Source organism: Schistocerca piceifrons, chromosome 8 (assembly GCF_021461385.2).
Source record: "Schistocerca piceifrons isolate TAMUIC-IGC-003096 chromosome 8, iqSchPice1.1, whole genome shotgun sequence".
NCBI lineage: Eukaryota > Metazoa > Arthropoda > Insecta > Orthoptera > Acrididae > Schistocerca > Schistocerca piceifrons.
In genome coordinates this window covers 390,576,136-390,720,314 of record NC_060145.1, presented here as the reverse complement: position 1 = coordinate 390,720,314, position 144,179 = coordinate 390,576,136, and positions in this window count along the sequence as shown.

Sequence of the window (144,179 nt, the reverse complement as noted above, 5' to 3'; positions counted from 1 at the left end):
ATCACAACAGTTCACGAGGGGTTTTGGTGAACGTCTTGCTATAGAACCTTTACGTGTTACTTGCAGTAAGGTAGTTTCATGTTTTACAAGCTAATTGACAAGGTGGGAAAGGTATCAGCTGAGTATTTACTTGTAGGACGCTGCAGGTATCATTACAGAATACGTAGCCAAGTGACTGTGCCAAAAAATTTTCATAAACAATATTAACCGAACAGCAGTAATAAGAATAAGCTAGGACCGGTTTAGTTTTCTCTCCCCGCCCGTCAAACCGTCTCGCCAGAGGACGTGTGCAGCGGCGAAAAGTCAGAGGCAGCTCTATACAGCGGTTGGCAGTTGGAAGTCTTCTTCTTCTTCTTCCTTTTTTTCTTCTTTTCCGTCTTCCACAGATTAGGCCAATCGGCTTGTTCTGGCCTCAGCCCCGTCTTTAAATTGACTGTCCTATGAGCCTCTTCCCTTTCGATTTGTACTGTGAGGCCATCTTTGGAATCCTTGTTTGTTCCATTCGTTCCAGAAGTTCCTTCCCGTTTTGTTTATGTGTCTTCTGCTATGCTGCCATTAGCTGTAAAAATATTCTGGTGTCTGATGTCATTATGATTCCTGCCCACCTTTAGTGCAACGTTTGACTGCTGGTAAAAATTTCGTTCCAGCCAGCTGAACATGGCCAAAATTGCCAGGATTCATTACCATACAGTAGAACAGGTAGAGGAATTCATTTTTGTGCCTCTTCGTGTATTTTTTAAATGTTCTATTCATAGTACCTATACTCTGATATTTTTAACTGAATATCTTCATTCTTACCTTCGTTAAAGTAATATAGCTCCCTAGGTAATTGAACTAGTTCCAAAATCTGATCTTTGATCACAGTTTTGTTTAGGACTGGGTCCTGTAAATAAATATTTTTTTTGATATTTGATGTGTGGTTTTCTGCCTCCTTTGCACTGTAGTGGTCTTTTTGAGATTATGAAGCAATGTGCTTCCTCCGTTACACAGAATATCGCACACAAACAAGTCATTTTTCTTTTTTCTCTGTTGTTGCTGTCAATGTAAGTGATGACTTTTCTGTGTGTGCTGTTCTGTGTTAATGGAGAAGCCAAAATACTTCCAATCCTCTGAAAGACAATTGCCGCGTAAGAGAGGCAGAAAATTACGCATGCAAACAACACAAAAAATTATTTATGCATGCAAATGCACTTGAAAATGAGAGTAAATTCTCGATAAGTATTGTGCTAAGCATGAAAAAAATAGGAAACTGGTGCATTTTTCATTATTTATATCATGAATGACACAGTTGCTGGCTTTCCAAAAGCATTAGTTACGATGAACGAAATTAAGTGAAAACAGGGGTTTCACTGTGGTTGCCTTACCACGCTGAACAAATACAGTTACGAGGAACTTCAATATTCCCGTCAGCTAATTTCACCGTAGGCTCTTGGTGGACACGTTATTGCAACACCGAACATTCTGGGAAACCTCATGTGTCGTCTGGAACTTGGAAGTACTGTGATTTTCCTCTGTGTAGAATGAAAAGACATTATTGCTCGGTCCTGTTGAGTCTTAATTTTCGGTGTTCCGTGTGTGGGTTATTCGCTGCTCTTAGGCATTCTAGACGAGGAGTCCACACTCCACACTGGCCAGTCAGAATTCTAGGAATAACCGCTGACACAGCTGAGAGTTCAATGGTTAGAGAGCCTGGGTATTTTTGATACTTCTATAAACAAGGAAAAACACTGCGTTGTCAGTTTATTACGTGCGGCCACTCTTGTCTTTCTTGTTCTCCTCTCCGTGGTCACCTGCCCTGACCGGTTCTTACAGTCATCGGTGGGTGTGGCGGAGGACACGCTGAGTTCCAGACGCTATCAAAACATATGGAGTCAATGGCGCATCGTGCCTGCAGTGCTAAGTATTACGGTACGTAATAATTAATTTAAATAATCGAAGTTTCATATTTAAAGTGACAAAAATAGGATGGCCACGTGAGGTGCTCTCAACCGATGCATCACACAGCACAGTTTCAGAATAAGAAGTGACACTGATGCGTATTTATTTGCCCTTGGCACTCCCACTCATTTTGTGTTATGCTGTATTTCATGACGATTTGTTGATCCAGCCTGTGCGTCGCGTTTCAGCCGGAACACGGATCTTTGTTAGTGGAAGCTGACATATCTACTGGGACGTTTTGCTGATGTTTCTTTGACTGCGTCAAAAGCACAAAGACCGTAGACGAGGCGCTATATGGTATTACAGTGGACCCGTACCTGAACCAAGGGTGTACGGTTACCTGATCTGCGAAGGCGCGAGATATCCTTTCGTTCTGATTCACCTGTTAAATGAATGCGAACATGCGAGGAAGTGCCACTTCGCGCTTGTTGAGCTATTAGACAGTTTGTAAATTTTGATATCATTCTAAACATCAGTGACGCAATCATCTTGTTTTAACAAAAAACTATTGTAAATCCAAAAGTGAAAGTACAGTAGAGTTCTCAAATGTACAAGTGTAAATACCGACACATCTACTAGAAAATTATGCTTCGGCCTTATTTTTACATTAATAGATGTGTTTTCTTATTCAGCTCATCATCATTATTGTCATCATCATCATCATTATTGTGTATTATATACACTGAAGCGCCAAAGAAACTGGCATAGGCGTGCGTATTCAAACATAGAGATATGTAAAAAGGCAGAATATGGCGCTGCGGTCGGCAACGCCTATTTAAGAATACAAGTGTCTTGCACAGTTGTTAGATCGGTTGATTCTGCTACAATGGCAAGTTATCAAGATTTAAGTGAGTTTGAACGTGGTGTTACAGTCGGCGCAGGAGCAATGGGACACAGCATCTTCGAGGTAGCGATGAAGTAGGGGTTTTCCCGTACGACCATTTCACGAGTGTACCGTGAATATCAGGAATCCGATAAAACATCAAATCTCCGAAATCGCTGCGGCCGGAAAAAGATCCTGCAAGAACTGGACCAACAACGACTAAAGAGAATCGTTCAGAGTGACAGAAGGGCAACCCTTCCTCAAATTGCTGTAGATTTCAATGCTGGGCCATCAACAAGTGTTTGAGTGCGAACCATTCATCGAAACACCATCGATATGGGCTTTCGGAGACGAAGGCCCACTTGTGTATCCTTGATGACTCCGCGACACAAAGCTTTGTGCCTCGCCTGGACCTGTCAACACCGACATTGGACTGCTGATGACTGGAAACATGTTGCCTGGTTGGTCGAGTCTCGTTTCAAATTTTATCGAGCGGATGGACATCTACGGGTATGGAAACAAACTCATGAATCAATGGACCCTGCATTTCAGCAGGGGACTGTGCAAGCTGGTCGAGGCTCTGTAATGGCGTGGGACGTGTGCAATTGGAGTGATATGGGCGCCTGATACGTCTAGATACGACTCTGACAGCTGACACGTACGTATGCATCCTGTCTGATCAGTCCATCCATTCATGTCCATTGGGCAATTCCAGCAGGACAATGCGACACCCCACACGTCCAGAACTGCTACAGAGTGGGTCCTGGAACACTCTCCTGAATTTAAACGCTCCTGGTGGCCACTAAACTCCCCACACATGAATATTATTGACCATATGTGGGATTCCTTGCAATGTGCTGTTCAGAAGAATCTTCACCCCCTCTTACCGATTTATGGACAGCCCTGCAGGATTCATAGTGTCAATTCCCTCTAGCACAACTTCAGACATTAGTCGAGTCCATGCCACGTCGTGTTGTGGCACTTCTGTGTGCTCGCGAAGGTCCTATACGATACGTGGCAGGTGCACCAGTTTTTTTGGCTCTTCAGTGTGTATTAAATAAATGTAGCCTATGTCCGAAAGCTCATCATAGTATTGTGTAAAAATTTAAAGCACACTCGTGTTCAGAAGAACAGAACACACTGAATAACTAGAGTTGGGACGTTAACATTCACAGGATATGCACATTAGTATGTTCTGTAGAAAAGATTAACATTTGAACCGTGTCGACTGACGGGTTCAAGGTCAACACCGATATCGCGGCGCAACACAAAATACTCGTAAAAATGAGCCTGCAGCTCTCGTTCTTGCTACAAACAGAAGATCATTGATCAGTGTGACTTGAGCGCACGAGCAGGATGCCCCGCAGACGTACACGCCGACGGTATCATCAAATCTGTGAGTTTGAAAGGGGGCACATTATTGGCATGAGAGAATGTGATGCATCGATCCAGGGAATTGCTGCTCGTGTGGGACGAAGCGTTTCGACATTGCAGCAAGTGTGTGTGCCGAATGGTTCACGGAAGGCCGTAGAACACGACTAGATAGGTCAGGTCGCACCACCCAGACCACCCCCAGAGAAGATCGACACCACGTCCGAATGGCCGCGCCAGGTAGCCGCCCGGTCGAGGCGTCTTGTCACGGTTCGCTTGGGCCCCCCCGTCGGGAGTTCGAGTCCTCCCTTGAGCATGTGTCTGTGAGTTGTCCTTAGCGTAAGTTAGGTTAAGTTAGATTAAGTAGTGTGTAAGCTTAGGGACCGATGTTCTCAGCTGTTTGGTCCCATAAGATCTTAATACAAATTTCCAATTTTCATCCGAATGGCACTGCAGCATAGATCTGCCACCTCTTCGGCTCTAGCGCAACTGTGGAACAGTGTAACACATCGTACACTATCAGGGGTGACAGTCTGTCGCCGTGAAACAGTTCTTTAAACTAGGCTGAAGGCCCTAAGAGCAAAAGAATTCTAATTTAAAAAAATCGGCTAGAAGCCATACAAGTAGAAACAACAAGAACAAATTTTAAAAAAATAGGGCCGTACACACAAAGGCGCTCAGATGTTCGAGGGTCGGCCTGGAATTCAAACACTAACGCTGGCTTAGGTGAGACAGGGAGTCAGCCCAACCATTTTCAATCGGCTGGGAACCCAACCGACAGACAGCCAACAGACCAATGATCAAGATCAGTTCCGCTCCACACTTGCACCAAAACTCAAACGATGGTAACGGCGGAGACTGGAACAACAACCAGAACGGATCACAGACAATCCATTAGCAGTGGACAACCCAAATACATGTCGTCTAATCAGACGACCGACCTAACGGTCTAGCAAGGTCGTTGCTACTCAAACGTGTGTGTCGGCAATGGTTGGGCGAGGATGGCTATCCTGTCCTTCCTCGCTACTCCACGCCAACCGACGAATTCAGAGCCAGTAAGCCGACAACCTTTATATAACTTGCCAGTCAAACCACATAAACTACACACAGTTTCACGAACACTTGCACGAAGAACTACACAATGCTAACGGCAGTGACTGAGAAAAACAAGGACGAATCACGAGTTGGCTCTCACAGCCAACCGATAAGCGATCGCCGGCCAAATATACGTCGTCCGACAAGATGACCGACCGACGATTAACCAAAGTCGTCCCCACTCAAATCACGTGTGTCGGCAATCATCGGCGAGTGATGGCTATCCACGCCTCCCTGGCGCTGCATGCCCCACTGGTGCTACAACGCAACTGCGACAACCGACCAACTGCTACACATCAGCACGGCGTCAGCACTAAAATAACTGGACAATGAACATCACAGGGAACACACAGTTTCGCAAACACTTGGGCGAAGAACGCGACCAATGCTAAAAGCAGTGACTGTGCAATCAAAATTGCCCAGAACGAACCAAACGAACCACGAGTTGAGACGGACACCGCCAACCCATAAACGATCGGCGAGCAAATACACGTCGTCCGGTAAGACGACCAACCGACGATCAACCATGAACGTCCCCAGCCATGTGTGCCGGTAACGGTCGGGCGAGTCATGGCTATCCGAACCTCATTGCCGCTCCAACCCGACTGAACTACTGCCGCGTCCCAACTGCCCGACTGCCAGGTCCGAACTCCACTCCTGGCGCGTTCCAACTGACTTCACTGCCCGGTCCGAACTGCACTGCTGGCGCGTTCCAACTTGTCGGACGGCACACGACGACCAGCAAGTAATAGCAGTCCAGCAAAGATAATAGGCAGGGCCTATATCTATAAGCGCTGCTGCTGCCGCTCACGGGCAGGCAAGACAGCAACTCAGTGACACTAGTAATTGAAAATTAATGAGGCAGCAGTACTGTAAAAAGAGGTTGTTAAATAAGAGATGGCACGAACACGAGCCACGCACGGTTCACATCAGTCCACCTAATTTTCAACATATTTCTGTAGCACCACATCTCAAGTTTTCGATTCTCTTCTGTCCCCACAGTCCATGTCTGACGGTGTGTAGGAACTTAAGAACAGTGCGGTACAATGATCGCGAAGCTGCTCATTAGCCACACATTTCCGTACTCACTGCTGAGGTACACTTGAGGTGATGTTCATAACGATGCCACTGGACAATGGATGACTGAAAACGAATTCTTTCTCGTCATGAATCACTATGCCCTGAGGCAATCCGATGGCAGAGTTTAGGTTTGGCGAATGCCTTGAGTACATTACCTGCCGTCATGCATAGTGCCAAAGGCGAAGTAAGGAGGAGGTATTACGGTATGGTGGTGCATCTCGGTTAGTTTGGGGTGCCCTTATTGCTCTTAAGAAAAGGCCAAATGCAGAAGAATATGAACACATTTTACAGCATTGTATACTGTGTACAGTACATGAATAGTTCAGGGATGATGACTGTCAGTATGGCAATGCACCCTGTCAGAAAGCGGAATTTGGGGAACAATAGTTTGTGAACAATAATATTACTGAAATGGAGTGGTCTTTTCACAGTTACGATGTGAATCCTGTGGAACACCTTTAGCATGGCCAAAAATTTAGAAATTTGTGGTAAGTTCCTGTGGAACCAAACTGCTGAGCTGATCCGTCCTTAGGCTTACACACTACTTAATTTAACTTAAACTAATTGTAAGTACGTTGTTTAGGTTTTATGTTGGTAACGCCACGAAGTGCTCTGTATGAAAATCACTGGCTGGTTGGACTCATTGTTGGAATATTCGCTACTGTAGCTATGGGCAGTTGGATGTGAACAGCGCGTAGCGTTGTGCAGTTGGAGGTGAGCCGCCAGCAGTGGTGGATGTGGAGAGAGAGATGCCAGAGTTTTGAGAGGTTGCTATAAGCGGACGATCCGGACGTGTGTCCGGCAGAAAAAGGAAATTTGTGAAGATAGATGTCATGATTTCATAGATGTATATATGTGATGACTTTTGAACATTATTAAGGTAAATACATTGTTTGTTCTCTATCAAAATCATTCATTTGCTAACTATGCCTATCAGTAGTTGGTGCCTTCAGTAGCTAGAATCTTTCATTTAGGTGGCAGTATTGGCGCTCGCTGTATTGCAGTAGTTCGAGTAACGAAGATTTTTGTGAGGTCAGTGATTCATGAAAGGTTTAGGTTATTGTTAGTCAGGGCCATTCTTTTGTAGGGACTATTGAAAGTCAGATTGCGTTGGGCTAAAAGTATGATCAGAATAAATAAAGAGAAAACTGTTTGAGTACGTTGAGTTTTGCTCAGCTGTTTCTGTATCAAATAATGTAAGAGTTTTTCCAGCACTGTCATTCTTAATTTTACAAAGGAGACGTTTCATATCTTACGCTAAGGACATCACACACACACACGCACCCGTGCCCATTGGAGGACTGGAACTTCCTATGGGGGGACCCGTGCGAACCTTTGCAAGGAGCCGTAGACCACTCGGCTACCTCGCGCGGCAGGATGGTTAAATGAGAATACTTACGGTCCCCTTGAACACATCGATCGTTGAATATAGGCAATGAAGGAAAGAACAGCAGTCGATTGCGAAATCAGTCGTTTTATTACAGCAGATCTCGATTTCAGCTGTTACATAGTGATCTTCAGTACTAGAAATTACAAAACAGGAGAATCAGGAACCAATATAAGGCAATTAACAACGAATCGTAAGTGCAAACATAAGCATCAAGCAGTTACGTAAAATATAATATCAGGCGCCATTAGTTCAGTGTGTCACGTAGTAAATAATATTGGCTGATTTAGGACATGTAGGGGTCTAATATGAACTGAAGCTGTTGCTTACGTGGTTGAATAGGAACAAAATGTTACATCAGAGATGTGTGGTGACCTCTATTGAGACACCACTGAATAATTAAATAGAGTTATATATTTTAAAAATGTTTGAAAAAGTACTGAACAATAAAACTACAGGTAATAGTTGAAATTATAGAAAACAAATTACATGAATGGAGCCATAAGTATAGCAAGCTCAATAACAGTAACTGCAATACACACTGAGATAACAAAAGTCATGGGGTACCTCATAACATCGTGTTAGATCTCCTTTTGGTCGGTGTAGTGCAGAAACTTGACGTGGCGTAGACTCAACAAATCGTTGGAAGTCCCCTGCAGAAATATTGAGCCATGCTGCCTCTACAGCCGTCCATAATGGCGGAAGCATTGCCGGTGCAGGATTCTGTGTGCAAACTGACCTCTCGACTATGTCCCATAAATGTTTGATGGGATTCATGTCAGGTTACCTGGCTGGCCAAATCACTCTCTCGAATTGTCCAGAATGTTCTTCAAACAAGTCACGGACAATTTTGGCCCCGTTACATGACAACGTTGTTTCGGAACATGAAGTGCACGAATGATTGCAAATGGTTTCCAAGTATCCGAACATAACAACTTCCAGTCAATGATTGGCTTAGTTAGACGTAAGGGGGTAGTCCATGCTATGTAAACAAAGCACGCACTATTATGGAGCCACCGCCAGCTTCCACAGTGCCTTGTTGACAAGTCGTTAGCAGAGGCATTTGCGCTGGTTGTCTTCTACAATAGCCAATTAACGCCAAATTTCGCTGCACTATTCTAACGGATACGTTAGTCGCACGTCCCACATTGATTTTTGTGATTATTTCCGGTAGTGTTGCTTTTCTGTTACCGACTGACCGTTCTACGCAAATGCCATAGCTCTGGTAAATACATTTTCCGTGATGAGAGGTAAAACCTGAAATGTAGTATTCTCGGCACCCTCTTGGCACTGTGGATCTCGGATTACTGAATTCCCTGACTATTTCCCAAATGTAATGCCCCAGGCCAGTACCAACTACGATTCCGCGTTCAAAGTCTGTCAATTCACGTCGTGCGGCCACAGTGTGGTCGGAAACCTTTTCACACGAATCACCTGCGTCCAAATAAAGCTCTACATATCCACTCCCCTTTTATACCTTGTGATTGCGATAGTACATCCATCTGTATATGTGCATATCGCTATCCCATACATTTTGTCACCTCAATGTGGTATGTAATGCATTACAAACTACTGGAAAAGACCCCTTTACAATTCCATGCAACGGCGAAACGTACAACATTAAAATAATGTACCAAAATAATTAAAATGAGTGAATGAAAATAGTACAGTGAAACCTGGTGTGCCCCCTCTGGGCAGAAACTAAAATCATACAGATCGTAAAATTGCACTAGCACCATCTGTATTGTTTCCCTTGATTTTACTCATTTGATCATTTTTTATGCGCCACTGGCTAACTTCAAACCTTTCGACATTATAATGCTGCTTTATTCTGTATGTTTATGCTGTAAGTCCAGAGATGGTGCCAATGTATTTTTTGGATCCTTATCATTTTAGTTAATGCCCAGAGAGGGCACTCCACATTTTATTCTAGTATTTTCATTTCTTTGTATTTTAATTACACACATCAAAACAAGTTCTGCAACATCTCGATTCCGAGAGTTCCGGAACCTGCACAGAAAATTGCAATGGAGATCAAACATCGTTTTCCCCTTTTTATTGCTCATGAAAACCACACATTGCATGTTGTACCACCATAAAGCGAGACCTTCAGAGGTGGTGGTCCGGATTGCTGTACACACCGATACCTCTAATACCCAATAGCACATCCTCTTGCATTGATGCATGTCTGTATTCGCCGTGGCATAATATCCGCAAGTGCATCAAGGCACTGTTGGTCCAGATTGTCACACTCCTCAATGGCGATTCGGCTTAGATCCCTCAGGTTGGTGGGTCACATCGTCCATAAACATCCCTTTTCAATCTATTCCAGGCATGTTCGATAGGGTTCATGTCTGGAGAGCATACTGGCCACTCTAGTCGAGCGATGCCGTTCATGGTCGCGAATTGTCGTCCATGAAGACGAATGCCTCGCCAATATGCTGCCGATGTGGTTGCACTATCGGTCGGAGGATGGCATTCACGTATCGTACAGCCGTTACGGCGCCTTCCATGATCACCAGCGGCATACGTCGACCCCACATAATGCCACCCCAAAACAGCAGGGAACCTCCACCTTACTGCACTCGCTAGACAGTGTGTCTAAGGCGTTCAGTCTGGCCGGGTTCTCTCCAAACACGTCTCCGACGATTGTCTGGTTGAAGGTGTATGCGACACTCATCGGTGAAGGTAATGTGATGCCAATCCTGAGCGGTCCATTCGGCATTTTGTTGGGCACATCTGTACCGCGCTACATTTTGTCGTAGTTACAAAAATGGACCTCGCCATCGATCTCGGGAGTGAAGTTGCGCATCATGCAGCCTATTGCGCACAGTTTGAGCTGTAGCACAGTGGCGTTGCTGTCAGGGTTCCTCTGAGCCATAATCCGTAGGTAGCGGTCATCTACTGCGGTAGTAGCCCTTGGGCGGCCTGAGCGAGGCATGTCATGGACAGTTCCTGTCTCTGTGTACCTCCTCCATGTCCGAACAACATCGCTTTGGTTCACTCCGAAACGCCTGGACACTTCCCTTGTTGAGAGCCCTTCCTGGCAGAAAGTAACAATGCGGACTTGCTCGAACCGCGGTATTGACCTTCTAGGCGTGGTTGAACTACAGACAACATGAGCTGTGTAACTCCTTCCTGGTGGGATGACTGGAACTGATCGGATGTCGGACCCTCTCCATCTAATAGTCGCTGCCCATGCATTGTTATTTATATCTTTGGGCGGGTTTAGTGACATCTATGAACAGTCAAAGGGACTGTGTCTGTGTTACCATATCGACAGTCAAAGTCTAATTGCAGGAGTTCTGGGAAGCGGGATGATGCAAAACGTTTTTTTATGTGTGTTCATGAAATAACACCGTTCATTAATTTTATTGAGAATCGAACACAGAAGAAGTCATGTTACAGTAGGCGGGTGAGACGCCACAGTGGTAAGACACTGGGCTCATAAACAGTAAGATGATGATTCATTTCCTCGTCCAGCCATATGGATTCAAGTTTTATGTGGTTTCCCTACATTGATAAAGGGTAGCTACATGACTGTATACTTTATTAATATGGTTTATAAAACTTGCTTGGCTCACATCCTTTGCAATATCCGTTGAAGCAAAATGTATTTATCTCTGTTCGATCTGAGAAAGCTCTATGCCTACTTGTATTATGTGAAGTTTCCACAAAAACGTATTTCGTTTTATTAGGCAGCTATTTCTTTGACTTTGTTTCCTGTGTATCATATGTATAGTTTTTCATCTATTTTTCTGTAAGTATCGACTTAGCTATGGGCGAATCGTAACATATTTTAAGGCCTTCTAACTTCAGGTACAGACAAAGTGTTTCTCCTTAAAGCTGCTTTGTAGTTTATTTGTTTTTTAGCATCTCTCGGACTTAGAGTGCTAGAATTACTATGATTTATAACTTCAAAACTATTCTGATATTCGTTTAATGTATGGCACTTATGGAAGTATGTTCCAAAAGTCTACAGACAAATTTTACGCTATGATGGTGTTTTACAATACATGACGTGGAGAAATCTAGTGATTTCAATGTTTTACCTTCCACACAGTCACCGACACAATGGTCCAAGATCGGGAAAACTGTGTACAACCGTAAAGTAGTATTAAAATATACAATAACGCAGCCGTGTGTCCTGAATTTCTCCAAGTTTTTAGCAGCTGTTGACAGTCACCTAGTTATAAATGTGAAAAGTAGGGAGATTAGGGTTGTAATATTAGTAATTTTCGCCTCACAAACATTAATATACGCTCAATAGTAAACTCCTGATGGCCTAAAGTTATCGAACAATTGTAAAGTAAAAGAAATGAACCACCGCATAGCAGCGACAGAATCTATTATTACTTACCTTTGCAGTTCTTGCACGGTGCCTGTAAATCTCTATGTACAAATATTGATTAATGATATAAAAAAGAATTCTGTTGTTTCAAGACAAATAAGGCATTGGGCGCCTCACCTTTTGCTGTTTGTATTCCATGAAAGGCGGACGCGGACTTGCTGCGTTTCTCATCGGTATTTTATATTTTATGTGAAAATATTCAGTTAATATGCTAATTGTTATTGTTCCAATCAGAACACATGTGGTTTCGCGTAACTGATTACGAACAGACAGCATCAAGAGGACATTTTGACTTATGTACAAAGTATTTCACCACAATGTTCATCTATTGTAACTTAATATGAAAAGGTACGTAGCATTAAAAAACGTATGTTAAAGATAAGTGTGCTTATTTTAATAAATTAACATCTATGATTTCCCTCTCCTCATTTACTTGAATATTAATTATTTTGTGTTAGTTCATCACCAAAATTTACGATCATGCTGATGGGCCGAACGCAGCATGAGACAGAAGGAACATCATCGTTTTCCTATTACTTCTAAATCAGCTCTTTTTTTTTAATTGTGTAGTGTTGCATTTCATTTAAAGACTATAAATCTTCTGCTCCCTTAGTGTTGTTCCGGGTATGTCTACATCGCGACTATAAAAATGGACAGAAATGATAATGTCTCTTCCGAATGATCTCAAATAAATCAATCTGCTGCTCTTGTTCAAAATAATCCAACCAGGTATTTAATGCTCAACTTATATTATAATAGTGTAATCAATCCCTTTTCCAGCCTTATCCAAGTATGCCTCCTCCTCTTGGAAGGAAGATACAGGAAGATTTCAATTAGATTACATCATGGTCAGACAGAGATTCCGAAATCAGATACTGGATTGTAAGGCGTACCCAGGAGCAGATATAGACTCAGATCACAATATAGTAGTGATGAAGAGTAGGCTGAAGCTCAAGACATTAGTCAGGAAGAATCAACACGCAAAGAAGTGGGATACGGAAGTACTAAGGAATGACGAGATACGTTTGAAGTTCTCTAACGCTATAGATACAGCAGTAAGGAATAGTGCAGTAGGCAATACAGTTGAAGAGGAGTGGACATCTCTAAAAAGGGCCATCACAGAAGTTGGGAAGGAAAACATAGGTACAAAGAAGGTAGCTGCGAAGAAACCATGGGTAACAGAAGAAATACTTCAGTTGATTGATGAAAGGAGGAAGTACAAACATGTTCCGGGAAAATCAGGAATACAGAAATAAAAGTCGCTGAGGAATGAGATAAGTAGGAAGTGCAGGGAAGCTAAGACGAAATGGCTGCAGGAAAAATGTGAAGACATCGAAAAAGATATGATTGTCGGAAGGACAGACTCAGCATACAGGAAAGTCAAAACAACCTTTGGTGACATTAAAAGCAACGGAGTTAACATTAAGAGCGCAACGGGAATTCCACTGTTAAATACAGAGGAGAGAGCAGATAGGTGGAAAGAATACATTGAAAGCCTCTATGAGGGTGAAGATTTGTCTGATGTGATAGAAGAAGAAACAGGAGTCGATTTAGAAGAGATAGGGGATCCAGTATTAGAATCGGAATTTAAAAGAGCTTTGGAGGACTTACGGTCAAATAAGGCAGAAGGTATAGATAACATTCCATCAGAATTTCTAAAATCATTGGGGTAAGTGGCAACAAAACGACTATTCACGTTGGTGTGTAGAATATATGAGTCTGGCGATATACCATCTGACTTTCGGAAGAGCATCATCCACATAATTCCGAAGACGGCAAGAGCTGACAAGTGCGAGAATTATCGCACAATCAGGTTAACAGCTCACACATCGAAGCTGCTTTCAAGAATAATATACAGAAGAATAGAAAAAAAATTGAGAATGCGCTAGGTGACGATCAGTTTGTCTTTAGGAAAAGTAAAGGGACGAGAGAGGCAATTCTGACGTTACAGCTAATTATGGAAGCAAGGCTAAAGAAAAATCAAGACACTTTCATAGGATTTGTCGACCTGGAAAAAGCGTTCGACAATATAAAATGGGGCAATCTGTTCGAGATTCTGAAAAAAGTAGTGGTAAGCTATAGGGAGAGACGGGTCATATACAATATGTACAACAACCAAGAGGGAATAATAAGAGTGGACGATCAAGAACGAAGTGCTCGTATTAAGAAGGATGTAAGACAAGGCTGTAGCCTTTCGCCCCTACTCTTCAATCTGTACATCGAGGAAGCAATGATGGAAATAAAAGAAAGGTTCAGGAATGGAATTAAAATACAAGGTGAAAGGATATCAGTGATACGATTCGCTGATGACATTGCTATCCTGAGTGAAAGTGAAGAAGAATTAAATGATCTGCTGAACGGAATGAACAGTCTAATGAGTACACAGTATGGTTTGAGAGTAAATCGGAGAAAGACGAAGGTAATAAGAAGTAGTAGAAATGAGAACAGCGAGAAACTTGACATCAGGATTGATGGTCACGAAGTCAATGAAGTTAAGGAATTCTGCTACCTAGGCAGTAAAATAACCAATGACGGACGGAGCAAGGAGGACATCAAAAGCAGACTCGCTTTGGCAAAAAATGCATTTCTGGCCAAGAGAAGTCTACTAATATCAAATACCGGCCTTAATTTGAGGAAGAAATTTCTGAGGATGTATGTCTGGGGTACAGCATTGTATGGTAGTGAAACATGGACTGTGGGAAAACCGGAACAGAAGAGAATCGAAGCATTTGAGATGTGGTGCTATAGACGAATGTTGAAAATTAGGTGGACTGATAAGATAAGGAATGAGGAGGTTCTACGCAGAATCGGAGAGGAAAGGAATATGTGGAAAACACTGATAGGGAGATGGGACAGGATGGTAGGACATCTGCTAAGACATGAGGGAATGACTTCCATGGTACTAGAGGGAGCTGTAGAGGGCAAAAACTGTAGAGGAAGACAGCGATTGGAATACGTCAAGCAAATAATTGAGAACGTAGGTTGCAAGTGCTAGTCTGAGATGAAGAGGTTAGCACAGGAAAGGAATTCGTGGCGGGCCGCATCAAACCAGTCAGTAGACTGATGACCAAAAAAAAAAATCAGTCCCTGATTCTGTTGCCAAGTGGCCCACCAAAATATTCACTTTTTCGGCATCTCTCAAAAAATATAAAATAACAATTCTTTTTCTTTTCGCCTTCCAAGGGCAATGCTACAGGGTTTAACATCCCAGCCACGACGAATTTGTCATTTATGGAGATGTACTCGAATTGAGGTAACATGGGAGAGAAAACACGCCGCAGCCACTTCAGAGGAACCACTCCCATAGGTGCCTAAAGTTATTTAGAGAAACCAAGTCTCGAATCCGGGCGGATATTAACTGCGGTCTTTCGGAATACCAGTTCGCTGTCTTAATCACCGCTCGGTGAGTAACTTGAATAATACGAGATCAAAGATCTTGAAATACGAAACGGTTCACCGGTAAGCAAAATGAAATAAGGGAGGATGTGATGTCTGGATTGGTATCAGATGGTCCGGACTGCCGGCTGTGAGATTTAAGAGACTCTGCCGTGACCAGCGCCCGTAATGGCGCCGCATGGGACTCCCGCTGTCATGGCATCCCAGAAAAGCAAGGACTCCGGGTGGCGTATCGATTAGAGCGATGTAAATCATTGTTTGTGTCCAATTGAGGGGTCGTAAATGCCAGGATATTTCGAGAGCTGCCTGCCCCTGGGACTACCTTGCAGTGCTGTCGCAGAGCGCTGTGGGAGAAACAGCTGCCACGGTGCATAATAGTCTTCCAGCTGTGACTGCTCGTAGGCGTTCCCAATTAGTTTCACGTTTCACGGTAAACGTTATTAAATAAAACGTATCAACTGAAAACAATATAGCAGGGATAGTTAAAAACGTAAATATTTATGTGGCTAAAGACTGGCCGTTTGCAGGTTTGCATTTCACTATTTATTTCCGATGAGTAATTCCTGTATAGTATAGAAGGAATTTTTAAGTAACAACTGCGATAGACATTCGAAACCACTTCTGCTGTATGTCAGACATTTTATTTACATCGTCTGATTACACTGTACAACAAATTTGAAGTTAAAGTGAATTGCCTGATTAGTTATTTTTATTTCAGTATAAAATGATACAAAATCACTATCTTCATAAATATTTAGTTGTAGTTTTTTTTTAAAGTAATCCGCACTTCTGTATAAATAACTCACTAACTAAATATGCATTCATGTTCCAAGTTTCAGCATAACATATTCTAAGTGAATAATTACTTGAATTATGTGTTATGCATTGATAAATTTCAGTGCTATTCCGGAAGAACAAAAGTAAAATATTAAGAAAAAATGAAGATAATATATATTTTTTTTGGTCATCAGTCTACTGACTGGTTTGATGCGGCCCGCCACGAATTCCTTTCCTGTGCTAACCTCTTCATCTCAGACTAGCACTTGCAACCTACGTCCTCAATTATTTGCTTGACGTATTCCAATCTCTGTCTTCCTCTACAGTTTTTGCCCTCTACAGCTCCCTCTAGTACCATGGAAGTCATTCCCTCATGTCTTAGCAGATGTCCTACCATCCTGTCCCTTCTCCTTATCAGTGTTTTCCACATATTCCTTTCCTCTCCGATTCTGCGTAGAACCTCCTCATTCCTTACCTTATCAGTCCACCTAATTTTCAACATTCGTCTATAGCACCACATCTCAAATGCTTCGATTCTCTTCTGTTCCGGTTTTCCCACAGTCCATGTTTCGCTACCATACAATGCTGTACTCCAGACATACATCCTCAGAAATTTCTTCCTCAAATTAAGGCCGGTATTTGATATTAGCAGACTTCTCTTGGCCAGAAATGCCTTTTTTGCCAAAGCGAGTCTGCTTTTGATGTCCTCCTTGCTCCGTCCGTCATTGGTTATTTTACTGCCTAGGTAGCAGAATTCCTTAACTTCATTGACTTCGTGACCATCTAGATTGAGCCTTTGCATTTCCCTTTTCAGATTTTCTAGTTTCCCTACCACGTTCAAGCTTCTGACATTCCACGCCCCGACTCGTAGAACGTTATACTTTCGTTGATTATTCAATCTTTCTCTCATGGTAACTTCCGCCCTGGCAGTCCCCTCCCGGAGATCCGAATGGGGGACTACTCCGGAATCTTTTGCCGATGGAGCGATCATCATGACACTTCTTCAATTACAGGCCACATGTCCTGTGGATACACGTTACGTGTCTTTAATGCAGTGGTTTCCATTGCCTTCTGCATCCTCATGTCGTTGATCATTGCTGATTCTTCCGCCTTTAGGGGGAATTTCCCACCCCTAGGACAAGAGAGTGCCCTGAACCTCTATCCGCTCCTCCGCCCTCTCTGATAAAATTACATGAATGGAAATACTTTGTAGGTCTGCTTTGTACCAGAACAGTGTAAACCACAAAAGAAAATAAATAAATTATCTGGTCGCTAATGTATATACAGGATTCCAAATGTTAAATGTCCATATGTACAGTATATACTATTACATATTTTGTTCAGAGATAAATTCAGAAGGTGAACGTTTTCGCTTGGCTTGACGCTTATACACATACTCGGGAACATCCCTTATGATAGTCCAGCAGTAATCTGCTAAATTGGTAGGGCTTCACTTTCCGGCATGCATCTTCTCAAGTGTGGCAATATCTTGATGAAATCGCTCCCCATGTTCATCACTTACTGCATGTAAGAAATGCATTTTCAATGATTTGCTGCAACCAAGTTTTTCATAAGATGACAACGTGTTATCTACAATCTCCTTGTAATTTATTGCTCATTTGTTTCCTAAGAACTGTAACAGACTGTCTTAAAACGTTCCCATGAATCCTTCTCATCACCTTGTATGATTCCATCAAAAGTATGGTCTCCAAAAAGCTCTCGAGTCAGTGGGCCTACACAGATGCCCTCCCTTACTTTTGCCTTAAGTACTTAAACGCGTCACCATCTTTGTTCATTCCCTTGACAAAGTTTCTCATGAGACCCAACTTGATGTGCAAGGGTGGGAGTAGAATCTTTTTAGGCTCTTCTAGAGATTCACTCTTACTGTTATTTATATCTGGTTGAAGAGATTTTCTGGTGGCCCATTCATGTTGACTGTAATGGGATGCACAAGCTCGGTTACCCCATTCACAGAGAAGACAGCAATATTTAGTATACCATAACTGCATACCTAATAGCAGTGTAACCACCTTCAAGTCACTAAAAATCTTCCATTGAGAGTCATTATACTTGATGGCTTCTAGCAAAATTTTCATGTTTTGGTATGACTCTTTCATATGCACACTATGCCCAAGTGGAATAGAAGGAATCTTATTACCAATGTGTAAAATCACTGCTTTTAAGCTCAACTTTGACGGATAAATAAAGAGTCTCCATCCATCAGGGTTGTAATTAATTCTGAGAACCTTCATTAGACCATTTATGTCTACACGTGCCACAAGACTATCTTGTGCGTTAAAAAAAACGGAGTGAATTGTTGCTCTCTTCTGCGGCAGAATGAAACATTTACATTGCTTTCCAGAAAATTGCACTGCTGTAGGCTTGATGCTAAAATCTCAGCCTTAGGTTTAGAGAGGTCCAAATCTCTAATGCAACCACTTAACTCATTTTGAGACAATTTTTGTGGATCATCAGTTGATGATATATTTGGAAGAAACCCTGGATCTTGCGATGTACATGATTCAGGACATTCAGAATCCCCATCAGAAGTAATCTCGTACCCTGTCGGTGGTTCAGGTACTGGCAATCCTTCCCCATGTATAACTGGACGTATGGCAGATGGAATTTTAGGATACATCACTCACTGTCCGCTTCTTCTTCTTAGATATTCCTTCCTTGATAGGAGGAACCATACAAAAGTAGCAGTCACTGGCACAGTTAGTTGGCTCATGCCAGATCATGGGCACTTCAAAGGGCATTGAACGTCCTTTCCCATGCATCCAATTCCTGAGGTTGCTGGCATAAGTGTTGCAGATCACAAGTGGAGCCTAGGGTTTATCCTGATCACCCATTTTGCACCCAAAATAACAACTGTAAGCTTTTGTCATCAATTTACTGTGTTTGTGAAGCAAATGTCACTTCTCCACACACACACACACACACACACACACACACACACACACACATATATATATATATATATATATATATATATATATATATATATATAGCAGAACGTGTCAGCATTATTAATACAAACTCGTGGCATTTCTGTTCACTTCAATGGCAGTCAACATGAACAACTGATAGTTAATCTGGAAACCAATGTGCAAAAATTATTACATGCATTAATAAAGTCACTGAGGATGAAGAGGAGGGGACAAAAAGATTACTAAAATTGGTATCAAAATGTCTATATCCAAAATACTGCATACAAGTAAGACCAGTTAGAATAACATAATCCATTGTCACTAGTTATTACGACTTTGAGGAACCATTGTAATATTTGATTTTAAACGTAAAAATCCGTACATAATTATCTCATCGTAATAAAACAGAGTAAAATGAAAACTAGAGCTAATTTTGAATTGTCTTTGTGATATTCACGATTAGCACATTAGAACTGACAGGAATTGGCTATTTTCATTCGATTTACAATTTCACTGTTGCACGGTGTTCTCAAAGTGTTTTATGGTTGTATTGTCACTCCTTTAGATTTCACTCTTTTATGTGGCAAAGTTAGATTCACTAGAGGGAAATGTAGATAATTTTCTCTTCTAATGCTGTACGAACTTCGGAATATACCCGTTACTTTCAAACAACTTTCGACTTTTAACGACAAATTTCTTCAGCGAATCAGTGTTCTTTGATGATATGGGTAATACTCCTAATTGTTTAATGGCAGTAAGATATCAGTGTATAAATCCTACTCATAATTTTAAATAATTTCTTTTGTTAACTGAATACATTTTACTCAAGTGAGGAGATACCACAAAATACTTGTATTAACCCACAGAACATCAGTAAACGAAAATAGACGAATGATTTGTACGTTAGCAGTTATTCTTGCTGCGAGAGAGGCTGAACCTAAATGTTTTAGCAGGTGTACTACATGGATTTTCCAGTTTAAGTCTTCGCCAGTATGTTCAATCAGGAACGAATTTCTGTACTCTTATTTTTTGTTGGTACGCCACAATAGGGAGAATAATAAGCTCGCTGGATAAAAAATTAGTCACTGCAGTGTACACACACACATGAGTCGTTAAGCTCTTACATTGGCGTAGCAATCGAATCACGTGCAGAACCGCTCGTGCACTGTCACCACTTGGGAATAAGACAGTATCGGTCAGTGAGACAGGTTTGTTATAAGCGGACGCTATACGGATGTTGCGGAGTCGTAAGCACGTGGCAGAATGCAAGGAAGGACCATCATGTGTGTCATAACCTATGAACATACGGTGAGCGAAGTTGCTGGATTTGTTGGTATTTAGTGACTGGCTGTGTCTACAGGAGTGGTGTAAAATACTTGGCCGCGAAACACCACGTCAGAATTATGGCCGAAAAAGATGCTGAGTGAGAGGACCCGGAGACGCGTTTCACAGCTTGCGAATCAAAATCGCTTCCAAACCCAACGGGAACTGGTGAAGGAGAAGTGAGCGAAGGTGCGTATCAACCTGTTAGAGAGACAACATTGCATTGGGAACTACATGCAATGAACATTTGAACGTAAAGCTGCGCATCTTAAGTGGGCTAGAAGTCATCGAACATGAACAGTACCCGACTGGCGGAACGTGGTCTGACGAATCGCGTTTTTGCCTATATTCAAATGAAACACTGAGGGCCAAATGAAACATTTCATTCTGAATATTTTCTATGTCAGATTCAAGCCAGAGATAGGCCTGTGAAGTTGTGGGGGTCTTTTTCTTATCGTGACTTGGGCCCGTTCACTGAGACTACCATGTTAACTTAAATCTAAATTTGAATATAAACATGCAAAATCACCCGCCTTGAACCCCACACAAAATCTGTGGGACATGTTGGAACAATAGGTAAAAAGTCGACATCAGCAACACCCCAATTTGTCGGAACTGCGCGATCAGATCTTTAGCGAGTGGCATAACCTGAATGCAATGTATCTGCACACTCTTGTGGACAGAATCCAGGGGAGCTATCAAGTCCTGGGTCATTCTAGGGGTCACTCATTTTTTATCCGGTGAGTTTCTTGTTACAGGCTATTTCTTTAAGTTTAAAAAGACCCTATTAGTGCAAAAAACTAATAACTTTCACAGAAACTTTTACTATTTTCTCTTGGATACTTCTTTGTGTTTGATACTTGATTGACAATACTTCACAATTGTCAATGATTGATACTTGAGGACAATATTATGGAAATGGAAGAGGATGTAGATGAAGACGAAATGGGAGATAAGATACTGCGTGAAGAGTTTGACAGAGCACTGAAAGACCTGAGTCGAAACAAGGCCCCGGGAGTAGACAACATTCCATTAGAACTACTGATGGCCTTGGGAGAGCGTCATGACAAAACTCTACCATCTGGTGAGCAAGATGTATGAGACAGGCGAAATACCCTCAGACTTCAAGAAGAATATAATAATTCCAATCCCAAAGAAATCAGGTGTTGACAGATGTGAAAATTACCGAACTATCAGTTTAATAAGTCACAGTTGCAAAATACTAACGCGAATTCTTTGCAGACGAATGGAAAAACTGGTAGAAGCGGACCTCGGGGAAGATCAGTTTGGATTCCGTAGAAATGTTGGAACACGTGAGGCAATACTAACCTTACGACTTATCTTAGAAGAAAGATTAAGAAAAGGCAAACCTCCGTTTCTAGCATTTGTAGACTTAGAGAAAGCTTTTGACAATGTTAACTGGAACACTCTCTTTCAAATTCTGAAGGTGGCAGGGGTAAAATACAGGGAGCGGAAGGCTATTTACAATTTGTACAGAAACCAGATGGCAGTTATAAGAGTCGAGGGGCATGAAAGGGAAGCAGTGGTTGGGAAAGGAGTGAGACAGGGTTGTAGCCTCTCCCCGATGTTATTCAATCTGTATATTGAGCAAGCAGTAAAGGAAACAAAAGAAAAATTCGGAGTAGGTATTAAAATTCATGGAGAAGTAAAAACTTTGAGGTTTGCCGATGACATTGTAATTCTATCAGAGACAGCAAAGGACTTGGAAGAGCAGTTGAACGGAATGGACAGTGTCTTGAAAGGAGGATATAAGATGAACATCAACAAAAGCAAAACGAGGATAATGGAATGTAGTCAAATTAAATCTGGTGATGCTGAGGGAATTAGATTAGGAAATGAGACACTTAAAGTAGTAAAGGAGTTTTGCTATTTAGGGAGTAAAATAACTGATGATGGTCGAAGTAGAGAGGATATAAAATGTAGACTGGCAATGGCAAGGAAATCGTTTCTGAAGAAGAGAAATTTGTTAACATCGAGTATAGATTTAAGTGTCAGGAAGTCATATCTGAAAGTATTTGTATGGAGTGTAGCCATGTATGGAAGTGAAACATGGACGATAACTAGTTTGGACAAGAAGAAAATAGAAGCTTTTGAAATGTGGTGCTACAGAAGAATGCTGAAGATAAGGTGGGTAGATCACGTAACTAATGAGAAGGTACTGAATAGGACTGGGGAGAAGAGAAGTTTGTGGCACCACTTGACTAGAAGAAGGGATCGGTTGGTAGGACATGTTTTGAGGCATCAAGGGATCACAAATTTAGCATTGGAGGGCAGCGTGGAGGGTAAAAATCGTAGAGGGAGACCAAGAGATGAATACACTAAGCAGATTCAGAAGGATGTAGGTTGCAATAGGTACTGGGAGATGAAGAAGCTTGCACATGATAGAGTAGCATGGAGAGCTGCATCAAACCAGTCTCAGGACTGAAGACCACAACAACAACTTGATTGTGCCACATCTGTGAAGGACTAATTCTGCCTCCTGGTTCAAATAAAAATGATAGATCGTTAACGTAGATTACATCTACTTCTTCATGACTAGTCAGTAACTGACAGTTAAGTGCCTGGCAGATGGTTCTTCGAACAACTTTCATTGTGTTGCTCTACCGGTACTGAGACGTCACGCACCAGCTATCAAACGTGTGACACCTCTGCCACAACATGATCTGGGACTACGTACCCCATCATCATGTATTAAGAGTTTTACACCGATATCGTCAAAAGTAAAAACACCACAGAAAACGTGCACTGTTAAGAACAGTAAAGGCCCCACAACTGTATCTTGTGGTACACACACATTGATTTCATCTTGTGTTCATGATGTGGCATCCTTGATTGTGTTGCTGACAAATTCTTGTGTATCTTTCTGCACTCTGTTTAAGAACTAAACAAGGTATGTGCTGACCCATGTAGTGAATAAAACGTAATTTTTCAACCAGAATATTATGATTCATAAAGTCAAATGTCTTCAACAAAGCACGGAAGATTTTAACTGGCGATGTTTTACCATTCAAAAATTTTATTATGTGTTCGGTGAAAGTGTAAATAGCCCGCTACGGTCGCAGGTTCGAATCCTGCCTCGGGCCTGGATGTGTGTGATATCCTTAGGTTTAAGTAGATCTAAGTTCTAGGGGACTGATGAGCTCAGCAGTTAAGTCCCATAGTGCTCAGAGCCATTTTTTTGTAAATACCCGCTAAGTAGAACAGCCCTTTTGAAATCCGAAATGAGATTCATGAAGTATCCCATTACTTCACGGCTGGATGACAGTCTTTGAGTATTATGTTTCCAAAAGATTACTACACGGCTGGATGGCAGTCTTTGATTCTATTATCTTTTCAAAAAATTTGGAAAGTAATGTAAGGAGTGACACTGGCAGGTAGTTATTTATATCTGTGGAGTTACCATTCTTGTAGAGAGACTAACAAGGGCATGTTGTAATTTGTCTGGAAATATCATAAGCTAAATTAACTATGTACGTGAGAGAGAACAAATTATTATGCAGCCACAGCGTTCTATTGTCTTATTATAATTACTGTCAGCTGAATTGAACTTTTACTTATCAGGGCCCTGATGATTTTCTTTGCTTCACATAGAGATGTGTGAGTAGTTTTCAGTACCCTAAATTTCGTTTGTATCTGTTCTTCAGGGTACCGTTTTCCTCATCTGACCTCCACTTTTGAAAAGAAATTATTAAAAGTATCTGCAGCGTATTAACTGTCTATTACAGTGCTCACATTCTACACCTACATCTACATAGGTACTCCGAAATCAGCCGTACGGTGAGTGGCGGAGGGTACCCCATACCACTACGAGACAAACCCTTTCCTGTTTCACTCGCAAACAGATCAAGGAAGAAACCACAGTCTATGTGTCTCTGTATGATCTCTGATTTGTCATATCTTGTCTTTGTGGACCTCACGCGCTATGTATATTAGCGGCTGTAGAATCCTTCTGGGGTCAGATTCAGATGCAGATTGTGAGGTAACGGGCAAATTGTGACGCCCTGAAAATATTTTAAGTTCGGAGTTGGCTTGGCCACACGGGCCGCTCGGCCAGCTGGGGCATGGCAGCAAACACGTGCTGCTGAATGTTACCCGGACGAGAAGGGTAGCCCCAGCGCATGGACCAGCCTTGCGGCTGGGAATTCCATGGTGACGCTGCGCCGATGAAGGAGACACGCTGGGAATGCCAAAGCTGGCGGACTTTGTGAAACCTTAATGGCAGACATTTCACAAGTCGTATAGAAATTAATAGTAATCAGATGAATCATGATACCTCAAAGAGAAACATGTACATTACCATTATTTGCACGAAGATTCTGATGGTGTAATCAGATTTTCAATATATTTATTAGTTTAAAGTTTAATATCTGACGATCAATTATACAAGTAACACCCAGCAACGAATTTCCAAAATCTAAACGGTTCATCCGATTTCGTCGATCTACATGTCTTTAGAAAGCTATTAGTGTAAACCTAAATTGTTATGAATTACAGGCATGTAACTTAAATAGTTCATGAGTTATTGGAGGTCAAAGTGGCCATAAGTACTCCACAGTTACACGAAGAAACGTTAGCAGCATGCTTATAGATATATTTATTCATCTATGTCTTTGTTTATATCCGATATATACTATTCATGATGAAATTGTTTAAATATTTACTGTGTTTTAGAAAGCACAGAGACAATAGGCTGCTGGCCTACCTTTTGATGCTGTTCCTTTGATATATGTTTATTTAATTGGTTTATGTATTTAATAACGTATGTCAGAGCGTGTTCATGGTCTAGCCGTAGGAATATTTACTTATTTCAGGTTATTTAAATGTAAATACAATATTTTTTATGTGTTTAAATATGCTTGTGAGTGCACATTGGCGTGGAGACATGGAGGGAGCGCTCTAGCCAATCACAGTGCTCATTACTAAGAGAGACATATGGAGATTGGGGAGGAGCATCGTTGCGGGAGAGGACACGAAGGAGTTCTGGAGGGTACGGCACAGTACACGGGAGGTGTTGGACGTGACAGCGAAACGGATGGACAGTCGGCGGAACAGTGGAGCTGTTTGCGCGTGATCGTGGAGGATAGAAATATTTCGGAGTGTCGACCTGTGCTCTTCTATGATTTCCGTGGCTTCTGCAGTGAAGACGCAGTATGCTTTCAGAAGTGAATATCTCGAGAGCTATGTTGCTCATAACTACACTACTGTCCATTAAAAATGCTACATCAAGAAGAAATGCAGATGATAAACGGGTATTCATCAGACAAATATATATTATGCTAGAGCTGACATGTGATTACATTTTCACGCAGTTTGGGGGCATAGATCCTGAGAAATCAGTACCCAGAAAAACCGTCTCTGACCTTAATAATAGCCTTGATACGGCTGGGCATTGAGTCAAACAGAGCTTGGATGGCGTATACAGGTACAGCTGCCCATGCAGCTTCAATACCACAGTTCATCAAGAGTAGTGACTGGCGTATTGTGACGAGCCAGTTGTTCGGCCACCATTGACCAGACGTTTTCAATTGGTGAGAGATCTGGAGAATGTGCTGGCCAGGGCAGCAGTCGAACGTTTTCTGTATCCAGAAAGGCCCGTACAGGACCTGCAACATGCGGTCGTGCATTATCCAGCTGAAATGTAGGGTTTCGCAGGGATCGAATGAAGGGTAGAACCACGGGTCGTAACACATCTGAAATGTAACGTCCACTGTTCAAAGTGCCGTCAATGCGAACAAGAGGTGACCGAGACGTGTAACCAATGGCACGCCATACCATCACGCCGGGTGATACGCCAGTATGGCGATGACGAATACACGCTTAAAATGTGCGTTCACCGCGATGTCGCCAAACACGGATGCGACCATCATGATGCTGTAAACTGAACCTGAATTCATCCGAAAAAATGTTTTGCCATTCGTGCACCAGGTTCGTCGTTGAATACACCATCGCAGGCGCTCCAGTCTGTGATGCAGCGTCAAGGGTAACCGCAGCCATGGTCTCCGAGCTGATAGTTCATGCTGCATATGGCTGTTGTCTTGCAAACGTCCCCATCTATTGACTCAGGGCTCGAGACGTGGCTGCACGATCCGTTACAGCCATGCGGATAAGATGCCTGTCATCTCGACTGCTAGTGATTCGAGGCTGTTGGGATCCAGCACGGCTTTTCGTATTACCCTCCTGAACCCACCGATTCCATATTCTGCTGACAGTCATTGGATCTCGACCATGCTACGGTCGCAGGTTCGAATCCTGCCTCGGGCATGGATGTGTGTTATGTCCTTAGGTTAGTTAGGTTTAAGTAGTTCTAAGTACTAGGGGACTGATGACCACAGATGTTAAGTCCCATAGTGCTCAGAGCCACTTGAACCATTTTTTGATCTCGACCAACACGAGCAACAATGTCGCGATACGATAAACCGCAATCGCGATAGGCTACAATCCGACCTTTATCAAAGTCGGAAACGTGATGGTACGCATTTCTCCTCCTTACACGAGGCACGTTGTAGGTGTCGCCACCGACGCCAATCTTGTGTGAATGCTCTGAAAAGCTAATGATTTGCATATCACAGCATCGTCTTCCTGTCGGTTAAATTTCGCGTCTGTAGCACGTCATCTTCGTGGTGTAGCAATGTTAATGGCCAGTAGTGTAGTTCCATTTCATATCGCTTTTCAACGCTATGCCCAGATATTTGAGCGACGTGACTATATCAAACAGGACATCGCTATTGCTGTGTCCGAACATTACGGGTTTGTTTTTCCTACTCACCTGCATTAACTTACATTTTGCACAATAAGAGTTAGCTGCCAAAGTGATTTGGTATCCATATAGAGACACGTAACTTCCACACCTTACCGTACGACGCAGTAGCATCAGCAAACAGCCGCAGATTGCTGCCCAATCTGTCCGCCAAATAATGTATGTATAGCAGTGGTCCTATCACACTTCGCTAGGGCGCTCCAGAGGATACCATTGTTTCTGACGAACAGTCGCAATCGATGACAACATACTGGGTTCTATAATTGTAATTCAAGCCACCCACAAATCTGTGAATCTGTTCCATAGGCTCGTACCTTCCTTAAAAAAACAGAAATGGGCACCATGTGAAACACTTTCCGGAAATCGAGTAATGTGGAATCAACCTGCTGCCCTCCATCCATAATTCGTAGAATATCATGTGAGAAAAGGGCAAGCTGAGTTTCACACGAGCGATGCTTTCTGAAACCATGCTTTTTCGTGAAGATTCTCGGCCTCAAGGAAATATATTGTATTCGAACTGACAATGTGTTCAACAGCTCTGCAGCAAACAAACATATGTTACGGATATTGGTATGTAATTTTGTGGGTCCGTCACAACTGGGAACCACGAAGTAGCCGAAGTGAAGGAATTCTGTAACCTGGGAATCAAAATAGCGTATTGCGGTGCAAGCAATGGGAACTTAAGAAAGCCGGCCGGGGTGGCCGAGCGGTTAAAGGCGCTAACAGTCTGGAACCGCACGACCGCTACGGTCGCAGGTTCGAATCCTGCCTCGGGCATGTATGTGTGTGATGTCCTTAGGTCAGTTAGGTTTAAGTAGTTCTAAGTTCTAGGGGACTTATGACCACAGCAGTTGAGTCCCATAGTGCTCAGAGCCATATGAACCATTTTTTTGAACTTAAGAAAGCAAACTAGAGCTTGCAAAGAGGGAATTTCTGCCCAAAACAAGTCTATTATTATCAACCATGGGCCTTAATTGGAAGAAGAAGTCTTTGAGAAAGCCTGGAGAAAGCATTTCATGGAAGTGAATCATGGGTAGTGGACATACGACAGAAAAGAGAGAATAGAAGATTTTGAGATGTGGTACTATGGAAGGATGCTGAAAATAATTGGGCTGACAAGAAATGAGAAAAGCAAGGTCCCGAGTTCGAGTCTCGGTCCGGCACACAGTTTTAATCTGCCAGGAAGTTTCAAGAAATGAGAAGGTTCTCCGCAGAGTCGGCGAGGATAGAAAGGTGTGGAAGACAAGTTTCTTGTGGTTCCCATTTTCGCAGCAACTGTATATAAATTAAAAGAAAAGCTCATTCTGCATGACGCATTTAAAGTGTTTCATTTAACTTGTGTACCCAGATGGGTCTCGCCTTATTTGCAAGGAATCTTCAGTGGGTGTCAGTTCAGAGTCTGATTCATTATTTATAAGCCGTACTGTTTTCTCTCATGTGGCAAACTGGTTGAAAGCTTGCAGTTTTCCTTGTGATCAGTCTGTCTCAGAAAAATAGCACTCACATCCAATGAATATACCTTGTAAATAAAACAAAACGCGACTGAGCGCACAAGTTAAATAAAAAAGTTAATGTGCAGCATGTAAAAGCCGTTTTTATTTTAAAATACTGCAATTTTTATGTGGAAAACGTTGACGAGAAGTGACAGGATGACAATATACGGGTTAAGATATCAGGGAATAGCTTCCGCGGTAGTAGATGGAGCCGTAGAGGGTATGAAGGAAATTAGACAAATAATTGGAGACGTTGTGTGTGTGTGTGAGAAATGAAAGAGGAAGCCGCATGATAGAATTTTGCACAGAGCACAACTTAATCATAGCTAACACTTGGTTTAAGAATCATGATAGAAGGTTGTATACATGGAAGAATCCTGGAGATACTAAAAGGTATCAGATAGATTACATAATGGTAAGACAGAGATTTAGGAACCAGGTTTTAAATTGTAAGACATTTCCAGGGGCAGATGTGGACTCTGACCACAATTTATTGGTTATGACCTGTAGATTAAAACTGAAGAAACTGCAAAAAGGTGGGAATTTAAGGAGATGGGACCTGGATAAACTGAAGAACCAGAGGTTGTACAGAGTTTCAGGGAGAGCATAAGGGAACAATTGAAAGGAACGGGGGAAAGAAATACAGTAGAAGAAGAATGGGTAGCTTTGAGGGATGAAGTAGTGAAGGCAGCAGACGATCAAGTAGGTAAAAAGAAGAGGGTTAGTAGAAATCCTTGGGTAACAGAAGAAATATTGAATGTAATTGATGAATGAAGAAAATATAAAAATGCAGTAAATGAAGCAGGCAAAAAGGAATACAAACGTCTCAAAAATGAGATCGACAAGAAGTGCAAGATGGCTAAGCAGGGATGGCTAGAGGACAAATGTAAGGATGTAGAGGCTTATCTCACTAGGGGTAAGATAGATACGGCCTACAGGAAAATTAAAGAGACCTTTGGAGATAAGAGAACCACATGTATGAACATCAAGAGCTCAGATGGAAACCCAGTTCTAAGCAAAGAAGGGAAAGCAGAAAGGTGGAAGGAGTATATAGAGGGTCTATACAAGGGCGATGCACTTGAGGACAATATTATGGAAATGGAAGAGGATGTAGATGAAGATGAAATGGGAGATACGATACTGCGTGAAGAGTTTGACAGAGCACTGAAGGACCTGAGTCGAAACAAGGCCCCCGGAGTAGACAACATTCCATTGGAACTACTGACGGCCGTGGGAGAGCCAGTCCTGACAAAACTCTACCATCTGGTGAGCAAGATGTATGAAACAGGCGAAATACCCTCAGACTTCAAGAAGAATATAATAATTCCAATCCCAAAGAAATCAGGTGTTGACAGATGTGAAAATTACCGAACAATCAGTTTAATAAGCCACAGCTGCAAAGTACTAACACGAATTCTTTACAGACGAATGGAAGACCCAATAGAAGCCGACCTCGGGGAAGATCAGTTTGGATTCCGTAGAAACACTGGAACACTTGAGGCAATACTGACCTTACGACTTATCTTAGAAGAAAGATTAAGGAAAGGCAAACCTACGTTTCTAGCATTTGTAGACTTAGAGAAAGCTTTTGACAATGTTGACTGGAATACTCTCTTTCAAATTCTGAAGGTGGCGGGGGTGAAATACAGGGAGCGAAAGGCTATTTACAACTTGTACAGAAACCAGATGGCAGTTATAAGAGTTGAGGGACATGAAAGGGAAGCAGTGGTTGGGAAGGGAGTAAGACAGGGTTGTAGCCTCTCCCCGATGTCATTCAATCTCTATATTGAGCAAGCAGTAAAGGAAACAAGAGAAAAATTTGGAGTAGGTATTAAAGTCCATGGAGAGGAAATAAAAACTTTGAGGTTCGCCGATGACATTGTAATTGTGTCAGAGACAGCACAGGACTTGGAAGAGCAGTTGAACGGAATGGATGGTGTCTTGAAGGGAGGATATAAGATGAACATCAACAAAAGCAAAACGAGGATAATGGAATGTAGTCGAGTTAAGTCGGGTGATGCTGAGGGTATTAGATTAGGAAATGAGATACTTAAAGTAGTAAAGGAGTTTTGCTATTTGGGGAGCAAAATAACTGATGATGGACGAAGTAGAGAGGATATAAAATATAGACTGGCAATGGCAAGGAAGGCGTTTCTGAAGAAGAGAAGTTTGTTAACATCGAGTATAGATTTAAGTGTCAGGAAGTTCTTTCTGAAAGTATTTGTATGGGGTGTAGCCATGTATGGAAGTGAAACATGGACGGTAAATAGTTTGGACAAGAAGAGAATAGAAGCTTTTGAAATGTGGTGCTACAGAAGAATGCTGAAGATTAGATGGGTAGATCACATAACTAATGAGGAAGTATTGAATAGGGTTGGGGAGAAGAGAAGTTTGTGGCACAACTTGACCAGAAGAAGGGATCGGTTGGTAGGACATGTTCTGAGGCATCAAGGGATCACCAATTTAGTGTTGGAGGGCAGCGTGGAGGGTAAAAATCATAGGGGGAGACCAAGAGATGAATACACTAAGCAGATTCAGAAGGATGTAGGTTTCAGTAGGTACTGGGAGATGAAGAAGCTTGCACAGGATAGAGTATCATGGAGGGCTGCATCAGGCCGGTCTCAGGACTGAAGACCACAACAACAACAACATGTGTGTGAGTGCTAGTCTGAGATGAAGAATTTGGTACGGGATAGGAGGTCGTACACATCCTCTCAGACAACTGTTTCGGTGGTTCGCATCATCATCTGCAAGCTTGTAACGTATTAATTATGTTTGATTTTTGTACCTGAGCAATGGCTGCCCGACTGTATTTGCATGGAAGTGTTATTAACATAGATTTTACTTTCAGTTTTCTTGAGGAAGCTCTGCTCTACTTATGAGGTATCCCTACTATAGTTTCCGTCTCTATCCTTAGAGCAGTTAAGCCTTGTTAACTTATGGATTTCGCGGGGCTTTATATGAAGGGCTTATTTCAATTGTGGTACTAGTCCATTACCTCCACTTTTCTGCCTATAATGCTTCTGAAATTAATGATCCAAACAAACAGAAAGAAAGGTTCATCTTTAGCAAGAAGCCATATGCTTGAATATTTCTGAGATCTCAACTGGAGATTTTTCAGCGCTCATTTAACTTTAGGACTCTGTATCTCAAAATGAACAAAAATGGCCTTGTACCACTATTGAAATAATCCCTTCATATGCACTCAAGTGAAGAAGTAACTTAAAATAGCATCTGCCATTTCATTTACTCTTCTTTTCATGCGATTTTGTCTATCATCAAAAATTTTGACGTTTGTGTTTGGATTCTGTCATTATTTTCTATCTGATCTAGTTAATTTAGTTTACATCGAGTGCATCATTTACTTTATTCAATATTGTATATAATCACAGGCTGTTGAAACATGCAAACAAATTATTGATTCTTCAATTTCTTTTTCCAATCTTCGAATCTTTTATTTACTTACTGTTATTATTATTATTTTCTTTATTATTTAGTTCATCAGTCTTTCTTTAATTTTAGGCCATCATCCGTATCTCCCTGCCGTTTGCAAAGTTTTTCATCTTTACACACTTACGGCGCTGAAATTCTACGCTCTGTTTTATAATTTCTGTTCTTTGTTTTTCCTTACAATTCTTTCTCCATGTCCTTCTTTCCAGAACGAAATTATATTTATCTACTACATTTTTTACTTTCGTCTACTTCACTACAAGTCAATAGTTCTGTTTTTTATTCTCCTCTTTTACCATGTCTTGAAGTTTCTGTAGGAGTCTGGTGTAGGCTAGAAGTGTAGCAGCAGCATCCATCCCGTCCTCTACCCCATCCTCTCACTACTCTTTCTTTATTTCATTCGCCGTAGAATGTGACAATATTGGATACCTAAAGAACTCGGTTACTGAGTGATGCTCTCTTCTCCAGCGCTAATTTGCCTCTAATGCCTCCCTTACATTGGCCATCCCACGTTGTCATCTTCTTTAGCAGAATCTTATGACTTCTTTCTTCCATTTAATTTATTGCTTTAGTGACAAGTTAAATAGCTGTTACATTAAGAGCCAACCATTTCGAACACACTTTTAAAACGAGTTTTTGTATTTTGATTTTGGACTCTGCGAGGAGCGAGGTTTTCCGGGTTCCCCACAAATGACTAATTCGTTCATGAGAGATAGCACAATATTCCTTGACCTCCAAGGCATTCGATACAGTTCCGCACTGCCGCCTACTGAACAAAATGCGAGCGGGTGGAATATCAGACCAGCTGTGCGGCTGGATCGAGGAGTTTCTAGGAAACAGAACACAACATGTCATTCTGAAAGAGGAGAAGTCTTCAGATGTAAAACTAACTTTGAGCATGCCCCAAGAGTGTTATAGGATCACTACTTTTCATAATATATATTCATAAATCATCTCGGAGATAGCGTCTGAAGTTCCATGAGGGTTTTCGCGAATGATGCTGTTGTATACAGAGAAGACGCGACTCCAGAAAACAGTGGCGAAACGCAGGAAGACCTATAGAGGATCGTCGCTTGGTGCAGGGAGTCGCATTTGACCTTCAACATACACAAATGCAACGTATTTCGAATACGTGGACAGAAAAACTCTTTACTGTATGATTACACGAACTGCAGAAGAATCACTGGAGGCAGTTACTTTAAAATATCTAGGAGTCTGCGTATGGAGTGATTTGAAGTGGAACAACTACATAAAATTAATCCTGAGTAAGGCAAATCCAGACAGGGTTCCATTGAAAGAATACTCAAAAAATGTAGACCGCCAACGAAGAAAGTATGTTACAAAACAATCGTTTGACCAGTAGTTGAAATTGTTCATCAATAGGGGATCCATACGAAATAGCACTGATAGAGGAAATAGAGAAGATTCAAAGAAGAACAGCGCGTTTCGTTACAGATACATTTAGTAAGCGCAAAAGCGTCACGCAGACTTTTAGCCAACTTCAGTGGCAGATTCTGCAAGAGAGGCGTTCTGCATCGTGTTATGGTCTGGTATCGAACTCCCGAGAGCCTACATTCGTAGAAGAGTAAACCAATATATGCTTCTTCCTACATATATCTCTCGAGAAGACCATGAAGAAACTATCAGAAAGATTCGAGCCTATACGGGTCTTGCCAGCAATCGCTCTTCCCATAAACTATACGCGACTGGAACAGGAAGTGGGGGTAGTGATACTGGTATACAAAGTACCTTGCGCCACACAACGTAAGGTGAGGAGTACAGATAGAGATGTACATGTAGATGAATACTCTGACTGTTTGTTAGAAAAGGACACGGTCCTTTGTATGCCCTATTTTTGCCCAGTCCGAACTTGTGTGCCGTCTCTAGAGACCTTGTCGTCAAGCCAAAGTTAAATCATAACTTCTCTTCCTTCCTGTTCTTTGTTTTCCACTTAATGATTGCTATGATTAACGTTTATTGTCTCCATTGGTCAAAGAAGCAGCCCTAATACTTCACTGCAATCGGAGAGGCTGTCATCCTCATCCCACTAGGAAATTCAAGATGTATTCAGCCTCACAGTATTTACACGTCCTTCGGCTGCTGCTTACCTTTCCTAACGTAACCGCTGGCACAGCACAGCACAGTACAGTAAACGGAAGAGCCTCCACATTCGGCGGGAATCGCGAGGTCAGTGACTATGCGTCAGTCTGCTTCCACGCATCCCACTCCTTCTTGGTCCATCTCGGCGGACGAGTCCTGGAAACTTTACGGGTAGCGGCTGCCTCCATGAAATCGGCGGAAACTTTCTGTTGGGTAGATTACTGGCACACAATACTGGGAGAGGGAGAGAGAGAGAGGGGGGGGGGGAGGAGAGGGGAAACGTATTACTGAAGCCATCAGCCTTAATGGCGCGGTGACACAGCGTCGAGAGTTACATGAGCAAGGCGCTATTCTCGTGCTTGCTCCATTAGCAGGCGGTAAATAAATCCGCCGGTGGCCGTGCGGTGACCTGGCTTCCTGAAACCTTAGACTTTGGGTACGAGATGACGACCGGAAGCGTCTTTCAGCTTCCAGCACGTCCACTGCCCGGTGGGCGTTAGCCGACGTATCCTTCGCAAGAAATAGCGATGAACTCGCTCCCTCCTACTTGTCTGCCCGTTTGCGTCACACACACACACACACACACACACACACACACACGCACACACATTGCAACAAATACAGATACGAGGGTGAGACAAATGAAAACGTTAAATATTTTTTTAAATATTACACTACTGGCCATTAAAATTGCTACACCAAGAAGAAATGCAGATGATAAACGGGTTGGACAAATATATTATACGAGAACTGGAATGTGATAACACTTTCACGCAATTTGGGTGCATAGATCCTAAGAAATCAGTACCCAGAAAAACCGTCTCTGACCTTAATAATGGCCTTGATACGGCTGGGCATTGAGTCAAACAGAGCTTGGATGGCGTATACAGGTACAGCTGCCCATGCAGCTTCAATACCACAGTTCATCAAGAGTAGTGACTGGCGTATTGTGACGAGTCAGTTGTCCGGCCACCATTGACCAGACGTTTTCAATTGGTGAGAGATCTGGAGAATGTGCTGGCCAGGGCAGCAGTCTAACGTTTTCTGTATCCAGAAAGGCCCGTAGAGGACCAGCAACATGCGGTCGTGCATTATCCAGCTGAAATGTAGGGTTTCGCAGGGATCGAATGAAGGGTAGAACCACGGGTCGTAACACATCTGAAATGTAACGTCCACTGTTCAAAGTGCCGTCAATGCGAACAAGAGGTGACCGAGACGTGTAACCAATGGCACGCCATACCATCACGCCGGGTGATACGTCAGTATGACGATGACGAATACACGCTTAAAATGTGCGTTCACAGCGATGTCGCCAAACCCGGACGCGACCATCATGATGCTGTAAACAGAAACTGGATTCATCCGAGAAAAATGACGTTTTGCCATTCTTGCACCCAGGTTCGTCGTTGAGTACACCATCGCAGGCGCTCCTGTCTGTGATGCAGCCGTGGTCTCCGAGCTGATAGTCCATGCTGCTGCAAAGGTCGTCGAACTGTTCGTGCAAATGGTTGTCGTCTTGCAAAGGTCCCCATCTGTTGACTCAGGGATCGAGACGTCGCTGCAAGATCCGATACAGCCATGCGGGTAAGATGCTTGCCATCTCGACTGCTAGTGAGACGAGGCTGTTGGGATCCAGTACGGCGTTCCTGAACCCACCGATTCCATATTCTGCTAACAGTCATTGGATCTCGACCAACGAAAGCAGCAATGTCGCGATACGATAAACCGCAATCGCGATAGGCTACAATCCGACCTTCATCAAAGTCTGAAACGTGATGGTACGCATTTCTCCTCCTTACACGAGGCATCACAAAAACGTTTCACCAGGCAACGCCGGTCAACTGCTGTTTGTGTATGGGAAATCGGGTGGAAACTTTCGTCATGTCAGCACGTTGTAGGTGTCGCCACCGGCGCCAACCTTATGTCAATGCTCTGTAAAGCTAATCATTTGCATGTCACAGCATCTTCTTCCTGTCGATTAAATTTTGGGTCTGTAGCACGTGATCTTCGTGGTGTAGCAATTTTAATGGCCAGTAGTGTATTTATTGTGAGTGGTACAAAGCTCTATCACGTTTCAACACAATATCCCCCACGCTCAATGCAAGTCCTCCAGCGCTTACAAAGTGCATAAATTCCTTTAGAGAAAAATTCCTTTGGTAGTCTGGGCAACCACTCATGCACCGCGTGGCGTACCTCTTCATCGGAACGGAACATCTTTCCTCCCATTGCGTCTTTGAGTGGTCCCAACATATGGAAATCACTTGGGGCAAGGTTTGGTGAGTATGGTGGATGAGGAAGACACTAATAATGCAGGACTGTGATTGTTGCAACTGTTGTACGGGCAGTGTGGGGCTTTGGATTGTCATGTTGCAAAAGGACACCTGCTGACAGCAGTCCACGTTGCTTTGATTTGATTGCAGGCTACAGATGATTTTTTAGGAGATCTGTGTATGCTGCACTCTTGACAGTGGTCCCTCTAGGCATGTAATGCTCCAAAAAGAGGCCTTTTTCGTATCAAAAGAGAGTCAAAATAACCTTCGCTGCTGATGGTTCTGTTCGAAACTTCTTTGGTTTTGATGAGGAATGGCACCATTCCTTGCTCCCTCTCTTCGTTTCTGGTTGGTGGAAGTCAACCCAGGTTTCGTCTCCAGTAAGGATTCTTGCAAGGAAACCATCACCTTCTCGTTCAAGGCGCCGAAGAAGTTCTTCACAAGCATCAACACGTCGTTCTCTCATTTCAGGAATCAACTGCCGTGGCACCCATCTTACAGACTCTTTGTGAAACTGGAGCACACCTTGCACAATGTGATGTGCTGACCCATGACTAATCTGTAAACATGCTGCGATGTCATTCAGTGTCACTCGGCGGTTTTCCTTCACTATGGTTTCAACTGCTGCAATGTTCTGTGGAGTCACAACTCGTTGTTCCTGACCTGGACGAGGAGCATCTTCCACTGAAGTCACACCATTTGCGAACTTCCTACTCCATTCGTAGACTTGCTGCTGTGACAAACATGCATCACCGTACTGAACCTTCATTCGTCGATGAATTTCAATAGGTTTCACACCTTCACTACGCAAAAACCGAATAACAGAAAGCTGTTCTTCCCTGGTGCAAATCGCAAGTGAGGCGGCCATCTTTATACTGATACTGCGACGGTATGTGTGCATCTGCACTTTGCTGCCACCTACATGCCATTCTGCACGCTGTTTGTAGCACGCTTACTAACTTACAGGATAACGGCGCGAAATTTCGTTATTACAACTTTAGGGTTTTCATTTGACTCACCCTCGTGTTATATACTCCAACAGGAAAGGTTGGGGGAGGGGGAAGAGGAAGCGACGTGCCACAATGGAATTATCCGAATTGGAGGACTGAGATAGTCAAAACGTCTTGATCCCACTCTGGCATTTGTGGAAACAATTATTCGGCTTGGAATTGATAGATAGACTTGCTGGATGTCCTCCTGAGATGGGGTATATAGTGCTTTGTTTCGGCCGCTTGACTCGTAACATCGTCAAAACCCTGAACTGGTTGGAGGGCCCAGCCCGTAATGCTCCAAACATTCTCAATTGGGGAGAGATGCGGCGACCTTGCGGGCCAAGGTAGCACAACGGTAAACAGACAAAACTCTCACCGTGTGTAGGTGGGCATTATATTGCTGATATGTAAGCCCAGGATGGATAGTCATGAAGGGCAGCATAAGGGGGCGTAGAATATCGTCGACGTACCGTTGTGCTGTAAGGGTGCCACGGATGAGAACCAGAGTGGTCTTGCAATGAAATGGCACCTCATCCCATTACTACTGGTTATTGGACTGTATGGTGACAATCAGGTTGGTGTTCCATCACTGTCTGGGACATCTCCAGACACTTCTTTGTTGGTCTCCAGTGCTCAGTTCGAAGTGCGACTCATCAATGAAGATAACTCTACTCCATTCAGTGAGATTCCATGCCGAAGACGCGCCTGAAGACCACCCGCGCAGCGATGGAATACCAACCTTTCCGTCTCCCGCCACAAGACCCGACAACCAGGAGTGATGGTTTGGCGTGCCATTTCTTCTCGTAGAAGGACCTCTTTGGTTGCCATCCGTGGCACCGTTACACCACAGCGGCACGCTGGCGATATTGTACCCCAGGTTTTGTTCAATCCCGCGTCCAGTCATCCTGATTTAGGTTTTCCGTGATTTACCTAAATCGCTCGAGGCTAATGCCGGGATGGTTCCTTTGAAAGGGCAGGACCGACTTCCTTCCCCTATCCGATGAGACCGATGACCTAGCTGTCTGGTCTCCTCCCCCAAACAACCCAACCCAATCCAGGTTCTGTTGCTCTTCATGGCATTTCAGCAAGGTAATGTCTGCCCACAAAAAAATGTGTGAAATCTTATGGGAATTAACTGCTAAGGTCATCAGTTCCTAAGCTTACACACTACTTAACCTAAATTACCCTAAGGACAAACACACACACCCATGCCCGAGGGAGGACTCGAACCTCCACCGGGACCAGCCGCACAGTCCTTGACTGCAGCGCCTGAGACCGCTCGGCTAATCCCGCGCGGCCTCTGCCCACAAACGCCAGAGTTTACACTACTTGTTTTCGTGATTGGGCAGGAAGGTCACTGTATCCCTCCCCAATTGAGAACGATTGGAGCATTACGGGCAGAGCCCGCCAAGCATTCCAGGATTTTGACGATCTTACGCGCTTATTGGACGGAATTTACCACTACGTCTCTCGGGACATCCAACAACTGTCAATCATTTCCAAGCAGGATAACTGCTTGCATAAGGGGCAGAGGTGAACCAATAGATTATTCACTAACTCTGTCTGTGAAGGCTTTTCCTCCTCAATAAATCATCCAGCTTTTCTGAAATTGTAATCATTTATTTGTCTGCACATCTGCATCAAATATACAGATTTCCGATCCATTCGGTTAATTCCTTACCGGTGCGTCGTTTTTGTTTTGTCTTAAAGCGTATATTGGACGAGAAAGCTAAAACACACATAGCAAACAGTTCAGGAACTGTAGTTGCTAGTGATGTGCTGTTTTCACAGAAACGAAAGATGACGGCCGTCCACTGCAGAGTGAATGACCTACTACAAGTTGTGTTTACCCTTGTTTCCAGATCGTTGTGTTGTACGGAGGGGATCTCTGCCTTGGCCAGCCCGTTCACCAGAATTTTGTTTTTTTTTTTTTTTTTCTGTGGGGAAAGTTCAAAGACATTGTTACAAGGCATTCGAGTCACATGGAACGACGTCAATAAGAGTAGCAACATACGACAGAGTAGCTCTGCTGTATGGCCGTAGCAGACAGGCAGTACGGTGCAGGAGACGAGAAGCGGGGAGTCTGGAAGCCAAGTCTTGGTTAACAGGTGTTTATGGGTATTTCGATGATTGTTATTGTTATCAACTGTTACATGTAATGATCAAAAGGGACCTATGTAAATTCAGTACTAAAACATTCTGGGACTTTCGACACATTTTCCACAATGCCCCTCGACTCCATAACGTCATGATTACAACTATTCGATTAAAAAACATACTTCTCCAGGGCCATATAGTGTTTATCATGATGGCGAACCTTTAATGGCCCCGACTTCCTTACCAGACTCACCGCTTCTCGTGTCAAAAATGGTTCAAATGGCTCTGAGCACTATGGGACTTAACTGCTAAGGTCATCAGTCCCATAGAACTTAGAACTGCTTAAACCTAACTAACCTAAGGACATCACACACATCCATGCCCGAGGCAGGATTAGAACCTGCGACAGTAGCGGTCGCGCGGTTCCCGACTGTAGCGCCTAGAACCGCTCGGCCACTCCGGCCGGCCTTCTCGTGTCGCTTGCCTACCAACGCCTCGCTGGCTGTCTGCTACCGCAATGCAACAGACTCATAAGGCAGGCACGGACCACGAATTTTGTACGGAATTGTAGTGGAAATGAGCGCACGGCATTGTGGGCCGGGAGTCCCCCGTTCGGGGAAGTTCCGCTGCCGAGGGCAAGTGCTTATTGTATTCGACGTCACATTGGGCGACTTGCGCTTCGGAGATAGGGATGAAATGATGATGAACACAACACAACACCCAGTCCCTGAGCGGAGAAAATCTCCTGCCCCAGCCGGGAATTGAACTACGTGCTTATAACAAATATTGTTCTAGTACTGCTCGCTGTTCCAGCCGTTACGAGAATTACAAAGTTTCACAACAGAGGGGCTGAGAGTACAAGTGCGCAAGTGATATTTCACAACAAAATGGTCTAAGCACACATTTGTTAAGCTAAAGTGTGCATCTCTTCAGGGTAAAAGAATTCCAAGCGATTTCCTGCGTAGTTCTAATCTCTCTGACGAAAACGTTTAGACTCTAAGCCAATGCCCGGACTCCATTTAGAATACAACCAGTTCAAGTCAAATGGCGCACAGAACGAGAATAACTGTTGTCTTTCAAGAAGATTCAGATGAGCATTTTTTTTAACGTAGTGCAATAGCCTAATGTGTGTGTTTTCAAGATTACTTAATGTAATATGCAGTACATGTTTAAACAGGCTTTCTGAAATAGTGCTTGTATATCTTGAATCAAAATAAGCATACTGACATAATAGATCACATGTTTCTCGAATCTGGCCATGCGTACATGGAATGCGATAATGCAAAAAAATACTTAGAGTATATGCAAGTCCTCAAGACAGGATGGAAGCAGTGAAGATAAGCATGAAGTTTTCCGCAGCGGAGATGAAAACAGAAAACTCTCTTTCAATTGAAGCCACGGATATCATAGCAAATGACAAAGTTGCTGAAGGCACTCAAGGAAACAAAATACAATGGAAGAATATTAGTAGGATCAGAATAAGCAAAGAAAATCCTCTAACGATGCAGTTAAGGTATTCACTAGAACGTGATCTTGAAGTTTTTGAAACGAATTTTGGGAGGAACAATGTCGTCACCCATCAATTCCTTCTCTGCAGTCTTTCGGTCAAGATAAGTATGAAATAAAATTTGGGAAGTGGAAAAAACTTCAGGAAATAAAGAACTACACCCCTCCAATTTATCAGGAGTTCTATAACAGCATATCCCATTTCCAGACAGCAGTTTCCCAGGCTATAAGAAGAGGGAGAATGAAGAGGACGACGTCAAAGAAGGGGACAAAGGAGGCTGAAGAATGCGCAACACAGTGGGATAGCCTAACGACTTTTGCCCCACGACGGATATTCTACAAAAGGTACCACGTAGGAAATGATTATTTTTCTGTATCAAGGCACTGACTGTTGGAGGATTATAGGAAGTGACAGTGAATAATCTCTAGTAGGTGTTGTAACCACACCAAAACATTTTAGTTTTGATATTTTTATTTTATTTGAAATTCAACTTTAATTTTTCAACTTGTTATATTAACTTTGCTTTAATTACGCACAGATTCTTGTTTCATAAAAAATAAGAAGAAAAACTTCAGCATAAGTTACAGTAAAGAAAATGTTTCTGCATTTGTACCTGTTTTACTCTAAAAAGTCTTAAGATTTAAGTAGTGTAAGAACTTTTAATATATTATAAAAGATAATACAGAAGAACTACAATCTCGAACCTTATCTATACGTAGACACGGACTAACTGAACAATAGAAAAAAATGTTTCCAATGTGTAGATAGTAACTCACATAATTTATAAACAGCCGCTTAACCTCGACAGTCATTTACTTCGTTTGCATCACAAGCACTTGTACCACTTGTACTCTAACTTCTTCAATTAATTTACGAAATACAGAAACGAACCACTTTTTTATGTATTTTTGTTTATAGCAATAGGTCTTTCGGGCTTTCAGCCATGACAGATTGGTGCAACTCATATTTCAGTCTTCAGTTAGTACATCGTTAAAAAATCGACTGCAATTTGGATGCTGCAGCTGCTTCCCTATTTCGTTTGCTTTTGCTCAAATTTCCGTATTTGTCAGCGTGGTGCAAACACTTTCTCTTTGAATCATGCACAAAAACAGCGCTGTATCCTCGACGTTGATGATGGACATGAGTACTTACATAAGAAAATTATGCCTGTTGTCATAAATAAAAATACATAAAAATGGTTGATTGCTATACGTCTTAATGTAAACTAATCCACAGCTATGGAGCTCAGGAACCGGTAAAATCAGAGTTTTACAAGCTTTTTAAATGCCATTCCAGAACGTCATTCATCAAGCATAGGCGTTATCGCAGCAGGCTAAAAAAGGCAGAGTACAAGTACGCCCGCATTGTGTTCGAGGATCTTTTTAGGATTCTCTACCTCAGACGGTAAAAACGGAACCCTTATAGGGTCACACCGCTGTCCATGTGTTTGTTTGTCTGTTTGTCTGCCTGCTCAACTGTTAAGATCCTTTTTCTCAGGAACTTACAGAGGTATCAAATGAAATTTATGTCAGGTACTAAAGTCAACGATCCCTTGCAGGTGTAAATAGTTTAAGCTTCTACGTCAATACAATCAAAAGATACGTCTATATACGCCAATATTTCGATAGTTGCAAACTCACTCATCGAAACCTATAAATGAACTATCTAAATTTCTAACAGTCTAACAGTAAAGCGTGTGCCTCGAAACCGAGAGGTTGCGGAATGGAATCTCGGTCGGGCGGGGAACTTTTCAGTCTTTGTTTTAACCTAGCCGTCACCTCTCAACAATGTAAGGAATCACCAGAAAGAACTCGTGGTTCGAATTCCATGTTAGACTGTAGATACTTGTTCTGGGGTGCAATAGAAAAACTTGCAACAGGTCACTGAGCCGTACTAAATCATTATTATTATCTACATACATAATTAAGTTTGTACGTAACTCACGGAGCGCGAGTCGATTTTTTTCCTAACCTGTTGTGCAGTGGCGCTAGAAATGGTTAGCATAGCCTTAAGATGCTGCAAGTTACCTACAGAGAAGGGAAGCTCCCAGTAAGCACGCGAAAATTATAATGAAATACTGAAGTCGCACCATGGAAACGTCTTATTGAACGATAGTTGATGGGGGCTCTAAAATCCACGTTTTCGATTTTTGATGCATTGGAAAAATTGTCTTGAATTATTGTTGTGGCTCTCTGTTTCAGATTGTTCTAATAAATTGGTTAGATATATTCTCTCCTCTGTTCTCAGGATTCGCTTTGTCTCCCTTATGATGTCAAGTAAATGTTTCCTTTCCCCCTCATTCTCCCTGTCAGCCAGCCCCTTCTCCCTCATCTTCTTTCTCGTTGCTGTGGCCTTGTGGCAAGTCTCGTTGAACCATTTCCTCTTCTTCATTTTCTTCTTTCCTCTGCTACACTCAATACCGTGGACTTTATTTCTTTCCACTTTTCCTCAATGTTATCAATTGCTTTCGGGTTTTCTAGGGACTCAAAACGGTTTTTGATTTCTGTAGCATATTGTTATTTAATTGCACTTTCTCGCAATTTCCCAACATTCAAAGCAGGTTACAGAGTCTGGTTCTTCTTATGCAGGAAGATGAACAACGTCTTAAGTCTACACATAACAACGATGTGGTCTGATGCACAGTCGGATACTCTATGCGACCTGACGTCCATGACTCCATGGCTATAGCGCTCGTCTACCAAGATGTGATGTATCTAGTTGATTGTTTTTCCATCCGCCAGGTTCACTTATGTATTCTCTTGTGTTCAAAATAAATCGAACTTCTTCCTGGCTCTTTGAGATGGCTAACTCAATCATCCTTCAGACCATTCTGATCAGTTTCATCATGCAAATATGCATGGTACATAGAATTCTTCTTTTCCTGCTTTTCCATTAAAATCTCTCAGAAGTATCTTGATATTTGTAGTTGGTGTAGTCCCAATTGTTTGTCCTAATTAGTCGTATAACTCTTACTTTCCCTCATATGTTTTATCTACTGTTGGGGCGTGGAAGCTGATAAGACCGAGAGGTGGCGCAGTGATTAGTACACTGGACTCGCATTCGGGAGGACGATGGTTCGAACCTGTGTCCGGCTGTTCCTGACAGATTTTCCACTATTTCCCTAAACCACTTCAGGAAAATGCCCGGATTATTCCTTCGAAACGGTACGGCTGATTTGCTTCCCCATCATTCCCTAATCCAAGCCTGTGCTCCGTCTCTAATGACTTTGCTGTCGACAGTACATTAAACACTAATCTCTTCCTGCTCCTGCTCTTCCTCCCCCTCCTCAACACTGATAAGTGTCATGTCTATCATTTGCTTTCTGAGTACTCTGTAGGACAATCTTTTGTTAACAGCTTCGAATTCCTTAACCGAATGTGCTACTTTCTCATGTATTACAACAACACGTTCCCGATAAAAACGGCGGGTGTCTTGCTGTACCGTTTCTGAAGGCTACAAGCAGCTTAGATTTTGTGTTTCCTAAAAGGATTCCTCCTTGCGCCTTGAACAACACTGTAGTGTTGCAGGTAGATAGTTATCTGGGGGTCCCGATGTGAGCATTTGGAATGAACTAAATTCTGCTTTCCATAGTTATTCTGAAGGATAGCTTTCAGCTCTCAACAAACTTATGAATTTCCCTGGTCCCTTTAGGTGTACCACCTTGTCGCGAGCTAGCTAGAAGAAGCTCTCCAAGGCTGCAGAAAATGAAGGCCCCTCACTGTAATAGAAGGAAGGGAGAGGAGAAATAAATTAGCTAGGGAATCACAGGTAGTATTAAATATTGTCTGTTGTTGTTATGCAGCGTTAAATGGTTAACTACATTGGCCATGGAGACTTGCATGTAATATAATAGAGTATGTCTCTCGACACTTTGGGGATAACCTGCTACGTAGCATTTAACCGAACATTGTATGACTAGTACTAATCTGTTTTGTCGTGATGGAACAATAATTTTAAAGTCTTTTTGACAAACAGAAATTTTTTTTACATAATCTATAAATGGAAGTGTTACGAAGTCTTTTTGAGAAGTATTTGTCTGGAATACAGTCTCTCATGGAAGATGGCATTAAACTGTTCAGACAAGAATAGAAAGAAGCATTTGAAATGTGTTGCAGCTGAAGAATGTTGAGGATTAGATCGCTAGATCAAATAACTAATGAAAAGGTACAGATCTATTTGAGGAAATAGAAAATTTATGTCACAACTTGTGTAAAAGATGGGATCGGTTGACATGACATCAAAAAATCGTTAATAATGAAAGAATGTGACAGGGGCAATAATTATGGAGGGAGACCGAGCCATGAATACAGTAAGCAAGTTCAAAAGGATGTACGCTGCAGAAGGTATATAGAGACAGTTGCACAAGATGGATTAGTGTGGAGAGCGGCATCAGACCAATCTTTGAATGAAAACCAAAATAACATAGTTGTACATTCCTAGTGAGGTATAACTGAGATATAATAAAAAATCATTATGAAATGATACTGTTATAATTACGCACATACTACAACAGAGTCATATTGACAGGTACCTGCTTCGAATAATGCACTGATTTTGTAGGAACAATAGCTCTGTGGGCATGTCCATCAACCTGATGTAGCAAGAAATGCGATTCATGGACCGGACGACACTTTCGATCAATCCACGGACCAATCTTGATAACCAAAAATCAAATGGCTCTGAGCACTATGGGACTCAACTGCTATGGTCATCAGTCCCCTAGAACTTAGAACTACTTAAACCTAACTAACCTAAGGACAGCACACACATCCATGCCCGAGGCAGGATTCGAACCTGCGACCGCAGCAGTCGCACGGTTCCGGACTGCGCGCCTAGAACCGCGAGACCACCGCGGCCGGCAATCTTGATAACCTCGTGTCCACTGTAACCATAATTATGAGTATCGTTGGTCAACATGAGAACACAAAAGTTGTAAGTTTTTGAGGTCAGAACAATAACTGTGTAAGCTGTAAAGATTTTTTGGTTTAATGTTGCAATCTTATCACAGAAATACACTCATTTACACAGTTTACAATGTGACGATGTTACGACAGTTGTCAAACGAACGCATCTCGTTCTCAGAAAGTGAAATAATCCTTAACAGAACAAGGGTAGATTTTTTTCTAGAAGTTTCGTTACAAAATTAATCTTACGACTATGTCATGATGTTGGCCAGTAGTACGATAGGTCATCTGATTCAGGTTCAAAGTTTGGTACTATTTAGGATGACAGTCAAGTCTACGGAGGATGGTTAGTTTTGTGACGGGTTGAGCAAAAGATTACTCATGGTCGCTCGAGTTTACAGTGGACGCAAGCCGGTGAACCAACAAGTTTCCGCCTCTGCTCATGGTGTTTACCTTAGCTGCGACAAGCTGTCATCTGTATGGCTGCTCTAACCCACTGAAATTCCTATAAAAACTAATTAAGCCTTTGCTGATTTTTTCAGCAGAAACTCTCCCTATGTTTCTCATTATGCAAGAAAACATGTACTCATCACTAGTCTTGGAATATGGCGACATGACCGCTCATGGCTGGAGCGGCGTGCATATTAAAATACCCACTCAGTCCTCACCACAACAATTAACTAACTGGCTGGTTCGTTTCTTCACAGTTGGAGCTCAGCGATGCTACAGCTAATATCTAGCTGAATGTCAGCCGCAGTGAGCGCAGTGTTCACTCAAATTTCTCCTCTCCATCATACAGAGCGTTATGCACCTCGTTCTGCACTTGACGCCAAATCAAAGAAGAGTCCTCCAAAAATTTGCTCTCGTCTTTCTCGTATTCTGTCTCTCCAACTGGGTTCTTTCGTTCTCCACGTCACAGCTTTTTTCGACCAATAGGAGCGTTCCTCTCATTTTGTGGAAACTCTCTGCCAATCACAAGGGCCCTACCATTGAACTGCGTCGAAATCTTAGCACTTTACTCCTTCCTAGTTCGTTGCCGCCAATCGAACTTTTTGTGCCCCTCTCCAGACGCCTAAAAGTTACATGCGTACATCAGTTGTGTACGATTTGTTGTTCACGTGATCAACTGCGTCACTGGTTTTGTTCATATCCATTTGGAATTCCGAAACGCAGTTTTCTAAAGCTTCTTCCTGTCCTACTTCTGGTGGCCCGTTACTTGTTCTCCAGTATGTGTCAGCTATCCGGTCGCTGACTCCCGCCGCGGGATACCCCCTAAGAACATATCATGGTGCCTCCCGTGGTGCGACCTCTGCTTCTGCCCACACTTGCTTCCACACAAAAAGTTTCCTCTCGCTGCTTGTTTCACTTTCTGCTCATTGATATGCATTATATAGGAGCAGTGTGTTAATACTGTCGTTTGAGTGTCATCTCTTTTCCATTACATACTTATAAGCAAATCATATTCACCTTCTCATTACGATGTATAAAACTCTTATGTAAGGTTCGAAATTGACCATTTATTCTGCCACATGTGCTGCAGATCCCCATGTTCAATGATGTGCTCTGAACAGTGTGTTCCTAAACATTTGTGTCTGTACTAACATTCTACTATGTTGTCAGATCTGCCAATGTCACCTATCTTGCGTTACAGAACGGGTAAGTTTCTAACCACCATGTTGTTTGATGAAGTGAGGACACCACTTGTCGCCTAGTAGTGGTTTCACTGTTCATCAACCAATTCCTATGGATGCTCAAGACATTTGCAAGCAAGTAGTCAACCAGCTTCGCCATTTCCGAGATTTCTATTCCTGGTGCTGGGCTATAAGAATCTGACCTTGGGTTGAAGTCTGTTATGCCAGTGGATTTCCCCATTTGTGTCCCGTACCATCAGTAGAATGATTTTAAAATTCGTTTCTGCTCCATTTATATTCTCTTTTCAATGTGTCATGTGCCCACAATGCCAGTTGGCACCATTCAGTCTCACAGTGGTATATCAGTACTCATCAAGTAATTATAATTAAACTAATTAGGCATTATGGAATGTACCAATAAACTAATGGACTAAGGCTACAGCTTGAGTTATAGGTGCAGTTCGCATATCATTAACAGTACTGCTGTCGATAATATTATCTACACATCTGCAGTTTAAAGATAACAGTTGTGGTATAATAAAAATTATGAAGATATTTTATGAGACATGTTGTTTTCACAGATTTAGATTTTATTTATCATCTTATCGCAGAATCAGCATCCATAAAGAAGTTCGAAATTTCGAATGCCAAAAATAGTGCTTCATGTTGCACCGTCATCTGGAGTGTCTTAAGGAGTCGTCGTAGAATCGCTCTGACTCGTAATATACACGGTGATTGATATCAACGTAGAAAGACCTCCAAAGCGACGTAGTCGATGCGACGACGAGTCATTTAATATAAGACACAGGGGGTCCCAGATGTCGGGAAATACTCCCCAAAACTGGACGAGACGTATTGAACATGACGTCATCGGATGTCGTACCTTGCCACACACTTGCAGCAGTTGAGCCTGTCAGTATGTCACAACTGATTATTCCAACACTAGTCACGTATTCACGTCAGGGTGGCTCCAGGCTCCCGCGGGTGACTTCAGCGCATGGGGATCAGGATTCGAATCTTGCATCTGGCAGGCAGTTTTTTTCATCGAATTTGACAACTATGCGTTTACACTGACATAAGATTTATTATTTTACTGAACAGTCTCGAGATCTCCTCTGGTTCATTTCAGAGAACAGTAGAACAAAAACCCACGGTATTGTGTCACAAGTAATGCAATATAAACTTCCGAATTGCGTCGTTACCGATGAATGACCTACGTTTTCTTTACTAAATAATATCTGTAAACAAAATAAGAAGGGATAAAAGGAAAGAAACACAAAATAAGAACAGCTCTTGCTTGATTACAGCGAGGAAAATAATTTTGTGAATTCCATGTTTACAACAGGCCACATTTACAAAAGGTGTTCGAAATCTGAACAATTTGCTCCAATGCGAGCATTGCATCGTTCAGTCGTTCCTTCACACCCAAATCCAACTACTGAACGTGTGGCGAGGTACATCATCTGGTGACGTCACATGTTCAACATTTCTTCTCCACTTTGGGGTGTTTCTTGACATTTGCGACCCTATGTGTCTCATATTAATTTATTTGTCTCAGCGTAATCTATGTCGCTTCGGGCTTTTTTGCACGTGAATAAGAATCACCCGTATAAACCACTCCTAACACGTTTAGCATATCTGCGGACATGTATTCGATTAAATTCAAACGGAGTGAAGAGTGAAAGAATGCGACATGTGCAACAAAAAATGTGTTTTCAGAAAAATCGAAAAAAAAACAATAACCAAAATAAGGCCACTCTTTTCGAAAATGTACATAATTTCACACGTGTGAAATCAAAATCGGCTGCTGGCCAACTTTCAGTACCGAGTTGCTCTGCTGCATCTGGTAGGGGAAGTCAGGCTAAAATGACATACCCGGGTAAAACGAGATGTCAAGACTATGGGCGAAACCAGCTGAGTGGCGCCACCTACTCTAAGCTGTACAAAAAGGTCGACTGACAACCCTGTTCTTATGTATATGGCAACGAGCTGCCAGCTTTCGTCTTGGTACTGTGAACGATGAACTTGTAGGTGAGCCTCCACCTTTTTACTTTTATTCACATAAATTCATTTATTAGTATTGTAGGTAATTACATGTGTGAGAAAGTTGTGAGTTATCGAGTAAAACTTACTTTTATCTGTGTTTTGAGAGGCAGAAGGTTCTTCTAGAGCAAGCAGTAGTTTAACGTTTCTCGAATGAATCAAAGAAGGTGTTTCAGGCTACAATGACATGCTGTGCACCAGGATAAAATGACAAAGTATGTCATTTTAGCCTGACGAGGACTCTAATTCTATTCTGTGTGATCTTTGGTGTTAATTAAGCCATTTATTTTATGTATCTGTTTAAATTTAACAACAACAACAACAACAACCACAGTAGGTCACTCTATAATAAAATAAATTAAACGAAACATTAAGCATAAATTGATAAATGTACAATGATAAGCCAATACAATGAATTTACGTAGGCTATAAATATGTCAGTTTCCCCTTTCAAAAGGCAAGCAATAAAAGAAAGTAAATCATCAAGACAGTATTGGGATGCTATGCAGCTGCAGCAGGCTATAGATGCTGTTACCAGAGGCGAGATGGGATGGCTGCGGGCGTTGAAGGAATTCGAAATTCTCCAGGATACGCTTAGAAGACGAACTGGGAATACGAACAAAATCTTCAGTAGTGTTCAGGAAGGCTTGCGTACATTCCAGCCAACTTTCAACATTGCATTGGGGTGTGAAATAGTACAACACTTGAAACTACTGGAGTCTCACTAGTTTGATATGACTATGAAGGATGAAGGAGGTGAGACGGCTTCCATTCTAAACAGCCAGAAAAGCGAAGAGGAAACTTAATTTAGGAACAGAAATATTGTTCGAAAAATACCTTTTGGCGACAACAGTGATGGTTCCGAAGTTTGTCACTGTTTGTGCTGCTTAGAACAATACTCGCATTCAAAACCTGGAGAAAACTGGTTACAGTGTCAGCATTGTAGCTTGTGGGTACACACTGAATGTGCTGTAGTATGCCACAGAAAAAAAAAAACTATATTTGTGATGTCTGCAAATAGATAGGATTGGTGAGAATCGTTTTTTCAAAAACGAAAGTAATTTTTTTGTTTAATGAATTAACATTCGCAATTCTACTCTCAATCTTAATTTTTTATACGACTGAACTGCGAAACCTTAACTGATACTATTTATACTATTTAAGAATTGTTTCACGGGCCAGACGTTGTGGCCGAGCGGTTCTAGGCGCTTCAGTCTGGAACTGCGCGACCGCTACGGTCGCAGGTTCGAATCCTGCCTCGGCCATGGATGTGTGTGATGTCCTTAGGTTAGTTAGGTTTAAGTAGTTCTAAGTTCTAGGGGACTGATGACCTCAGATGTTAAGTCCCATTGTGCTCAGAGCCATTTTGTTTCAGAAATAGTCTTTTATTTGTTAAGTACAAATCTATTAATATATCAAATATCTAATGTTTATCTGAATTTCTTACTTTTTCTTACTCCTATGTCATTTTACCCTGCTATCCGTCTAAATTGACATATTGTATACAAGAATATCAAATACGTATAGTTTATATTAATTTAAAAACATGGCACAAAGATAAAGAAAAATACAAGTGAATGAGGCATGGTCCAGATATAAATTTTATTTAACATCATGATTTATTACCTAAACATAAAATGGTATGTCATTTTAGCCGGACCTACCCTCTACCTCGATCAGAACTTTCTTGAGATGCTAAAGTCGGACCCACTTTTCGATATTGGCTCTTTTGACATCATGAAATGGATGAGGAAGATTCCTGAGACAATTCACTGCAAGTTTCAACTGGTCCCAAACATGCTTAATCAGGTTCATGTCAACGGATAATGCAGACCATTCCATCCACTGAATTTCTTCCTCTGGAGGGATGTTTTCATTATGTTGGTGGCCAATGGTCTTACATCATTGAGAGCATGGGTTCTCATCAGATCACTAAAGTTAAGTACCGTTAGGTGTGGTCAATACAGATTAGCGCCCCAGACATGTCCTACGCTAGGATCCGCTGCCACCTATGAGAAATCATCTAACATGGTGATTTCGTCATTAAACAGCCACCTAAATCCTCAATAGCCAGAGATTGTTGTATGGCATGTCCATATAAAATGTTTTCATACAAGAATACAATGTAGCATGAATGACTAGATGTTCTGTTGAACTTTTCACTCATTCATCTATTTTTTGCGTTGGTGTGCCCTTGGACTCTTTGGAAATGCCACCCGAGAATCAAGTGACTTCTGTGCTTTTGAACATTGCGTCCCATGAAAGCTCTGGTGAGGTACAATAGGATGCAGGATCCCATGTATATGTTTAAATACATACATTCTGGGATTTCTCGAAAAGTCTGCAAGTAAGCATGGAACAGCATTCATATAAATTTGTGTTCAACCACCTAAATTGGAGATGCTGAGCTCCTGGAAAATACTCACCACATACCCATATTCTGCATTCATTATGGCACTGCGTGTAAGTTTACTGGAAAATGCTGTTATCTCAGGCAATATAGTTTCGTTAAGTTTCTCCATCGAATCCAGATATTTGTAAGGGAAGACCCATTTCTTTGCCATGAACTGAAAGTCATCATCATCATTGGGATGTACAGCTCAGGTGAGATTATGTGCTCCTAACACACGGTTTCAGCAATTTTCTGAAATGAGGCACGGAAGTGCAGTGGAATGTTCTTGGTGATTTGCTCAGGTAAGACAGTAACCTTATCACTGCACAAACTAAAACCGACCAAGTGGTCAACTATAAAATGAGCGTCGTACCCACTCAAAGTATGAAAGAAAATGGGTATGCGTCGTGGTAATGCGTAGTTCCGATTGCAAGCACTGTGTGCTTCGTTGCAGAACTTGTAAGTTAGATGACAATGAAACCTACGTGGCGTTTTAGCTTTACTGGCTAATGGCAATCCACAAATATAGCTTTTCACGGCTTTCTTGTATAATTATATACTTTTCTGTGATTTTATCATACGATTGTTGGTGCAATAAATCACATCAACTTTCCTTGTACGTGATTCAAGCTCAGAGAGCATCCATCTGACAGGATTTTCGTAGCCACTTCGTAGCCGACACATCGTAGCCTCTTCATTAGCAATCTGTACGTGTCTCAGAGATTAGCAGTCACTGTAGTTCAGTTGACAGACTTTGTTGGAAGCGATCGCTAGGACCAGAAGTGTTACGTGTTTGTCAGTTCTGAAGAAGACTGATTATTTTGTATGTCGCCCTTTGCTTGCGACGCATCCGTGTAATTGCACTTGTGGATGATCATGTATAAAGGACTACTCAGATCAAAGTTAGGTATTTGTACTTGTCTTGTTGTAATAAAACTCATTAATACGAGTTGTTTGATTGTTTGTCTAGCGAACCGAGTATGCAGGTTTCCTAGGCACAACAACATGGCGACGAGATGGACGAATAACATGGTGCTGACGATATAGGAGCAATAACATGGCTTCGAACCCAGAGCTACCAGATGCCACAGATCGTATCTGTTTTCTTTTGTCGTGGGCTGTTGTGTTTTACTGGCACCTTAATTCTATCTTGTGATTATATGTTTTAAGAGTGTCCCTTATAGTGCTTTTTCTATTCAGTGTTTTCAGGAGCGAGTTGCAGAAGTTTCCTTGCTTGTGTGCTTATTTTTGTAGCTTGCATTATCTGCTTATTGCATTTGCCTATTCCAAAATGAGCAACCCACCTCTCCCACCCGCAACACAGGCGCCTCAGCTGCAAGCGATAGATGCAACGCAGCTACCACAGATGTTTCAGTTTCAGATGCAGCAGACTGAAATCCTTCTAAAGACAGTACAGCAGTTACTGGCCAACTAAGAAACAAACTAGGCGTGACCACCCGACCAACGTGCAACAACTGTAGCTCCAAGTGCCATACCGCCTTCTCGCCAGTTTAACGAAAAAGTAAAGGAATGGTTCGAGTGGTTACAACAGTATGAAGCGCACATCATTCCTTACAAAGTATCAGGACTGTGAAACTACATTACTTTTCATCTGTGGTAGGAAGTGCAGTCTTTCACCTCATTCAGAGATGTTCCCTAATGCCACTCCGAGCTTACTTTCCTACGATCAGGTTGTAGTTCTCTAACTATGGCCAACAGGTGAATGCGATGGCAGCTAGGTACCAACTATTTAGTTGCAAGAAAAGGTCAGAACAATCACGAGTGGGTAACAGATTTGCAGGGTATGACGAGGAAATGCAAATTCAAATGTGCTTGTGGTGCCTTATATTCAGATGTTACGTTGCATGATGCGATCATGTACAATGAAACTGATGTCAACCTTGGAGAACAGATTTTGAAACCGTAAGATCCATCATTTCATCACGTAGTGCAAATTCTTGACCAGTATGATTTAGTTGCCATAGCGGCTGATAAATTTGAGCAGCCACCAATTTGTCAGGTTGGGTCGTCCCTTGCTCACGACTGGCGCAGTAGGCAGCAACAGAACGTGTGGGCCAAGCTGCATGAACAGTTCTCTAAACAGGTGGCTACATCAGTGAGTAGAATTAAGTCAGGCCCTCGGTGCTATTCACGACGCAAGCGAGAAGATTGCTCCTTCAGACAAGCACACTGTTACGTTTGTGGCAAGAAAGGTCACGTACAATCCGTATGTTTGCAAAGGAACAGACATAATAATTCTGCCCCCTCATAAAAATCTAGTCACAAGGCTCATGTAATCAAGGCAGTGTATTCAATGCCTGCTGCAGGCATTAGCAAAATAAGCAAGCAAACAATTTCTTCAATGCTACGCCAACCAACAAACTTTTTGTTCATTTGCACCTTTGTGAAATATCAGTTGGTCACGGGTGCCTCTGATACATTGCTGAATCATAACACATATGAACTGTTAGGCTTCCCACCCCTGTCTGAAACTAGCACGCAACTGATGGCTTATAATGCACAAAACATTCCCATTCTCGGAAAAGGTACTTTGCCTGCCATGTATCACTCGCATACGCGAAGTGTGACTTTCACTGTGCTACAATCACGCGATTGTGAGAACGTATTTGGCCTAGATTGGTATGATTTGTTTGGCTTTCAAATCCAGGATAATGTGTTGGTGACTGCATTCAATGCGTAAGATAGAGTAGCTAGCTTGCTGAAAGAATTCCCTGATCTCTTTTTTGAAGGTTTAAGCAAGGCTAACAATATTTTCGCACATGTTACTATGAAAGGCAACGCTCAATCGAAATTTCCGAAGAAGTAGTAAACAAATGGTTCAAAAGGCTCTAAGCAGTATGGGACTTAACATCTGAGGTCATCAGTCCCCTAAGGACATCACACACATCCATGCCCGAGGCAGGATTGGAATCTGAGACCGTAGCAGCAGCGCGGTTCCGGACTGAAGCTCTAGAACCGCTTGGCCGCACCGGCCGGCAGAAGTAAACATATAATCTCTTTTTGTCGTACACAGAATTGTACATCTCCGTTCTGAAACATATAGATTTGTGTAACCTAAAATTTTGTCAGTCATATTCGTAGGAATGAATCTCATAAAAACGTCCAATTCCGAGGAAATATTTCTGCCCGCGCGAGTCGGACCTGGCAATACTTTAGTAATGTTTTCGTTTTCGTTTTACTCGGTATCGGCAAGGAATTGCCTATCCGAAGTGATTCCCCACCTTTTCCGACGTAAAAGCGGAAATCATTGCGCTGAATATCACCTAACGGATTGGAATGTTTGTCCACGGATTGTTCTGAGTTGCTACTGTTGGAAATCCACGTCCACATTTTCTTCTTCCCCTTCATTTTCATCGGTGAAATCATATGGAGGCTCTATCCCTTCACCTTCGTCCTCATACAGCCCACGATGTATGTGAGGTATAACTTCATGTATATAGTCTCTATTCCTTGGAAAGCAAAAGGGAACAAAGAAGTAATTATGTGCACTGCACTTATCGCAATATGGAGCGACGGTTAGCACAAACAACGGTGAAAGCAAATGGAGATACGACAAAGTAAACACGTGCATGATTGACCGCGGGTGTTATGGAGTGCTGTCTGTGCTATGTTTTCAGTTTCACGGGTAGTTTCTCGCTGACTATACAAGAAAACAGGAGGCAGACACGTGTAATACTCTCGGGACGGGCGATCCTGGGAATTGCTATAAACTGAAAGTGATGGAACTAAGGACTAACACGTACTTCCGCGAACACTACGGTTGCGACGCTCTCTGCCGCCAATCGGTATTTAGAGGGTTAATAAAAATGACGGTTAGTAAATTACATTTGTTCCTGTGGAAAATTTAAGCGTGATATGGGAATGCAAGCTTTCTCGGGTTATCAGCCAAGTCGTGGTGTCCTGTTGTCGAATGAATACGACGAGTGGTAGATTTGTCGAAACGTTGCGTCGGAACAACGTCACGGCTCGGTTGATAACACTGGAAGATTTCATCATTGTAATGTGATGTTTTCGTGAGACTTTTTACTCACTGATTATGAACTGTTATCCCGTTTTGTATTATTGGAGGTTATCAGCGTAGGTTGCGTACGGAAGCGGTGTGCTGGCTGTTTGTGGAGTATGTATCCTAGACAATTGATCAGATGTTAGAATATTGCTGAATGCCGTTAGACTACAGAGCATTATGAATCGATTTTGGTGTTGAGATATTTTTAACGTTGTCTTGCGCGTCAAAGCGAGACTGACGGGCATTTTTATACACGTTAAGGGCAGTGAAGAAAATTGACCCAGGATCCTCCAATCAAAGTTTCTTAGCCATCCTTCGGAGGTATACTTCGCATGTCTGATATCGATAAGAGAAGGAGATTTCTCACATAGAACGCGAGCGAGACTTCATGCGACGCCACTGAAGCTGAGAGTAAGATATGCAATGAACGTTTCGGGCATGTTGGAAGTAATAAGAAATATCTGCTTTTGTGGCTCTGAGCACTATGGGACTTAACTTCTGAGGTCATCAGTCCCCTAGAACTTAGAACTACTTAAACCTAACTAACCTAAGGACATCACATACATCCATGCCCGAGGCAGGATTCGAACCTGCGACCGCAGCGGTCGCGCGGTTCCAAACTGTAGCGCCTAGAACCGCTCGTCCACCCCGGCTGGCTCTGCTTTTATGTTCTATTTTTATAATACGGCACTCATTTTCCCCAAAATATTTTAATCTGTATGGTTTGCATCTGCCAATGGCTTTGCCGCTGTGGTAACACCAGTTCCCGTCAGATCACCGAAGTTACGAGCTGTCGGGTTGGGCTACCACTTGGGTGGGTGACCGTCAGGTCCACCGAGCGCTGTTGCCTAACGGGATGCACTCAGTCCCTGTGAGGCAAACTGAGGATCTACTTGATTGAGAAGTAGCGGCTCCGGTCACGACAATTGTCAATGGCCGGCAGAGCGGTGTGCTGACCATGTGCCCTTCATATCCGCATCCAGTGACGCCTGTAGGTTGAGGATGACACAGCGGTCGCCGTTGAACCTTCATGGTCTGTTCGGACGGAGTTTAGTTTCATTTTTATTTTTATTCGTATTTACACTTCCCTGTGATTTCCATAGAGTGTAGTTGAGGCATTATTCCTCGTAATAAGTTATTGATTTCAGGACTTTTCCTGTTGGCGTTTTGCAGCTATTACTTCAAAATTTATCTATGCAGATTGGCCACGAACGTAGATGGAGAGTGGAGCGCTGGGTTGTTTGCGGCTGTGTGTGATTGGGCTCACATTTTTCACGTTATTTAACTTTTTAGACGAATTTCATTAAAACAAAACCTTAGGTCCTACGCCAAGCTGGAACACCCGACGTCGCTGGAGTGAGGTAGACGACAGATGTGAGAACCCGCCCATCTCCACCAGCGCTCCACCGGTAGCAAAGACGGTGTGCATTCAACTCCTGATATTATACGATGAACGGCAAACGGATGTACTCTTACTCTCAAACAGATCTAAGTAACAACTTGGTCTCATTTAAGGCAACAACCCCACTGGCTGATTACATTTAAATCACATCAAAACATTCAGTTGAGCACTATCCTAAAATTCAGAATGGTATTCAATAAACATTACAGGTGATAGACACATGCACAGTGGTTCCAAAAGTAGCATTCACAATAGGTGAGCCACATTGCTTTTTCCACGTGACCAATTAGTAATAAAGGTTACTGTATGTTGGTAGACAGTAGCGGCCACACTCTGAAATAGGCCACGGCTACTTAAGTTAGAGCGTTCACTTATTAACTTTACTGAGCATTTACTGAGGTTTTACTGAGCCTTACTGAGTTTTTAAACTATACCAGTAGCCACTTATGGTAAAATTCTACTGAAGTAATTGCCACTATCCGTAGCTTAAACTAGGTTTCCGGTATAGAGCGGATAATTAACCTCTCTATAAAATGAAGAGACACTTGCCTGACATTCGGGAGGACGACGGTTCAATCCCGTGTCCGGCCATCCTGATTTAGGTTTTCCGTGATTTCCCTAAATCGCTCCAGGCAAATGCCAGGATGATTCCTTTGAAAGGGCATGGTCGACTTCCTTCCCCGTCCTTCCCTGATCCGACGAGACCGATGACCTCGCAGTTTGGTCTCTTCCTGCAACACAAACCAACCCAACCCACTAGCTTGACAGACACTAACAGTAAATTCCAGCATACGGCAGTGGTTTTAATAGTAACCGGCGCTCTAGGTTAATTTATCACTAAAGAATTAGAACAGTTCTCGATGTAGGACTTTGCAGATGGGAGCTCAAGAGAGCTACTGAGAAAAATGAACGACAACGATAACGGACACGTCCGTTGTTCCTATCGCAACGCAGGGGCGCAACTTAATAAACATGCATACGTATGTAAAATTTTATATACAGCACAGAAAAGTATGCCAAATTCGTACAACACAACCACTCAGTACCTCGTTCCTTAGAAACACGTAAAAAACATACAACGGCAATCCTCTAGCTACACACTGATCGGGTCATGTTGTTGACTTAAATGCGCGGACGTGTGTTCGACACACACGTAATGTCAAAATCACGACGAGAATATTCTATGCAGACAGATCAACACAAGGCGACGACCCAGCTAAGGGTGCCAACGTTGGTCCAACAATCGAGCATCAATAAGATCGTGATAAATTAATAAAACGCAACCAATTAAATTTAATACTCTGTCTGACCCGGCTATCACAAGCAACGTGTGATCATCTTCGACACGAAACATGAGACACACTAATAGTTTTTCTCAATGCTAGAGTTCATTCCTCGTCGATAAACTCGCTACTCTTATCAAAACACAGAGATACGAAATCAGATTTAAAATGACTGCCACATGCATCTCAAAACCTAGGTAATACAAGACGCCAGACAGACAAACAGTAAGCTACTAATCTTTTACGTAATTGAACTAACAACAAACTCACGACACGTGTACCTAATCACCAATTACACGAAACAGTGGAACCACTCACAATGGAGCTACAACCGATTCCCGAACTTGGGTTCATGGTGGATCAAGAACAAATACGTCAAGCGAATTGACTATAAACTCACTGTGGCAACAGCTTGTCGGTACCTACCGCTGGAGACGAAAGACTAGCCTGATGCTGACAGAACATGACCCAGGCTAGTCAATGCGTTCATACGTATTTCAAAATAAGTTACCAGGCATTGTGACAGCAGAGAGAGAATTGAGAAACACTTCCATTTCTAGGCGCATACCGCATCGGATCCAATATGCCGATTTCCTTACACGTGACCGCACTCACTACGTGAATACTGCTACCACAGATAGGGGAGTCGAATACAGTAGAGCCCCGCTGTTCGGAACTAATTGGGACAGAATACTGTTCTGTTTAGCGGCAATTCGGAATAGGCGGGTTTCATGAATAATATAAGCGCATTGACTTTCGGAATAGGCGGATTTCATGAATAATATCAACGCATTGACTTGTTAAGGCGTAAATTAAGTGGTGGGAAGTTTGCTAGTGACCTTCGACAACTCGTAGCGCAGGCGCCCTACCTATCCCTATTCCTCCTGCGTTCGAAACACGTTGTTGTAAATTTATTGTTAAGCTTTGTTCAGTCAGTGTTGAGTTACTTTACCGCGTCACTCTGTCGTTTTTATTTATGTCCATAGTTCTTGACGTCAACTATTAAACATGGCAAGTAAATGAAGTCGTTCTTCCTGTACTTTAAAACAAAAACCTGGAGTGTTAAAAAAGACTGGACAGGGAAGAAAGTGCTACTAAATCATCACTCGAACATGGTGTCGGAAAAGCAACAGTTAGTTACTCGATAATATATATATCCGCTTTTCAAGAGTTATTTCACTTGAAGCAGAACTAAACTGCTCAATTTTAAATGGTTCAAATGGCTCTGAGCACTATGGGACTCAACTGCTGAGGTCATTAGTCCCCTAGAACTTAGAACTAGTTAAACCTAACTAACCTAAGGACATCACAAACATCCATGCCCGAGGCAGGATTCGAACCTGCGACCGTAGCGGTCCTGCGGTTCCAGACTGCAGCGCCTTTAACCGCACGGCCACTTCGGCCGGCTGCTCAATTTTAACGCGATATATATATATATATATATATATATATATCTTGACGAGGCCTTATTCTTGTGGCTCACTCGAGAAACACAGAAAGGAATACCCATTTCTGGTCCTTTGGTAAAAGAAAGGATGCTTCAACTGAGCAAAACGTATTGATGGTGACACATCATTTTCAGCTACCTGTGGTTATTTGGATCGTGGGAAGAGAAGACACGGAAATAGATACTTCACGATTGCTGGGGAGGAACTGTCTGCTGAGAAAGAAGCAGCTGCTAATTACCTAAAAGAATTTAAAGACCTAGTTTGTTCTCAAAATTGGTCACCGCAGCAAATTTACAACGCGCATGAAATCGGACTGAATTTTAAGGTTTTGCCTACCAAAAGCCTTGCTTCGTAACAACAGAAATCTGCCCCAGTGTTTAAAACGGACAAACAACGTCTAACCGTCTTAATTTGGAGCAACACTTCTGCAACAAACTTCCGCTGACGGTAAGAGGCAAATCGGCGAAACCACGAGCGTTCAAAAACATTAACATCAAGCTCTCTTTCTGTGTTTTATAAGAATCAAATAAAGGCTTGGTTGGAGCACGACTTGTTCAAGAAATGGTTCGAGCACCAATTGTCCTAAAGCGACTGCCTTCATAGAGGAAACTGATTGCCTAATCGTGCTCTACTGCTTATAGACAATGCTCCGTCCCACCCAGAAGAAACGAAACTTGTTTGTGAGGGTATCAAAGCAATTTTTCTATCGCAGAATGGAACTTCAATTCTTCAGCCCATGGACAAGGCGTGTTGCAGGCGATTAAACAAAATTACAGGGAAATACTGCTTCGCATCTTACTTGGAGAGAATAATGAAATCACAACCGTGCAAAAACTTAAGAAAATTACAATGAAAGATGCGATTTACTAGTTGGCTGAAGCATGGGGTAACACCACTAAAGGCGCATTACACAAATCGTGGAAAAATCTGTGGCCTACATTGAAATTTGTTGAAACAACATTTTACACCAGTGAAAGACTGTGGACTCCTTCCACTAGTTAAGAAAATCCCTGGTTGTGAAGACAGAGGAGAAAGCAGTGTTGAGGAGTAGACTGGTGTTGACGACAATGGCCACCAGGATTATTACGGAGAAGATGACAGCGCAGCAGTGGTGCAGGACGCATCAGCTCAGATAGAATTGGAGGAAAGCGAGGAGGATGTGAACGCTCACACTGAACTCGTATCACACACAGACGCGGCAGATCCTCTTTACCTCACCTTACGTTACGCCGAACAGAACGATTCACCAACACCAAATGATGTTATGTACATGCGGCGATGACGGAACATTGCAGCCTCAAGTCAACTCAAGTGCTCGTCGTCAGAAAAAAATAACTGACTTTACTTCTTAAGTGTGTGTAAATTGGTTATTTTTTGTGTTTAGCACTGTTTACAAATGTTTCTACAGAACTGTGTAAATGGAGTCGACACGTACTGTATGTACTGTAATGAGACTAACCAGCTTTCATTCCTACATGGTTTCAGGCGTTTTCATCAAGCTTAGGCTCTTTGTACGTCTCTATTTAACTTCTTCCTGTAATAATAAATGTACGTCTTTTCAAGAACGCTTTTTAATTTCTCCTGTTTTTAAGGTAAAGAAAACGGTATTTTTTCTGAACTCTGTTCGGAATAGTAGAATTTTCGGAATAGCGGAGTTCGTAATAGCGGGAATCTACTGTGTAGGATTTCAGTCGGATAGCGCAACTCAGATCTCTATGTGCAGCTGACAGCACAGAGCATCTGGAATAAACTTCCGAGGGCTAAACCCAAACGTTTCGCAAACGTGGCAGACGTAAATACCCCATTACCAATGACACGTCACGCCGGAAGCCTTGCCAAGCGATGGAAACTGTTTCACCAGACGTGGGGCCAAACCATCGCGGCCACACAATCGCTTACTAGTGCAAAGCATGAGGCCGACACAAAATTGAGAACTATTCCTACACGCGCTTCGCACACCAAGTAAACACAACTCGTACTCCCAATTACTAACCACGCGTCTGTTTGCTGAAAGTGGAGCCAATGCATTTCAGAAAATGTAGTTTATCTGAGATTAGGAACACACACACACACACACACACACACACACACATACACACACACACACACACACTATATTGATGGCAAACCACTACGACGTCAGCATACCGGCCACCACAAGAAACAACATTGCAGAAAGTCGAATTCAGGCCGATACTTCCAACATTCGACGAATGAGTAACCACGATCAAACAGCAGGACAAAATACTTTAGGCACTTCAGCTACACAGAAGAATATTAAACAGTACGCAACTCCACTATATTGCCTGTGACAGCACGATGGGAAGCCCGTCTAAATACATGACTTCACGCCTCGGCGATACGAGGAAAAGGCATCGCTACAACCGCAGTAAGCGGCCTGTACTGCTAGCCAGTTCCGCACTACGCCACTCGAGAGAGAGGAGAAGATCCGGGTTCGATTCCCGGCCAGGTGGGGGATTTCTCTGCCCGGGGGCTGGGTGTTTGTGTTGTCTTCATAATTTCGTCATCATCATCATCATTCGTGACAGTGGCTCGATTGGACTGCGTAAAAACTGGACCGTTTAAAAATTGGGACTTTGTACGGGCGCTGATGGCCGCGCAGTTGAGCGTTCCACTAACTAAAGATCATCATGCCTGAGGTCCCGAAAATAGCCGCCAGAGAGCGTCACTTTGACAGCAGCGCAGTAAGGCCCTTACACATGCACCAACCGATAGACAAACCTGCAAACTGGACGTGTATAGGTGTTTTGAGCGACGAACTTTTCTTGTCGGGAGGTCGGTCGGGTAGGACCACCAGACAGCTTATCCCCTCCCTCCCCCACCACTCTACGCAAAAAATTGTGCCGTGCGTTGCGCTATCGTGTCAACCGGCCGACTAAAGTTCGTGTTTTTGGTCACTGAGCGTCAGATTAAACACTGCTCCAAAGTACATGTCCGGGTGTGAGGCGACAGAGTTTCTAGAGAAATTTAAAGACTACAGTTGTTTGTGGGACACGTCGTGCGAGAGTGTAGCAATATAGATCCAAGAAATGAAGTACTTTTTTCACTTTTTAACGAATCTTTAATGCTTTCGTGTGGTACATAGAAAGAATAAGTCCGTCAACCTTATGTATATTTGTGTTTACATTTTATTTCCGATGCTTATCAGAACTTAAAAACAGAAACCGAAACATCGACACTCAATCGACGTTACTTCATAAAATATACTTGCATCATTGCGATAAGTGTTAAAAAGAGTCCAGCCTATATCCAACCCCTCTGCTATGAAGGAAAGAGTGTAGGATTTTTTTTTATAGTTTTAACAATTGCTAAATGATTCATTTGTTATTTATATGTTGTTGTATTTACGAGAATGTGCGCCACCACCATGGGCAGTATTTCTTCTTAAGATCTGAAATGAATTTCTTTAACCTATAAGTAATCTTTTATACTATGTACATAAATTATAATTCAAGAACGTTTACATGAACGTCTACTGTTTTATTTATTTTTCCTTACAACGATGTATTTCCTCAGTCAGCTATAAATCACATTGCAGGTTTCATGCAGGTTTCATTTTAATCAATAGGGGTAAGGATTCATCAGCTCTGAATATGAGGTCCTCTTCTAACTTCTACCTGTGGCTAGAAATAATGATGTAGCTAACAACCTCTCCTCGCAGCTTACAGCTTTTCTTATAACTGTACTCATTTTCATTAAGAATGGTTTGACAAGCTTGAGAAGTTTCGAATCCCTTTTCATATAATTACGAAAATCATCGGCTCACAGCTGCGTGAGTAAATGTCTTCCTTTGCATTGACCACTTCTTTGCCCACGGCTTTCTCTCAGCTGTTTTGGCTTTGCTACCTCTAAAACAGCGCGAAAACCGTTTTTGTGTCTGTATAAAACCAAGCGGGATATTTTCGAACATAAACTCAACGGACGTAAGATAAGCAAAATCACAACAGGGAGGCGCTGTAACCCCTGAGTGCAGTCAGTCGGGGCGTACGTATGCAGCCACGAAATCGGTGGGTTGCCCGATAAATTGCGGCTTGTGTCAGGGCCTGTACAGAGCTGCCAGTAGGATTTCAAAAACTCCGGTAGGCAGGACCACACCGTACAGATACTGCAGACACACTTAATCAATAGAGACATAGTTCTCATTCGTTCTATTATTGACTTTCAGGTATTTTCTCCTCTGTAATAAGAAAACTAGGTTTTGCTTCACGTAGCGAAAAAGGGTTTCAGACAAGAGTTATCTGTGTTTGTATGTAAAGCAGCGCCAGCCATGGAATGCCAAACAACATGCATCCCAGCTGCGCGGGCGGCGTACGGGCCGAGGCTCGGCCCGTCTCGTGTTTGTTCGGTCCCTCTCGGAATTACCCAATGCAGCACGACATTTCATTTAATATTGCGACGTGGCATTTTTCCGTCGGTACAGTTCTCTTCAGTTTGGCAGAAACGTGGTGTCAGCGCCGATTACCCTTCGCTATTTATTCGTGGTATGACGGACGTTCACTGGTCCAGTGGTTGTTTGCACAAAAGGAGGCAGCTAGCGATCCTTGATCACAAGCTTTCAAAGTGAATGGGAATGGCAGAAGAGAGGGATGAGAATACTCAACATCTATTATAAAGTCGCATAATCAATCTGTACTGCAAATTTGCTATGAAACGACGTTACAATACCACTCGGAAAGACTTTACAGATGTAGTTGACAATGAAAGAGTAAAAAGTTACTACATCGCCAGATGGGATTCATTCAAGAAGCACTTTGTGCTGAATTTGCAGGCATGGAGCACTTGAAGAAACTCGTCGTACGAACAGTAAAATTTCTGAAATCGCACGTATTATTCCACTGCCAACTGTATCAGTTTTCTATGCAAATCAACTGAGAGTATAGGGGCTTCATATATTACTGCAAAGTACGTTGGTTAAGTCAAAGTACCTGTCTGGAACAATTTTTCGATTAAAACTTGCTGTTGTTGAATTTATGGAGGAAAAAGAACTGCAGGAGCGAAAATTACAACATCCGAAATGTATTAAAAAATGTCGTGTGACTAGGGCCTCCCGTCGGGTAGACCGTTCGCCGGGTGCAAGTCTTTCGATTTGACGCCACTTCGGCGACTTGCGCGTCGATGTGGATGAAATAATGATTAGGACAACACAACACCCAGTCCCTGAGCGGAGAATATCTCCGACCCAGCCGGGAATCGCAGCCAGGCCCTTAGGATTGACATTCTGTTGCGCTGACCACTCAGCTACCGGGGGCGGACCGAAACGTATTGCAGACCTCGCATTTTAAGTGGACACTACCCACAATAACACATTGCAGGGTATGAAACAATATATTTCTGATTTGAATGGGATGGCCGGCCGAAGTGGCCGTGCGGTTAAAGGCGCTGCAGTCTGGAACCGCAAGACCGCTACGGTCGCAGGTTCGAATCCTGCCTCGGGCATGGATGTTTGTGATGTCCTTCGGTTAGTTAGGTTTAACTAGTTCTAAGTTCTAGGGGACTAATGACCTCAGCAGTTGAGTCCCATAGTGCTCAGAGCCATTTGAATGGGATGTATAGAGAAAGAAAATCGCACAGTAAAAGCGACAAATTTTGTCAAACACAGTCCATCGACGTTATGAAAATGCGAGGTTTTAGGAATTCATTGTAGCCTTGAAAGAATTATAAGGATAGTTTTCTAAACTTCTGAGGACGCTGCAAATCTTACATCTGTTCTTCAGACAGTTTGCGTTTTCAGTTGAAAGCTCCACTGTGCATATGCAGATATAACTTATTGATCTGTAATACCCAGGACGTCTACATTGTATTCCTCAGGTAGAGTTCCCACGTCTGCTTGAGGAGGTTTGCAAATGTGCTACAATATTTCGATCAATATTTGTGCCTAAAAGACCTTTACGATTACGTGACAGCCTGAGTGCGGAGGTATGCGAAATTGTATGCGCCTGTCTCGATGTTGACAGTTTTTACCAGATGCAAATTATGTCTTCAGCGCACCAAAAATAATTAAATAACACTGAAAAGTTGTTTTGTTTGTGGTCTATGTTGTAGGAAAATATGAAACATAAAAGGGAGATGTGGTGTCACCGCCAGACACCACACTTGCTAGGGGGTAACCTTTAAATCGGCCGCGGTCAGTTAGTATACGTCGGACCCGCGTGTCACTACTATCAGTGATTGCAGACCGAGCGCCGCCACACGGCAGGTCTAGAGAGACTTCCTAGCACTCGCCTCAGTTGTACAACCGACTTTGCTAGCGACGGTTCACTGACAAAATACGCTCTCATTTGCCGAGACGATAGTTTAGCATAGCCTTCAGCTACGTCATTTGCTACGACCTAGCAAGGCGCCATTATGAGTTACTATTGATATTGGGAATCATGTACCATCAAGACCGACGTTCTTCATTAACAGATCAAAGTTATGTATTCCACCAGCTACGTCGGTTTTTCTAAATTCTAATTTCCTTGTCCTGTTCCAGACCTCCCGCCAGCCTGCGTGAGCGAAAACGCGTGCCTTTCGGCCTCCTCTAGTAACCCGGTGTTGGCTCTCCTGCCAACCACAACATTGGCGACGAGGCAATACCGCGTTCTTAACTATATTGCCCTGATTTACTTGTGTAATGGCTTCGCCACCATCTCCGGATGTACTGTCCGAATTTTATCGCTTACAGAATCAGCAGACGCAGGCGTTACTGGATGCCCTTGGACAGCTCGTCCAGGGTCAACGTGCGATGCAAAACGACGCGGCAGCCGCCGCTCCACCGCTAACGCAGCCACAACATGCTGATGCACCCACATTTTGACCTTTTGATGCTGCACTGGAAAGCTGGACGGAGTGGTCACGCCAATTTGGATTCCATCTCGCCACCTACAGAATTCAAGGTAACGAGCGGCAGCCATTTTTGTAGTCTTCGGTCAGCGTACAAACGTACTGTGTGATAGTCAAATTATTTCCCCGATGTGACATAGCAACTCTGTCCTACGACGAAATTTTGTCTGCATTAGATGCATATTTCAAAGAATCAGTCTATGTAGTTGCGAAATGGTATACCTTCTTTCATACAAATTATACGGCAGGTCAGACAAATCAGGAGTGGGTTACAACCTTGCAAGGCCTTACTAGGGATTGTGCTTTTGAGTGTCAATGTGGACTCCCTTATTCAGATACTATGGTACGTGATGCAACTACACAGAACGTTTCTGATGTTCGTATAAGGGAACAGATTTTGAAACTAGTCAGTCCCTCCCTTCAACAAGTGATGGACATATTGGATCGGCAGAACACACTTGACTTTGCTCAGGACTCATTTGAAACTTCGCCACCCGTGTGTCAGGTTAACCGGCCCGCCGGGCGAGCTGCACGGAACAGTAAACAGTCCTCGCGCCCGACCGGGCCGCTGCCGCCAGGCTCTCAGCCACGTGTACTGTGCTGGCAAGCAAATGCAGTGCTAAAATCATGCCCACGGTGTGCTACTAGACATTCGCGTGAGAATTGCCCGTCACGCCAAGCTATTTCCTTTTACTGTCATAAAAAGGACATGTTCAAAGTGTTTGCCAGAAAAAGCTCAGATCAGAAACTCAAAATCATTCCACACCCTTTGCTTCGCGCCGGAATCTGAATCAAACCAAGGATACTCAGGCTCACGCAACTTCGCTCATGGAAATTCATATAGTTCATTCCACTCCGCTCAGTGCCACTCTCTTTAACAGTGACTGTGTTCGTCCCACTAATAGTGTGCGTCGACATCGCCGGAACTCCCGTCAAGTCGGAAGTGATTTTGTACCAGTGTCAGTTCACGTTGCACGAGACAGTCACTCTTGTCGTCAGCAGGGCAATAAACTTTTTGTGGACTTGGACAATAATGGCAAAGTGATACCATTCCAGCTCGATACCGGGGTTGCAGTTTCACTGACCAATCAAGACACTTACAAACTGCTGGGCACACCTCCGTTGCATGCCGCAAATGTTAACTAGCTATTCAGGTCAAGCGATCCCTGTGTTAGGACAGTGCAGCCTTCTTGCAACATACAAGGGACAAACAAAACTTGTCATTTTACGTCCTTCGTTCTTCTTCTGGAGTGAACTTGTTTGGTTTCGATTTATTTCAGTTGTTTAACTTGTCTATAGTAAATCAGGTCCTATCAGTGAACCAGACTGTGCCTTCCGACAATGTTTCTCGTCTATGTGAAGAAATTGCAGACATTTTTGCACCGGGCCTCGGTTGCACTAAGAACTATAAAGCACATTTGGAACTGAAAGTAAACGCGCAACCGAAATTTTTCAGAGCGCGCAATGTTCCCCACGCATTGCGTGATGAGGTCGCAAAAACATTACACGATTTGGAATCACAAGGTGTAATTGAACGTGTGCAGGCTTCTCTCTGGGCATCACCCTTAGTAATTTTGCCGAAGCCTTTGGGAAAATTGAGACTTTGTGTGGACTTCAAGGCAACTGTGAATCCACAACTAGTGATTGCAACTTTTCCTTTATCCCGCCCGGAAGATCTTTTTGACAAACTGTGCCCGGGTAAATATTTTTCGAAGTTGGACCTCGCAGATGCGTGGACGAAGAATCCCAGCGCGTTTTGGTGGTTAACACGCTTCTTGGTTTGTATCGATTCAAAAGACTGCCATTCTGGTGTGCATCCGCCCCTGCATTGTTTCAGCAATATCTACAAACTGTTTGTGCGTCGGTCCCTGCTGCAGCAACCTATCTGGACGATATTGTGATCTCCGGAAAGACGGAAGAAGAACATTTAGCCAATCTCAGAACATTATTTCAGGTCTTGCGACAAAATGGTCTTCGCTTCCGGAAGGACAAATGTGTGTTTAATTACTATTAAAAACAGTCTTGATCACGATTTATTTTATAAGGTGACCGGTTTCGACCACTACTGTGGTCATCTTCAGACCATTGAGTGGGAACCCCTTTCTGTTGGAGAATCACAAAACTTGTGATTCTCCAACAGAAAGGGGTTCCCACTCAATGGTCTGAAGATGACCACAGTAGTGGTCGAAACCGGTCACCTTATAAAATAAATCGTGATCAAGACTGTTTTTAATAGTAATTATTTACAAGACATTGATCACTGCTGTTCCCATAATGCATTCAAAAGAAATGTGTGTTTTTTGCTCGTGACTTGCCCTACCTCGGACATGTACTCAATGCCCAAGGCATACATCCCAGTCACGAGCACCTCCGTGCCATACAAGCCTTCGCCGCAGAATTTGAAGCAGCTACAGAGTGTGCTGGGAAAAATTAATTATTATCACCGTTATATACCACACGCCTCTTCCATTTCAGCTCCGCTTCATCGCTTACGCCGTAAAGGTGTTCCGTTCGTCTGGACGACGGAATGCGAACGCGCCTTTAGCCAGTTGAAATCGGCGTTGCTTTCCAATACTTGCCTTACGCCATTAGATCCCCAGAAGCCTCTTTTGTTGATGGTGGATGCATCGGATTTCGGGATCGGTGCTGTGCTTGCGCACAAAGATGGTTCGTACGATCGCCTTATTGCCTTTGCGTCCAAATTGCTCTCATCTGCGCAAAGAAATTATTCACAGATCGAGAAAGAAGCATTGGTTCTCGTATTTGGTGTTACGAAGTTTCGTGATTTCTTGTATGGTCGTCACTTTACCATCTTCACAGACCACAAACCTTTGACATCGCTTTTTGATCCGAACAAGCCTGTACCTCCACGTACGGCGCCGAAATTCATTCGCTGGTCTATTTTCCTCTCGCAGTACCGCTACGATATCTTGTATCGGTCCACTGCTAAGCACGGAAACGCCGATGCGTTGTCCCGTTTGCCTGTTGCTGAGGATAGAGCATTCGATTCCTCCGAACTTGCTTGCATGTTCATTGATTCGGAAACCGATGACTTGGTCGAATCGTTTCCGATTGATTTTCGTCGTGTAGCTACAGCCACGGCTGCCGACCCCGTCCTTGCTACCGTTCTGCGTTTTGTTGCTACGCAATGGCCCTTGTCAAAGTCACGGATCGGGGATCCGTTGGTTGGCCGATTTTTTGCTCACCAGGAGAGACTTTTTGTACGACGTGGTGTTTTGCTGTTGCGTTCTGATAATGATCAGTCCAGTGTCGTGGTCCAACGTTCGTTACAGTCCTCTGTCTTACAGCTTCTCCACCAAGGACATTGGGGTATAGTGAGAACGAAACAACTTGCTCGTCAGCACTGTACTTGGTTCGGAATCGATGCCGCGATTACGAATATGTGCTCTTCTTGCATGGTGTGTGCCGAACAACAATCAGCACCACCGCGGACATTCTTTGCATGGCCAAAAGCCACTTCCCCTTGGCAACGCTTACACACCGATTTTGCTGGTCCATTGTGGAATGCTCGATGGTTGGTTGCGGTAGATTCATTCAGTAATTTTCCTTTTGTTGTCCGGATGTCTTCCACGACGTCATCTGCCACCATCCAAGCGTTATCTGCTATCTTTTGCATTGAAGGTCTTCCACAGACTATTGTTTCCGACAATGGCCCACAATTCATGTCCGCAGAATTTCAGTCATTCTGCAAGGCCAATGGTATTCAACACCTGACGTCCGCGCCGTTTTCGCCACAGTCAAACGGTGCCGCTGAACGATTGGTCAGGACTTTCAAATCACAGCTGCTGAAGCTGAAAGAGTCGCATTCTCGGGAGGACGCGTTATTGCTCTTTTTGTCCTCGTATCTTTCTCAGCCCCGAGATGGTCGCTCGCTGGCTGAGTTGCTCCACGGTCGCCCTCATCGAACCTTGATGTCTTTGCTGCATCCGCCGCATCAGGTTCCTGTGCAGCGGCAGACACCTGCTTTTGCCCCAGGCGACGTTGTCTGCTACCGCCACTATCGAGGTTCACGGCGTTGGCTCGAAGAGCGCATTCTTCGCTGCCTCGGCCGCGCTATGTGTCTGGTTTTGGGGGCCTCTGGTGAGGTGCGTTGGCATCTCAATCAGCTGCGCCTCTGTCGTCGCACGGGATCTGCCGCTCCCCGTCTGCTTTCAGCGAAGGTGCCGTCCGGTCAGCGCCCTGGGGACCCATCTACTGGCTCGCCTCAGCCCCAGGTATTACCGACGCTGCCTTCCATTTTGCCCCATGGCGACGCGCCACCACCGCCGCCGCCGCCGCCTGTTCTCCCGCCGGCGACGCCCGCAGTGGACGCGTCGCTGAAACCGCCGGGCGCCTCCCTGGGTCAAGCGCCGCCGATCGCTTCCCGTGACCAGTTGTCCTCCGCCATGGAACTCTTGCCCGCTCTGGATCGTATGTCGTCTTCGCCCGTCGGGTGCCCCGGCCCAATGGAGGTCGACCCTTCGGCCCCTCCTGTCTCTCTGCGGGCGCATACACCGCGTGTTGGCGTGCACCCTGGAGCGGGTTTTCAGGCGTTTCCTAGCTCCCCGCGGTCCGAATGGCAGGGTGCGGGTGTCACAGCCTCGCCTGTTGTTAGGCTCCCCACTTCGTCGCATACGTCAACATGGGGTCCTCCCCATGGCGGGCGGAAGCCTTATGCCACAACCGTACGCCGATTTGCCGCGGTCAGTTAGTATACGTCTGACCCGCGTGTCGCCACTATCAGTGATTACAGACCGAGCGCCGCCACACGGCAGGTCTAGAGAGACTTCCTAGCACTCGCCCCAGTTGTACAACCGACTTTGCTAGCGATGGTTCACTGACAAAATACGCTCTCATTTGCCGAGACGATAGTTAGCATAGCCTTCAGCTACGTCATTTGCTACGACCTAGCAAGGCGCCATTATCAGTTGCTATTGATCTTGTGGTGCATGTACCGTCAGACCGACGTTCACCATTAATGGATTAAAGTTAAGTATTCCACCAGCTACGTCCGTTTTTCTAAATTCTAATTTCCTTGTCCTGTTCCAGACCTCACGCCATCCTGCGTGAGCGAAAACGCGTGCCTTTCGGCCTCCTCTAGTAACCCGGTGTTGGCTCTCCTGCCAACCAAAACAGGAGACATATCCAGTGCGACTGCATTGCCATTTAAATGAGGCGCATTTGCAGTTTCCCACTTCTCACGCTCAGACAGTGTGATGTGGCTGTGGGTAAAGTGTGCAGCTAGGCCTCTTAAATGCCACATTTAAGAAATCTTTCACCCACTAGAAATGTACAAACATACTGTCGTTTGACCATCGAACAGACTTCCTTATGGAGTACACAGTAAAGAGGATCTCTGGTGTAGAGACTACGGCATTGGTTAATTACCTACTCTGCATTTATCGTGAATCTCTCGCCCAGCGCCAAGTCCCAAGCGAAGGGAAAAAAAGCACAGGTGACTCCTGTATGTAACAAGGACCGAAGAATGGACTCGCAAAATTATAGGCCAATGCCCTTAACAACGGTTTGATGATGAATCCTTGAACATATTCTCAGCTCGAATATAATAAATTTCCTGGAAAGGGAAAAGCTTCTGATCAGAAATCAGCATGGTTTTAGGAAGTAGCGCTCGTGCGAAACTCGGCTCGTCCTTTTCACACACAATATCCTGCCAACTGTGGATGAAGGGCAACAGGCGGATTCCATATTCCCATATTTCCGAAAAGTATTTGACCCCCCGCCTCATTGCAGACTGTTAACGAAGGTACGAACATACGAATAGGTTTCCAGATATGTGTGTGGCTCGATGACTTCTTAAGTAACAGAACGCAGTGCTTTGTCCTCGATAGCGAGTGTTCATCAGAGAAGGCTATCGTTAGGAGTGCCCCAGCGAAGTATGACATGACCGCTGCTGTTTTTTTATATACGTAAACGATTTTGCGGACAGTCAGCAGCAATTTACGGTATTAAATTCCCTTGCAAATTACTTCCTCCTTGCAGTTGTGCCTTGAGAGTGGCAGGGTGTGCTCCTGTCGAAATATCGGCGGTGGTCGACGACATCACCCGGCAGCAAACCCATAAGTTACTGGAAATTTACGGTTGTTTGCTGATGATGTTGTAGTGTGCTGGAAGGTGTCGTCGTTCAGTGACGGTGGAGGGATACAAGATGACTCATATAAATTTCTAGTCTGTTTAATGAATGGCAGCTAGCTCTAAATGTAGAAAAATTTAAGTACAGCGTTAGTAGTGCGCTGCCTGACATTGTCACGTCGGTTTAGTATTTAGGCGTAACGCTGAAAAGCAGTATGAAATGGACTGAGTATGTAAGAATTTTAGTAGGGAAGAGGAATGGTCGACTTTGCTTTGTTGGATGAATTTGAGGATAGTGTGGTTCATCTGTAAAGGAGGCCCTATATAGGACACTAGTACGAGCCATTCTTGAGTATTGCTCGAGTGCTTGGGATTCGCACCATATCGAATTGAAGGAAGACATCGAAGCAGTTGAGAGGCAGATTGCTGCATTTGTTATTGGTAGGTTCGAACAACACGCGAGTATTACGGAGATGCTCCGGGAACTCGAAATATGGAAATCACTGGAGGAAAGGCGACGTTCTCTTCGAGGAGCGCTATTGAGAAAATTTAGGCGGAGTGCAGAACGATTCCACTGCCGCCATCGTACACATCTCATAAGCATCACGAAGATAAGATTAGAGAGATTAGGGCTCATGTGTTATCGTATAGATCCCTCCTTGTATTTGCGTGTGGTACTGGAAGGGAAATTACGTAGTGGTGCGGAGTGCCCTCTTCTACGCATCATACGGTGGGTTGCGGAGTATATAGATATAGATGTAGTGTAGATGTAGCGCTATAGCAGTCATGCCAGGGCACCGCTCGGGAGCAGAATTCTTGGCCGTCCCTGATATACAGGGCGAGTCAAAAGTCCTTGGACACCTTCATAAGTTGAAAGATTAAAGGGAAAATTGAAATGTGATGATGGGAACATAGGTTTCACGTGGGGCCGCAACTTTTTGGAGTGAATGTCATTCATGGCCGCCATCTTGGATTCAAGTCATTTTTTTTAAATGGGAAGGGGTGTGTGTGACACATCAGGTAACACTCGCTTGAACTCTGGAATTGAGTGGTGTAATTTGTTTTTGTCTATCTTGTACAGTTTAGATGTTATTAATGTTCAAAGTTACCTTGATGCTTACTCATGTCTCGGGATGGACAGCACGTAGAACATGTGTTGTAGCAGTCGGTATGAAGGTAATTTCCCAACTTTGAACATCAATAACCACTAAACTGTACAAGATAGACAAAAACAATTTAAGTCACTCAACTCCAGAGCTCAAGCGAGAGTTATTTGATGTGTCATACAGTCCCCTTCCCATTTTAAAATAATTACTTGAATCCAAAATAGCGGATTTAAAGATGGCGGCCATGAATGACATTCACTCCAAACGTTGCTACCCCCCACATCAAACCTATGCTCCCATCATCACGTTTCAATTTTCCCTTTAATCTTCCAACTTATGAAGGTGTCCAAGGACTTCTGACTCACCCTGTATATATCGCAATGCTTGTTAAGTACAACATTACACTTGCACCAAGGGTGACTCAGATTTTGTTTCTTATTTTTTGATAACAAGTTTGGCATCAATCTGGTTCATTAGGTCGCTGGGCAGAGTTGGTGTTTCCTTCCTGTGGCTAAAACGGGGATATCTGGTGGATGTGCGACTGGAAAAGGGACTTGTCTGTAAGCGGAATGCTGGCTTGTCGTCTGTGGTGTGCGAGGCGGGCCAGCCCGCAGCGGAGGCTGACAGCGATTCCGTCAGGAAGCGTTTACACCTGGGATTTTTGGTCGTGTTGTTCACCAGTGCTGAGCGTGCGGTACTGGCTGTGTACTCTGGTTTTTGGAGACTCGCATGTGATGGTGGTTTGCCTGTGCCTAGAAGACGGATTGAAAGTCAGCTGCTACCTTGCTTAGCTACTGTGACTGAACAGTGATCTCCACTGGAACCTTGTAACTTGTTGTGCCATGTACTCCCCATTAGTAACCAGATTACATTCCGGACTGAATCAAGTTTTCATTACATGTGATTAGGTGCAATCTGTAGAATCAGTTATTTTAATTATTTTGAAGCCGGCCTTTGTGGACGAGTGGTTCTAGGCGGTTCAGTCCGGAACCGCGCTGCTGCTACGATCGCAGGTTCGAATCCTGCCTCGGGCATGGATGTGTGTGATGTCCTCACATTAGTTAGGTTCAAGTAGTTCTAAGTCCAGGGGACTGATGGCCTCAGATGTTAAGTCCCATAGTGCTCAGAGCCATTTGAACAATGTGAATTATTTTAAAGTTTTTCATGAAAGTATTCCCAGTGACCAGTGATTACTATTTTGATGTACTACATATTGAACTGTTTCAGGTAGCCAGTTGCGTAGTAGCTAATTCTGATGTAAAGTATTTGCCCACAAGGTGGTTGACGGTTTAGATAAAATTATTATCGTTCAAATTAATAAAGGAGGTAGAAAACATCAGAACAAGTATATTTCCACAAGAAACATATGGTCTCTGAAGCCAGTTTGTAATGCTGGGGAACATTTAGTTAGTGGTGCTGACGTAAGATGAGTCGGTGTCGCTGACTGCGAATTTTTACTGGCATTCAAATATTCGCATATTTGGGCACAAGAGAAGCCACGATGACGCGACTTGTGCTCGCCATGAGTGATTGGGTGTTAATATGTGGGGCGGCATTATCGGTGACAGGTTGATTGGATCATACATTCTCCCATTCCGTCTCAACTGACGGAGACATCCCACCTTCGTGAAACATGTGTTGCCAGAACTGCTGGATGGTATCCATCTACTTCGGTATGTTACACAAATAACATACTTCCAGCACGATGGGTCGCCAGTCCATCTCGACATTGCTGTGAGGAGCCATCTGAGAGCCATCTTCGGGAATCGATGGATATGCCGAGGTGGTCCTGTGGCCTGGCCACCCGGTTCACCTGACCTCACGAGCCTCGATTTCTTCGTTTGGTGGTATAGGAAGTAGCTGGTGTAGGAAACCATTGTGGAAACAGAACAAGATCTCGTCGCCAGAACTGCCGTGGTTCTGGTGCCACTGCGGACATGCCAGGAATCTTCGAATGGACACGATAGTCAATGGTCTGACTGAAGTATGCCATTGTTAAACCACTGCATAAAAAAGGGGTACGTCTGATGTCAACAATTACCGCCCAATCTCTCTTCTGACTGCCTTATCCAATAATTTTGAAAAAAGTAATGTATTGTAGAGTAGCTTCACACTTTTGTAAAAATAAAGTTTTAACAAAATGTCAGTTTGGTTTCCAAAAGGGTTTTTTCAACGGAAAATGCTATATATACTTTCACTAATGAAATATTAAATGCTCTGAGTAACCGGAAGTCACCCTTGCGATTTTTTGTCATCTATCAAAGGCTTTTGATTGTGTAAATCATGGAATACTTCTAGATCAGCTCAAGTACTGTTGTATGAATGGGACAGTGCTCCAATGGTTTAAATCATACCTAACTGGAAGAGTTCAGAAAGTTGAAATGAGCAGTTCACATAATATGCAAAAAACTGGTGATTTCTCAAATTGGGGAACAATCAAGAATGGGGTGCCACAAGGTTCGGTCTTGGATCCTCTGCTGTTCTTAATATATATTAATGACTTGCCATTCTATATTAACGAAGATGCAAAGTTGGTACGTTTTGCCGATGATACAAGTATAGCTATCACACCCAACAGACAAGAATTAACTGGTGAAATTGTGAACGATGTTTTTCAGAAAATCATTAAGTGGTTCTCTGCAAATGGGCTCTCATTAAATTTTGACAAAACACAGTATATACAGTTCCACACAGTAAATGGAATGACACCATTGATAAATATAGACTCTGATCAGAAATTAGTAGCTAAGGTAGAATATTCAAAATTTCTAGGTGTATGCATTGATGAGGGGTTGAACTGGAAAAAACACACTGAGGATATGCTGAAACGTTTGAGTTCAGCTACTTATGCTATTAGGGTCATTGCAAATTTTGGCGATATGCATCTGAGTAAATTAACTTATCATGCCTATTTTAATTCTTTGCTTTCCTATGGCATCATATTCTGGGGTAACTCATTATTGAGTAAAAGAGTGTTCATTGCACAAAAGCGTGTAATCAGAATAATTGCTGGAGCTCATCCAAGATCATCCTGCAGACACTTATTTACAGAGCTAGATATCTTCACTGTAGCCTCACAATATGTATATTCACTTATGAAATTTGTTATTAACAATCCGAACGAATTCAAAAGTAATAGCAGTGTACATGGCTACAACACTAGGAGAAAGGATGATATTCACTACTCAAGGTTAAATCTAACTTTGGCTCAGAAGGGGGTAAATTATGCTGCCACGAAAGTCTTTGGTCACTTACCTAATAGCATCAAAAGTTTGACAGATAGCCATATAGCATTTAAAAGGAAATTAAAAGAATTTCTTAATGGCAACTCCTTCTACTCATTAGATGAATTTTTGGATATAATAAGTGAGTAATTTTCCCAACTCCCACAAAAAAAATTAAGTGACATGTAATATTTTGTGTAATGTAATTTCTTGTATGGACACCTTTTATTAACCTAACACGTTCCACATCATTATGAAGTGTCATATTCATGATCTATGGAACAAGTACTAATCCAATCTAATCTAATCTCTAAAGATATACTGGGAGCCTAGAGGCCGGTCCAGTATGCTAAACTAACTCCTGTGTAAATCGCCCTAGCATCAGAAATGGGCGTCAGGGACCATATCTACCATAACTAAACATGATTGTTTTGATGTTCCCTACCTCCTGTATTATTTTGAATGGCTAGTTTCAGAAAATCCTGTTTAATCACGCCACTTGGAACCAGGTGGATGTTTCATGAAAACACCAATGTCCAGGATCCCAACCCGGAAGCAACTAAATTCATTATAAACGGGAACCCTTTAAACGCTTGATCTTTAAAATTTTGAAAATTCTGCCATGTTTGATTTTACTGGCTTCAAGCCGTATTAAAAAAAAAAAAGGGTCAGGTAAGCATGGTGTTTAAACGATTACTAATCTCCTAAAATTCTTAAGAGGTAGAATCATTTTGCTTGTGAGAGCCGTTTTTTTGGTGTGAAGATTGTTTGTTCACAAAAAAACGGCGCTCTAAGGAGCGTTTTTTTCAAATTTGCACTCTAATAAATGTACAAGATTTATTATTGGTAGCTCAGCTCAATCAGTCGGTGCAGTCCTTTCATCCTATTGACCAGTACCGCCACACACTAAAACTTATACGGGTGACGACGGTTTCTGAAGCTGTACGCTCTGGTATAATGTTTAGCAGTCGTCAGCTTTGCTAGTGCGTATTGCCTTTGCTTCTTGAATTAACTCGAGCTAAAACAAATTCTTAACAACTTCCTAACGAGTTTCTCATGGGTATTATGCAACTTCTCTTGACTTCAGTGTTATCTCGAGCACATAACTGGTAACGGGAATGTATCTTGTAGCATTTAGAACATAGTAAACTACGTGAAGATGCCGACACCACAACTGCCAACACCTGAACCTCCTAAGATGAATGCAACTGTTGGACAAGGGAATTATACATATGATAGTACGTCAATGTGACGTACTAACGTGGAAGCTATCTTCGATGGAGATGATGTGATTGATCGCCGTTGGAAGCTGTGAACTCTTTGCCAAAGCACCGATTGTAGGGAAGGAAAATTAGAAATGTAACGACCCGTCGACGGACAATTCACAGTAGACTGAGCGGAAGTTAGGGTTGGCGAAGGGTAGGGAGAGAATTTGGCCTTGTTCTTTTCGAAGGAACCACCCTAGCATTTAATGATAGTTAAATCAAGACCGTAAGCTATCGACAGGCGTTGATATACATCAATGAGGACAGTTGAAAATGTGTGCCCCGGGACCCGGTAAGATTGTCTGCCGCGAGTAATGAGTGTAATGGGCAGGGGCACTACGAATGTAGTGTGTGGAAATTTAGATGAGAATGTGGGTCTCAAGGGGAGGGTGCAAGGGATAAATCGCTGCAGTCGCACTATCCTCTGTGCACTCGGTGGCTCAGATGGATAGAGCGTCTATCATGTAAGCAGGAGATCCCGGGTTGGAGTCCCGGTCGGGGCACACATTTTAAACTTTCCCCGTTGATGTGTGTCAACGCCTGTCGACTGCTTAGGGTCTTGATTTATTTATCATTTCATTCTAAAAGAGCTGCATGGTCACCGACGGTATCTGTTCTTTCGGACATGTCCGAAAGAACAGATATCAGCTTCATACTCCCTAGCATTTGTTGCAACCGATTTAAGAAAGGCACGGAAATGTTAGACTTGGATGGCCAAACGGGGACATGACGCGCAGTCCTCCCAGGTTTGTGTATGAGAATTGTTACAGCATCAGTCTGACACCTAACGATAATAAAAGGCTTGAAAAAAAAAGGAAGAAACTAAGATGAAATTAAAGTTGCATTCATATAGAGTATGTTAAGACATCACGGGGATAATTTCAACCTTATGTTTAATTATGGATGTAAGAGCAAAGCAATGAATGACTTTCGTGGTTACGAAAGGCTTTCGACGATAGGAGGCAGAATAAATATTAGAAACTAGCTGTTACCGGTCTCGAGTTTCTGTGACTCAGTATTTTTAGATGGAAAAGAAAGAAAAGAGAAAGTACACGTTTCTAATATGTCTCTGTCTCTGTCCATCACCTCCCACTATGTCCCTCTTCGCCTCCCCCTCTTTCTCTATCTTATCTTTCCCCTCTCTCTCCCCTTCTCCCTCTCCATTACGTCTTCCGGCCTTTCTCTGTCCATCTTCTCCTCTCCTCTGTCCCACCCTTTTCTCCTCAGTCTCCTCTCTCTGTCTCCTCCTGCCCCCCCCACCCCCCCCCACCCCTCAGTCTGTCTCTTCCTTTCGGCTTTCTGTGTCCCATTTCCTCCCATAGCTCTTTCCATCTCCTATTCCTCCCTCTCAGTATATATGAAATATATATAGCCTATGTCCTTCAGAAAGCTCATCAAAGAAGTGTAAATTTTTGAAGTACACTCATGTTCAGAAGAAACAGAACACCTTGAACGATTAGGTATAAGACGTCCATATTCACAGGACATGTACATTAGCATGATCTGCGCAAATGATTAGCATTTGAACCATGTTGGCCCCGGATTCAACATCAATATCGCGGCGCAAGACCACCTATCGGTAATATGTACCTGCGCCTCTTATGGTCGCTATAAACGGAAGGTAATGGATTAGCGTGATTTAGCAGACGTGCAGGATACTTCGAAGACGTATGCGTGAACTGTGCCGTCAAAACAGTGCGTTTGAAAGAGGGCGCATTATTGAAATGACGGACGAAGTGACACGAAGTGTTTCGGTAGTTTGTGGGGTGTGTGCCATATGATTCACAGAAGGCCGTAGAACACGTCGACATGGGTCATGTCCCTCCACCCAGACCAACCCCCGAGAAGGTCGACACGTCATCCGAATGGCATTGGTGGACAAATCTGTCCCCTCTTCAGCTCTGGCGCAACAGTGGAACAGTGTAACACATCGTACACTATCCGGGATGACAGTCCGTAGCCCTTTCTTACGGTATGGGTTACGTGCGCGTCGTCCACTTCTCCGTCTACCTTTGACGAACGCGAAGAAATGTGCTGCACTGCAATGGCGTATGGAACGACGTCGCTGACGACAGGAATGGCGGCTGATAGTATTTTCGGACGAATCCGAGTTCTGTTTGTCTGAAAACGATGGCCGCATTTTAGTTTTCCCCAGACAGGGGTACAGGCATCACAGTGACTGCATTCGCACAAGAAATACAGCGCCAGCTCAAGCCCTTATGATGTGGGGTGCTATTGGATAGAACTACGAATCACAATTGGTGCGTGTCCAGGTAACTGCGACCAGTGTAACATACGTGAATGACCCGTAGCCGTAATCTCTCTGCAGAACACCCCAGAGGCCATTTTTCATAAGACAATGCACGACCACACGTTGCTGCGTGAACACGTGCCTTTTTAGTGTCACAGGATGTCAGCTTTTTGCCCTGGCCCGCCAGATCACCACACTTGTCGCCAATCGAAAATGTGTGGGATACGGTGAAACGACGGACGTAGTACTGTGGCCCACTGCCAGCCACAACAGATGAACTTTGGAACCAGATGAATGCAGCATGGATCGCTAAACTACACCACGCCATTCTCGCCTTTTACGCGTCGACGCCGTCACGCATGGAACAAGCTGTCAGGGACCATGGCGGATCCTGTACCTATCAGGGAACAGGGCACATGCTGAACCGCGTTGCCTGAAATGCCACTCATTTCTGCAGAACACACTAATGTACATGTCATGTGAATATGATCACCCTATCTCAAGTCGTCCAAGGTGTTCTCTTTTTTTGTGAAGATGAGTGCATATCGGTCCAGAACTTTTCGAGATTTTTGGCAATAACTTTCCCTCTATATATATTACATATTTATCTATATACTGTATATATTAAAAACAAGAATATACAAACATGCTCGTATTCGCATGCAACGTTGTGTAAAAATTTGAAAGCAAGCTTTCGGAGATTTAAGATTTTGAGAAAACGAACGTTTACACCTTTATTTATGTGGATAAAGATGTTCGTTTGTTCAAAATCTTTTACCTCCGAAAGTTTTTCACAGATTGCCGATTGCTTTAAAATTTTGACACAATGTTGCATTCCAGTACGCCAGTGTTTTTACATATCTATTTGAGCGCCTTATATATATAAGCCCTTCAATAAGTTCTTCACTGATTCCTTTGGAATGATGACACAACGTTGCGTTCAAATACGGGGCTGTTTTTATATACCTACGGGAGCGCCAGGAAAGCTCAAGGCGCTTGGAACTGGTTATGAATGACTGCGTTTGGAGTATATGTGATGTTCGAATCTTTGCTCATATCTCAGCATCATATGTACAGTTAACTTGGCTGTGTGCAGACAAGCCCAGATATTTACATGCCCTCATATCTCTCCTCGGCCTCAACGATCTTGTCTGAATAATACGCTAGAAACACCCGTTCACATCAGAGCAAAATTCCATCGTTCAGACACTTTCTCGAAGTCCTTCTCAGTAGCAGGAACCCGACTCTGGAATAATCTACCGCATTATGTTAGGGAACTGAATAATGTGTGGAGCTTCAGAAGACATTAATGACGTATATACTGAAGCAATAGTAATAATTCCCATTGTCCCTGTAAGCACTCGTTACCCTTGTACACCATTCTTTACAACCAGGTCTACCTCATTTTCTTAGCTGGTGCAGTCTCCTTACATTACTTGCCCCAGAATTCGCTGTATCAGAAAACATATATTTTTTACAGATTTAAATTCTTTTTATATCTGTCACATCATAACTGTTATTACTGTCGTAATAATAATAATTATAATTATATAAATAATAATAATTATTATTATAATTATAATTATAATAATTATGATTATTAACTCCGCCGTAGCCGGTCCCAAGCCCGCTTGAGAAAGGAGGAGGGGGAGGAGTAACACTTCGATAATAAACCTTGGTTCACCTGGCCCGGGTGATAGTACTTCGCGAGGTCCCCTTGCCAGGGATACGGCGAAGACCTCAATGGCAGCGAAGGTGGAGGAGATGGACTTCGGAGCTGGCGGAAGAGGCAGCCTCTTGTCAAAGGCCAAAATGGACAGAGGGTACGACGGTTCCACATGTTAGTGGCGGCTTAGTAAGTAATATTCCACGCTAACAACCTGGTCCTACTTTGGGAATTCAGGGATGATTTGGGATTCCCTACTCTTTACAATTTACAGCTTCAAGTCGCAAAATGGAAAGTTCGCAAAATGGATGCTCTACCCCACTCTCTGGTGGTAACTCTGATGAGGAATCCACCATTACCTCATGAAATGCAATGGGACCTAGGATTCTGGGGAGTCCCAACATTTGCGGTGAAGAAGAGACGGAATACATTGAAAAGTCTTCCAAGTTTCAGTTCAAGAAGAAGAACTATTTTGGAACATTAAATGTAAATTCTCTTCTGAAAATTGGGAAACAAAAAGAATTAGAATTATTTCTGCAGAAGAATGATATACAAATTTTAGAAGTCCAGGAAACACGATTCTTAGATGAGAAAGTAGTTGACAGCATTATAGAATTTATAAAGGGAAACCAGCAGTGATAATAATGGAAGACTTGCCGATGTTTGGAACAGCATTTTACGCAAACAAAAAATTCGTAGGGAGTGTAACAGAATTTAGATCGAATTCAGAAACAATGTTAACAATAAAGTGCAAGAATAAAACTTACACCCTCACAAACTACCTATAAATGATGACAACAGAAGAAATCTGGAGAAAATAAATCGATCCTGGAATCTCTGAGAATCTGAAATTTCTATCATTCCTAGAAAGAATGTTAAAATACTTCTTGGTGACTTCAATGCGCAAATTGGGAGGGAAAAGAAATGTAGGACTATTGTAGGTGAATATCCAGCACACTCAAGAACAAACAGAAATGGTGAAAGACTGATCAGTTTGTGTAAAATGTTCCAGTTAAAACTCATGTCCACACATTTCCGCCAACTTACAAGAGAAGAGAAAAATTGAAGACATCCAAATCCAAACCTAGGAGAATTTCAACTGGATCACGTAGCCAAATCTAAAAGGTATATCACGGAAATTATGGATGTTAAAATAGTCAGAAATGGGGAATTTGATTCAGATCATTATCTCTCTAAGATTAAAATCAAATTTCTCCCATCTAATATAAAAAAGGCTACCAAGAAAGTGATCAGATACAACACCACTACAGCTAAAACTACCAAAGATAATATAGAAAAATTTAGAGAAGAAATTGAGACAAGTAAAAGAGGTCATTGGCGTGAACTCCAGACGCAAATAACACAAGCAGCAGAGAAAACTGTAGGATTGACCAAGAATAAAAAGAAGACATGGTGGAATGAGGAGTGTGAAGAAGCGCTAATACAAAGAGCTCAAAAATGGATAAAATGAATATGTTCGAAAAAAGAGGAAGACCTCGAACAAGTCAGACAAAAAAAAGAAACATCAAAAATAATCTGTAAAATCAAAAGAAACTTTGAAAATCCTCAGCTTACTGAAATAGAAGAAAATTTCACAAAAAATACTAGAAATTTTTACCAAACTTTTAAATACACACCAAGAATTTGTTTCAAAGATGAAAATGGCAAAATGGGTTTGAATAACAAAGAAAATTTTGAAATTTTAGCAACATGTTTTGAAAAGCTGTTAAACTGTCCAGTTCCAACAGATAAAATAGAATTTCCAGTGACACCTCAAAATCTAGAGGAGATTTCCCATCAACAAAGTTAGAAATTCATGAAAGCATGAAAACAATAAAGCAAGTGGTGAAGACTCCATTACAGCAGAATTATTGAAGTGGTCAGAACCCAAAACCATAAAGTATCTGCAGCTGCTTTTTGAGAACATTTGGAAAACTGAAAAGATTCCAGTTGAATGGAAAACAGCAGTAATCCACCTGCTACTTAAAAATGAAGACAAACAAAATGTCAGTAATTGCTGGGGAGAGTCACATCTGCCAGTGTCACACAAAATATTGCCAAAAATTCTCCTGAAAATCGTGGTAGATACTTTAGACAAACAACTGAGAGAATATCAGGGTGGTTTTCGAATGGGAAGATCCTGTGCAGAACAAATTTTTAACTTAAAGTCAATAATTCCCCATAGAATATCAACCAGCAAACCAATAATAGTGTCATTTATTGATTTCAAGAAAGCATTTGATTGTATAGATAGAGAAACAATGGATAAGGATATTTTAAAGCAAATGAAGCATTGTACTTCGTTGTTATGTCATTTCGTGAAAAATATTTCCAAACTAGAGTTGGCGCCATTCTGTAATATAACGGATGTCTAGCAACGACTGTCTTGCTAGTCTTGCACACTGCACGTACTGATAAACGTGTCTGTAACACGTGGTAACACAGACTTCAATGTTTCAGCACTGCTGTACCAATTCTTATGCCATGTGTTTGTTGCTTGTTTCTTTTGGTGTTGTTTTTAAAATAACATCACTTTTCCCATTTTCTGTAATAACGCAATATTTGAAAGAAAATCATACGAAAAAGAATTACTCCCGTTCTAAAACTGATTTATTTAAAAACGAAGAACTTTAGCATTGTCGCTATGGTTAATTGGTATTTAGGATTTTTTACCCAGTTAGTACCAAAAACAAAAAATACGTGTTATAACCGAGACGTAACAAATACCTAAAAATGCAGATTATTCAGAACGAAGACAACGGTATCGGTTTTAAACGATCAGTTTTTTCCCATCCCTGCGATGAGAACGTTCACATAGTTGTTTTCGAACGGTCCTGTTGTAGCGATTCATGCTGAATGTTACTTAACTTAAATTACTTCTGCCTGGTCCATTGATGAATGAATGCGAAATTTTGATGCTTCACAAAATTTATTGACATTAATTGACATCCGAACTGCACACTCGTCATGTAAACAATACAAGGACAGACTTCACTGATCTCTTCGACTTCCAAAAGTAACTTCAAATCTGACCCCTCGCAGCATCTCTGCATCGCATATATAGAATTTTAACAATAATTTCCAAAATAAAGCATTGTTAATATTGTACAATTTTGACATTGCAATCAAAATTTACAAAACGTAAAGAAACTGAGGTTACATACAAACAAGGTATAAAATACAATATTCAGTGACAATCTTTTATAGATTATCTTCAGTTTTTCATAAGAAAATCATTCTGATCTTTAATTACAATAATGTCTCTCGTATTATTTTAGTTACATAATTAATTATAGTTTGGATTTGATTACTAATATTCAGTGGTAGTACAGAGCTTGTGCGTTATCCGATTACATACATAAAATGCACAAATAAGGCCTCAAATTCTGGAAACTGGAAAACTGTGAGATGCAAACAATTAGAGTGTTAATGAAAAATGTAATTACAAGGAATATTAATTACAGAGGAAGACATAAAAATAAATAAGAAATGAAAATACATCTCTTGGTAATAACTTTTAAGCCGTTTCTCAAGATAGTGAGGTCTTCTGTTACTGGATTTTTAGATTATCATTTTGTTAATTAGAAACATAGATTTTTCATGATAACATCTCTGCAGTCTCTAGTTATTTATTGCTAAGGTCTTATTACTTCAATTTTTTCATTAGTTACTTAATTTAGTACATGTACATAATTTTATCGACGACAACAATCCAACGATAATTTTGACAAAGCACGTCCTTCCAGAACATTCCACACGCCTTCGCAATGAATATCAAGTTTTTTTATCAAATAGGACAGAATGATATATATATAAAGACACACATACAAGGCCTTAGGAAGCACTGAATTCCCGATAACTATCCGGATGCAAAAAAATGGTGAAATCAGTCATTTCATATGAATTTTGGGGAAGACTGTATCGTGATACCGTGACCAAGCAGTGAATTTCTGAGGAACTGAAACATTTGTTGAGGAGGAGGAGATTAATGTTTAACGTCCCGCCGACAACGAGGTCATTAGAGACTGACCACAAGCTTGGATTGGGGAAGGATGGGGAAGGATGGGGAAGGAAATCGGCCTTGCCCTTTCAAAGGAACCATTCCGGGATTTGCCTGAAACGATTTAGGGAAATCACGGAAGAGCTAAACCAGGATGGTCGGAGGAGGGTTTGAACCGTCGTCCTCCCGAATGCGAGTCCAGTGACCTAAAAAGATATGTTGAACGTTCTGACGGTTCTTTGTAGAGACCTGGCGACTATTTTGAAAAATAGTGTTATTTACTTGGATCTTTTTGAAGTGTAGGGGAGCATTCAATAAAAGTTAATTGGGCTGCCACGATGATGTGTAACGTGTTTGTTGAAGGTTGAAGTCCCCTCGTAGAGAGGGAAGTATCTGTCATTCACTTCGCCGTAGCTTGCAGAGATAGATATAGCGAATTTTGGGTAACGAGAATTAGGCTGTGGTCCATGCGTATTTCTGTACATAACTTTTCGCCTACTAGTGATGGAGACATTGTCCGAGATTTATAGCCTCTGATGATGCTCGCAGCATTTGGAGACTAAATGTGAGGCGTAGGAATAGGGCTCATACCGCGACTCCTCATTGTTCTTAGTCTACCCAGAGTAAATTTTATGGGACGGGGACGAGTAAACACAAGTAAATAGCGAACGTTGCGAATTTGGCCATGCGTTATCATCCGTCAGGAGGAAAATGGGACCCACTGCACCCCTGAAAAGGCGGACATACTGGTACAAAATGACGTCCCGATACACCTGACCTGTTACAGCTTCTCTGTCAAAGGCATGCAGGGGAGCACGTGCACCAATCATAATCCCACCCCACACCATCAAACCACGACCTCCATACAGGTACCTTTCAAGGACTTTAAGGAGTTGGTATCTGGTTCCCGATGATGAAAACCCGGCGAGAATCAGTGTTCAGACTATACCTGGACTCGTCCGTGAACATAACCTGGGACCACTGTTTCAATGACCATTTACTGTGTTCTTGACAACAGGCTTTACGGGCTTTCCTGTGACCAGGGGTCAGTGAAATGCGCCTTGCATGTCTCTGGGTGAATGGACCATGTCTGTTCAGTCGTTTGTAGACTGTGTGTCTGGGGACAACTGTTCCAGTGGCTGTGGTAAGGTTCTGGGCAAGGCTACTTGCAGTACTCCGTGGCCGTCTGAGGGCACTGATGGTGAGATATATCGGTCTTCTTGTGGTGTTGTACACTGTGGACGTCCCGTACTGTAGCGCCTGGACACGTTTCCTGTCTGCTGGAATCGTTGCCATAATCTTGAGATCACACTTTGTGGCACACGGAGGGCCCGTGCTACGACCTGCTGTGTTTGACCAGCCTCCAGTCGCCCTAGTATTCTACTCCTCATAACGTCATAAATATGTGTTCTTTGAGCCATTTTCAACACAGCCACGTCTGAAAACGTCTGCACACTTACTCGCTGCACCGTACTCTGACATGCACCAACACACCTCTGTGTATGTGGACTGCCGCCAGTGCCACCGTGCGACGACTGCAGTCAAATGCACCGCATTGTCATACCCTGAGGTGATTTAAACCCGCAAACCGCCCACCAGAGCGTTGGTTCACCATGTATCAGCATTATCCTTAATTTATGAGCATGATTGTACACGGATAAACATGGATGCAAGTAGTGGGAAGGTCGCTATCTAGACTTTCCTAGTTGCCAAATTCACAGCGAACGAGAGTGGCGTGGGGCCATCGAGATATCACACCCACATATGCGAACAAACTCGGATCTCGCAGCAGTGGTGAGGTAAATTGCTACCCACATGGGCTCTTTCTGGCATTAGATTCTCTGGTGGGAAGTGGCTCAGGGTTCCTATTCGTCTGATCGGCGAGTTTACAGCGCAATGTGGGTTGCTACGCGGGGATCTCGTGGAGAGTGACATGCAGACGCTGAGTCTCAAGAAGCTCGCCGTGTGCAGACGAGGGTGTCCAGTTTCACACTCAGCATGTACACGTAATTGTCTTAGCATGCGGGCTAAGAATGGCTGGGACAATTGATACGCTGATTCTCTGGTTTGTGGCCAGTTTTTTTCGCGCATGTCGGATGAGCGAACGTGGTTAAATCCTCACATGTTCATGTATGATATGAGCCGGTGTCATCATTCTTAATACAAACTTATCAGATATTATCTCATGCACATAAAGAAGAGACTACGCCACAAGGGCTACCTTATCTTTCAAGAATGTTTTTTCAAAGATTCGTCGCACAGTAGTCATAGATATTATTTTCTTAAAAGATGCTCTTCACTTTTCGTGAGTCTCTAAGTCATTTTTACTTTAAATTTATTGGTAAAACTTTTGTAATCTATATGTAGCTTATTGTAGAAATACATTATATGTACCATATTTCCAGAATGACCACTGGTGGTGATTTGTAAATAAAAGCGAAATATTTTTCGTGAAAAAGCTTTAGATGGAAAAGAGCAATAATAATTGATATACAGTAACTACGGAAGATACTCATGCGAGCAAACATATTATTTTTCAACAACTTACAGGAATGAAGCTGACTGACGTCTTCGACAACCGCCGGCATTTCGAAAGGTGAATACCCCGCAATTTTCTAGGCGGAAATGAAACGAGAGAACACCTGTGAAAGGGAATTTTGGGTAGGTGGGGTATACCGACCAAAAACCATTATACGGCATATGCAGAAAGATAACACATACCGTAAGCAACTACAGTCACCACACTACCAAAGATGAACAACGTCAGAAATCACCGATAGTGAATATTAATCACCAACGGGTGAACAAGTAACATAAATTTTGTCCTCTTATTGTCTGATCAGGGAGAGAGCAAGATACCAAGGAGCATTTAAGCAAAAACCTTCGTCTCTATTTATGAGGTCACTTGCTAATTTAATCTCAGCTGTTTCCCTAGTAACTCTATCTCAAAAGGTGTAAGTGCACGTCACTGTCTCTACTCCACGATCCTGATGAACCGACCAATGCACTACATTCAAGTGCAAAGCATACGGTAGACATCCAGCTCACACAAGCCAAGAACATCCTTTAGACACATTATAAGGGCCCTAATCTGGATGGTGGCCGAAAAAGGCACTTCACAATGTGTTTCGGGCAAATATTACCAATTCTGTTAGAAACACTACCTGCATACGGCAAAAAGGTCGTAGATGATAACTCGTTATTTATATCACTCCCCCAATTGTTGGTCAATGGCCCAACGCGCGTCGGATCTGTCTTTCACTGAAACCACACTGGCGAAGGTGATTTCGAAGTGGGATAACTCAGTTGACGAACGTTCATGGTCTGAGATGACGTGTGCCCTTTATGCTAAGGTACAAAGTACCTCTTGACGATGAGCCGGATGGTGTGAACTAACAGCCTGAGAATACAAATCAGTGTGAGAAGGCTTCCTATAAACGGCATGTCCCAACGTACCATCAAACTTCTCCGTGCCCAGTACATCAAGGAAGAGAAAGTCATCAACCTTTTTCAACTCCACAGCGAAGCAAATACACAGGTGGGCTGAATTCAGATATTTTAAAAAGCTATTTAAATTCCCACTGCAATGACACCCAACAACTATAATATCGTCTACATATTTAATAATTATTTAAATTAAATTCAATTTGTAATACACAACGCGTTTACAAAAGTATAAAACAACCCGAGACAGATAGTCCTGAAAATTTATGATAGTGAATTTTTAATAGGTATGAAAAGAGCTGTAATATTTAAAAAGGAAGAACTTGGGGCGCACGCAATATATACAGAATGCATGAATAGTTTATCTTCTTCGTATTATATATTGCATATGCCCCACCTTTCGGTTTTAAATCTTACAAGCTATTAAAAATTAAAAATTCATAATCACAAATTTCAGAACCATATTTATGGGGTTAGATGAAATTATTTTAAATTTTTTGGTACGATTAAAAACATGGTATATTAAAATTTGATTTTTATTTAAATAACTATTTCCTGCCTTTTAGTCTTATGTGTCTGACATTTCTCAGTCGATTTCAAATATTTTTATGAGATTTCAACAGCAATATGTAATTTTCAGGTTTCTTTCAGTTTCTCTTCATCTGAATCAACCAGTATTTTGCTTCCTCTTGCGTATATAGCGCGGAAAGAGCGTGAGGGTAAAAGTCAGGGTGATTAGAGCTCACAAGCAGAATTACCAGCAGTCGTTCTTCCTGCGACCTATTCGTGACTGGAACAAGCGAAGGGGAAAATGACAGCGTTACACAAAGCACCCTCTGCGACACACCGGACAAGACTGGGCGTTAATATTGCGTTGTCATCCAATTCTGAGCTACATTGAAAGTTCTAAGTCCCTAGGGAAGTTAATCTGAAATAAATTGCAAAATATGTATACCGAAAAAACAGCCAAAAAAGAGATCTAATAAGAACGTTTTAAAAAACCATGCAGCTATCAATCCCACCGCCTCCCGTGCACATTCATCGAAATCTTCCATAAACAAATTGGCAATAATAGGTGACAAAGGCCTTCCTATCGCAAGTCCATCCGTCTGTTTATAGAATTGGTCACCGATCAAAAAATAAGTGGAAGTCAACACATGTCGAAATAGTTTAGTTAGTTCAACACCAAACACTGCCTCAGTTAGCCGTAACTAATCAGATGGAGGAAAGCAAGTGAAGGAAAAGATCACCCAAAGTCCACGGTACTGGTAATAAGTCGAGAAAACCGTCCCGAAACACATGTGCTACAAAACGCCACTGTTTCCTGCCCATGTACCCCGACATCAATATGGAATATGATCACCATGCACACGTAAAAAGGCGCACAACGGGCTGGCACACCCTGAATCAGGTGGTCGAGCAGCTGCTGGGGGGGTATAGCCTCCCATTCTTGCACCATTGCCTTCCGGAGCTCCTGAAGTGACCTAGGGGTTTGAAGACGTGCAGCGATACGTCGACCGCGAGCATCCCAGACGTGCTCGATGGGGTTCAGGTCTGGAGAACAGGTAGGCCACTCCATTCACCTGATATCTTCTGTTTCAAAGTACTCCTCCACAATGGCAGCTCCATGGGGCCATGCGTTATCATCCGTCAGGAGGAAAATGGGACCCACTGCACCCCTGAAAAGGCGGACATACTGGTACAAAATTACGTCCCGATATACCTGACATGTTACAGCTTCCCTGTCAAAGGCATGCAGGGGAGCACGTGCACCAATCATAATCCCACCCCACACCATCAAACCACGACCTCCATACAGGTACCTTTCAAGGACTTTAAGGAGTTGGTATCTGGTTCCTGATTCATGCCAGATGAAAACCCGGCGAGAATCACTGTTCAGACTACACCTGGACTCGTCCGTGAACATAACCTGGGACCACTATTTCAATGACCATGTACTGTGTTCTTGACACCAGGCTTTAAGGGCTTTCCTGTGACCAGGGGCCAGTGAAATGTGCCTTGCATGTCACTGGGTGAATAGACCATGTCTGTTCAGGCGTTTGTAGTCTGTGTGTCTGGGAACAACTGTTCCAGTGGCTGTGGAGAGGTCCTGGGCAAGGCTACTTGCAGTACTCCGTGGCCGTCTGAGGGCACTGATGGTGAGATATATCGGTCTTCTTGTGGTGTTGCGCACTGTGGACGTCCAGTACTGTAGTGCCTGGACACGTTTCCTGTCTGCTGGAATCGTTGAGATCACACTTTGTGGCACACGGAGGGCCCGTGCTACGACTTGCTGTGTTTGACCAGCCTCCAGTCGCCCTAGTATTCTACCCCTCATAACGTCATAAATATGTGTTCTTTGAGCCATTTTCAACACAGCCACGTCTGAAAACGTCTGCACACTTACTCGCTGCACCGTACTCTGACATGCACCAACACACCTCTGCGTATGTGGACTGCCGCCAGTGCCACCGTGCGACGACTGCAGTCAAATGCTCCGCATTGTCATACTCAGAGGTGATTTAAACCCGCAAACCGCCCACCAGAGCGTTGGTTCACCATGTATCAGCATTATCCTTAATTTATGAGCATGGGTGTACACGGATAAACATGGATGCAAGTAGTGGGAAGGTCGCTACCTAGACTTTCCTAGTTGCCAAATTCCCCGAATCTGTGTCCTACTGATCATCTCTGGAACCACAATGACCGTCTTTCGTACACGTGGTACTAGGTGGTGGTGATCTAAATGTGACTTCATAGTGCGTGTAACATATACAAGGAGTTTAATTTATACAAATACAGACGAAGGGGACGAGCAGAGGACAGTGACACAAGCAACGCAATAAACATAGGTTCGGATACCAATGGTTTCCTCGATACGAGTTATTACGACAGAGCAGGTGAATGAATATCTCATAACTGAGTACCCGATGATCCAGGCTGCAGATATTCACTTCAGGACAAACACATTACAGCAAATGTTCCACACGATCAACGTTCATGTAAAGGATGGCTCTAGCAGGTCTCCACAACAATGCCCGTACACGCTAACACATCCTGGTATGTTCCGGAAGCATTGACACCCAACCACAATACGTACACAGACTTCATAGACACTATCAACAGGGATGGGATGGGAAAAAATTCAACGGATTAAAATCGGGGGACCTGCAGGGCGATGGTACTGGCGAGCCATGACGGATATACTTCCTGTCGAAGATTCGCCCTACGTATTCCCGGACAGCCACATGAAAGTTTGTCTGTACAACATCACTCATGTACAACACATGTATCCTTTCAACATAAGGAGCATCATCCAATAAGTTGATTAGATTGTGTTTCAGGGAAATCTGCATGCATTGTACAGGGGAAACCATTGGTTTCTGAGCCTCTGTTTATTAGGCTTGTTTATGAGGATTCTCTTTTGCTCGGCCCTTTGTTACCTATAGCCCCGTATAGGGTGACCCAAATTTTAGATTAAAATTAGCTTGGATCATCCAATGGGTACTTAAAGGAACTGATGACAGGAAATGAATTTTTGTTTGTTTATTAACACACAAGGTCATGGCAGATGTTCAATGTTCGCCATTTTCAGTGCATGCATTGGAACATAATCTTTGGGCAAAACAGAAGTTTGGTCTCACAGCCTGCACACGTTTTGCATGATGGGGAAGTAACTGCTTGCGCTCTCTCCATACTGTGTTCTTAGAGATATGAATTTCATGGGTTAAGTTGACAAGTGCTAACTGATGAATCGTCACCCACACGATTGACACAATTTCCTCAAACTGTACTGTTCAAACATTTGTTTATCTAGAACCTTTACTATTTGTATTGAACGACTCTGTTTCCTGTACGTTTCTATCCGCGTCGATAAATTTCGTCAGTTAGGGTGACGCATGTTGCGTAAATCGTTTCTGTATACGTTCGTTCCCTTGTGCCATACATTTAACGCATGTCTGGCAACGAGTAATACTCCATCATCAAGAGTAAACCGTGACCTGGAAACAGTGGTAAACTGCATGATGAAGACGTCACAGACGATTGTGTATTGACTTTTAAGGTAGCGCCACCAACGTCGACATGGCAGACACTCGTTTTTTTTTATATGTAAATAATAAGCAGTTCACAAACAAGTGCCCCACACGCAATCGCTCATTCTAGATCTCATACCGGCTGAAATATTAATTTCTTACCATTTTAAGTTTATCTCAAAATACTCAGTTTACGGGTCTAATGTCGTCCTAGCATCCAGATTTAGAGTTTCCATTTACCAGCTCTAAGGTCTGGCCGTGATGGGCCGTTCAGAGCCGAACTCAAGCACAGCTGGTACGGATCCTTTGAAAAGGATTTCCTTTCCTATCCTTCCGAATTCCAAATGATACTGATGTCGTTGTCAACAACGACACGCTAAACCCTACTATCCCTTCCAGCGTCCGTATAATTTTCAGCTAAAAGGTGAAAAAATTGGCGCACTCATACGCCAAAGCGTTGTTTCTTGTATAGTAAATTCACAAAAATGTCTAACGAAATGTCACGTGCATATTTTCGGTAGAAAATGTACGTCAAAGGATAGCAGTTTGACAACAATAATCACACGAAGGTCAAGAATCTTCATCAACCCGACATAGCTACGCTGCCTTTGTTGCCGTGGATATACTGTTGCGTTAGAATACTCCGGCTGCATTTTGTACATGTTACGCTAAAACTAACTACGATGACAATTCGATCCAAAGTCAACCGTTTCAAGTACAGCAGTTTCTTAGTAGGAAGGCCTGACGAATACAGCGATAGAATTGTTGATTTAATGTTGTTAAAATTCACAAAGTTATTGGGCAGAATTTATAAAAACTCAATTAAGCCTTTGGTGAAATGAGGCTAGTCAATGAGGATAAAAAAAGGTCGAATATGGGAAATAATTCATGCACTAACAAATTTTTGTGCAGTGGTAGGAGGGAGTGCCATGAAAAACGTACTAGGAATTCTGACCGGTGGGGGCTGAATGTGGGTGTGAAGGTCACTTTTGTACGTTCTTCTTGGATAATTCGAAAACTACGGGCTCCAGCGGAAACGTATCCCAGTATTAAATTTAACTATATTAAATTTCCTTTAAAAAGGTACTGTTCATTTTTTCTGTAGAAGTATCAGTTTGCGGGTAGACAGAATATGAAGATATACAGGGTGTTACAAAAAGGTACGGCTAAACTTTCAGGAAACATTCCTTACACACAAATAAAGAAAAGATGTTATGTGGACATGTGTCCGGAAACGCTTAATTTCCATGTTAGTGCTCATTTTAGTTTCGTCAGTATGTACTGTACTTCCTCGATTCACCGCCATAATTTTATACGGGATACTCTGCCTGTGCTGCTAGAACATGTGACTTTACAAGTACGGCACAACATGTGGTTCATGCACGATGGAGCTCCTGCACATTTCAGTCGAAGTGTTCGTGCGCTTCTCAACAACAGATTCGGTGACCGATGGATTGGTAGAGGCGGACCAATTCCACGGCCTCCACGCTCTCCTGACCTCAACCCTCTTGACTTTCATTTATGGGGGCATTTGAAAGCTCTTGTCTACGCAACCCCGGTACCAAATGTAGAGACTCTTCGTGCTCGTATTGTGGACGGCTGTGATACAATACGCCATTCTCCAGGGCTGCATCAGCGCATCAGGGATTCCATGCGACGGATGGTGGATGCATGTAACATCGTTAACGGAGGACATTTTGAATATTTCCTGTAACAAAGAGTTTGGAGTCACGCTGGTACGTTCTGTTGCTGTGTGTTTCCATTCCATGATTAATGTGATCTGAAGAGAAGTAATAAAATGAGCTCTAACATGGAAAGTAAGCGTCTCCGGACACATGTTCACGTAACATATTTTCTTTATTTGAGTGTGAGGAATGCTTCCTGAAAGTTTGGCCGTACCTTTTTGTAATACTCTGTATAGGGAGACGATTTTTCTACGATGTTTCGGCGGGTGTTTGCAATTTCGTCTAGTAATAAGTAGCTGGAGTCAGCCTAAACAAAACTGCTTATTGCGTCTTTAAAGTGACCACTGGTGTTCCGTTACAAAGAAATTATTTTTGAAGTGCAACTTTACGTACGCGTTCGACAGCGCGGTCCGAAATTAGCCTAGTGCGATTGTACTTTTATCGATGTGTATTAAGAGAAGTAGCAGAGATGAGAACAGCGAGAAACTTGACATCAAAACTGGTGATCGCGAAGTAGGTGATGCTGACGAATTCTGCTACCTACCAACAAAACAACCCAGGATGGACGGAGCAAGAAATATATAAAATTCAGGCCACCAGCTCCAAAAAGTGAACTCTTGGAAAAGAGAAAACTAGTGTCAAACAGTGTCCTTAATTTGAGGAAGAAATTTCTGAGAATGTACGTTTGGAGCACAGCACTGAATGGTAGTGAAACATGATTGCGCGAAAACTGGAACGGAAGAGAATCGAAGCATTTGATATGCGATGCTACATAAGAATCTTGAAAATTAAGTGGACTGATCAAGTAAGGAATGAGGAGGATCACTGAAGAATCGGCGAGGAAACAAATGTATGGAAGACACAAGAAGGGTCAGGATGACAGGAAATGTGATAAAACATCAGGGATTAACTTCAATGATACTGGAGGAAGCTATAGAGGGTAAAAACTGTGGAGGAAAACAGAGACTGGAATACATCCAGCAAATAATTGGTTCAGGAGAGGATCTCTTGGCGGGTGGCATCAAACCAGTCAGAAAACTGCTGACTCAAACTTAATAGTGGCAGTAAATCGGCGAACAGCGACTCGCGCAGCGCCCTGGCAGCGTTGACTATACTGCCATGCAGTAGCCTTTCTCAGTTGCTGTTATCATTCCTGTTTTATTGTCCCAGTTAATACATATCCACAAAAAGAATATCGCGTTGGGCTTATGTGGGACCACTCTATTGAATGGGCACGTAAATTTCCGCTTTAAAAATCATTTTGTTTCTTGTCCAGTTGCACATTGCAAATATGAAATTACGAATATCTGGCGAAACACTAGAGAAAATGCACCTGACGACTTGAAGGAGACACACCTCGTATATACACAGATCATTCAAAACATTATGACTACCTGCTTAATACTTGAAAGTCTTTTCGGGTTTGCTGCCGGATCCTAAAATCAACTTGACTCGATATTTCGGCGATCCAACTGTTCGCCATCTTCAGGAAATGCTGCTTCTGCTGATGAGTCCTGCTGAGAACTGACGCAAGATTGCAATTCGACGTCCTATATAGGCCACCGTTCAGTACACGGCGCATGCGCCGCCCATCACGGTTTCTGCCTTACAAAACAGGGAGGTGGCGCCGCCCTTAGTGAAACATTGCTGGCAACGATATATCGCAATCAAGGCCGCACCGAAGAGCGTTCAGTTTTGATGCGAGATAATACAGGATTCCACGTTTTGCTAAGAGGAAACCCATTGTCCCTGTTGATTAAATTATCAGCCAACCTAATTTCGATCGCCTCTTTATACACACTATTCCAAAAACCGGAAATGTTGGCAATTACAACAGTTTCCTCAAATTTCATTTTGTGTCTCTCATTCAGGCAGTGTTCTGCTACGGCCGATTTTTCCGGCTGTTGTAGCCTCATGTGACGGCGATGTTCCACACACCTGTCATTCACTGTGCGAATAGAACGGCCAACGTAAGCTTTCCCACATTGACACGGGATTTTGTACACCCCGGGTTTCCTAAGTCCCAAATCATCCTTCACAGAGCCGAGCAGAGCCCTAATCTTAGAAGGTGGACGGGACACACTCTTAATGACTTCGAGGCTATGGCACTGAGGACTTCAGCTTTGCAACCAACGTGCTTCTGGAGATACGTGGAGGATACCTTCTTCGTATGGCCGCATGGACGTGATGCTCTTAACAGGTTTTTGGACCACTTCAACTGTCTTCATCCCCTATCAAATTTACTATGGAGGTTGAAAATGATGGGATGCTTCCATTTTTAGACGAAATGGTTTATAAAAAACCAGATGGAACTTTGGGACACAGCGTTCACCGAAAGCCGACACACACAGATTTGTATCTGCACCCTAAGAGTTGTCATCCACCACACCAACGTAGTGGCGTCCTTAGGACTTTGGTACGGAGAGCATATGCCATTTCCGACGCAGACAGCTTAACCCAAGAACTTGAGCATTTGATGACTGTTTTTAAGGAAAATGGATACACCGAGAAACAGATTCGTCGGGCTATGGAATTTGGACCGTCTCCGGAGGTGTCCGAAGAGGAACATAGATCTGTGGCCTTTCTTCCTTATGCTGGAGGCTTATCGTTTAAGATTGGACGAATTTTAAGGAGTTTTAACATTAAGAGTGTGTTCCGTCCACCCTCTAAGATTAGGGCTCTGCTCGGCTCTGTGAAGGATGATTTGGGACTTAGGAAACCCGGTGTGTACAAAATCCCGTGTCAATGTGGGAAAGCTTACGTTGGCCGTTCTATTCGCACAGTGAATGACAGGTGGGTGGAACATCGCCGTCACACGAGGCTACAACAGCCGGGAAAATCGGCCGTAGCAGAACACTACCTGAATGAGAGACACAAAATGAAATTTGAGGAAACTGTTGTAATTGCCAACATTTCCGGTTTTTGGAATAGTGTGTATAAAGAGGCGATCGAAATTAGGTTGGCTGATAATTTAATCAACAGGGACAATGGGTTTCCTCTTAGCAAAACGTGAAATCCTGTATTATCTCGCATCAAAACTGAACGCTCTTCGGTGCGGCCTTGATTGCGATATATCGTTGCCAGCAGTGTTTCACTAAGGGCGGCGCCACCTCCCTGTTTTGGAAGTCAGAAACCGTGATGGGCGGCGCATGCGCCGTGTACTGAACGGTGGCCTGTATAGGACGTCGAATTGCAATCTTGCGTCAGTTCTCAGCGGGACTCATCAGTAGAAGCAGCATTTCCTGCAGATGGCGAACAGTTGGATCGCCGAAATATCGAGTCAAGTTGATTTTAGGATCCGGCAGCAAACCCGAAAAGACTTTCAAGACTTATTACGCCGGGAAAGCCTACGTAGTCACACCTGCTTAATAGCTTGTTTCTCCGTATTTGGGCCGGCCGAAGTGGCCGTGCGGTTAAAGGCGCTGCAGTGTGGAACCGCAAGACCGCTACGGTCGCAGGTTCGAGTCCTGCCTCGGGTATGGATGTTTGTGATGTCCTTAGGTTAGTTAGGTTTAAGTAGTTCTAAGTTCTAGGGGACTAGTGACCTCAGCAGTTGAGTCCCATAGTGCTCAGAGCCATTTGAACCATTTCTCCGTCTTTGGAACGAAATACATCACTGATTTTGCGTATCATGGATCCGACAGTCTTTTTGGTACGTTTGTGGAGGTATGTGGCATTAGATGTCTACGCACAGGTCATGTAATTCGCGTAAATAACGGGTCGCTGATTTGCGTACGCGGTGATGGCACCCGATAGAGACTCAGATTGGTTCCGTAGGATTTACATCAGGCGAATTTGGTCACCGAGACATCAGTGTGAGAGTATAATGCTCAAACCACAGTACCACTGTTCTGACTCCGAAACATGTACATTTATACTGCTGAAAGATGACATCGTCGATGGCATAACACCATTGATAAATATAGTCTTTGAACAGAAGTCTGTTGCTGACGCAGAGTATTCAGAATTTCTGGGTGTGTGCATTGATGAGAAATTGAATTGGAAGAAACACACTATCTGCTGAAGCGGCTAGGTTCAGCTACTTATGCTATTAGGATTATTGTAAATTTTGGTGATAAACATGTCAGTGAATTAGCCTGCTATGCCTATTTTCATTCAGTGCTGTCATATGGTATCTTATTTTGGGGTAATTCATCATTAAGAGAAAAAGTATTCATTACACAAAAGCGTGTAATCAGAATAAGAGCTGGAGCCTACCCAAGATTACCTTGCAGACATTTATTTAAGGAACTCGGGATATTCACAGTACCTTCGCAATACGTATATTCACTTACGAAATTTGTTATTAATAACCCATCCCAATTCAAAAATAATGGCAAAGTGCATAGCTACAACACTAGAAGAAAGGATGATATTCACTATTATGGGTTAAATCTGATTTTGGCAAAGAAAGAGGTGAATTGTGTTGTCACAAAATCTTTGGTCATTTGCTAAATAGCATTAAAAGTGTGACAGATATCCAACCAACATTTAAAAACAAATTCAAAGAATTTCAAAATGACGACTGTTCATCTACTGAAGAATTTTTAGATATGAAGTAGCAGCTGTGAAAAAAAATTGTACTGTGTAAAGAAAACTTATGTTCCTCTAACATGTTCCACATCACTACGAAATGTCGTATTCATGATCTATGGAACAAGTAGTAATGCAATGTAGCATACAAGCGCAGGACAAATGTCTGCCAGAGCATAATACTGTCCCCCCCAGCCAGCGTTCCTGGCGCGCTGAACGTTTGGAGCCGCCGTTCACCTCGATGACGGCGTTTGTGGACAGGGCCATCGACATAGTGTAGCAAAAATGTGATTCACCCAATGAGTCTAAACATTTCCATTGATCATCGGTCGAATCCGGATATTTCCGTGCTCACTGCAACTAACATTGTCGTAGCGTCAACATGAGATCACATGGGAGTGATCTGCTCCAGAGCTCCATGTTCAACGATGTACAATCAACGGTGTACTCTGAAACACTCGTGTGTGCACTAGCATTGTGCTCTTTCGGCGTAGATGCCACAGATCACCGTCTATCCTACTTTATAGAGCAGACAAGCCTCCTAACCTCACGTTCTGCGAAGAGTCGTCGACGTCCAACCATTTAGCACCTACTGGTAGTTCTCTGTCATTCTACCTCTTTCCGTAGATGCTCATGACAGCAGCAAGTGAACATTCGACCAGGTTCGCCGTTTTCGAGATTCTCATTCACAGGCACTGCGTAACAAAAATTTGTCCTTTGTCAAAGTCGCTTATCTCCATAGATTTCCCGACTTATATCTACATCTACATCTACATCTACGTGATTACTCTGCTATTCACAATAAAGTGCCTGGCAGAGGGTTCAATGAACCACCTTCAAGCTGTCTCTCTACGGCACGCGGGAAGAACGAGCATTATTTTATCGTGATGATCATTTCTCCCTATGTAGGTGGGTGCCAGCAGAGTGTTTTCACAATCGGAGGAGAAAACTGGTGACTGAAATTTCATGAGAAGATCCCATCGCAACGAAAAACGCCTTTGTTTTAATGATTGCCACTCCAATTCACGTATCATGTCTGTGACACTATCTCCCCTCTTTCGCGATAATACAAAACGAGCTGCCCTTCTTTGAACTTTTTCGATATCATCCGTCAGTCCCATCTGTTGCGAATCCCACACCGCGTAGCAATACTCCAGAATAGGGAGGGACAAGCGTAGTGTAAGCAGTCTCTTTCGTAGACCTGTTGCACCTACTAAGTGTCCTGACAATGAATTGCAGTCTTTGGTTTGCTCTACCCACAATATTTTCTATGTGATCGTTCCAATTTAGGTTATTTGTAATTGTAATACCTAAGTATTCAGTTGAATTTACAGCCTTCCGATTTGTGTGACTTATCGCGTCATCGAAATTTAGCTGATTTCTTTTAGTACTTAAGTGAAAAACTTCACACTTTTCCTTGTTCAGGGTCAATTGCCACTTTTCGCACCATACAGATACCATATCTAAATCATTTAGCAAGTAGTTTTGATCATATGATGACTTTACAAGACGGTAAATGACAGCATCATCTGCAAACAATCCAAGACGGCTACTCAGATTGTCTCCTATGTCGTTAATATAGATCAGGAACAATAGAGGGCCTATAACACTTCCATGGGGAACGCCGGATATAACTTCTGTTTTACTCGATGACTTTCCGTCTATTACTACGAACTGTGACCTTTCTGACAGGAAATCACGAATCCAGTCACACAACTGAGTCGATACTCCCTAGGCACGCAGTTTGGTCAGAAGACGCTTGTGAGGAACAGTGTCGAAAGCCTTCTGGAAATCTAAAAATATGGAATCAATCTGACATCCCCTGTCGATAGCACTTATTACTTTATGAGTATAAAGAGCTAGTTGTGTTTCACAAGAACGATATTTTCTGAATCCGTGCTGACTATGTGTCAATAAATCGGTTTCTTCGAGGTACTTCATAATGTTCGAATACAGTATATGTTCCAAAACCCTACTGCAAATGGATGTTAGTGATATAGGCATGTAATTCAGCGGATTACTGTTACTTCCCTTTATTGGTGTGACTTGAGCAGTCTGAGACCTGGGTTTCTCCTGGCGTATACAACTTTCAAATAACTTCCGGGAATTCAGCCAGCTAACACTTTCAGCGACCGCCGATATTTCGGCGGGAGAACACCCCGCCAATTTCAAGGCAAACTGCAACGGAGAGGCGGCGTACATGCAAATTTAAAACCGCGGTTCTCGGACTGATTCAGGAAAGATACCACACACACACTGAACACTAGTGCCACCAAAGATGACCAAAGTGAGAGATATCGATAGTGAGACTACGAACCCGCAGGTGAGGTAGCAATGACTCTGTCCCTCTGTTTTTTGACGAGGGAGAGAGCCGGATTCCAAACAGAGTTTAAGCAAAAACCTCCATCCCTGTTAACGAGGTTGCTCGCTAATTTAACCTCAACTGCCTCCCTAATAACACTGTCCCAATTGCTGGACGTGCATGCCAATATATCGGTGTTATTATATGACATGGGGTGATCAGTATCCAAGCAATGTTCGGCAATAGCAGATCTATTTGGCTGCTGTAATCGTGTGTGCCGTTCATGCTCAGTACATCGGTCCTCCACGGTCCTGACAGTTTGACCAACATATGCCATGCCGCAGCTACGAGGAATGCGATATGCACCTGCCTTACGCAGACCAAGATCATCCTTAACAGAAATCAAAAGCACTCTAATTTTAGATGGAGGTCGGAAAACACATTTCACATCGTATTTCCGTAGAAACACGACCGATCTTGTTGGAAGTGTTTTCTACGTAAGGCAAAAAGGCGGTAGGTGTCGACTCAGAATTATCATCAGTCACCCGATGTACAGTTGGTCGATAGCGCAACGCACGTTCAATCTGTCTATCACTGTAACCATTTTGACGAAATGTAACTTCAAGATGGGACAGCTCAGCTGGCAAAGTCTCAGCGTGAGAAATGACATGTGCCCTGCTTACCAAGGTACGAAGTACCCCTCCAAGCTGAGCCGGATGGTGACAACTATTAGCCTGTAAGTACAAGTCTTCCAGTCTTTGGGCAGCCCACATCTTCGCCAGGGTGATCCCCCGTCCGCGTCTGCTCCGCTTTATACACTTCTGTTGCCGCGTCACGTGCCCACAACGCCACCAGGCGGCACCCAACGTCGTGGCTGATAAGTGTTTACATGCGTAATTCTGCATCAGTCGCGAAGTTTTGGCCTCCCTGTATGGTGTGGCCCCCCTGCTGGAAGGCGCAGACACGTAATAGTGCTTGGTTGAAACATGTTTGCTTTTCCGTTTACCACGTTTGTCAGTCGTACGGCTGGACAGCTGATAAGTGGCTCTGAGTAACGCTCGGTGTCAGCACAATGCCCGTGTAGCGGTCCTGTACACCGTGAGGCACGGACATTTCTACACAGGTATTTCCCCGTGCACAAGTGCGGCATTTTGCTTTTGGTTATCACGCGAAGGAAGTAGGGTAGGGTTGCTATCGGTGAGTCACTTACAGAAAACGCTCTCTAAAACCGTCGAATTTGGCAGTTTACAGCGTTCTAGATGTTGACGAAACCGTTGAGTTTCATACAACACATATATAACAATAGAGGTTACAATTATTAACGTTACGTAAGTATTGGCAACGGCCTCGCCGGAGTGGATACACCGGTTCCCGTGAGATCACCGAAGCTAAGCGCTGTCGGGCGTGGTCGACAATTGGATGGGTGACCATCCAGGCCGCCATGCGCTGTTGCCATATTTCGGGGTGCACTCAGCCTCGTGATGCCAATTGAGGAGCTACTCGATCGAATAGTAGCGGCTTCGGTCAAGAATACCATCATAACGATCGGGAGAGCGGTGTGCTGACCCCACGCCCTTCCTACCCGCATCCTCAAATGAGGATGACACGGCGGTCGGATGGTCCCGGTAGGCCACTCGTTTCCTGAAGATGGAGTACTTTTTTAAAGTAAATATTAAAAAGAATGTCCCATTGGCGAAATGAAGGGAACCGCTCGCCTTCATTAGGCTGGGGAGTTTCTATGATTGGGACAATAGCTATTGTATCTGTAATGAGGTGCCACCTTAGGTCGGTAAAATGTATAAAATAATTTTCAGCGTGTTCCGTAAATACGACCTTAAATCAATACAGAACACAGAAAATATATTAAGGCATACATTAATAATAGCTTCATCATTCACAAGGAATTATTAACAGTCGAGCAGTTGAGAAGTTATCTTATTTTATTTTCGCCACTGGTTTCGGCAATTCATTATGCAATTTTCAGGCCCCATATGCACCTCTCAAAAACTGTCGATATTGGCATACTGGGCCATATGTTTCTGGACGTCGGTAAGTCTTCGAAGGAAGCACTTGAGAATTCACGACATCCAGAAACATGTGGCCCCAGTATGCCAATATCGACAGTTTTTGAGAGGTGCATATGGGGCCTGAAAATTGCATAATGAATTGCCGAAACCAGTAGCGAAAATAAAATAAGTTAACTTCTCAACTGCTCGACTGTTTGGCGAGTGTCTTTGTTAAATATTTGGCCAGCTGCTGTCCCATGTCCACACTGGATCAATGGAGACTGGACATTGAAATCGTTTTATTTGAACCAATTTAATGGAAAAAAGAATGTTAGGGTAATGTATAATTAGGCTAGTAACTGTCCCTGGGGGCTAAAACGCAGGGTTACTGTATGAGGACACAAGCAGATGCCTGAGGAATAGTCCACTTGCATCGCCCTAGTCACAAACCTGGCTTGTCGGTCTCGGCACATGTTGTGTCGAGGGATTGGCTCATACTCACTGAGCGAGATGGCGTGCTGGTTACGGCGCTAGATGCCGTCCATATTTACGTTTTCCAAGGCTAACCTAACTCGCTTCAGGCAAGTGCCTTGATGTTCCAGTCTACAAGGACACAACTGAATTTCTTTCCTGTCCTTGCCCCACACGAGCCTGCGCTCCGTTCCTACTCATTTCGTCTCGAGGTGGCGTTAAACTCTCACCTTGTTTTCTTGATTCGGGTCGCACTCTTGGGTAGAGCAGTCAGTCATCCGATTGCTCGCCTTCGTCCTGAGCGCTCATCAGGCACCTGTCACCATCCACCTGCATTTCTCGCTGTTTCTCTAATGACATCCACGAACATCTCTAATGACAACCATGAACACAGTTGCAGGAGGCGCATCCGAATTATGACTGTCTTCAAAGAAGCCGTTTTCCTGCTTGAGACTGTACCTCATTTAACCTAAATAAACAAATTAGTTCATTTAATTTCCTATTCGCTAATGCCACCGGCTTCGGCATTGTCAAGCTTCGTCTCACAAAAATTATGTTGTGTGCTTACAACAGGTAACAAGCGCAATTATTGCGAGAAGAACAATATGTAATAGTGACTCTGTACAGAAATATATGTATGGGCAGAACTAACGCAGATCGGAAGTTATATGTATAGGAAGCATTGATCGTGACCAGGCCAAATATCTCACGAAATAAGCGTCAAACGAAAAAGCTACAAAGAACGAAACTTGTCTAGTTTGAAGCCGGAAACCAGAAGCGCTAAGGTTTGCCCGCTAGATGGCGCTGCCATAGGTCAAACGGATGTCAACTGCGTTTCTTTCAAAATAGGAACCCCCATTTTTATTACATATTCGTGTAGTACGTAAAGAAATATGAATGTTTTACTTGGACCACTTTTATCGCTTTGTGATAGATGGCGCTGTAATGGTCACAAACATATGGCTCACAATTTTAGACGAACAGTTGATAACAGGTAGGTTTTTTAAATTAAAATACAGAACGTAGGTACGTTTGAACATTTTATTTCGGTTGTTCCAATGTGATACATGTACCTTTGTGAACTTATCATTTCTGAGAACGCATGCTGTTACAGCGTGATTACCTGTAAATACCACATTAATGCAATAAATGCTCAAATGATGTCCGTCAACCTTACTGCATTTGGCAATATATGTAACGACATTCTCTCAACAGCGAGTAGTTCGCCTTCCGTAATGTTCGCACATGCATTGACAATGCGCTGACGCATGTTGTCGGGCGTTGTCGGTGGATCATGATAGCATATATCCTTCACGTTTCTCCACAGAAAGAAATCCGGGGACGTCAGATCCAGTGAACGTGCGGGCCATGGTGTGGTGCTTCGACCGCCAATCCACCTGTCATCAAGTATGCTATTCAATACCGCTTCAACCGCACGCGAGCTATGTGCGAGACATCCATCATGTTGGAAGTACATCGCCATTCTGTCATGCAGTGAAACATCTTTTAGTAACATCGGTAAAACATTACGTAGGAAATCAGCATACATTGCACCATTTAGATTGCCATCGACAAAATGGGGGTCAATTATCCTTCCTCCCATAATGCCGGACCATACATTAAATCGCCAAGGTCGCTCATGTTGTCGCAGCCATCGTGGATTTTCCGTTGGCCTATAGTGCATATTATGCCGGTTTCGTTACCACTGTTGGTGAATGACACTTCGTCGCTAAATAGAACGCGTGCAAAAAATCTGTCATCGTCCCGTAATTTCTCTTGTGCCCAGTGGCAGAACTGTACACGACGTTCAAAGTCGTCGCCATGCAATTCCTAGTGCATAGAAATATGGTACGTGTGCAATCGATGTTTATGTTACATTCTCAACACAGACGTTTTTGAGATTCCCGATTCTCGCACAATTTGTGTGCTACTGACATGCGGATTAGACTCGACAGCAGCTAATACATCTACTTGGGCATCATCATTTGTTGCAGGTCGTGGTTGACGTTTCACATGTGGCTGAACACTTCCTGTTTCATTAAATATCGTAACTATTCGGCGAACGGTCCGGACACTTGGATGATGTCGTCCAGGATACCGAGCAGCATACATAGCACACGCCCGTTGGGCATTTTGATCACAATAGCCATACATCAACACGATATCGACCTTTTCCGCAATTGGTAAACGGTCCATTTTAACACGGGTAATGTATCACGAAGCAAGTGCCGTCCGCACTGGCGGAATGTTACGTGATACCACGTACTTATACGTTTGTGACTATTACTGCGTCATCTATCAAAAAGTGGTCCAACTAAAACATTCATATTTCTTTACGTACTACACGAATATGTAATAAAAATGGGGGTTCCTATTTAAAAAAACGCCGTTGATATCCGTTTGACCTATGGCAGCGCCATCTAGCGGGCCAACCATAGCGCCATCTGGTTTCCCCCTACAAGCTATATGAGTGTCATTCTTTGTCGTTTTTTCGTTTAATGCTTATTTCGTGAGATATTTGGCCCGGTCACCTTCAGTGGACCACCCTGTATAGCGTCTGTTCTTTTGGGCATGTTCGAAAGAACAGACACCACATATATAATTAGGGATATGACTACCTTCGTTGCAGACGCACACCGAGCTGGAACTCTTAGAGGAATCGCCGAAACGCCGCCAGTAATTCTCAGATGAGTGTGTGGTAGAAAGTGACAATTTGGGTGTCATGGGCGGCGTGCTAGGGTAGTCCGTGGAGCTGCGCTGATCACTGTGTCCGGATGGTGTAAGGACAGCGTATTTGCCTAATAAGCAGAAGACTCAGGTTCGAATCCCAGACTGGCCCTAACTTTCGACTTGTCCCACTGGTATAAATCAACATGACCACATTAGGTGTTTAGTCCTTCCAAAGCTAATGTGGTCGTATGGACTTTCATTCATTTTAATTCTAATTTGCTCATAACACCTTTTGTAATATTATAGTATGAAAGTTACATTTCCATCTATCATGTTTTATTTTACCTGTGGTTGCCCCACCTTTAGTGTAGTTTGTGAGATTCCATACTCCTGGATTTCTGGGAAGCGTTTGACACTGTGCCCCACTGTAGACTGTTAAGGAACGTCCGAGCATACGAAACAAATTCTCAGATGTGTGAGTGGCAATAGAACCCAGTACTTTGCACTCGACGGTGAGCACTCATCAGAGACAAGGAGCGACACAGGGAAATGTCATAGGACCACTCTTATTCTCTATATACATAAACTATCTAATGGTTAGAGTGAGAAGGTGTTTACAGCTGTTTGCTGATGAAGCTGTAGTGTACGGAAAAGGGTCGACTTTGAGTGACTGCGGGATGATATAGGATAAGTTTCTATTTGGCGCCGAGATTCGCACTTGCTCTAAAAAAAAATTGGAAATTTTTGGTAAGGTCTTATGGGACCAAACTGCTGAGGTCATCGGTTCCTAAGCCTACACACTACTTAATTTAACTTAAACTAACTTACGCTAAGGACAACCACACACCCATGCCCGAGGAAGGACTCGAACCTCCGAGGGGGGAGGGAGGGGGGGCGTGGAGCCGCGCGGACCGTGACAAGGCGCCTAAGACCGCTCGGATACCGCACGCGGCTTGCTGTAAAAGTACAAAAATGTAAAGGCTGGTGAGTAGGACAACGATCGTGTAATATTCGAATTCAATATTTGTGGTGTGCTGCTTGAAACAGTCCCGGCGAACAAACATCTGGGTGTAACACTGGAGAGCGATATGAAATGGAACACCCGCGTGTGGGCGGCGTAAGGGAAGGGAGCTCGTCGATTCCCGATTTATTGAGAGAATGCTAGGAAAGTGTAGCTCATTTACAAAGAAGACCGCGCATGGAACAAATAGTGCGACCCGCTCTGAGTACTGCTCGAGTGTTTGGGATCCGCACCAGGTTAGATTAAAGGAAGATATCGAAGTAATTCAGATGCGAACTGCTAGATTTATTAGCGGTAGGTTCGATCAGAACGCGAGTATTATGGAAATACACGGTGAATCCAAATGAAAATCCCTAGAGGGAAGGCAACGATGTTTTCACGAACCACTGTCGAGAAAATTTAGAGATCCGCATAATGCGGTTGATAGTAGAACGATTCTACTGTCGCCAGCATACATTTCACATAAGGACTGTGAAGACAAGAGTGGAACAGGAAAGGGTATGACGGGTAGTGGCACACAGTACCCTCCACCTTATTGTGATTCACGGAGTGTGTATGTATATGAAAAAGATCCTATGGCACTGATGGCTGGGAGACCCCACCTGGGGAAGTTCGGCCGCCAAGTTCGAAGTCTTTTTAGGTGACGCCACACTGGACACATAAGTGTCGATGACGATGAATTGATGATGAGGAAAATACAACACCCAGTCCCCGAGCGGAGAAAATCTTCGACCCGGCCGGGAATCGCACCCGGGTCTACTGCATGAAAAATTAACATTCAGCTGGGGATGCAGATTGGGGAGAGGTGGGGGAGAAAGCTCAGCCAAACGCGGAGCGAATGCGTGAGGCAGATTGAGGACATTTGTTCTGGTGCAGGGGTCAGTCTGAGTGTGGGCTCTAGAGGGTCTCCCACGCTCGTACAGACAAAAACCGGAGTAATCCCCGAATTCCGCCCCAGAAATTACGATGCAGAAACTGTTCAAATATGATAACATACAGAGAACAAAAGCTACTTGATTCACAAACAGTTGCCACACACGTCTGCCCCTTATATTAACTGACGACTACGGCAACTGAAAGGATATTCAGTCAGAAAGTTCAAAGGAAAGGCAATAAATTTGCCATATCATGAAAGATAGGGGATTCTGTATGGTGAGATAAATGCCAGGGCAGAGAGGGGGAGAGGGGAGGGTGAGGGGAGACCAGCATCTATTCCTTCGTGGCTGTGATGCCAACCACAGAAAATTTTTTTTTCTGTAAGTTGTTATGATGACAGAACACTTTGATAATAATATCTCTATCTAAGCTGGAGTATTTTCCGATTATCAGATAAATAATGCACATGTCAAATTTCCGGTTCCTCTTACATTTTACACTGAAGAGTCAAAGAAAGTGGTACACCTGCCTAATATCATGTAGGACCTCCTCGAGCATGCAGATGTACCACAAAACGACATGGAGTGGACCCGACTAATGTCTGAAGTAGTGCTGGAGGGAACAGACACCATGAATCCTGCGGGACTGCCCATAAATCCGTAAGAGTACGAGGGATAGGGATAACTCCTGAACAGCACGTTGCAAATTATCCCAGATGTGCTCAATAATGTTCATATCTGGGGAGTTTGGTAGCCAGCTGAAGTGTTTAAACTCGGGAGAGTGTTCCTGGAGCCACTCTGTAGCAATTCTGGTCGTGTAGCGTGTCGCATTGTCCTGTTGGAATTGCCCAAGTCCGTCGAAATGCACAATGGACATGAATGGATGCAGGTGATAACGTACGCGTCACCTGTCAGAATCGTATCTAAACGTATCAGTGGTCCCACATCAACTGCACACGCCCCACACCATTACAGAGCCTCTATCTGCTTGAACAGTCCCCTGCTGACATGCAGGGTCCATGGATTCTTGAAGCTGTCTCCACTCCAGTACATTTCCATCGGCTCGATACAACTTGAAACGAGACTCGTCCGACCAGCCAACATGTTTCCAGTCATCAACAGTCCAACGTCGCTGTTGACGGGCCCAGGCGAGGCATAAAGCTTTGTGTTGTGCAGTTATTAATGATACATTAGTGGGTCTTCGGCTCCGAAAGTACATATCGATGATGTTTCGTTGAATGTTTCGCATGCTGACATTTGTTGATGGCCCAGCATTGAAATCTGCAGTAAAAATGGTTCAAATGGCTCTGAGCACTATGGGACTCAACTGCTGTGGTCATAAGTCCCCTAGAACTTAGAACTACTTAAACCTAACTAACCTAAGGACATCACACACATCCATGCCCGAGGCAGGATTCGAACCTGCGACCGTAGCGGTCGTGCGGTTCCAGACTGTAGCGCCTTTAACCGGTCGGCCACTCCGGCCGGCCGAAATCTGCAGTAATTTGCGGAAGGATTGTACTTCTGTCACGTTGAATGTTTCTTTTTAGTCGTCGTATGTCTCGTTCTTGCAGGATCTTTTTCGGAGATTTGATGTGTTACCGGATTCCTGATATTCACGGTACACCTGTGAAATGGTCATGCGAGAAAATCCTCACTTCATCGCTGCCTCGGAGATGCTGTGTCCCATTGCTCGTGCGCCGACTACGACACCACATTCGAACTCACTCAAATCTTGATAACCTGCCACTGTAGCAGCAGTAACCGATCTAACAACTGCGCCAGACAACACTTGTCTTACATAGTCGTTGCCTTACATAGTCGTTGTCTTACATAGTCGTTGCCGACTGCAGCGCCGTATACTGCCCGTTTACGTGTCTCTGTATTGGAACACGCATACCTATATCAGTTTCTTTGGCGCTTCAGTGTAATATCATCATAGTTCATACGTTCCGAATACGATCCATATGTGGGAGACCCAACTTCACTTTATTTTCCTGATATTCATAATTACGTGTTCTACTCTTGATCCATTTGATTGTTTTTCTGCCTCTTCTAGTAATTCCCAGCAAGTTTGTCTCTGTTACTTGCTGAGCAACTCTCAGTTTTTGAATGTTCATTTAAAACAGCGAGGATTAAGTAATTAAAGTGCTGCCGACGGCGAGATAATTGAAGATGCAGTATCATCTCAGACGGGATGAAAAGCGGCAAGCTGTTCGGCTCGACTCTTATCATTTATTTCTGAGAAATAAATCGACTTGGTGAGAGTTGAGTTACACAGGCTCTTAAAAAATAAAAATTTAGGTGGATTAATGACATTACAGTGATAGTATGTCCTGATGCAGTTTCTTCTTCTTTAATATTCTGTAATTTAACCTGGTGCTGGCTATATTCATTACTTTTCTGAGTGAGCTTTTCAGTACGGAACCGCGCTGCTGCTACAGTCGCAGGTTCGAATCCTGCCTCGGGCATGGATGTGTGTGATGTCCTTAGTTAGGTTTAAGTAGTTCTAAGTCTAGGGGACTGATGACCTCAGATGTTAAGCCCCATAGTGCTTAGAGCCATTTGAACCATCTGAGCGAGCTTTAGAACTGCACAGCGTGAGGGATACAGAACACGAGTCGCAGACGGTACAGCGAAAGCGGTCATCTGTGCGGCGAGGAAACATGGCCATCAGGAAATTGCAAGTGGGGAAGCGACAGGTGTATCTGCTTTCGTGTTCTCTCGGGAAAAGCACACTGGCTAGCGCCCTTCTGGCACCCAGTGTATTGTGAAGTTTGCTGCATGTATCCAATTTGGAGTGCTGAGCTAAAAGCATTCATTCCGGGCTACAGAACTCAGGCAGCATCCATCTGAACCATGTTAAGAAATGTGCATTGAACTGGTAAGCACCTTATGGCTTAAAAAACAAAACAGTTCTGACACACTACCGGCCCAGTAGACACTACAGAATTGGCAGCTATCCTTGGACACAGTTATTTTAGCTTTTCGCACAGCCTGTCATGTGAGGCTAACTGCTGTTTGGGAGGGGAAAGACTGGTGACGTTGATGTGACGTCAAGGGAACATAACTGGTAGCACGGGATTTTTTAGAAAACTGGGAGGGAAATCAAAATTACTGATTTTTTAACGTTTCACCTCATCTTGGCGGTATATTTTGTTAAGGACTTTAAAGAGGACTGGTTGTCGAGAGTCTTGGTCGCAGCAAGGGTGCAGTCAGTTATTTTTATACTAAAAGGAGACGACTTTGTCTCTGGACATGGAGCTGAACACTTCGGTACACTGCAGGCTATGCTCTAACCGGAACAGCAGACTCCATTAGCAGAGCGGGATCCGGTGTCTGAGTCTTCGTCGAGAGTTTCTAGCGTTGTACTCGATGTCAGCCAGGCACGGTGTCACCGTTCTACTCATATCAAATCGACAGTGGTGAGCATAATTAGTAGATCCACCATGTTAAGACCTTAACGAGGTAGAAGTTCAGATTCACCATCAGCTCCCCTTCTCATGTTACAATGAATTCTTATTGCACGGGTTTCTCCAACTTTCTGGACAGACGAACAGTCAGTGTAATTGATGTGTAGGCAGGTTGAGATAGATTTCACAAAGACAGATACATGATTCTTAGCTAGTTTATTCTTCTGATTCTCGTTGTAATATTCTAAGCTTGTAATTCTCCTGGTTTCATGTTTTATTTACAAGCTTGTCCTTTCTAAGGTGTTTTGTAATAAACTTTAGAGTTCACAACAATCACGTCTTTGACTGTAGTAGATGTTGCCTCCTTTGTCACATTTGATAGTTTTCAGTGGTAAAAAGGCAAATTCCCCACGTCAATGTTCGCTGCTAGAACCAAGATTTTCGTGGCGTTAATAACTGTTCCATACATTTTTCAAGCATTGTGTTTGAAAGGTGTGTCTGTATCACGATTAGTTCTGATTCATTTACACTGATAAGACAGAAATGGTTCAAATGGCTCAAGCACTATGGGACTTAACACATGAGGTCATCAGTCCCCTATAATTAAGAACTACTTAAACCTAATTAACCTAAGGGCATCACACAGATCCACGCCCGAGGGAGGATTCGAACCTGCGAGCGCATCAGTCTCGCAGTTCCGGACAAGCGCCTAGAACCGCTCGGCTACAGCGGCCGGTGATAAGGCAGAACATTACTACCACTGGCCATCTCAATGTTGGATGCCGCCTGGCGCGAAAGCAATAACAAATGTGTGTAAACAGAGCAGACACGGACGGGGGATCACCCTAGCGAAGATATGGGATGCAAATCGGGAAATCCACTGAGCTAAGCCACTTTGACAAAGGGCCGATTATTATTACGCAGAACCTGTGAACGAGTATCTCGTGAACGACGAAGCTGGTTGAATGTTCACATGCTGCTGTAGTGAGCGTCTATGGAAAGAGGTAGAAGCACAGTGAAACTACCACTAGGCGCTAGTTGGTTGGACGTCCAGACCACAGTACGTGGGTTCGGATGCTCGTCTGCTCTCTGAAGTTAGATAGATGGTGATCTGTGGCATCTCTGCCGAAAGAGCACAACGCTTGTGCACGCACAACTGTTTCGGAGCACACCGTTTATCGTGCATTGTTGAACATGGAGTCTGCAATAGATCACTCCTACGTGTTCACAGGTTAACCCAATGACATCGTCCATTATGATTGCAGTGGGCCCGGGACCTTCGGTATTCGACAGTCGATCAGGGGAAACGTGTAGGCTCTTCTGGTGAATCACATTTTTGCTACACTAAATCGATGGTCATCTCCAAAAAGGTCGTCAACGAGATGGACGGCGGCTGAAACGTGCAGCGCGCCTGTGGACGACATGCATCCCCTCATGCTTGATGACTTTCCCATTTTGTGCAGTACAACTGTCCGTGCCTCGGAGCGAGAACCCTGCTACAGTGGTTTGAGGAGCGTTATAGTGAATTCACGTTGATGTCTGAGCGACAAAATTCGCTTGATGTAAAATCCTATAGAACCCATCTGGGTTGCTATCGGGCGCCATCACCAGGTACACAAATCAAAGACCCATTATTTTAGCGAATTACATGACCTATAAGTAAACACCTAATGCCACGTACCTCAGAGAGCCTACCAACAAACTGTCGAATCCCTGATACCCAGAATCAGTGATGTGTTTTGTTCCAAACACGGAAAAACAAGCTATTAAGAAGGTGGTTGTAATATTTTGGCTCATCAGTGCAAATTCACATACACGTGCGAGGCTTCGCAGCGAGAAGGATAAGATTTGAAATATGGGCCATGGGCAGAAATTTATCCGTAGGGGAACAAGACTCTAGAATTGCTATTTTTGATATGAATGAGTTGTTCAGTTCCGAAACGTGTCAAAAACAAGAATTAGGTGTCACAAAAAACTTAATTGGATCCCAGAGAATTGATGTGTGTCTACGGTGTACGACAATTTTGTAAGGACTGAATACTTTATACTCCATATTTCAGTAAGGGGGGAGGTTGGGGGCAGGTGCCTCTTCGTACTTCGGGAGACAGAACAGACTATTTGTGAGTTGTGGGGCGGAAGCATAATTCGGTTCCTGCTATGTGCGCCCCGTGTGTGACGACTGTTCATGGCTATGTGGCACCACACCGCACACACACTGTCTAAAGACGCCCTCTGTGCTTATGGCTGGGGACCATGTTTGACAGTAGACACAAGAAAACAAAAGTAATGGCAATATCAATCCTTTATCATACACGTGCTTATAGACATCTTATGTTGATAAAAGAATCCTAACGATGGAGACGGCTGTCTTTTTAAATTAGTTTTTGCTTTGTAGCAGTCTTTGTCACCAACTGCGATGGTACCTATTTTAATTTTTTTAATACGCAAATAACTGATACCGGCCACTTTTATGGACTTATTTGTTTCTACTAGTTTTGAGCATCCATACTCGTAGTCAACGAATATTTCACTTTGGCGTTTATTGATACTAGCTGAGAAACATGATGTTATCGATGTCTTTATGTATTTAAATCTTCTGTTGTGCTTCTTCTTCTCCCTCTGGCCATCTTCTCAGCACTCTCTCTTTTCATTCCCCCTCTCTCTGTCCATCTCCTCCCCTCCGTCTCTGTCTGTCCAACTCCTCATCGTCCCTCTCTTCACTGTCCAGATATTCCTACCCACTTCTCTGTCCATCATCCAATAACATCCCACCTCCCCAATGGGAGGTTGGTGGTTTGTACCTGACGGTATTTCTTTGCAGACAGTAAGTAACATGTGTAACAAGTGTGGTTGAAATCGATGTAGTGGTTTAGAGGCAAAAGTTGAACATTTGAGTATGTGACATATATTGCACACATGGATGTCTGCTTCTCTGCTGTTTTACGCCATTTGGCTCCAGGGAGGATGTTGCAATTTTTTTGTTATTCCGCCCTGTGGTTCTAAAAACGTTGACAAAATTATTGGATAGCTGCAGTGCTGGTCCCCACGACCTGGTTCACACACTGAGCAACACAAATACAAGACAAATGGCACTTCACAGTTTTAAAAGCTTTCCAGGTCAACTGTAAAGAGGTTTAAAAACCACGTGGTTGTTTTCGAACGTTTTTTTAAGCCACCGTTTCTCTTACCCCCAGCCTTAGTGGTAGCGGGGAGTCAAAGTGTCAAGAATCCGTATATACCGCTGTGGTTAGTGCTGGGGCAGTTTCTGTACACGGGCTATCGCCTGTATTTGTCATACTTACAGCACGGATGGTTTGAAAATGGACACAGATGTCCCAAATTAGTCTCCATCAAGAAATAAAAAATAAATTATTCTCAATGCAACTTATGACGGAGCTACAACCATTTATTTCAATTTTTGGGATGTTACTTAGCTTCAGTCACAATGTTGAATTTTGATACTCACGTTGTTATACACACAACGTCTTTCCAGAAATTATGCTACTATGGTCAGGCAAAATTCATGGGACAATTTTGCTAGAAAACGTAAGATGAATAAAAATGAATAAAATGAGTCCTTTCACAAGATAAAATATCACACTGTCTTCATTTTACTGTACCTGGTATCTACACAGTAAAATAGCTGACGAATTGTCTTCGTCTTAATTGGAATCAGTACAACTAATCTGATATTATATGAGTTGACAGGCTTGGTTGTATCCTTTTTATTAATCTTGTGTTAGTTTTTAATATTCTTGTAAAGTTTTCTATAGTGATGATGGAAGCATGATCATGTCTTGTAATAAAAGATAATGTGTTTAGCAATTACTGAACTTTGTGATTAAACCTATAAACAACTTTCATATCACGATCTGAAGAAAATTAAAGAAGACAAAATATGTGTCTTGTCTCGCATATAAGAAATGAAGAACGTGGGAATCAGGCTACGTTTATGTCCAAAAAAGGGCAGTTTCAGGAGTAGCATTAAGACTCTCTTTACACCAAAGCATCAAGTCAGTGGAGTTCAGCGCGTTTCCAGCTTGTCTTGTACTGTCTTATCTTAAAACGATTTAATGATATCCTCATGTTAATTTTAATACGGTAACAAGTGATAGCCACCTCTTTCCACACTCCTCACAGTTTTACTGTTTTACTACAACTCATATACGATGCACCAGAACAGTAGTATTACGACCCGTTTTGGCTGCAGTTTCACCGTGAGGTATAAATAAATTCCCTAAAGTGGACCAAAAACTATGTATGAACTTCAGAGCTTGGTAAGACGGTGCCTTTTGGTGTCGAGGTGGCGTAATCATATTCGTCAGCTTTGGGGAACAGTACATAACATTAAATGATCTCCAAGTCCCTTCTGCAGAGCGTTGCCCTAATGGTTATGAAAATACTGACGGATGACGGAAAAGGACAAATGCTTCAGTTTAAGTTAACGCAGTTTGTTTGACCGTCAACTTTAAATATGAAACCGTTCTAACTTTGGTTGGTGGGCTGATGTTAAAAATCCTACGATAGACGTTTCTATGACAATTTTGTTTATGTGCACAAGCTCCACAGCCGTGTTCACAAGGTTGCACGAATGTATTCTGCGTGTAACGAATACTCAGGCGTACTTCTGCATCAAGATTTACCCGCTAAATCATCCGATCTTAATCTGATTTGTATCATCGGGTGAAACAGCAGTCAACGTTTCAGCTATTTTTATCTCCACGGCACCTTGTAGAATTACAGGATCTGTTGAATGGAGTTAACACCCTAATGAGTGAAGGTCATGGACTGAGAACAAACCAAAGAAAAACGAAAATAATGAGAAGCAGCAGAAATGAGAATATCATCAGAACTGGTGATCACTAAGTAGACGAAGATAAGCAGTTCTGCTACCTTGGAAGCAAAGCAGCGCATGACGGACGAAACAAGGAGGACATAAAAAGCTGAGTAAACTAAACCTCCGTCCACAGCCCCTGGCAGGCCCACCTGCATCGACCGACCACCATGTTACCCTCTTCCCAAGGTCTCATCGGATGCAGTATGGAAGGGTGTGGTGCCAGCATATCATCTCACAGGCACTGTCAGTTCTCATCACCTGGAGCCACTTCTGCTCGGTCAAGTAGCTCCTTAGCAGGCGTCACGAGACTCGGTGCACTCCTTTCCAGTTCCCCCACCACGGAAAAATCCCTGGTATACCACGAAAGAAATTTATGAGAATGTACATTTGGAGAAATTCGTTATACTCTAGTGAATCATCGACGGCGGAAAAACTGGATCAGATTAAATGGTTATTAATGGGTGAATGGTTATCTGGAAAGTGTAATGTGTTGCACGCTAGTTAATCATAGACAGCGGAAAAAACCGAATCAGATTAAATGGTTATTAATGGCTGGATGGTTTTCGGGAAAGTGATTTGCAAACAGAAACTTGGGGAAATCAGCTAATGTGGAACTCTGCTGTCTATTGTGAGTTTTGTGTGCCATAAAATTTTTCTTGGGTCACCACCCAGTTTAAATAAAATTGGGAAAATTTAATATAAGAACTGAATTAATCACTTAGTCATTGAACTCGTAAGCATAACTAACGTGTTAATATTAATAAATAGATCCAAGTGAATATGTGGAATGAGCATATGGAAACAGTTTAAGTACAAATGTTACATCAAGTAGTTTAGAGCAAGCAGAAGCTTAAGCGTCAACAAAAAGAATAAGACAATCAGACGAAAGTCTACAAACAGAAGACCCGCCTTCTGCGCTTCAGAAACGCCAGATAGTATGTATCAAGAATAATCTTACTAAAGGAGAGGGGTTTATCTGAGAAAAAGTCATCACACTTTAACATAGCTTATTACAATAAAACACCATTTTAAAAATCCACAAAATAATTCTAAGCTATTATCTGTCGTTGCCTATTATTTAATTAATTAACTCGAATAACGCGAGCAGCAATGTCGCGATACGATAAACCGCAATCGCGATAGGCTACAATCCGACCTTTATCAAAGTCGGAAACGTGATGGTACGCATTTCTCCTCCTTACACGAGGCATCTCAAAACGTTTCACCAGGCAACGCCTGTCAACTGCTGTTTGTGTATGAGAAATCGGTTGGAAGCTTTCCTCATGTCAGCACGTTGTAGGTGTCGCCACCGGCGCCAACCTTTTGTGAATGCTCTGAAAAGCTAATCATTTGCATATCACAGCATCTTCTCCCTTTCGGTTAAATTTCACGTCTGTTGCACGTCGTCTTCGTGGTGTAGCAATTTTAATGGCCAGCAGTGTATACTGCGTGCTGACGTAAATTGCGATGATACATGAAAAGGAAATCTTAGGAGCGCACGGGAACGGTTCACACAAACACACACACACACACACACACACACACACACACACACACACACACATACATACATACATACATACACAATAATACAGATAAAAAGAATTTTACCCCTCTCAATAATTCAAAGGCTCAGTGGTTCATCCCTATCGCTGTGATTCAGTTATTGTGAATAAGAGTACTATGGAACACTTTCCGACAACGAAATTTATCTGCATTACCTTGTACATGAAACTAAGCTACTCTGGTGTGAAACACCCACAAATGCCGTTGAATGTTCACGAACAGAGTAAAATTACTAAGACTCGTGAAAACTTCAAGAACACAGGTGTAAATGGTATAGACACAAATAACAATAAAATATAACTCGGAATTATGAATAAAACTGACAAGATGGTACGGAAAATGCACACAGTGAAATCACCATCACGTGGTGTGACAAAAAAGCTATACAGACTTAAAATTTGTAACGTCCTGAAAAGTAAAAGAAATAAAATATATACACACGAGAAAAGTTCACGCATATGTTCCAGTTAAAACTGGAACTTTAAACCTGTGCTGGAATAACGACTTCCCTACACCACGTGTTCTGCTTACACAAATCGACGACCGGAAAAACTTACTGCATACTGAAAAATATACTCATGAATTCGACTACCGAACTTCAAAATGAACTAGCAGATCAAACGTTTACATCAGTTGGAATAGCTACACGCCATCACACATGAACACATTCACTAGCGCCAAGTCCCTCTTAACACTTCCGTTTTCAGTCACAAAAAGTCCAGTCCCGAGTAACAAGAGCACGCTCTCCTTGTAGCGAACTTCCCCACGTAGCCGCAAGAGACCAGCGGAGTCCTTTCCACCACCAATTTAACTACTGCTAAATGACAACTGAAAGGGTACAAATCTCTTCGCCTTGACTAAGAAATCTAATGGTTAAAATGTCTCTAAGCACTATGGGACTTAACATCTGAGGCCATCAGTCCGCTAGACTTAGAACTACTTAAACCTAACTAATCTAATGAGATCACACACATCCATGCCCGAGGCAGCGACGGTAGCAGCAGCGCGGATCCGGCGGACTGAAACGCCTAGAACCGCTCCACCGCAACGGCCGGCTGACTGAGAAATCTACGTTGGCTACACAGCTGCTACCACGGCAGACAGCCAGATGATGCACTGCTACCATATATAAGACAAATTGAACATACACACTCACTCATTCATGCAGATGAAAAAAGAGAAAGGAAATTTGGTTTAAAATACAGGTAATGCACCGGGTGATCAAAAAGTCAGTATAAATTTGAAAACATAATAAACCACGGAATAATGTAGATAGAGAGGTAAAATTTGACACACATACTTGGAATGACATGGGGTTTTATTAGAACAAAAATAAAACAAAGTTTACAAAATGTCCGACAGATGGCGCTGGACAGCAAAACATCAGTGACTGCGCATGACAATCGTGTACAAAAGGAGCTGTAATGAGAGAGAGAATCAGATGCTCCAGCAGTCGCAGCATGTTGACGTTACCTGAAAAGGCGCTTTTAGTGAAGCTGTATTATCAGAATGGGGAATGTGCTAGTTCAGCGTTACGATCCTATCAACACAGGAAGGGGATTCGAACTGATAAAGGTCCGTTGACAAATGCAGCTGTGGCGAGAATGATTTCGAAGTTCGAAGACACTGGTTGTTTAGACGGCAATCACCGTAGTGGCAGACCGAGCATATGGCGTAATGCTGCTGAGAAAGTTCAGGAAGAAATGGAGACTGTAGTGGGTTCGTCTATGTACGGGGAAGTCAGCGCTCGGGCAGTCGCACGTCGCACCAGCATTCCATACACTACTGTTTGGTTGGCACTTAGGCGTACCCTCCGAAGCTATCCGTACAAAATCCATCGGCATCATGAACTGTTACCTGGCGATTTAGTGAAGCGGAGGGCATTTGCGGTGTGGGCATTTCAAAAGATGGCGGCAGATGACGACTGGTTGAGTAACGTGTTGTGGACCGACGAAGCTCATTTCACGCTCCGAGGGTCTGTCAGCGCCCATAACTGCAGAATTTGGGCTACCGAAAATCCTAGATCTGTCATGGAAACTCCAATGCACGACGAGAAAGTCACGGTATGGATGGGATTTACCACATATACCGTCATCAGGCCTTTTATCTTCGAGAAATGCGTGATTCTGGTTTTGTAACTGCTTCCTTGACGGGTGAGAGGAACGCCGATATGTTACAGAATCGCATCATCCCCAGCCTGGCTGATAAACACTTGCTGGAACGTACGATGTTTATGCAGGATGGCGCTCCACCCCATGTCGATAGAAGCGTGAAAGATCTCTTGCGTTGGTCGTTTGGTGATGATCGTGTGCTCAGCCACCACTTTCGTCATGCTTGGCCTCCCAGATCCCCAGACCTCAGTCCGTGCGGTTATTGGCTTTGGGGTTACCCGAAGTCGCAAGTGTATCGTGATCGACCGACATCTCTAGGGATGCTGAAAGACAACATCCGACGCCAATGCCTCACCATAACTCCGGACACGCTTTACAGTGCTATTCACAACATTATTCCTCGACTACAGCTACTGTTGAGGAATGATGCTGGACATATTGAGTATTTCCTGTAACGAACATCTTTGCTTTGTCTTACTTTGTTATGTTAATTATTGCTATTCTGATCAGATGAAGCGCCATCTGTCGGACATTTTTGAACTTTTGTATATTTTTGGTTCCAATAAAACCCCGTGTCATTCCAAGCAAGTGTGTCAATTTGTACCTCTCTATCTACGTTATTCCGTGATTTATCCAGTTTTCAAATTTATACTGACTTTTTGATTACCCGGCATATAGGATTAGATACTTACTGGAAAAATTGATACTTTAAAGTAATTAAGTACCACTGAAAGCGGACAAACTAAATTACAAATAATTGAGTGTGACAGCACGAAGTACGAGTTAGATAGTATGAAACGAATGTAGCCGAGACTTTTCAAGAACAGTATAATAACAGCAGGACGGTGTTATTCCGAACTACGATGCAAAGTTCCTTCGGACATGCATACATGCATGCGTGAGTCTTGCTCGGACAGCCAAATAGTAAGGCGACAGCCGGCGATAAGCGAGAAATCCGGGTTCGAGTCCCGTTTGCTGTACAAATTTTCATTGTCGTCTACCCTTACCCATCTGATGGTAGTTCATATTCGCAGCTGTGAATACTTGTCATGGAACAGAAGTGAGTCGAAGCGTTCGATATCTTGTGAACAGAAGAATATTGAAAATTAGGTGGACTGATAGGGTAACAATTGAGGAACTTCTTCCCAGAATGAGCGAAGAAAGGAACATATGGAAAACACTGACAAGAAGGGATAGGGTAATAGGACACGTGTTAGGACATCAAGGAATACGTCCCATGGAATTATCCGGAGATACCGAGGGTGAAGAGGAAAAAAGAAATAAAAAAGAAACGGGACCTGGTCATGAATGAGTGACTTCAGCTGGATATGGCACACCTGAAGGATTTTGTGGACCCTCTTCGTCGCTGTCGCTGAACTGAGCCCATTTAGCCCACTAGCCAGGATGTATTTGATGTTAGCGTGATGACTCGTGACGGTACCGATTTTCTGACCTTCGTGCTCATGTATACGATAGCAGGCTGCTACTTTCTACCGTACTGGATATGCCGAGCACCGTTTGTCTCATCTTCCACTGCCAAATGACGAGGACGGTTGTGACGCGGGTTGCCGGTGGTATGCGAGGAATGCGAGCGCAGCAGACAGTCGAATTTTCTTTCTGTGGCCGCCTGTCAGCGTCTTCGGCTGTCGGCGCGTGTGGAGTTTCCGATAGCTTAATCCGTCTGTAAGCGTTTCGTTCCGCCGAGAGTAGTTTGTGTCGCACGTCGACATTGTTCGTGTGGGTCATCGTTCGCACTAGGTGCGGTCGGCAAATGGAACCGCTTTTCTAAGCAGACACTATAACGACAACGACGTTGACACTTCAGTCCAGTATACATCGTCGTGGAACTTTCAGCCTTTGCTCTCGGCGTCATCATTAATGTCTCGATCACTGCATACCCTTAACGTAGGTGTTAATTGATTTTTTAATAGTGTACAAATTTTATATTGTGTTCCGCTGGCGTGTTTAGCGAAAGAAAAAAAGTCGGACACGTGCGAGTAGGACTAGCGCTGTTGCTACTTCCGCATAAACTTAATTATTTAAGTAGATTTTGATAAGTTAATTTGCGAGTGTCAAAACATGTGACATAAATAGCCGTATCTTTTTCTTGCACTGACTTAGAAGCTTAAATTTTGTACACCGCCAACGGACAGCGGACCTTAGTATTTTACATAAATTTCAACTTGATACATCTACCCATTCCTGACAAAAAGGGTACTTAGCAGACGCACGCAAGGACGGACACTGAGGTTGAAACGTCTCTGTGAAGTCGTTTCATAAGACGCTTGTCTAATTCGGTACAGCTTATTCATTTTACTACCTGCTATTAGCTCAATTCATAAACTCTTCCAGAAATACTGAGCACTCAAATAAGGCCCGTTGAATGTTATACGTGTGTTTCAATGTGGGGTTTCGGTTTTGTTTTGTGGGAAACGCTGAGTTGATCATCGTCTACTGGGAGCAGACGATGTTGCTTCTCGTTCGAAGGAGAGCACAAGATGACCAACTTAGGTTTCCAATACTTGAACAGAGAGGTTTACCCATCTTAGTCCAAGGCTGTTTTTGTGTGTGAGGTTGGTGACGGAGGGCTACCCCTCTGCTAGCTTCCGCTGCACGGGGAGCTAGGTAATCTCGAAAGAGAAAGAGGCACTCTTCGGTGAACGCTTGGTGAGTACGTATCGTAGCTCTTAAGGGGGGTTTCAGGTGATAGGAAGCAGGTTGAGTTAGGACTTCGTTATGTTTAACTGTTGAAATACTGAAGAACTTCAGCTTAAGTAAAGCGTGTGAAGTGAGTTATTTTTCAGAATGTGCCATAATTATATTGTTTTAAATAGGCGATTTTTGGGTTTTTGAGTTAAAAGTGTGGAAGCTACTTTGTCCATTTTGAACAACGATGAAGTAGAATTTCAAACAGTAAATCTCATTAGGAAAAGCTGGTTAGTATCACCTCAACTGTACGTGAGCGTAATAGTGCGTCGGAGCGAGTATGATTTTTAATGATTTTAATCGTATATTTTGTGGAAGTTTCTTTTGTCTTTGTTTGTCGATTTTGTGCCGCGTGTTTGGTAATCAATGGCCCTTCTGGTCCACCACGGCACCGCAATGGGCTTTATTATAACAGTTTGCTTCTTTAATGAGCTATAATTTCTGCAAGAATATCTCTTCTTTCGTGCGCTTTCTACAAAGCAGCACAACATTTTGATTCGGAATGCACCACGTGCTCTAGTTCAGCCGTCTACAAGCAGCAGACGCGGTTAGTATGTTGACTAATTATCGCACAACCTCGAGCATTGGTTAAAACTCTGTCCAGAATAGTGCATGTGTACAATCGTAATGCGAATCTCACTGAGATATTTTTATGGTATGAATGCAAAGGAGATGATAGTATCATTGTCTCCCACCCCTGTTTTCTGTGTTTCTTCTTGCTGTAGTTAAATTGTGCTCTGTTACATTCTCACGTAATTCTTACTTAAATATTTATAGTCAGGCACCAGTTATGTGTGGTTAAAATGTGCAACCAAATACTTACACACAATAAATAATCAACGTGAATGATAAATTCTGTGGTGTTGATCTTACCCACTTACTCCAATGTACAATCCTGAATTAATCAAGTTGCTTCATGCACGACATGGAGTGCTATTTATCTGGTTACTTAAAGAAATTTGCATACTTATAATTAAATTATTAAAGTAATTAAACTAATACTTTTCCAGTTCCGTTTTTTTCTAAAAGATTAGGAAGGGCTTGGGCTGGTGGCGACCCTGAATTTCTGAATTTTTATCATTATTTGTGTGAGAGAAGCAGCTAGAAATGCGAGATAACGTATATGGCTCGATGAGAAACGTTGTAAAGATAGTAATACGTTACAAGGTGATCCTGTAAGGGTTCCGTTTTTACCAACTGATACTTGAACTTTTAATGTAAAAGTTTTTGTGATCAAGACGGACCTTTAAAATAAAGTGCCAAAATATGATAACAGATTCATTTCCAGACTTTGTCTTCAAACGATTTACTGACTGAAGTACAATACCCTGAAAATGACTGCTTATACGCGTATGTATGTGATAAAATCTCTCTATCCCTTCTCGAGCTAACCATGATGCCAATAAGATCGTCGCATAGTCTTCCTTGTATACAAATTCTCTTACTTAAACCAACAGCATCTGTCGATATCAACATCCCCGTTCTTCCAAAGGCATCATGTGCTTTCCCCAAGCACCTATTTTGCATTTTCGTATCGGCTGTACCGACCTGTTACAATCCAAGCAGTTTCGAATTTGTTCGGTATCTGCTTTCATGGCCAGTTAACAAAAACAGTAAACAGTGCAGCAATACCCTATAATTGGTTGTACCACCGTCTTGTATGCGATTTCGTTTGCAGAAGTTTAAAATTTTCCCAGACGCTAGCCATAGATTTCAGAATTCCTTTCGCCATCCCTAATATGTATAAATATATATTCTTGAATTCCATTTCATATCGTTTCTTAATTTGGACCCTAAACATTTCAAAATATCAAGTGACGTTGGCTACTAAACTTGTAACTTCTCATCAGTTACAGGCATTATTTTGTATTCATTAACTTTTAAAGAGAGCTTCCAATCAAAACAACAAGCACAAAATCTTTCTTCATTTTCTCAGGCTCGGACAACGGCGATACGTTTCTGCAGGTAACAATGTCGTCAGATACATTGGTGTGCAAAATTTAGGGACGAAAAGTGGCCTTCACATGAAGCGTCACCGACGAGTGGCTTACCTCGGTGAAACTTGGGCCACACATCCGGGGTGTCCCAGAAGGAACGATCAAAATCCAGATACATCACAGGAACGCTTCAGCGAAATCTCTAGTAAACGTAGGCTCTAAAAAGCGTACGTTAAGAGCTATGACCACTTCTACATCTTCATGGATACTCTGCAAATCACATTTAAGTGCCTGGCAGAGGGTTCATCGAACCACCTTCACAATTCTCTATAATTCGAATGTCTTATAGCGCGCGGTAAGAACAAACACCTATATCTTTCCGTACGCGATCTGATTCTCTTATTTTATCGTGGTGGTCGTTTCTCCCTATGTAGGTCGGTGTCAACAAAATATTTTCGCATTCGGAGGAGAAATTTGGTGATTGGAATTTCGTGAGAAGATTCCGTCGCAACGTAAAAGGCTTTATTTTAATTATGTCCATCCCAAATCTTGTATCATTTCTGTCACACTCTCTCCCATGTTTCTCGATAATACAAAATGTGCTTCCCTTCTTTGAAGTTTTTCGATGAACTCCGCCAGTCCTATCTGGTAACGATCCCACACCGCACAGCAGTATTCTAAAAGAGGACGGACAAGCGAAGTGTAGGCAGTCTCCTTAGTAGATCTGTTACATTTTCTAAGGGTCCTGCCAATAAAACGCAGTCTTTGGTTAGCCTTCCCCACAACATTTTCTGTGTGTTCCTTCCAATTTAAGTTGTCCGTAATTGTAACACCTAGGTATTTAGTTGAATGTGCGACTTTTTGATTATACTGATTTATCGTGTAACCGAAGTTTAAGTAGTTCCTTTTAGCACTCATATGGATGACCTCACACTTTTCGTTATTTAGGGTCAATTTCCAATTTTATTTTCTAAATAGTTTTGCAATTTGTTTTGGTCTTCTGATGACTTTATAGTCGATAAACGATAGCGTCGTCTGGAAACAGCCGAAGACGGTTGCTCAGATTGTCTCCCAAATCGGTTAGTATAGATGAGGGACAGCAAGGGGCCTATAACACTAGCTTGGGGGACGCCAGAAATTACTTCTGTTTCACTCGATGACTTTCCGTCAGTTACTACGAACTGTGACCTCTCTGACAGGAAATCACAAATCCAGTCACATAATTGACACGATGCTCCACAGGCACGCAGCACGCAATTAACTACAAGTCGGATGTGTGGCACAGTGTCAAAAGCTTTCCGCAAATCCAGAAATACGGAATAAATTTGAAATCCCTTGTCGACTGCACTAAAAAAAAAAAAAAAAAAAAAAAAAAAAAAAAAAAAAAAAAAAAAAAAATGGTTCAAATGGCTCTGAGCACTATGCGACTTAACTTCTGAGGTTATCCTATCAGACAATACGCTCAATGCCTTCTTGGAAATATATTTTCGGTTGCCTTCGGAAGCATACTTGTATCCAGGGGTGTTTCTCTTCGTCTGAAGCAAATGGATAGCCACGTGGGAGAGCCCACATTTTGCGAAGGCTATTTGGAATACGCTACAGAAGTTTCGACAGGAAGCCCTTACACATTCCTGATACAGTCCCGACCCCTCCTGTGGCGATTTCCATATTTCTGGAACCCTGAAGAAAGACGCTGAGTGGTCGTCGATTTGCTTCGGACGAAGAGGAGCACGCCTGGGTGAGATCATGCATCCGTAGGCAACCGCAAACATTTTCCCATAAGGGCGTCGACTGTGTTGTCTCAAACTGGGCAAGTCTATTGACGGTTATGGCAATTAATCTTGAAATAATAAGCAGTTTACTTAGACTTCTTCATCTGTCTCCTTTTAATTTGACTGTCCTTTATGGGAAAAAACTGGTACAGTATGGTACAGAAATGAAGGAAATACCTAAAGAGACGAATAGAAATGAAACTTCTGTTGAAAGACCACTATTCGTGACGGTCTGCTGAACGGGACATGGTTCTTAATATGGTGTGTGATCAACACGGACGGCAGTAGCATGCTGTGCAACGTGCTCACACGCTGGCCACAGCGTTAGTAAGGCAAGAAATGTATGCGCAATCGCGAATATGGACAACCATTAGTTGTACAGCGGAATGACAACACTGAACATCTGTGCCGGACTGGGATTAGATCCTGAATAAATTTTTATCGCAAGCGGTCGTCTTACCATTTCGCTATCCGAGCACAGCTGACGGCTAGACCCAAACTTCCATATGTCGTCAGTCATGTGTCTACAACCTGTACTCGCACATCCATTGTGTATATTTTCGTACAGGGAAGATACTTTACTTGAAAGTCGCTGTCCCGGTGGCTTCGGATAAGTGCGATGTTACAGTGCCTCTGTTATTCCTAAATACGATAGAAAGTTCCTCCGGAAGAGGAGAAGGAGATTAGTGTTTAACGTCCCGTCGACAAAGAGGTCATTAGAGACGGAGCAGAAGCTCTGGTTAGGGAAGGATGAGGAAGGAAATCGGCCGTGCCCTTTCAGAGGAACCATCCCGACATTTGCCTGAAGCGATTTAGGGAAATCACGGAAAACCTAAATCAGAATGGCCGGACGCGGGTTTGAACCGTCGTCCTCCCGAATGCGAGTCCAGTGTTCCGACCACTGCGCCACCTCGCTCGGTAAAGTTCCTTCGGACATCCACGCATGTAGACACATGGTTGACGATGTACGCGTATGGAAGTTGTTGTTTGGCCGTGAGTCATGCTCGGATAGCAAAATGGACAGGCGACCGCTCGTGATAAGCGGGAAATCCCGGTTCGAGTCGAGGTTAGGCACAATTTTCCATTTTCGTCATTCCATTATACAGCTGACGGTTGTCGATATTCGCAACTACGAGTACATTTCTTGTACTTCATAACGACTGTAGTCGCCGCAGTGGAGAGAACTTTGCATCGTGACTCAAAATAAGTCAGGCATGCAACATAGTATGTTGGTAAGGAGTTCTTCTGCCAGGGCGTTCCATTATCCTACCACTGCAGTTGACGACTGCTGGATGGTCGGTCGTTGGTGCATATGGACATTCTTTTCAGTACGTCTTCCCAAGGCATCCTACACGTCCTCGATGGGATTTAAGTTGGGCGAGCGGTCAGACCACTCCATTTGCTGCATATCCTCTCGTTGCAAGATTTTCAGAGTGGTTTCCATTTCACAACCGATTGGAATTACTTTCCAAATAGTCTTCGTATAAACAACGGGCACGCTTCAACACTCCGCAAGTCCTTGAACGTGTGTGGAATAACAAATAGTGACATCCATTGCAAAGAAGGAAACAGGTTCTTTATGTCTGTGCCGAAAGCGTATAGCCGTACACAGTACAAGTACAGCAAGACGTTCAGATTGGCCGTTTGCTAGTGCCAGATCCCATACGGGATCACTAAGTTCGGCGTCATTCATCCCATAAACAATGACTGAAAATATATGTTTATATGAAAAGGACGATTTGCAGGGGGATTACAGTTTCAGTCAGGTTATCAGCGAAATTAACAATGTTTCATACGAAGAAAAGATATTCGACGAATGATTTCCATGGCGAATAAAATTTATTTTCAAAACCTTTCGTATTTCATCAAGATTTGAAATGAGCACAATAAACTGTATAATAAAAAGTGAAATTCGGGTATGGTATTTACAGATGTTCACTGTAAATTTTAGTGTGCAGTGAATAGTTGTTAATGATTTTATTCGAGTTTTAACCAAAACTGAGCTACATGCTCTCAGTTCACTTTTAAGTAAGTTGTTAATGACAGTTACCAATCTAATCAAACATACTAACATCTTGATTACCATTTCACCCTTGGTGACCTTCGTCCACGTAATAGCATCATGGTCATTAATCACTCTCTCACTGGAGATACTTTCACAAACACGTTGTCTACTTGCAGCTAGAAGGTCTGAAATATCAGTGGCAGTCAAGTCGAAACCGAACAACTGTCACAACGAGACCATGGAACGGTTCCAGTCAAAAGTAGTCACAACACGCTTTAAGACATTTGTACCACTGGGAGATGAGACGATCACTCGCTCATTGACGGATCCACAACCGCACCCACTCTTGCACTTCTTTGTCCGTATGAAACCGACGTCAACGTGTATCTTTCTTCAGGTCACGAAAGTCGTGAAAATCACACGGTGAAAGATCCAGGCCATACAGAGTGTAACACCGGAAATGCATATCCTCCTATTTCCATCTATTGTAGTATAAATTTTTTTCCTTATTTTGTTACCTGAAGATATGACATTTCTGTGCCTTTATATATTGTAATTGGTTTACTATATATATATATATATATATATATATATATATATATATATATATATATATATATATATATATAATTATGCATTTATGTCGATGTATAATTGGTTTGTTTTGTAAATATTATTTGTATTTTTACGCTGGGTCTGGCCTAGGGAAAACTATGCTATCGAACGATTACATCGATAGGTCGTGTGAAGAACCAAAGTATTTAGGATCTTTGGTAGTGTTAACTCGGCCGCATGGAGCGCTCGCAGGGAGAGAGTGGCTGGAGTAGGGCGGTGGAGCGGGTGTGTTGAGTGGCGCTCCCGCGAGTTGCCGTGCTTTCGGGGTTTGGCAGCATGTAGTTGCGCTCGATTTGCTATGATAGTTTCTGACACTGTGTCGCGGACGGGAAGCATTAGTTGGCGCACATCAAGAGCCCTTTTCGCCTGGTGACCGTGTCGAGAAGAAGGCGCGCCAACATCCGGATTCTGCAACAGCGACGGCCGACAATGAGTGACTGTCGCCACCTCGATCGACGGCTTCAAACCTTCAATTAACCAACAAGGAAGACTAAAAGCACGTAAAGTTTTAGAACTGTATGACAGACCTCAGCTTTTCAAACTGTTGCATCAAAATTACAGCAACTTAGCATTAACCTTCGTTGTTCATTGTCCCAATTGCATTACCAAGCAGGGTCCCTTCCTTTTCCGGAATGAACCCGAGTGCCGTTGAAATTCAAACGCCAGCATTAAAGTAATATCATTCCATCTCACTGCTTTAATTTCAAAGTTCAGTTAAAGTATTCATAGCTGGCTACAATATTTAGATTACACTGGCACAAATTAAGAGTGCGAGTTTTGTTACCATATTTTACCTTACCTGTGACTGCAGCTCAGCTTGGTACGTACTAAATTTTACTATTGTTAATTGTTCAGAATCATTTAATTCAAGTTCAAAGTTAAATCCCTTATTTCTAAGTTGCGTAGATTCAAGTAGCTTTTGAAATGATTGTTGAGGTAGTCCAAGACTAACCTTATTTTACTGAATTTTGTAGTGCTTTAGAAACAAAGTTCACTGTTAATTTCAGTCACTAAATTAACTTTCAATTTTACGGTTTTATTAATTCTTCTGCTAAATTAAGTCAGAGTGTAGCGAAACTTATTATTTCTGAGAAACATTCAGTTTTCACACAACATGTGTCAACCTTCAGTTGCCACGCTTTTAGTGCTAATTATATGTGCAATAACCTTTCTTTTTCAGTTATTATAGTAGTTGTCCATAGGACTGGCGACCGTAATTTTCCCCAAATCTCAAATATCTAATTAACGCCAGCTAACTGTTAACGTAACGACCGCACATTTACTTTCTTTATTAACTGTACCCCTTTTCAAAATTAATTTCCACCAGTTTCATTTGCATTTTTCCTTTCATTTAGATGTAACTCTTTCCTCCCTCTTTACCGACAGATTGACTTCGGTGACGATTGCTTTCCCCAAATTTCCATGAGGTAGACGCGGTTTAATTTTTCACTGTCATTAAGTGAGGGGGAGGTTACAAGTGGATGCGGCAGTGTTTCCCAAACAAATCACTGAAGAGTAGTTGTCATCCGTTTGGCCGTGTGGAGGCGGGCGTTAACGCGCAACAGGATCAAGAATGAAATTTTCACTCTGCAGCGGAGTGTGCCCTGATATGAAACATCCTGGCAGATTAAAACTGTGTGCCCAGTCCTAAGGTAGAGTCTCGGTCCGGCACACCACTTTAATCTGCCACGAAGTTTCATGCAACAGCATGATTCCATCCGACAGCATTCCCCGCTAAAGAAGTCCAAAGCTGTTCATATAAATCCCGGTGAGATGATGGTATGGCACAGATGGAGGGGAATGCCCACCTGGGGAAGTTCGACCTCCTAGTTGAAACTCTTTTCAGATGACGCCATATTGGGTGATTTGCGTGTCGATGATGATGAAGTGATAGTGAGGACAACACAACACCTAGTCCCGAAGCAGAGAAAATCTCTGATCCGGTCAGGAATCGAACACAGGCCTGCTGCAGGGACGTCAGGTGCACTCGCCGATCAGCTAAGGAAACGGTCACAATTTCTGGTAAGATCATGATGACCTTCTTCTACGACATAAATCAAAACGCCCAGGAATGCTGCCGGACGGAATGACCCCGTTGTACGATAATGCCCGCCCTCACGCTGTCAATCGGATGTTCAGCGATTTGGTTGGGAAACACTGCAACATCCTTTGTACATGAATGGCGGGCTCCACGTGGTTCCCAAGTCGTGCAGCGACCGTTAACCACAAAATTACCAAATATGCAGCAACCAGTCGCAAAGTGAATAAATAAAACATGATTTTGCGACTGGTTGCTGCATGTTTGGTAATTTTATCCTTTGTACAGCCCAGGTACTTCACTGTGTAGTTTTGATATCTTCGGCGACCTGAAGAAAGACGTGCAAGGATGTCAGTTTTAGCCGGGTGAGGAAGTTCAAGAGTGGGTGCGATTGTGGATCCGTTAGTGGTCGACCGCATTCCACGAAACTGGAATGGATCGTCTGGCCTTCGAGTGGGCTAAATGTCTTAACGCGTTTGTTGATTAGTTTTCAGTGGATTCATTCCACGTTGAGTCGGGTGTTTGTTTTTCGTATGACTGTCCCTTATACTTCCTTCGCGTGAGGTCCATCAGAATAGTTACTCCTGATATTGCGGATACGGGCCGTGAAGTGTGAAGGAACTGATCACGCAGACAGAAAAGTAATGAAGATTTTCTCCAGCGTGAGCCCCTGCACGTGGGAGCTTCCGAGTGAGCAGGTCTACCGGTCTACTGCGCCAGGTGGGCTAGCGGAGGTCGTGCTGCAGGCGCGCGGATGCTATCTGGTTTTCGTATCGCTGGTTGCGTTCTTCTCTCAGGCGTTTACGGTGGTCCGTGCGGTAGACTAAACGTGTCTCTGGAATTTTCTCCAACTGTTGGTACTTTTGCCTCAGTGTATGCAGTATACAGCCGGATGCGATTAAAATAAACACAGGATCCGTTCCCGTGTGGCAGAGGAGGGCAGGATCTACACTGCTCACCACTAAAATTGTGGCACCTGAAAGGATAGCAAATAACCAAATTTTACTTATTGTGCAACTACAGTCTGCTTTCACTAATATTTGGCCTCATACTTGAGAGCCGGTTTAACGTGGAGGGTGTTGTCTGTTGACCCTTCTGTCTAGAGTGGGTTTTTGTTTTACTGTTGTTGGCCTATTTGCGGTATGCCCTGTATGTGTAGTGCACTCAATTTTTGTATGTCCTGTGGGGCAGATTGCCGGTTTTCGGGTTTGTTCTTTATTTATTTTTACCTTTTTTTATGTTTTTTAGTTTTTAAGCTGTTTTGTGTTTTTTAAACAAATATTTTATTTGTTTTTTATTATTTTTATGAGGTTTTCGTGTGTTTTTAATTCTCATCCAGTGCAAGTATTTTGGGCCTCTTGCACCTAAAAACTGTAGGGGGTCATATTGCCCTAGGCCACTGACAAGCTCGTTTGGTGAGCGGTGGGCCTGCCTGTAACATGCTAGGGAAAGTTCTTTGAACCTCTCTCGTAGGGGTTTTAGGCCTGTTATGTTGTGGAGATCTTTTGTAGGAAACCTAGCGTCGACGTGTATGGCTCTTTTATGTGCTGTATTCTGTATGGTCTGGAGCTTCTTGAGGTGGTATTTTGCTGCATAACCCCACACTGGGCACGCATATTCTAATATGGGCCTGACCAGGCTGCAGTAAACCCTGATCCCTAGGTCGCCGGAAAGGCCGCTACTAGCGTTTAGCACTGGATATGGAACCTGCAGTCTGGTGCTTGCTCTTTTCCTCAAGTTTACTATGTGCGTTTGCCAGGTGAGGCGTTTATCTAACGTGACGCCTAGGTACCGCGCCGAGTTCCTCCACGGTAGATTCCTGCCTTGGAAGGTCAGCACAAGGGGAGGTAGATATCTGGGAGGTCTTTTCCCTAGCTTCTTCGTAAACATTATTGATTGAGCCTTATCGGCGTTGAGCGTGATCCGCCACTTTTTGGCACATGCCTCCGTTTTGTTTAGGATGCACTGAAGGCGCGCGGTGGCAACATTGCTATTCCCTCTAAGTGAGAGGAAGGCGGTGTCGTCTTCGAACTGTACATTTTTGACATGCTGGGCTGTATTGTGAAAAGAATACACGATTAAATTTCTAGGCAGCTACGGGGTATGTAGAATGCGAAATTAATTTCACAGAGCTGCCACTTCTGGCAGCATCATTGACTAACCGAGCCGAACAGAGTTGCACTGAGCTCGGATGACATATATGGATACGTCATTGCATCCTGCTTCAACTCTGTACTAGAGTCTACCATTTGTAGTGTGTTGTTCTCTTGAAAACTCGTAATCAGATGTTTTCAATGAGTGAGAGATTTGGCGAACATGCTGGCCAGGGCCAAAAGTTGAACACTCTCTCTATCGAGGTACATGAGTTGGACAAATATATGGAAAAATAGCGAGACATGCATGCTTGAACATAAACGCAAATGCTAGCCAACCCTGCAGAGTGCTGAATGTATTTGACCATGAATGGCACCTGTGCCCTGTCCTCAATATGTTGCAAGTGATGGTCAGAACAGTGTTCGCTGGTGTGCATCATACTGCTACAAATCATTCTTATGCACAGCCTTTCTTCTGAAAATGCCTCCGGCCATATCGACATGTGATGACAAACATCTACTGCTGCTTCAGTAAAACGTTGCCCCGTGTTAAAGCAACCCACACCCAGAGGTGACAGTCTACACCACTGCTTTGATACCTCTAGGCTATCCGCTGCAACTCCAAGCAGCACTATTGAGCTTCCTCCAGGACGTTCTTTCGCTGGTGGATTCCAACTGCGGCTGTCTCATGCCAACCAGCAGTCACCCATCCTCCGCTATACGTAACTATACAGACACCGTCGCAACCTGGGCCAGCCCCACTGATACCAAAGAAGCTCAGTAGCGGCACTAATGCCTGCCTACTGGTGACACACCAGACACTTGTCCATCACTTCCCGCAGCGACCCGGCAATAGTACTCAGAAGATGTGATCGAATTCATTCTGGTCGTGCAACTTATCTACTCTGATCTGCATCACTGCAGCAACTCCAAGGGCCAGTCACGCCGATGGTAAACGAGCTCGGGCGGGTGCGCCATGCAAGGCCCCCCACCGCCACCCAGAGACTTATCAGCCACTCCCTACTGTACAATGGCTAGGCACAGGTTTCTAGTCCAAGTTGCCGCTCCAGTTCCGTACTTCCAACTGCCTTTTGTTGTCATGCAACACGACAGCCATCCTTGACGGAGCACTGCATCTGCATCGCTGATACCCACGCCGTCTGGTGCGAATGGAGTGCACGACCCAAGCTGGCACGAACTGGACGAGAGGGTGGGAGTTCTAGAGTGTTGTGAAATAGCTTATTCTTAGCACATACTCTAAGGTGTACTCTGCTTGTTACACATTACTTCTTGATTTAGTAATACTGATTTGGTTTCCAGTACAGTACTCTGTCTGGTGAATAGTGTCGATTTTGCTACATCGGCGTTCATTTTTATTTTGTTTGCTGCTAACCCAGATTCTTTTTTATTTGAAGCTGTTTTATGATTGTGTCAAGTTGTCTAGAAGATGTGGGTAATATCGTGCTATTCGCTGTGCTAGAAGAGTGTGTGGTATTGTCAAAAGAAAAGTTACGTACCTGGAGAATAATGTGGGAGATAACAAGGAACGTTGCAGGGTTCGTTCATGGTGGCGTCTGGTTTCTGAACTTTTCCTCGCGATTTGCACAAAGAAGTTTCACTTCGTAACGTAGCTCTCCAATAGTACGATACAGCAACCGCGCGACCACTACGGTCGCAGGTTCGAATCCTGCCTCGGGCATGGCTGTGTGTGATGTCCTTAGGTTAGTTAGGTTTAAGTAGTTCTAAGTTCTAGGGGACTGATGACCTCAGCAGTTAAGTCCCATAGTGCTCAGAGCCATTTGAACCATTTTTGAGTACGATACAGCAGTTGGGAGTATCTATCACGGTGTGCATTTCAACGATACGTTTGCCTCACACAGTTTTTCAAACGCTTTTGCTACATCGCAAAAAATGGTGGTCACACAGTTCGATCTGCTCATATTAAATATGTATTCAGTTGAAGCGAATTGACTGGATTCGTTTCATAAATACCAAGAGCATCTGGTGTCCATATCAATCTATCATAGCTACAATCAAACAATGGAAAATCCAGGATGGAATGTAACAATATTATGAAAAGAAAAGTTGCTACTCACCATATAGCGGAGATACTGTGTCCCAGCAAAAAGACTGTCACAAATAAATGAAGCTTTCGGGCATTAAGGCCTTCCTCAACAACAAAAGTACACACAATATATATATATGTATATATATATATATGTATATATATATATATATTGCTGACCGAACCTCGAATTCATCATATTGATGTATGACAGTCGTCGTGGCCAGTGGTTGCGTATGTAAGCGACAATGTCGCGAGTCCTTGGATATACTTGCAAACTCGTTTAGTGGCTCTCCTTTCTAACTCCTAGACCACGGGCACTCGAAAACAAACTCAACTGACGAGTTTTCAGTTGAATGGGCTACTTCGAGAGTACGGAGACGGCGAGATCAGGTCTCGCTTCCGACTTTAAGGCGAGTATACGTAGCTCATTTGTGATCTGTAGTGCTGGCTGCCTCTATTACACACGGACCCATTGAACTCAAGTACATAAAACAACCACAATTAATTCGTCTTCAAGGATGAAGGGAACCCGCAGGATATGTAGGCCTGGACGTCCAGAACGTGGATCCAGTACCTTACCAGCGCACACACTCACTTGTTACACACGTATGAAATGCCTGTTTCGGTAGAATTAATGTCATGGGGGACTTAAGGAAGCTTATGAAAGTCCGTTTCTTATTTGAAGAATGAAAAGGGCAAATTGCATACATTGATTCAGTAAGCAGCTCACAAAGACGTTGGGGCTCCTTCGGCGGTTACGATATAGGCGTGAAAGCCTGATTAATAGTGCTGACATTCCTTTATTACATCACACACTGCTACTGTCCGCAGTCTCTCGCAATCTGTTTATTTGTGGGAGCTTCTTTAGCGTCACGGACGTATAAACAAGTTATCTGCGCCGTACATACGGACCAGAAAGCAAGAAATGTGGCGTGTTATGTAGTGTGGACGGTATTTCCAGAAATTCAAGGTACGGAATTGTTGTTTGATTCTGAAGGACCTATTTCCAACACTGTCTGGGAATGTTTTGTTCAATCTTCTTTACTTTCGTACTTGCAGAGCAGAAAATTTTTATGGAGTGTTAAAAGAAGGATCATAATATTCCAATAAAAATACTGAATCTCTTATGTCGTCACGGGGAAATCTTCAATACGATATTTGTAAAGCGTCACTATACATTTATGCAAAACACTATTCAAATGAACCGTCTGCATTTATTTCATGTTTCCATTATGATACTGTCATTTTGGAAAGTATCTGATGCAGTGGTGACGGTAATACACTACAGATAAGCCAATGTAACATACAGCAGTCTTTCTTCCAAAGAAAATATTTCAAGTCGTTTTTGAAAATGGGTTCGAAATTACGTACAAATTATATTCTTGGCATACTCTATGAATACCTTCGTTTCGTTGCTTGTTGACGTAATCTTTGGACATATGTACCACAGTTAAACGCTTTCAGTTGCCACGGAATTGATTTTCGTGATCAGTACGTCTACATGCTTATTCAACGTCTCCGTACAGTCACTTGTCCCTCCTTTAATAAGCACAAATAGAGTCACCTATTTTTTTTAAATTTTCGTAAGATATCTAACAATAATACCTTATTTTTGCTCCGACTTCTAAGAGATCGTATTTTCTTTCATTTCTGCATTACATTAAATATTACTGTCTACCGTCATACTTCTGCATAAACATTAAGTGAAGCAATAACAGCGTTAAGGTTGAAACATAGCAAAAATTACTATTACTCTTTGTGTTGCCACTGCTACCACCATAGTCCGGAACCTCGCGGCTGCTACGATCGCAGATTCGAATCCTGCCTTGGGCATGGATGTGTGTGATGTCCTTAGGTTAGTTAGGTTTAAGTAGTTCTAAGTCTAGGGTACTGATGACCTCAGATGTTAAGTATCATTGTGCTTAGAGCCATTTGAACAATTTTTTTGCTACCACCATCATCAGTATTACTGCGGCTACATCAACATGTGCCAGTAGCTCTGCGAAAAAGCGGCCGAAGGGGTTGGAGACATCCACAGGGTCCACAAGTACCTCATTACCTGAAGGCAGGCCAGGTATCGAGGAGTGGGCCTTAATGCCCGACAGCCGGTGCAGGCCACCCCAGATGACAGAAGAGGGAGTAAAACTGTGAAAGGAGCTTGTGAAAGAGGCCCAACAACCTGTTTTGCTGTCTTTGATGACTCGACGATATTGCGCTCGAGGTCGTTTGTAATCAATACAATTCTCCAGCGTAGGATGGCGGCGAAAGGTGCGTAAAGCACGTCGTCGAGCACGGATTGCGTCTCTGCAAGCCTCATTCCACCAGGGGACTGAAACGCGACGTGAAGAAGAGGTAATATGAGGAATGGAATGTTCGACAGCATTGATGATAACAGCCGTGAGGTATTCGACCTGACTGTCACAACTGAGAAAATCGTGGTCTGGAAAGGTCGCCAGGGAGGAGTAAAGTCCCCAGTCAGCTTTCGGTATGTTCCAGCTCGAAGGACGTGGGGTGTAGGAGACGAACGACACAGGGGAAGTGATCGCTCGAATAGGTGTCAGAAAGGACATACCACTCGAACCGATGGGCAAGAGTGGTAGAACAGATCGAGACGTCCAAGTGGGAGTAGGTATGAGTAGAGTCCGAGAGGAAAGTCGGGGCGCCAGTATTGAGGCAGACAAGATTGAGATGGTTGAAAACGTCCACCAAGAGGGAGCCTCTCGACAGGATGTAGGAGAACCCCGAAGGGGACGATGGGCATTGAAGTCGCCAAACAATAAAAACGGCGGAGGAAGCTGAGCAATCAAGTGCATCATGTCAGCCTGACTAACTGCAGATGACGATGGAGTGTAGGCAGTACAAACAGAAAAAGTAAAGGCAGAAAGAGCAATGCGGACAACTATTGCTTGGAGTGGGGTGGTCAATGGGATGAGATGGTAATAGACATCATCCCGCTCGAGCAACATGATCCCACCATGAGCTGGAATACCGTCCACAGGGGTTAGGTCTGATCGCTCCAAGGTATAGTGGGTAAAAGCAATACGGTCAGTTGGGTGTAACTTCGTTTCCTGGAGACCAATGACGAGCGGACAGTGCAGGCGGAGGAGCAGTTGTAATTCCTCCCGATTAGATCGAATACCTCTTATGTTCCAATGTAACAGAGCCATCGCGAATCAGAGAAAGGGGGAACGAAATAGGTGAAGAGCTGGTCACCTCGATGGCCGTGGAGGGCCAGGTTTCGAGGGAACATCGCTACAACCGTCAGAAGGCGGATCCTGTTCCATCGAGTCGTCGCCAGCTGCGGCCACATTCCTGGGTTGTGCAGGAGGGGCAGCATCGTCCGCCGACGACAGGCCAGCTGAGCGCCTGGCAGCAGAGCGTCCCGGCGAAACTGAGGACAGCTGGGAGCAGCGACTGTCGGATGGAGCATCAGACGAAACGCGCCGGGATGGAGAGGGGGATAAAGACTTCTTCTCTGAGGCCTTCTTGGAGGACCGATGTCACAGGGATGGTGGACTGTGGGGACTGGACCAGAAGAAAGTCCTCACGCTCGGGTTCCTTTTTGGAACGCCGGACCTCGGAAGCCAGGGTCTGTAACGTTTCCCCAATGGATGCCTGAGAAGAGGATCGCTTCTCAGGCGGCGGCGGAGGAGGAGGAGGAGGAGGAGGAAGGGTGGCCCCTGGGGCAGAGGGGGCAGGGACCGCGAGGGAGGATTTGGAAGGGAGGGATTTGGGAGGCGGAGGCATAGACCCCAGATGGGGTGAGGAGGTGGAGGGGGGACAGGATAGCGGTGAGGTGAAAAGCTTATAAGCAAAGGATGCTCTCGGTTAATGTCACGGTTAAAATCTTTGTGCTACAAACAGCGTCATCCAGAAGCAACGGTGTGACATCTTTAGATGAAACGAGTAGCACACTTTCAGAAATGTTAACACTAAACGTTTCTGTCCTGCTTTTCTTTTTTTCACTTGACATCAGTCACTGGTTTGACATTACACTGCGACTTCCTCTCCTGTGTCATGCTCTTCATCTCAGAGTACGACTTACACCTGAAGTAATCAGCTGTTTGATGAATATTTCGGCTACCTAATTTATACAGGACGTCCTTCCTAAGAGTTATCAAAAACATTTTCTCTAAACTTCTTTAAGATATCTGCAGTTTCATTTTTGTTACGTATAGCTAGAGTCATCCCAAATAGTGCTGACCACGTCTTTGATGCGACATCCGGTATAGACGGAGAGCCTCAGTTTGTTTCCCATTACAAACGAACTGATCTTTAAAGCGCTCTTTTATATGCGTCTTCGATAGAGTGGTCCAAATTTAATCTAGTGCATTTTCGTTTTATAGATCTGTACTAACAGAGACAGCAAAATACGAAGAATAACCAGTACCCCAGCAGCGAATGAGTAGCGCTGCTGCATGACAGTGGCGTACAGCGTGTACTGGTTATTCTTCGTCCCTGTTAATACATATTGTTGTTGTTGTTGTGGTCTTCAGTCCTGAGACTGGTTTGATGCAGCTCTCCATGCTACTCTATCCTGTGCAAGCTATTTCATCTCCCAGTACCTACTGCAACCTACATCCTTCTGAATCTGCTTAGTGTATTCTTCTCTTGGTCTCCCTCTACGATTTTTACCCTCCACGCTGCCCTCCAATACTAAATTGGTGATCCCTTGATGCCTCAGAACATGTCCTACCAACCGATCCCTTCTTCTGGTCAAGTTGTGCCACAAACTTCTCTTCTCCCCAATCCTATTCAATACTTCCTCATTAGTTATGTGATCTAACCATCTAATCTTCAGCATTCTTCTGTAGCACCACATTTCGATAGCTTCTATTCTCTTCTTGTCCAAACTATTTATCGTCCATGTTTCACTTCCATACATGGCTACACTCCATACGAATACTTTCATATTGATAAAACGAAAATCCCACTAGACTAAATTTGAACCGCTCTATCGAATTGTCATGCAAAATTCCGCTTTAAAAATCATTTTATTTATAAAATCTCGAAGACTGGCTAAAATTTACAGACGCGCGAAATTTGGCACGGACTTCGCGAGATGCCTTTAATAGGTTCCACAACGAAACATTGTCTCGAAATTTGGTACAAAATCCGAAGAAATTCTGGTCGTATGTAAGGTACACAAGCGGCAAGACGCAGTCAATACCTTCGCTGCGCAGTGCCGATGGTACTGTTACCGACGACTGTGCCGCTAAAGCGGAGTTATTGAACGCAGTTTTCCGAAATTCCTTCACCAGGGAAGACGATGGAATATTCCAGAATTTGAAACACGAACACCTGCTAGCATGAGTTTCTTTGAAGTAGATACCTTAGGGGTTGCGAAGCAACTCAAATCGCTTGATACGGACAAGTCTTCAGGTCCAGATTGTATACCGATTAGGTTCCTTTCAGATTACGCTGATACAATAGCTCCCTACTTAGCAATCATATACAACCGCTCGCTCACCGATAGATCTGTACCTACAGATTGGAAAATTGCGCAGGCCGTACCAGTGTTTAAGAAGGGTAGTAGGAGTAATCCATCGAACTACAGACCTATATCATTGACGTCGGTTTGCAGTAGGATTTTGGAGCATATACTGTATTCAAACATTATGAATCACCTCGAAGGCAACGATCTACTGCTGCGTAATGAGCATGGTTTCAGAAAACATCGTTCTTGTGCAACGCAGCTAGCTCTTTATTCGCACGAAGTAATGGCCGCTATCGACAGGGGATCTCAAGTTGATTCCGTATTTGTAGATTTCCGGAAAGCTTTTGACACCGTTCCTCACAAGCGACTTCTAATCAAGCTGCGGGCCTATGGGGTATCGTCTCAGTTGTGCGACTGGATCCGTGATTTCCTGTCAGGAAGGTCGCAGTTCGTAGTAACAGACGGCAAATCACCGAGTAAAGCTGAAGTGATATCAGGTGTTCCCCAGGGAAACGTCCTGGGACCTCTGCTGTTCCTGATCTATATAAATGACCTCGGTGAGAATCTGAGCAGTTCTCTTAGGTTGTTCGCAGATGATGCTGTAATTCACCGTCTAGTAAGGTCGTCCGAAGACCAGTACCAGTTGCAAAGCGATTTAGAAAAGATTGCTGTGTGGTGTGGCAGGTGGCAGTTGACGCTAAATAACGAAAAGTGTGAGGTGATCCACATGAGTTCCAAAAGAAATCCGTTGGAATTCGATTACTCGATAAATAGTACAATTCTCAAGGCTGTAAATTCGACTAAGTACCTGGGTGTTAAAATTACGAACAACTTCAGTTGGAAAGACCACATAGATAATACTGTGGGGAAGGCGAGCCAAAGGTTGCGTTTCATTGGCAGGACACTTACAAGATGCAACAAGTCCACTAAAGAGACAGCTTACACTGCACTCGTTCATCCTCTGTTAGAATATTGCTGCGCGGTGTGGGATCCTTACAAGGTGGGATTGACGGAGGACATCGAAAGGGTGCAAAAGAGGGCAGCACGTTTTGTATTATCACGTAATAGGGGAGAGAGAGTGGCAGATATGATACGCGAGTTGGGATGGAAGTCATTAAAGCAAAGACGTTTTTCGTCGCGGCGAGATCTATTTACGAAATTTCAGTCACCAACTTTCTCTTCCGAATGCGAAAATATTTTGTTGAGCCCAGCCTACATAGGTAGGAATGATCGTCAAAATAAAATAAGAGAAATCATAGCTCGAACAGAAAAGTTTAGGTGTTCGTTTTTCCCGTGCGCTGTTCGGGAGTGGAATGGTAGAGAGATAGTATGATTGTAGTTCGATGAACCCTCTGCCAAGCGGTTAAATGTGACTTGCAGAGAAGATGTAGATGTAGAAGGCACACAAACTGACACTCTCTGTCGACTCTGGGCGTCGCATGAAAGACGTGATGAGCAGTATTTGTTAGGGCTGACTCCAGCTACACTCTGCAACAACGAAACTGCCAATATCTGCCGAAAAGCCAGCGAAGATGCCGCTAACGACTCCTAGGAATGGCATCCTGTATATACTAATCATTATTTTCTCCTACAATTTTTTCCTCGTACAGTTCTCTCTAGTACCACTAAAGTTTTTCCCCTATCTCAGTAAGAAATGTTCTATCGTTTGGTCCCTCCTTCTAGTTAATGCTTTGCATGTATTCCTCACTACCCTCCCCGCCCCCTACCCCCGCGATGCTACAGCAGAAATTTCTCATTTCCTATCCATTCACTTAATTTTCAGCATTCTTCTATAAAGCCGCAATTC